The sequence below is a fragment of the Cricetulus griseus genome (assembly GCF_003668045.3).
Source record: "Cricetulus griseus strain 17A/GY chromosome 1 unlocalized genomic scaffold, alternate assembly CriGri-PICRH-1.0 chr1_0, whole genome shotgun sequence".
NCBI lineage: Eukaryota > Metazoa > Chordata > Mammalia > Rodentia > Cricetidae > Cricetulus > Cricetulus griseus.
This window is the reverse complement of record NW_023276806.1, coordinates 188,593,026-188,736,815: the sequence shown is the minus strand read 5'-3', so window position 1 is coordinate 188,736,815 and position 143,790 is coordinate 188,593,026. Positions and strand designations below refer to the sequence as shown.

The 143,790-nt window shown below is 47.2% G+C and overlaps 2 protein-coding genes and 1 pseudogene across 7 annotated transcripts in view; all 3 read right to left on the bottom strand.

Annotated features, from left to right (window-relative positions):
• The window catches only part of Mkrn1 (makorin ring finger protein 1), a 24,298-nt gene extending 10,467 nt beyond the window's left edge, over positions 1-13,831 (bottom strand). Inside the window, exons 1-2 of the mRNA XM_027391520.2 lie at positions 13,531-13,831; positions 2,571-2,699 (exon numbers count right to left, since the gene is read on the bottom strand). Coding sequence (XP_027247321.1) covers positions 2,571-2,699; positions 13,531-13,715 — 314 coding nt within the window. The 5' untranslated portion in view covers positions 13,716-13,831. The remainder of the gene's footprint in view (positions 1-2,570; positions 2,700-13,530) is intronic.
• A 25,880-nt stretch (positions 13,832-39,711) lies between these two features.
• LOC103163973 lies at positions 39,712-40,799 on the bottom strand (annotated as a pseudogene).
• Positions 40,800-45,662: 4,863 nt separating this feature from the next.
• On the bottom strand, positions 45,663-140,231 carry Dennd2a (DENN domain containing 2A). Of its 6 annotated transcripts, none has more exons than XM_027391524.2 (19): positions 139,843-140,231; positions 109,699-109,800; positions 92,725-92,852; positions 90,803-90,924; positions 81,224-81,424; positions 78,950-79,043; positions 78,449-78,499; positions 77,303-77,490; positions 73,338-73,447; positions 72,432-72,501; positions 71,671-71,748; positions 70,383-70,523; positions 68,446-68,594; positions 58,437-58,614; positions 56,762-56,803; positions 53,616-53,733; positions 53,105-53,344; positions 51,799-51,885; positions 45,663-46,899 (listed from the first exon to the last, which is right to left on the bottom strand). In XM_027391524.2, the coding sequence occupies exons 2-19, from the start codon at positions 109,770-109,772 to the stop codon at positions 46,868-46,870; spliced, it is 2,103 nt and encodes a 700-aa protein (XP_027247325.1). In that variant the 5' UTR covers positions 109,773-109,800; positions 139,843-140,231; the 3' UTR covers positions 45,663-46,867. The 6 variants fall into 6 exon arrangements, with proteins under 6 accessions (XP_027247325.1, XP_035306558.1, XP_027247324.1 ...); XM_035450667.1 differs by having other exon boundaries at positions 140,046-140,106; XM_027391523.2 differs by lacking the exon at positions 139,843-140,231 and adding an exon at positions 139,614-139,800.
• Between the last annotated feature and the right edge of the window lie 3,559 nt (positions 140,232-143,790).

The window sequence follows — 143,790 nt, the reverse complement described above, 5'->3', positions numbered from 1 at the left end:
ACAAATTGCTGATTCTTTTAGTGTATTAAGTGATGAAATAATGCTGAGAAAACAGCTAAGTATCATGCTTTCTTTCATATTCAGTATCAATATAGTATAACTTCCTATATAAAGAACTTCAATGGGGACTGGCAAGATGGCTCAGTGGATAAAGGTAACCTGCCACCATGCCTGATGACCTGAGTTCAGTTCCTGGGACCCATACATGTGATGGAGGAGAATTTAAGTTCCTAAGTTGTCCTCTGATCTCCACATGAGTACATCACCGTATGCACACAGTTCCCTCACTCTGTCCCATGGTCTACTCTCCACAGCTCTCAGCTTCCCCAAGTCACTGTGGGCCATAACTCTCCACTGACTGGAACTAACTTTCCTACAATGAGCCTTGCCTATAACACCAAAAGAAACTGTCCTGCAAAGAACTGTTCTTTCGCCCCAAAGGATGCTACCCTGACAACACCTCCTCCTTTAAGCTCTGAAACCACAAAAGGCTCAGATATCAAGGGATCCATGTCTGACCCCTAATAGTTAGTTATGGGGGGGGGGGCTTACCTGATCCTTACAAATCCAGATCCTTACAAATAAATTCAGGTAAGGATAACTTCTAAGCATTTGAATCTAATAGTGTGTGTGTGTATCTGCCTGCCTGCCTGCCTGCCTGCCTGCCTGCATCTATTTATCTATCTATCTATCTATCTATCTATCTATCTATCTATCTATCTATGGCTGTGATACTGACTACAAGTCTTACCCAGCATAGTGGTTTCTTTTTACCTACCCAACCCACCTATCCATCCGTCTATCTTTCTATCCATCTGTCTATCCACTCATCTTTTGCCTGGGGCTGTGATAGACAAATCTTACATGGTATGATATGTATGTATGTATGTATGTATGTATGTATGTATGTATGTATGATGTATCTTCCATCCATCCATCCATTTGTATGTGGCTGTGGCACTGGCTACCAGTCTTATCCTAGTGTGGTGGTTTCAAGCATATCCAAGACTCTTCCCCACCCAATACCTCTTCCCTTCAACATGGCTGGAGTCACTTTGTCCCCTAAAATCTCTGGACTAGAACCTCCAGAGATGACAATAAATGCTTACTGTCTTAAGCATTGAGTTATTAATTTGGAAAGATATGCTTTATTCAATTTCAACATACCACTACTGCTAACAAATCAGGTGCCAGGATTATGACAGCAATACCATGCCTAATGGCAGAGACTGCTTAGTAACAAACCCCTGTTGGCCTGCAAATACTTGAGAGGTATTCCGGGTATTCTAGAGTACTCCTACCTAAGCTTATGTTGTTTCCTGAGCTTAGGCTGTTAAATAGTTTTAGGCAAACGAGTGAGTTTATGAATGATGTGGCCCTGGGTTTCATCCCCAGAATTTAAAAGGAAGGAGTGGGTGAGGGATTCATGTGCCACTCTAAATGCCCAAGGCCCATCTCACTCATAATTCACACTAGTAGAGGATAACTACACAAAACTAACCCAGTCTACAAACTTCACACCAATCTCTGCTTTTTTTCCTCCCATTTTTTGAGACAGGGTCTCACTATATAGTCCTGGTTAGCCTGGACACATACTATGTAGACCAGGCTAGCCTCAGACTCACAAGACATCTGCCTGTGCTTTATTTTAATGTTCGTGTTTTTGAGGTTTTTTGTTTATTGCACTATAGTCCAGGCTGGCCATGCCAATCCTTCTGTCTTAGCTTTTTAAATCTTGGCATTAATAGGCATAGACCAACACATACAAATTCATCTTCACCACACTTAAAGAAGTTAAGTCTGAAGACTCTGTTCTACAAACATTAATAAGCTTAACCACCGCCGGGCAGTGGTGGCACACACCTTTAATCCCAGCACTGAGAAGGCAGAGGCAGGCGGATCTCTGTGAGTTCGAGACCAGACTGGTCTATAAGAGCTAGTTCCAGGATAGCCTCCAAGGCCACAGGGAAACCCTGTCTTGGGGGGGGGCTAGATTTTGCAAATAAACTTAACCACCATATTCCAAACATACTTTAACATGTGATACAGTTATGTGTAAAAGTTTGGCTGCCATGTCCTTAGAGATTAGATTGGCAGCTTTCTTCAATGCTAAGGACATGGCAACAGCCCTAGAGAAAGAGCCACTAGTAAGGGACCAAAGTCTCTGCCAAGAGCCACATCACAAATGACTGTGTCACATGTGACACAGTTTTAGCAGTGTACTAATATTCCTAGGAAATATTCCTCTTCTTGACAGTACCTGGGGGGTGAGCCCAGAACTCTGCCATGCTAGGCAAGTCCACTAAGCACACTAAGTACACTAGGCAAGTACACGACCACTAAGCTATACCCTCAAACTTGCTATCCTCAACTCCAGTCTCCAGTATCTGGTTATAGGCATGTGTCACCACAGCTGGTCCAGTAAGTACTTTTCAGAGCATAAACACTCTTAGAATACTATGTATAATGCTACTAGAATTATACATACAAAGCTACTAGAATTATGTTTTATTTTCATTTCCTCCTCAACCCACCCTTGAACAAAAGACAGTTTGTAAACAAATCCTTACCTGCAGCGGTCTCCATAAACACAGTACCCTCTTTGAAAATACTTGCACACGACACCATATGGACTGTCAGAGAGGTCATGGGAGTATCGACAGTTATCTCCTTCCTTACAAACCCCATGCATAAAATATCTGTAAGACAACCAAAAAACTTAGATTAGAAAACTAAAGCCAACTCTCAAAGAATTCATCACCACCACATTCCCCTAGCATGTTCACAACTATCAAACAAACACATGAAGTCAGTCTAGGCCCTGTGGCTAGTATAGGGATCAAGATTCCTGCCCTGAAAGGGATCCTTTGATGTGGGGTGGGGGGAGATAAATTAGGGTCTCATACATACAAGCACTCTATCACAGACTTATCTGTCTCCCCAGCTCCCACAACGTAAAGATTTTAAACATTTATCTTATTCACTGAAGGTCAACTCTGACCCACTGTCCTCATTTTACAGTTCTAGAGGGGTAGCTTCGTATTTTCCATTAACTTCAGCTTGTACCCATGATTATCTGCAAAGCACATCAAAGATAAAGAAACCACACAGACTAGAAAGTGTTGGGCTACCGTTTATATTTGACTTTGCCGAGGAAACAAATTTTAATTCTCTAAAACCACATATTAAAACAAGCTAAATTAGGCCAGCAACTTTAAGGGATTACAGGCAAGCATGATTAGCAGTTTCTAGACACCAACAAACAGCAGCACCATCACCTGAGCATTTGCTAACATGTGAGCTAAGACACTACCAACACTCCCTAGTACCTAGTGCTGCACTGTAGATGAAGAAGCAGTAAGGGGTATTTGTAGACGCTTCCTTCAGCTGCACATAACTGGCCAGAGCCCATTGTCCCATCCCCTGATCTCTGAGCAGGACAATAAAAGTCACTTTTTGGCAAGCCAGAAGATAGTAACTATTTCTTGGGTGTAAATATGGTTGGTCTCGAAGAGGACTCTGCTATACTCTGAGCCACAGCTATGAGGAGAGCATGGGGAGAACAGCAATGGAGACAGTTCAACACATTCCACACCCCACTGAATTGACTGCTATATGGTATACAGAAGAACTAGCTAAATGTAGCCCAGTGGGCCGGGCGTTGGTGGCGCACGCCTTTAGTCCCAGCACTCGGGAGGCAGAGGCAGGTGGATCTCTGTGATTTCAGGCCAGCCTGGTCTCCAGAGCGAGTGCCAGGATATGCTCCAAAGCCACACCAGAGAAACCCTGTCTCGAAAAACCAAAAAAAAAAAAATGTAGCCCAGTGGAAGAATTGCGTGAGCTTAGCAAGTGTAAGGCTTGTGATCCCCCACAACAAAGCAAAAAGCTGCCTAGGATTCAAATGTGTCCGAGTCTATACAGATTCCCTACAAATGCAGAAGATAACAGAAGAAAAAGCATCCCACATCTTCTTGGAAACCATTTCAATTACCAAGATCCTCCACCTAGAATTGCAGGCTATAACAAAGCATAAGAACTCAGTAGGGCCAGAAAGTGGTGGCTCATATCTTTAATCCCAGCACTTGGGAGGCAGAAGCAGATGGATCTCTGCGAGTTCAAGGCAAACCTGGTCTACAGAGAGTTTCAGGACAGCCAGGGACAGAGAAACTCTCTTGAAAAACAAAACAAACAAAAAAAGAACTTAGCAGTTAGTAAAATCACACACACATTACTAACCTCGTTTCAACTGTATGAGGTCTAACCTCACTAACTTAGGTGTAACCTTAGGCAACTACAGTGCTATTTTCTACAAGCTTTTAAGGACCTAAACTCTGTAGAGCCTCTTTTTAAAAACCTATTTATTAAAATTATCTATAATGAGGTTAGAAGCAAAGCTGGATGTGCTGGCTCATATTGAAACCCCATGAGGCTGAAGCTGGAAGATTGCTGTGTGTCACAGCTCACCTGAGTGTTTAGTTTTATGTGATTACATGCCTGACTTTTCTGAGTGACACTAACATTCTCCGTAATACTGACCATAACCAGGATTATAGAACCAGGTGAAGTGAAGCATGTCTTTAATTCCAGCTGAGGCAGCTGGATGCATCTCTGTGAATTCAAGGCCAGCCTGGTCTAGATTAGTGAGTTTCAGTTCAGCCAGAACTCAAAAAGGAATTATAAATAGCCCACACAGTGAAATCCCTTTTTTGTAAATCTGAGACATTATGAGATGGTGCAACATGTAACAGACAAAAGGCAAACAAGAAAAGGCAATGTACTTCCAAAAATTTCTCCCCCACTGTGGTGGTACAAGCCTCCCAGCACGGGGGAGGAGGAGCCTGAGTATATGAGGAGATAGTCTCAAAAACCAGAACAGGATGGAAAAGATAACTTGGTGCCAAGACTGATGGCCTCAGTTTGATACCAGGGATGGACACAAGGGAACCTGACTCTTGTAAACTGCCCTCTGACCGACACACAGACACAAACACACAAGTGTAATTATGCAGTTTTTTTTTTAAAGTCTGTTGATGTACCCCAGCCAGCAGATTGTTTAGCGTACAAAGTTCTGGGCTCAAGGTCTAGTATGATCCTCAACACAGTCTAAAACTGGGCATGCTGGTGTACACTGTGCAATCCCAACACTAGGGCAGGCAGAGGCAGAAGAAGTTCCAAGTCTTGGGTACCTATAGTGTAGGGCCAGGCTGGGCTACATGAGACTCAGCTGTTAAGAGCATATAGTTTGCTGGGCGGTGGTGGCGCACGCCTTTAATCCCAGCACTTGGGAGGCAGAGGCAGGTGGATCTCTGTGAGTTCAAGACTAGCCTGGTCTACAAGAGCTAGTTCCAGGACAGCCTCCAAAGCCACAGAGAAACCCTGTCTCGAAAAAAAAAAAAAAAAAAAAAAAAAAAAAAAAAAAAAGAGCATATAGTACTACACACTACTCTTGCAGAAGACCTAAGTTCGGTTCTTAGCACCCAAGTCAGATGGCTCATGTGTACATACCTGAAAACCGACAATTAAAATAAATCCTAAAAACCGGGCTGAGAAGATGGCTCAGAGGGTAAGAGCACTCGCTGTCCTTCCAGAGGTCCTGAGTTCAATTCCCAGCAACCATATGGTGGCTCATAACCATCTGTAATGAGATCAGTGCCCTGTTCTGGTGTGCAAGCATGCATGCAGACAGATCATTGTATATATAATAAATAAATGTTTAAAAGAAATCCTAAAAACCAAAAACAAATGGCTGGGAATATAGCTGAATTGTAAGGTGCTTGACTGCATATGAAGCTCTGAGTTCAATTTCCAGGAGAGAAAAAAGAATGAACCAGTTCCTCTGCAAGACCAAGTACCCTAAACCACTAAGTCATCTCTCCATCCCCACCCCTCACCCCCCCACACCTCCCGACACTTTTTCCCCCCTCTATGTATCCAGAGATTCAGGATGCCTGCTTTGGCATCTTGAAAGCTGGGATTAAATGTGTGCATTGCCACACCTGGCTATGATGTGTATAGTTACATACCATGCATTTCAGATGAGACTTTAAATCCCTACTAGGGAAACATCATAATCAATTTTTCCTTGTATTCCCTACAGTACCCCACCCCCATATATGAGACACCCAAGTACTATACATAGTAAATCAACATCAGGAAACAAGTTAAATGTGCCTTGGCAGGATAATTTTTACAAAATCATCTGTGTGTGTGTGTGTGTAAAATCCATTACTCAACAAAAAATACTTAATGAGAAAAAAACCCTAAATATTTGACAGTGGTAGGGTTACTTCTGCAACCCCAGATATTTGGAGGGCTGAGTTAAGAGGATTACTTAAACACTGCAATAAATATTCCATCTCAAAAAGGAGAAAGATGGGGCCTGTTGGTGCAAGCTTTTATTCCTGGCACTAAGGAGGGAAAGGCACGTACACTCTGAGTTCTAGGCCAGCTTATACTTGGTCAACCAGGACTAATGTAGTAAGAGCCTACAGTAATTATTTTTTTAAGATAAACAAACTCAAAAGCAGGTGTGGCTCCTACTCCGTCATAAATAATCTGGAGGCTCTTTGGCCTCCAGGGGATTAGTGAGTTCAGGACTGGCCTAGCATACATAGTGAGGCCCAGACTCCCCCCTACAGCCTACCCAAGAGGGGGAAAAAAAAAAAACCCACCACTGTGACTGGCAAATAAGGCGTGCATGCACCCGAGTACGTGTACGTACGTACGTACACACACACCCCTTTAATCCCAGCCAGCTAAGAAGGCAGAAGAGGGCAGATCTCTGTCGAGTTTGGGGTCAGCCAGGCCTACATAGTGAGTTCTAGGCCAGCCAGAACTACACAGAAAGACCCATCCCTCCAAAAAAAAGAAAAGAAAAAAAAAAAGAAAGAAAAAATAGTTAATAGGAGCAACGTGGCAGTTGGGTAAGGGACTTCTAGAATCCCTGTTTTAAAGGTATATTGTGATCCCAAAGTCGTTTAACCACATTTTTTGTTGGGAAAAAAAAAAAAACAAAACTTGGGGCTGGGATGAAGCTCAATTAGTAGAATGCTTGCCTAGCATACAAGTAGTCCTGGCAGCACTACATGAAACAGGCATGACGGTGTGTGACTGTGATTCCACCTCTCAGGTGGTAGAGGCAAAAAGATTAAAATTGGAGAACAAAAAAAAAGGCGCACACCTTTAATCCTCCCATATCCCGGAGGCTGTGATCTCTGTGAGTTCTAGGCCAGCCTGGTCTAGAGTGAGTTTCAGGACAGCCAGGGCTGTCTCAAAAACAAACAAACAAAACAAAATCAACTCTTATGATCTGGAGTTTAAAGCCAGTCTCAAACAAAGTAAAACAAAACAAAAAGCAAAGCCAGATTTGGTCACGTGACTTTAATCCAGGTATTTGGGAGTGGACAGGGGGATCTAAGGGAGCTACCTTTGGAGACTTTGCCTCAAAAAACAGACAAACAAACCAGCATTTGATGGAGAAGAAACACTTAGAATCTTTGTGTTGTTTCAACTGCCAGAAGACTGGTCTATTATTTTAGAAGCATCTAGGTTAAAATTTACAGTTTGGGAGCTGGGGTGAAGAGGGATGGCTCCACTTCCCAGAGGCCTCAGGTTTGATTTCAAGCACCTACATGGTGGCTCACAACTGTTCTGACAACCTCTTCCAGTTTCCATGGTCATTGGGCACACAAGTGGCACAGACATACATATATTCAGGCTAAACACAGAAAATAATGAAATAAAAATAATTTACACCTTGGAGGCTACAGAGATGGCTCAGTGGCTAAGAACCTGTAGTGCTCTTGCAAAGGACATGATTTTGATTTACAACACCCACCCCAGGTGGTGCACAGCTGCCTGTAAACTCCAGCTCCAAGGGCACTGGTGCCTCTGGCTTCCATGGGTCACCACAGTCACATGGACACACAAAATAGGTCTATGCATTGACTTCCAGGTCAGCCAAGGCTATATAGTGAGAGACTGTCTCAAAGTCAATAAATAAACATTAACTGACTGATTTGGCAGCATCGCTCTAATAAAGAGGAAAGCCAGCCTGTTGGTGGCAGCATAACACAGTTTCTCACAAAGGTATTTGTTTCTCAGGCAGCACAAACACAACCCTAGGAGAATTTCAGGAGCACTAATAGTAGCTGATGAAAAAGTGAACCCTGAGCTGGGGAAGGAGGTCTTCACCTTTAATCCCAACACTGGGAGTCAGAGGCAGGCAGATCTGTGAATCAGAGGCAAACCTGGACTAAATAGGGGGAGAGTTCCAGGCCAGCCAGAGCTACACAGTAAGATTCCTGTCTCAGAACAAAGAGAACATCCATGGGCTGGAGAGTTTGCTCAGTGGTTAAGAAGACTTGCTGCCTTTTTGCACCCATGGTGACTTACAACCAACTGTAACTCCAGTTTCAATGGCTCTTAAGTGCTCTTTTGGTTTCAGTGGCTGCCAGGCATGCACACCGTACAGATACACATATTCAGGCAAACACTCACACACATTTAAAAGTAAATAATCCTTTTAAAAATTTAAAAAGTAAGAGGCTGGAGAGATGGCTCATGGGTTAAAAGCACTAGTTGCTCTTTCAGAGGTTCTAAGTTCACTTCTTAGCACTCACATGGTGGATCACAACCAACTTATAACTACAGTCCAATTGGATCCAAGGCCCCCCTGTGGTATGTAGATGTACATGCAGACAAAACACTCATACATAAAGTGCATAAAGAAATCCCCCCCTTTTGTTTTTTTTGAAACAGGATTTCTCTGTGTAGCTTTTGTAGCCTGTCCTGGAACTTGATCTGTAGACCAGGCTGGCCTAGAACTCACATCTGTCTGTCAAATAAATCTTAAGAAACAAAAACAACATTCTTATCTAAGCAAGTAACTTTAAAGAAGAATATGGCTAAGCATAGAAAATAATCTTCCTTAGAGTGGTGTGGGCTCATTGGTCAAGAGCACAAAGGATGTTACAGTCTGGTTCCCAGCACTCACTTGAAGCAGCTCACAAGGGCACTAGCACTCATAAGCAGACACCCCACACACATACTAAACATTCTCTCAGAAACAGGTGTAGCTATCAAACACACTCAAAATATTTACAATAAGGTCTATCTCTGTAGTAAACTCACAGTGCACACTGGCAAATACATGGTGGCTCATAACCATCTGTAATGAGATATGGTGCCTTCTTCTATAAAGTAGGCACACATGCAGGCAGAACACTGTGTACATAACAAATAAATCTTTAAAAAATTATTTTTATTTTTTATGTGTGTGTGTGTTTTGCCTGCATGTAGATCAATATCTGCATTGTATGCCTGCATTACCCACAGAGACCAGAAGAGGGCGTCAGATCCTCTGGACCTGGAGTTACAAGAGGGTTGCTAACCACCCGGTAGGTGCTGAAAAGCAGACCTGGATCCTCTGTAAGAACAGCAAGGAAAACTGCTCTTAACCACTGAGCCATCTCTCCAGCCCCAGTGCACTTTTCTTTTTTAATCAAGGCAGAATATTGTTAAAGTCATATAAGAGTTAATTGTATCAACATCAATTGGAGCATTTACTAGTTATGCAGGGTAGGTATGATAAAACAACTCTGATTCTCTCAAAGCTCAATATTTAGAACAAAGATTTCACAGTTGCTATTCCTCTGATCAAGGAGGAAGAGAGATCATGTTGGCAACTAGAACAGAAAACAATGTCAAGCATTTACCCCTAAGGCATATCCAATAACCTGTGGTTTCAATTAGGCTGGTCTGGTCAAGATGTAATCCTGCCTCAGACTACTGACTAGCCTTGAGAACTGAGTTCAACCAGGAAGGGCTGGCTCTTCTTGCCACCATAAGAGACTACACATTTTCAGATGACTAATCTAAGCAAAAGCTATGGAGAGGACACTTGTTTGATACTAGTCCTCAGAAGACAGAGGCAGGAGGATCCATCTCTGTGAGTTCAAGGCCAGCCAGTGCTATGTAGTGAGACCCTGAATTACCTTCACGTCCCAAACACAATTATAGGTGTGGGCCACCATTGGAGACTTCAGCTTGTTTCCTGCTTTTATTGTCTACACATACATGTTGGCATGTGCCACAGTGCATGTGTGGAGGTTGTAAGACATTTCCTTCCATCTTATGGCTCCTGGGGAATCACAATAAACACTCTTGCTACCTAAACTAAGACATCTTGCTGATCCTAAACCTGTATCCTTTTAAAGCTTTTCATATTGTTTCCTCAAAAAGTTTACCTCAGCTGGCCGGTGCTGGTGGTGCAGGCAGACAGATCTCTATGAGCTTAAGGCCAGCCTGGTCTACCGAGTAAGTTCTAGGACAGCTAGAGATACAGAGAAACCATCGTGAAGTAAACTTAAACTTCATGCATGTAATTTTTTTGAGATTCAACTTCCCTGTGTATCTAGGGCTGATACATAAATCGCTGTGTTTTCCAAACTAGTCTAGAATTCAACATTCTTCTGTCTTAGCCTCCCCCAGGCACCATACTCAAAGAAAACTTTGTTTATTTATTTGCAAGACAAGGGGAGAAAGCCAGCTGTTTTCCTCCTGGAGGGCCTTTCACTAAACCTGGAGTTCACAGTGAGGGCTTTTACTTACAATGGTGCTGGGAATCAGAACTCAGAGCCTCGTGCCTCAGCAGGAAGGTCTTTTACTTTCTCAGCCTCCAAAGATGTCTTTAGACATAAATGTAGTGTTCACAACCAAATGCTCCAGGAACACCCAGAAAACTCCATTAATTCAATGAGCCTTAGGGAGCTGGGCTTGGCCCATGCTTGTAACCCAGCACCTAAAATCAAGGTCATTGCCTGGTGTTGGTGGTGCAGGCCTTTAATCCCAGCACTCGGGAGGCAGAGGCAGGCAAGATCTCTGTGAGTTCAAGGCCAGCCTGATCGCCAGAGGGACTGCCAGGATAGGCTCCAAAGCTACACAGAGAAACCCTGTCTCAAAAAACCAAAAAAAAAAAAAAAAAAAAAAACCAAAAAAAAAAAAACAAGGTCATTGCTGTTACTCCAGAGGCAAAGGCAGCCTGGTTCCAGAACACCAGGGATAGACAGAAAAGCCTTGTCTCAAAAAAAAAAAAAAAAAAAAAAAAAAACAAAAAAAAAAAAACACCAAAAATTGCAGGCGATGGTGGCTCATACCCTTAATCCCAGCACTCGGGTGGCAGAGGCAGGTGGATCTCCTGAGTTCAAGGTCAACCTGGTCTACAGAGTGAGTTCCATGACAGCCAGGACTGTTTCACTGAAAAAAAACCCTGTCTTAAAAAACACCCCCCACACACACACACAAAAAACCAAAATCAAGGTCAGCCCCGGCAGTTTAGGGAGTTCAAGGTCATCCTGTGCTAAGGAAGAGCCCCCTTTTCTTGGGGGGGGGGATCGAGGGCGGTTGAGACAGGGTTTCTCTGTGTAGTTTTGTAGACCAGGCTGGCCTGGAACTCAGAGATCTACCTGCCTTTGCCTCCCTCCCCGAGTGCTGGAACTAAAAGAGAGTGCATGCGTGTGTGTGCCGCCACCGCCAGGCTAAGACCCACCTTTTTTAAAAACACCCAAAACTGGGCATAGGGGTGAAAGCCTTTAATCTCAGCACCAAGGAGGCACAGGCAATTAGAATCTGTGTTAGAGTCAGACTAAGTTCCAGGACAGTCAGGGTTACACAGACTGCTTCAAAAAATAAAAAAATTAAATTTTAAAGTCGAAAAACTTTAAATCATAATTAGACCCTAAATGCAGGCTAAAGGGACAGTCTGGTGAGGAAGCAGGGAAGCCAAGCCTGTAAGCACTCTCAACCCTGGAGGAGAATCCGAAGGTCAAGCAGTCCCTGGCCATTCGGGGCACATTAGCTTCTGCATCACACACACTCCTCAAAAGAATAAAGAAGGAGTGGGGGCAGCACGTTCTTGCTGATAACAGTCGTTCCTGGAACCCATATGAAAGTGAAAGGTACTAAAACTGTCCCCGCTGACCTCCACAGGTGCTCTGTGGCCCGAGGGACAGCCACCACAGACATATCATACACACGCTTTTTTTTTTTTTTTAAGAGAAAATGTTGAAACAGAACTCTGCATAGAAATGTAAACTGGGGTCTATTGCAGTCATTTGACAGGATGATAAAGAAACCAGTGATGATAATGTTATTTGGTAAGGGGTATTCAGAACTAGACTAGGTGGAGATGGTAGATGAAAGAAAGCAAATCAAGGAATTTAAATTTCATTTCAACCCGGGTGGTAACACTGGTTAAGCCAGCACTATGAGACCAGAGGCTGGAAGATGGAAGTTCAAGGCCAGCCTCATCTACACTGCAGTTCTAGTACAATCTCAACAAATAAAGACCGAGGGGAAAGCTTTAACCTGACGTTATGAAATGTGTTACAGGAAAGACCGAAAGGATGGTTGTTCTTCATTAGGAACAGCCTTTCCATTTGCGTATAAACTGTCCTTGTCGGGTGAAAACTGGGTTTTCCTTTGGATTTGGTTTTTTGTTTTTGTTTTTTTTAAACCAGTAGAAAAGCTTACAGTCTCCCCTGATGGCTAAATCAATATAGTCGGGTGTGGTGTCATCAAACGCCTGCAATCCCCGCACCAGGGAAGAGGACCAGGCAAAGGGACTGCCGAAAATCCTAGGGCAGTCAAAACTATCCATATATAGGTCAACCGGGGATACACAGCCAGAATGTCGCAATAAAGCACCCTCTCCTCAATCGTGAAAGCAACAGATACCCTACGATATTTATAGCTGGGGAAAAAAAATTTTTTTTCTTACATGCCTACTGCATAACCGCCACCTGATCATTTTGTTTTTTCCGATTCATTTCGACTCGCTTACCAAACCAGAATCAAACCTCTGTCTCTCTCTCCTAGGATCTCCCTTTCTCGCAAAGAGCTCGCCGCTCAAAGGGAGGGTAATAATGATGGCAGTTCATATTAAAAAAAAAAAAAGCAACAACAACCCGTGGGCGAGCGAGGCCAACGCCGGCTCCGAACGCTCGGTTCGGGAGACAAAGCTCGGAACCGCCAGCCGCCCGACCATATACAAAGGAATACAAAGCGGCGGCTGCTCCCGGCGGGGCGGGGGTGCGTGGCGCCGGCAGCAGAAAAGACGTTACAAACGGATGGCCGGGCGCCGACCCCGGGGCCGGCCGAGCTCGCCGGGACCCTCGGAGGAGCCCTGGGCGCCCGGAGGGGTCGTTGGAGCCCGGCTCGCAGCGGCGAGCTCGCGCCGCACCCCGCACCTGTCGGCTGCGGCACAAGCCGGGGGCGGGGACGCCGGTCCTCACAGCACGCCCCGGAGGGGAGGCGGGCGGCGGGACGGCCCCGCGGGGCGAGCCCCGCAGTGCGAGCCCGCAGCGATCCCGCGGGGGCTGACGCGGCGATGCTACCCGGGCGAGCGGGCGGGCGGACGAGCGGGCGGCAGGGACCCCGCGACGCAGCCTCCGCCTCCGCCTCCCGCTCGCCCCGCAGCCCCCGCCCGCTCGCCCGCCCGCTCGCCGCGCCGCGCGCCACGCAACGTCCTACCTGCAGGTGACCTGTTTCGTCCAGCCGCCGCCGCTGCCGTCGCTGCCGCCGCCCCCTCCGCCCACCCCCGGAGCTAGGGCAGCGACTGTGGGGATCGGGGTGAGGGAGGCCGCTGCCACCGCCGCCGCTGCCGCTCCTGCTCCTGATGTTGTGGCTGTTGTTCCGGGAGCCGCAGCCTCCGCCATTACTGTTTATCCCACACAGCAATGGCCCCGGAACTTCCGGGATCACATAGTTCCGGTCCGGCTGAGACGGAGAAGACGGCGGAGGGCGGGAGGGAGGGAGGGAGGGAGGGGAGGGAGGCAGGTTGTGGAGCCCGAGCGCCCCGCTCCGTCCCGCGCCGCGTCTCTCGCCGTCTCAGAGCGCTCGGGGCTGGGAACGGCGGGGCTCCGCCGGGCGCCCGCGGCCCGCCCCCCGGAGGCGCTGATTGGTGAGGCCTCTGGGACACGCCCCCAGGGGCGTGGCTGCCAGCTCCGGCCAGGTGTGCTCGGATGCTTCAAGGACGGCGCGAGCCCGTCGCGGAGCCCTTCGCGGAGCCCGTCGCGGAGCCCGGGGAAGTGTGACAGAAGGTGCGGGCAGCGCCCGGCTTGTGTGTGCTCTGCCCCCGCTAGGGACTGCACGGACTGCCCTAGTTAGTGTGATGCGGTCGACTTCCTTCTCTGTCGGGAGCATGGTAGCTAGCCCCTGTCTCCCGGGGACTGTCGGAATCCGTGTTGTTGGCAGCGCCAGGCAGGCAGGGTGGCAGACGTCTGTGATCCCAACACCCTTGAGATGTAGGCGTCGAAACCGCTGCGAGTTCCAGGCCAACCCAGGCTCCGTAGACCGTGTCAAAATAATAATAGTGTAGCTAAGTAAGTAATGAAATGTGTATATCCCGTGTTTGGGATGCCAGTGTTTGGGCCTGCAAGAATCGTGTCAGTAAACATCCAGCCTTCAGGGCCATGCTCCCAAGACCTGGTTCCCTGCAACGACGCCCAATCTCCCAAAGTTTCCACCACTCTCCAAAAGCCCATTAAGTTATGAATTCGCCAGTAGATAATGATCCAACCATTCTCCAAAAACTGTGATGACAGCACTGACCAAGGAGACCAAGACTACAGCAGATGAACTCTCTCTCTCCCCTCAATATCTCAATATGTAGACCAGGCCAGACTTGAATGAACAGCGATCCACCTCCCAAATACTGAATACTGATATTAAAAGCCTTCAACGCTGCACAGTTGTTGGGAGAGGTAGCAGAAAAACTGACAAAAAATTCAGTAGAAAAGTTCTTGACACTACATTCATTCCGGGCACTAGCAAATGGACAGAGAGGAGGTAGCCCTCTGAGGTACTGGTGTGCTAGAGTCTCCCATACCTAAACCTATTACCAAGCATCATAAAAAGCTGTTTCCTGACACTCTGATCGGGCAGTGTCTCCAGATTGACTGTGTGGTGGTGGTGTCCACTCTCTGGCCCACTGGTGTCCACAAACACCTGCGAGGCAAGGAGGAGGGAGCAGATAACCCTTCTCCCACCCAGGCTTCTGGAGGCCTCTCTTTTTCAGCAGCCACAGAAGGCCAGAAAGGGAGAATGAGACTGGGGTTCATGGAATATTTGCAAAACCAGACCAGCATAAAACCCCTCAAGGCAGAGCTCTGCTTCCACCTCCCTTCCATATCACCCTGAGGACACTGCCCACTGCTGACAGAGGACACTCAGTGAACCTGGTGTCAGCAGTCAGGAGACCAAGAAGTTGTGAGAAAGGAGATGTGTTCAAAAGCATCGAAATTTGGCAAGGACAGGTGATGGGGAATGGTCTTCTGTATATAAGTTTCTCTTATTGGTTAATGAATAAAGCTGTTGGCCAGTAGGGAGGAAAGATGGGTGGGACTAAGAGAGGTGGAGGAGTCTGGGAAAGGTAGACGGAGTCAGGCACCATGTGGGACTCTTTCTCCCGTAAGTTAAGACCAGGTGGAAATATTTAGAAATATAGATATGCGAGTTCCAGGACAACCTCCAAAGCAATGCAGAGAAACCCCGTCTCGAAAAAACCAAAAAGAAAAGAGAGAGCTAGCCATTAAGAAGCCATAGCTAGCGGCCAACAGTTTCATAATTAATATAGCATTTTTGTGTTCACTTGGGACTGATGCAGCTCTGGGACCAGGCTGGCGGGAACAATGCTCACGTTAGAGACAGGAGTGGACCTTCCAAACATGGGAGAGGCTTCCCGCATCCTCTCCCTGCGCTACCAATGGCCAGGGCATGGGAAGCCCACAATCACTTTCGAATAGTTTATTAGACATAGGAAAAAAAAAAAAAAAAGCAGTATCTCAAAGTCAATTCTTGTTAAGTTCCTAGTAAAATAATACAGTTGAACAGAAAAATCACTATACTTTTGGTCTAAGAAGTGTATTTTTTTTTCCTTCAGAAGACAGATGGATGTAACTGAATACAGGAACGAGTGTACTGGTCCCAAACGTACAATATAAATACAGAAGTAATGAACTGGAACCAGCCAACGTTGGGCCCTAGGGCATCTTTTGTGGAGAATCATCACCCCCTCCACCCCCACCAGAGGTGGTACAACATATGCTCCGGGTTCCAAAGCAGACATTTTTTTTTCTCTGCCTAACTGTAGATTTCCCCTCCCCAAGCCCCTGCTGCTTTGCTGGGAGAGGGCCCTGAGGGACCCACACTGATGTCAATGGGGTTAGAATGCTACACTCTTGAATCTTAAGAGTAGTGGGCTGCAAAGGATCAGAAAAGGTCAGACAGGAAGTCACCTTTATTTTTTTAAAAATTCTTTGTGTTCTTTTTAAAAGCATGTGTGTGTGTGTGTGTGTGTGTGTGTGTGTGTGTGTGTGTGTATTTAAGGTGTATACCATGATTCAAATATATAATAAAGTGATTATTAACAATCAGTGATCTGAAAAGTGGTTTGTGTATGATAAGGTAAACTATAATCTTTTAGAAAATTTCTAATACTATGCTGTTTATTATATACCTCATTTAGTAGGTTAGATCTGTAAACTTATTTGTCCTATTTAATTACCGTAACTTTGTATCCTTTGCTGGGATTCCCTGTTTCCTGTCCTTCATCCATGGCAACACTGTTACCAAGTGTTTCAATCCCACAACCCTTTTCCTTCCGTTGAAGTCTGAAGGCAAGGTGGGATTACACAGCAGATCTGGAGCTATTTTAAGGCCAGGGTTCTGACTCTTGCCCAATGTCTGCTCAAACAGCTACAGTCTGGTTGGACTTGGTTTTTCGAATGTGTGCCAGCCCCCCCTTTTTTTAATAAGCTGTTTTTCCTGATTGGTTGTTTAAAGCTTTGGTAGTGGTGGTGTTTTTTGCATTTGTTGAAGTCAGAAGACAGCATCAGATCCTGGGAATGGAGTTACAGATGGCTGTAAGCCACCATGTGGGCGCTGAGAACCCAAGTCCTCTCCAAAAGAGCAAGTGCTCTTAACCCTTGAGCCATCTCTCCACTACCCCCAATATATTTCTTTTCTTTTCTTTTAGTTTTTTGAGACAGGGTTTCTCTGTGGCTTTTGGAGGCTGTCCTGGAACTAGCTCTTGTAGACCAGGCTGGTCTTGAACTCACAGAGATCCACCTGCCTCTGCCTCCCAAGTGCTGGGATTAAAGGCAGGTGCCACTACTGCCCAGCTCCCAACCTGTTTCTATTTAGTGTTGCAGCTCTACTAACCCCACACTGTATATGTGTAGAAAGATAGAATGTATGAATGACCATGAGGACTATGCTATACAAGGCATGCGCTGGGCGCAGACTAGGATAGTGTCCATCGCTTCATTTTCCTTCACTTGAGTGTTTAGTGGGCAGATGAACAGATATGGATTGCAGAGGTGACAAAACCATCTTCATGTATTGATTTGTTCTGAGAAATAAGCCAACCTGCTGACTGAGAAGCTGAGAGCTTGATAGAGGAGCTGTATCTGTGAGCAGAGCATTAGATCTGGGAACATGCAGTCTGAGAAATAGCTGCTGGGTGCTGCTGAGCTCACAGAGCAGCACGAACCTGGACCGGTTGGGGGTAAGGATGTCAGCACAGGCACAATGACAAGCTGACTTTTCAATAAGCTGGAGGTGTTGGCGTGGGCCCTTGCCACCGGCAGCAGGTGTACAGACAGTGTGGGGCCCAGGAGAGTGTGGGAGGCAAGTAGAGACAGCTCCCCAGTGTTTCCTCAGAACAGAGCTAGAAGGAGCAGGCTGCAGTCAGCAGCTGGGTGGACATGGTCCTGCAGACCCTGGGGACGAAAGCAGGGCAACTGGGATGTTCCCAGGTCCAATGCAAGGTTTCCACACTCAAACTCTTCTGAAAATAAATCAACCCTTAGTGAAATCAACACTTCTGACTACCTATTTATAAGACAGTTTGGCACCTGCCTTGCCTCCCAGTCTCTAGACAATTGTTATCTAAGGTTTGGTATCTTTAAAGGCCACATGTAGGTCACATGACTTTCAGGGTACTGCTTGAGTGCATTCTGCCAGGTGACGGGCAGGCCAGCCTAATGCCGGAGTCCTTACACATGCTCTCATCTTTGTTGCCCTTTTCTGCTTTCTTTCTGCCTTTTTAGATTTATTTACTTTTATGTGTGTGAGTATTCTGCCTGCATGTGTGTCTGTGTGCACATGTTGAAGGGACCAACTCTCCTTTTGGCAGCCATAACGGCTGAACACGTGCTTGTCTGACCTTGTCCTAGACACTAGAAGGTCAGATGCCTGCCTCGTGGCAAGGAACCAATCAGAAGTTAGGTGGTGGTGCTATGCTTTACGACCCTGGGTGTACTTTAAGGACAAGCACACAGCAATGACGCACAGAGCATAGCAATCACCCTGGGAGGGCCTATGGGCCATAACAACCAGTTGACCAATCTACACAGGGCAAACCCTCCAAGCCTGGAGCCACACCAATCCTAAGCCTGTGCATACCCCTAGACACTCCCCTTACGCTGCCCTATAAAGATCTGTATGCAGCGGCTTCGAACTGTCTTTGCTAGCCATCCACCATGGCGGGTGGGTGAAAGACCCGAGCTAACATGGGGTTAGCTCGTTAAAAAAAACAATAAAGCCTCATGCAGTTTGCAGCAAGCTCTCGAATCTGCCTGGTGATTGGGGTGACCGAGGTCGTGGCCCCAGATACCTGAGTTTTCCGGGGGTCTAACAATGTGTGCCTGGTGTCCATGGAGGTCAGGAGAAGACATCAGATTCCCTAGAACTAAAGTTACAGATGCTATGAGTCACCGCATGGTGCTGAGAACCAAACTTAGGTCCTCTTTAAGAACAAGTAATGTTAAGCAGAGTCACCTCTTCAGCTTCCCCCTTGCTTCCTACTTTTCTCTCTCTAGTGTTCATAGCCACAGGCCTTCACATACGCTGGGTGAATGTTGACCACTGAACCCCAGCTCCATCATTCTTTTTTTTTTTTTTTAATTATTATGCACCGGATCTCATTATAGATGGTGGAGCCACCATGTGATTGCTGGGAATTGAACTCAGGACTTGAGGAAGAACAGCCAGTGCTCTTAGCCTCTGAGCCATCTCTCCAGCCCCAGCTCCATCATTCTTACACCCACTTCTCAGCCTACAACACAAACAAGCCCAGTTTGTCATACAGTCATTCTGGGTCATGAAGTCCTACCCTGCTTTAGTGATGTCTTAGAGACTTTCAATATAAAAATCAGGGGCTCAAGAAATGACTCAGTGGTTAAGAGCACTGGCAGCTCTTCCTGAGAACAGGAGTTCAATTCTCAGCAACCACATATGGCGGCTCACATTCACCAACAACCTCCAGCTCCAGGGAGTCTGATGCCCTTCCTAGCCACCACAGACACACACACACACACACACACACACACACACACACACACACACACCCCTTAATTAAAAAATAAATCTAAGCTGGGCGGTGGTGGCACATGCCTTTAATCCCAGCACTCTGGAGGCAGAAGTAGGAAGATCTCTATGAGTTCCAGGCCAGTCTGGTCTACAGATCGAGTTTCAGGACACTCAAAGCTATACAGAGAAAATAAAAACTAAAATAAAATTAGCCATTTTAAGTGGGACATAGCAGAGCATACCTTTTTTCCCCAGCACTAGTAGAGGTCAGTGGATCTGTATGGTCTACATAGTAAGTCAGCCCGATCTACATACCCTGTGTCGCCCGGGTGGTGGTGCACACCTTTAATCCCAGCACTTGGGAGGCAGAGACAGGCGGATCTCTGTGAGTTTGAGACCAGCCTGGTCTACAAGAACTAGTTCCATGACAGCCTCCAAAGTCACAGAGAAACCCTGTCTCAAAACAAACAAACAAATAAGACCCTGTCTCAAACAAACACATATAAGAAACAAGCAAGAATAAATAAATAAAAATTGGCCAATTCAATCTGATTAAATCTGTCAGTAGAGATACTAGAATGAAGTAATAAACTACATGAGATAACCTGAGATAATCAACCTTTTTATTGTTGTTTTGAGACAGGGTTTTGAGACTAGGTCTCACTTCCTAGTCCAGGCTGGCCTAAAGTCAGGTCTGCCTCAGCCTCACAGTGCTGGGATTACTGGTAGAAATCACCACACCCTGTTCCAATTTTTTCTTCTTTAGCAGGACCTCACTAGGCCAGGACACTACCAGTCACCCCCCAAACAGGTAAAGGTGTACAGTATCAGCACCCAGGAGAGCCTTCTTTCTTTCCATGTAAATTCAGTTCCTCAGGCTGAGGCTGTCCACTTATGCTTTCTCAACTAGCTTGCTTGAGGCCTTGGTTTTGACAGTAACGCTGAGGAGAGGCAGGAGGGGAGGTGGATAAAGTTAGATGGTAAAGTGCAAATTTTGTATATTTTATCCAAATTTGTTTTTTTTGTTTGTTTTTTGGTTTTTCAAGACAGGGTTTCTCTGTGGCTTTGGAGGCTGTCCTGGAACTTGTCTGTAGACCTCACTGGTCTCAAACTCACAGAGATCCACCTGCCTCTGCCTCCCAAGTGCTGGGATTAAAGGTTGTGCCATCACGGCCCAGCCTTATCCCAATTTGTTTATTGTAGCCCTGATAAGCCTCTATCTCATGATCCCCCCCCCCCAGTTTTAGCTTCTTCAATGCTAGGATTATAGGAGGATATTACCACAAGTGGCTCATTTTTACACTTTTTTTTTCAGTACTGGGACTTGAACCCAGGACCTCACACCACATGTACTAGGCAAGTCCTTTGCCATTGATTTACATCTCCAGTCTTTTATTACCACATTAAGATTTGCTGTTATGCTGACCTGAGCTCACAGAGCCCAGTCTGACAGCAGGGGATCCAGCAACAGACCAAACCAAGCCCCCTAAACGTGGGTGCCAGTTTGGGAGCTTGGGTCTATGGGGCCTCTGGCAGTGGAACTAGTATTTATCCCTAGTGCACAAATGGGCTTTGGGAGCCCATTCCCTATGGAGGGATACTCACTTAGCCTAGATACACGGGGAGAGACTAGGTCCTGCCCCAAAAGATGTGACAGACTTCGATGATCCCCCATTGGAGGTCTCACCCTCCTTAAAGAATGGATGGCGAGATGGTGGGGGAATGGGAGGGCAGGAGGGAGAGGGAATTTAAATGGTTTTAAATTTAAATAAAAATTAATTTTCAAAAAGATTTGCTAGTGTTTCTTTTTGTTTTTGTTTTTGTTTTTTTTAAGACAGTTGAAAATGCACAGCTCTGACTGACCAGGGACTCACTATGTAGACCTGGCTGACCTGACCCTTCATTATCTTCCTGCTTCTGCCTCCAGTATTTGAAGGATTGAAGGTGAGTGCCAACCACACCCTGAAAGCCATATGTTTGTTTTGTAGACATTTTCTGGCGGTAGTAACTGTGTGTGTGCGCGTGTGCGTGTGTGTGTTCTTTGTTCTTTTGAGACAGGATCTCTCTACTCTCTCATGTAGCCCAGGCTGACCTTAAACTTGCTGTGTAGCTGAACTAGCCTTGAACTCCTGATGTCTCTGCCTCCACTTTCCAAACGGTGAGACTGCATACTGGGATCGATGACGAATAGCTTGAGAACTCTGACCTGGCTGGCATGGGTGTGGGACTGAGGTGGTGAGGAGAAAGTCCAAGTAGAATGTCAAATCTGCATGTTAGATTCCCCACCCCCCAGATCCCACGTTGGAGGGATCCATGACTCCTGACCCAGGAGCTGGCTCTGAAGTAGTTGAAGTGGGACTAGAGTTGGAGTGAAGGACAGAAGGTCAGCTCAGGTGGAGGCAGGAGGATCAGGAGATCAAGGCCACCCTTGGCTACATAGCAAGTTCAAAGCTAGCCTGTGCTACCAGAGACTCTATCTCAAAAAACAAAACACCCACAGCATTAAATAAGACAAAACATGTCCAGCCCGGTGGCTTTTTGGCATAAAGCCAGTTGGAGACATGGGGAGCTGGGTTGCCTTTGCGGAAGGATGACCTCACAGGCTCAGCAGCCTGCTAGGTAGTCAGCTCCAGATAAGCAAAGCCCAGAGTTGTAAACATCCCTTAAGAGACACAGACTTTAAAAAGAGAGAGAGATAAACTTAGCCAGTTATAGGGGCACATGCCTTTAATCCCAGCAGTCAAAGAGGCAGAGGCAGGTGGATCTCTGTGAGTTCAAGGCCAGCCTGGTCTACAGAGTGAGTTCTAGGACAGCCAGGGCTGTTACACAGAGAAACCCTGTCTCAAAAAACAAAACAAACAAACAAAAAAAACCAAAAAACAAAAACAAAAACAAAAAACAAAAAACAAAAACAAAACTCAGAATAAACTGAGGTTAGAAGGAACCACTTTTTCTGTTATCCAGGTGGAAAATAGAAGGCTGGAAGGAAAGGGGTCATGTCAAGCACCATAGCAACCAGTTGACAGAGAAGGGCCGGGACGTGCCGGGCCTTCTTGTCTGCCATACTCACTGCCCTTGCTGCCTTGGTCTCCATGGGAATAGGTAGAATAAAGGCTGAAAAACTCCTGCCCTGGCTGAACCAAAACAGACTCCAATCTTCTGGGCTGGACTGGCATATAAACCTAGAATGAATAAATGTCAAACTCTCTCTCTCTCTCTCTCTCTCTCTCTCTCTCTCTTTCTCCTCTCTCTCTCTCTCTCTCTCTCTCTCTCTCTCTCTCTCTCTCTGTGTGTGTGTGTGTGTGTGTGTGTGTGTATAAGATTGTGTGAAACCAATGCCCAGGGCTGAGCCAATGGCTCCATTGGTAAAGTGCTCACCACACAAGCGAAAGAATCTCAATATGATTCTCAGAACCAGCATGAAAAAGCAGAGGGTGGGGTGCCTGTTCCAGGGGCTTGCTGGACAGACAGCCTAGCCTAATTGGCAAGATCCAGGCCAAAGCAAGGTGATCTAGGTAGATGGTTCATTCCTTGCAAACCACTTGCCATGCAATCCTGAAGAGCTGAGTTTGGATCCCCAGAACCCACATAAAAGCCGATGTGAGCACTTTGATTAGAAAAACCAAAGACAGAGCAATCCATGAAACTCCCAGGCCAAGCAGCAGGGTATAAGCAGTCTCAGTCTAAGCCAAGGTGGGAAAGGGAGGACCCATATCAGAACGCCCTCTGACCAGACGTGTGCTCCGTCAATGCACCTGTCTGTACCCCAACACAGAACATGTCCACAACACACACATCACATGTCAAACTCATCCAGGAGAGCTCGACCTCACTCACACACAGTCCAAAGTGGAAGGCACTCCAGAAACAACACTCGAGGTTGACCCCCTGGCCTCCACATAGAGCACACACACACATGTGCCCAGAGCACACACATGTTTATGTGCATCTGAACACACACATGTGCCCATTCACATACACAGTGAATACAAACCCATGCCCACAGTTCATTTTTATTTTATCTGTGTGTGTGCACACAGGCACACACCTGCATGCAAGGGCTGGGTGGCAAGTGCTTTTGCCCACTGAGCCATCCTCCTGGCCCTCATGCCCACAACATCCATGGAAGGATCAGGATCTGCCACTCCTATGTGCCAAACTAGCCCAGGGAGAGTTCTAAGCAGAAGGCGGTTGAGAGTCAACAGCCACAGTGCTCTTTATCCAGTTAGAAGCATCACAGAGTCACTGACTGTGACTTTCTTCCAAGAAGGAGGAGGGGAGCCCTTATCACCAGCAGCAGGGAGCACAGAAGCGTGAGTCCACACGAATGTGGTCTCCTCCTTTCTTATCACTGCAGGTTTCTTACTCGAGTTTGAGGAACCCAACTTGTCCACTGGGCTGCCTCTCCATCCATCTGTAATTTTTTTTCTAACTATCTGGTTTTGCTTTTTTTTTTTTAATTTATTTTGTGGAGCTGGAGAGATGGCTCAGTGTTTAAGAGAACTGGATGCTCTTGTAGAGGATCCAAGTTCTTCTCTCAGAACCCATGTGGTGACCTCATTTCTAGAAGATCTGATGTGCTCTTATGGTCTCTGTGGGCACCAGGTACACATGATGTATACAGACATACAGGCAAAGCCCACACACATAAAATAACTCACATTTTTTCATTTTCTTTTGTTTGGCTCTATATTTAGAGTCTTACACATACTCGGCATGCACTCTGTCACTGATCTATATTCTCAGACAACTCCATATGTTTGTTTTTTTAAAGCACACTTTTTATTTTGTTTTAGTGATAGGGTCTAACCCTATAACCCTGGATGGTCTGGGATTAAAGGCATTCGCCTCCTGAGTTCTGGGATTAAAAGTGTGTGCCATTGAAAGACCCCCGGAGGCTCAGGCCCCCAAGATCTCGGCCCAGGACCGCATCGACCCAAATCACCAGGCAGAGTCGAAAACTTGATGTAAACAGCACGAGGCTTTATTGCAGTTGTTTAATGAGCTAAGCCCATGTTAGCTTGGGCCTTTCATCCATCCATCATGGCGGATGGCTGGGAAAGACGCTGAGAAGCCACCGGATAGAGATCTTATAGGGCAGTATAAGTGGAGTGTCTAGGTGTATGCACAGGCTCAGGATTGGTGCGCCTCCAGGCTTGGAGGGCTTGCCCTGTGTTGATTGGTCAACTGGTTGTTATGGCCCATAGGCCCTCCCAGGGTGGTTGCTATGCTCTGCACGTCATTGCTGTTCACTTGTCCGTAAAGCACACCCAGAGCCGTAAAGCATAGCACCACCAGCTAACTTCTGATTGGTTCCTTGCCATGGTGATTGGGGTGACCGAGGTCCTGGGCTAAGATCTTGGAGGCCTGAGCTTTTCGGGGGTCTTATAAACTCACAGAGACCCAACTGCCCCTGCCTCTTGAGTCCTGGGATTGAAGTCCCATGCCACCATTACTAGCCCTGGTTGCTTTTTGTTATTTTAACATAGCAACAGAAATGAAACTGGAACACAAAGCTGATGCTAAGACCCTTGATTGGGAATCTCTCTTGAGAAACCCATACCCACGCTTAAGTATGACTTATTTTTCCCTGAAAGGTTTCTCCTTAGCTCTCATGCTTCCTGGAGAAGCTCATGCTCATGCTTGAGTATGTTTTTGTTGCATCCTTTTCTTTTCTCTCTCTCTCTTTCTTTCTTTCTTTCTTTCTTTCTTTCTTTCTTTCTTTCTTTCTTTCTTTGAGAGAGAGTCTCTCTCCATAGCCCTGGCTGTTTGGAACTCCCTATTAGGCCAGGCTGGCCTTGAACACAAAGATTAGCCTGCCTCTGCCTCCCAAGTCTGGGCCACCACTGAAAGGTTCAGGCATTATGCTGGCCTGCCCCTGTTACCTGGTGGAACAGGCAGTACCCTGGTCAGCCCAGGGTTCCATGGGAACTAAGTCTTCATGAAGATGCAGAGGACTCCTTTAAAAGACAGACCCCTGCCCATTTATGCTCTCTCTACACTCTCTACTCTTCTCTCTGCTTCTGTTCTTCTCTCTCTCTCTCTCTCTCTCTCTCTCTCTCTCTCTCTCTCTGGCAATTGACCATGGCGTTCAGCCATTTATCCTGCTTCTCTTCTCTCTTAGTCTCCCTGTTCTGCCAGGCCTATAATAAACTGGTTAACATGTCTTATCTTGGGCTCTTTTCTTCTTTATTTCTAATTTAAGCAAAAATTTTAACAACCATGCCAGGTGCAAATTTTCAATTTTTAATAAAACCCCAACTCATACTGTCTAGTCCTAAAATTCTTTCCTGCATCTATGCCATGAATCCTGGTTTGGCTTCAGTGGAGGCTCCCAAAAATTAAGGGAACTCCCCAGGGTGCTGAGGGTGATGGTATAGACCTATGTCCCTGTTCCCTTACCCTGACATCTTTACTTTGCGCTTAGATGCCTGCTTGGCTTGGTGTGGGCATGTTAGTCATTTAAGGAGTGTCTATCTAAAAACCTGTGCTAACCCTGTCATTCCACTTCAAGGCTGACCACACAGACTCATCACCCTAAACTTAAAGTTACTTGGATTCCAGGAACAGAAGAACTGACCAATCCCCCATTAAAAGCAATTATCTCTGCTCCCTGAGGCTGCACCCAGGGCAAGAACAAGCATTTCAAGGGAAAAGCCTGTTCTGTTCACTCTTGCAGTAAGGACTTCATCTTCCAGCCAGCCTGCAGAACCAGAACATCTCTGAAACAGTGATCAACCAGAGAGACCTTAAAGAGACTACTTTGCAAGCATACCTCTTGTCCACTCTAATTCTTCCTCTAAAGCTCCTGTCAGTACCCCAGGCACACTGGGCACACATCTCACTGGCTCAGCCAGTGAAGGAGCTTGCTTTCTGAGGAATCTGTTCCATTTCTAGGACCCACCTAGTTGAAGGAGAAAACTGACTCTCAGATGTTGTCAACTGACCTTCACACATACTGTGGCATGTGCCTTTCCTCTCCCAAATAGATAAACATAATGATACTTTTTTGCTTTGTTTAACTTTTGAGACAGGGACTTAAACTCATAGAGATCTGCCTTCCTCAAGTGCTGAGGCTGGAGTAGAAGGCATAGAAGGCCAAGCCTGCCTTTTGCTTTGTTTTGAGACAGGGTACATCTACATAATCCCAGAGTTCTCACTATGTAGGCCTTGAACTCACAGAGATCTGCCTGCCTCTGCCTCCAGAGTGCAGGAATTATGGGCATGAACCACCAAACCTGGAAGTAAACATTATCTTTTTTTTTTCTTTTCTTTTCTTTTCTTTTCTTTTTTTTTTTTTTTGTTTTGTTTTGTTTTTCGAGACAGGGTTTCTCTGTGTAGTTTTGGAGACTATCCTGGCACTCGCTCTGGAGACCAGGCTGTACTCGAACTCACAGAGATCCACCTGCCTCTGCCTCCCGAGTGCTGGAATTAAAGGCACACCACTGCCAGGCTGCCTAGTGGGGACTTTTAAAGGGTGCACTTGACGAATAGCTGGCAGTGAAAAGGCACCCATTGGTGGATGATGACGTAACTGCTTTGACTGCAGAGGCTGGCTGCTCCTGCAGAAACCAACAAAACATGAGTATTGGTTCTGAGGAGGCCAGGAGAGAGTGTTGGGTTCTCTTGGAACTGAAGTTACTTGTGTTGTAAGCTGCCTGACATTAGTGTTGGAAACTAAACTGAAGATATCTGGAAAAGCAAGAAACACTTGCTGAGTCCTTTTTCCAGCCTCTCATCTATTTATTTATTTGTCTTTTTTTTGGGGGGGGGTGTCGAGACAGGGTTTCTCTGTGGCTGTTCTGGAACTAGCTCTTGTAGACCAGACTGGCCTCAAAATCACAGAGATCCACCTCCCTCTACCTCCCGAGTGCTGGGATTAAAGGCATGTGCCACCACCATCTGGCTTATTTAGTTTTTAAGAGGTTTTTTTTTGTTGTTGTTGTTGTTTTGTTTTGTTTTCGAGACAGGGTTTCTCTGTGTAGCTTTGGAGCCTATCCTGGCACTTGCTCTGGCGACCAGGCTGGCCTCGAACTCACAGAGATCCGCCTGCCTCTGCCTCCCGAGTGCTGGGATTAAAGGCGTGAGTCACCACCCCCCAAGAGTTATTTTTAAGTGATGTGTATGTATGCATGTCTGTGCTTGAACAAAGAAGGGTTCACAGAGCCTAGAGGGGTCTGATCTCCCTGACTGGAGCTACAGGGAATTGTGAGCCTGACATAGTTGCTGGGAATGGAACTCATGTCTAAATGTGGTAGCCCATGTCTTTAATCCCAGCACTCAGGAGGTAGAGGCAGTCTGATCTCTGTGAGTTCAAGGCCAGCCTGGTCTACAGAGAGAGATCTAGGACAAACAGGGGTATTACACAGAGAAACCCTGTCTCAAAAAACCCAAACCAAACAAACAAAAATAGCAGTAAGTGCTCTTAATCACTAAGCAATATCTCCACCTCCATTTAGCTTCTTATAAGACACATACACACACATGACCATTCATATATAAAATACATGTACTCACACACACTGAATTTTGCCCTCTTGCAAGAGCATGGATAGATCTTGGGTAATTTACCACTGTTATACCACTGGAGGACAAATAAGATTTCCTCTTTCCTCATTTTCAGAATCTTTTTTTATTCTTTAATTACTACTCATATTTACATATCCATCCCCCCCAATTTCCTCACCCTCCCATCCTCCCATGTTCCCCCCCAACTTCCCCCCAACCCATCCCCAATTCCTCCCCAGGGATGGTGAGGCCCTCCACAAGGGATCTTCAAAGTCTGTCATGTCATTTGGGGGAGGGTCCAGGCCCTCCTTGCTGTATCTGGGCTGCAATAGTATCCCTCCATAGGGAATGGGCTCCCAAAGTCCATTTGTGCTCCAGGGTTAAAGACTGGCTCCACTGTTAGAGGTCGTATAGACCATCGTGGCCTAGCTGGCACCCACATTCAGAGGGCTTGGTTCAATCCAATGCTGGTTCCCCAGCTTTATGACTAGGGTCTCCATGCCATCACTAGGTCAGGTCAACTGTTCCTGCGAGTTTCTCCAGCACTGTCTTGGCTCCTTTTGTTATTGTTTTGTTTAAAAAGAAGAAAAGGGAGAAATGCTGAGACATGAGACATAAGACTATAAGTTTGTTATAAGGCCGGGCAGAGTAGGGAGACTAAGAAGAGGAACAGGGGTAAATGGCTGACCACCATGGCTGGTCGCCATAGAGAGAGCACATAGGTGAGAGAGAGAGAGTAGAGCGGAAGCTGAGAGGAAACAGAGCGGGAAAACACAGAGAGGGAACAGAGAGCGTAAATGGGCAGGGGCCTATCTTTTAAAGGGGTCCTCTGTATCTGCGTGCAGACTTAGTTCCCATGGAACCTTGGGCTGACCAGGGTACTGCCTGCTCCACCAGGTAACAGGGGCAGGCCAGCATAATGCCTGAACTTTTCACCTTTGCTCATCTCTCCTCTCTCTCCACAACTGGATTCCAGGAGTATGGTTCAGTGCTTAGCTGTGGGAACCTGTTTCTGCTTCGAACAGCTACTGGATGAAGGCTCTCAATTGGCAGGCGGAGGGCCCATTTTCAGAATCTTGAGCTCACTCCTGTCTCACCCCAGGATAAGCACTGGCACAATTGTCTTTTGTCATGGGTGTCGGATTCCAACTCAGGTCCTCCTGTCTGTGTGCAAGCCATGGCCACAGCCCACTGAGGTCTACTCTGTCCCTCTCTGACTCAGTGTTTACCTCCTTAACCATTTTTCTGTAGTCAAGTTGAATTCTAGAAATAAGAGGACTGACTGGCAAACAGGTTTGTGGTATGCAACTGTGTCCAGATAGAGGTAATTACCCATGACAGGAAGCCCTGCCCCAGAACAGAAGCAATCATCTCTGAGGACGAGCTGGGCAGTCGCTGGAGGGAGAGAAGAATAATGGGTTCTTTGCACAGGCACTTCCACACTAGAGAGGGTCTCCCTGTTCTGAAGGGCCTAGGTTAGGAAGTAAGAACAGCCTAGGGCAAGTTGGGCCTCGCTCGACTGTCCCAGAGCTTGGCATTAGAGGCCTTACCTAAGTTAGGCTGCAAAGTCAGGAGGGGATGGCAAATTGAGCACACAATACAGAAGAGCTCCCAATCCCAAGATGTCTCCCCAGACACCAGCCTCTACCCACGGTCCCTAATCTTGATGCTTCTGCTCAGACTTCAGCAGATGAGGTGGGACTGCCCTGCAGAGTGGCTCCTCACAGTTATGGACAGTCAATTTCACAGCAGCTGCTGATGGCAGCTCTTCTGCTCCAGGGAGGACTGAGTCCTGGGCTCTGTGGGACAGACTTACAGGAGAGGAAGGAGCAGAGTGAGAGGCCATGTGGGGTACTAGGAACACACACCATTGCCTCAAATCTGCATTTGTCTTCCTTCCTCTGCCTCACAGCTCTGATTTCCAGGCTTAAGGCCTAGTCCTTAAAACTAAGTCTCGGGCTGGAGAGATGGCTCAGCGGTTCAGAGCACTGACTGTTCTTCCAGAGATCCTGAGTTCAATTCCCAGCAACCACATGGTGGCTCACAACTACCTTGAATGAGATCTGGTGCCTCCTGCTGGCATGCAGGCAGAAGACTGTATACATTAAAAAAAACAAAAAAACAACTAAGTCTCATGAGAAAAATTGCAGAGAGGAAAAAGTTGCCATTTGCCCTGCAGGAACACATGTATGGAGGAATATGAGACTAAGGTTGAGGGGGTTGAGAGATGGTTCAGCTCTCTTCCAGAGAGCCCAGCATGGTGGCTGAAAACCATCTGTTGTTAGACCCCCGGAAAACTCAAGTATCTGGGGTCCCAGGCCACGTTCTCGGTCACCCCAATCACCAGGCAGATTCGAGAGCTTGCTGCAAACTGCACGAGGCTTTATTGTAATTTAACGAGCTAACCCCATGTTAGCTCGGGTCTTTCACCCACCCACCATGGCAGATGGCTAGAAAAGACAGCTCCTAGGGCCTCCAAAGAGATCTTATAGGATAGTGTAAGGGGAATGTCTAGGGGCACGCACAGGCTCACGATTGGTGTGCCTCCAGGCTTGGAGGGCTTGCCCTGTGTTGATTGGTCAACTGGTTGTTATGGTCCATAGGCCCTCCCAGGGTGATTGCTATGCTTTGTGCATCATTGCTGTGCACTTGTCTGTAAAGCACACCCAGAGTCATAAAGCATAGCGCCACCATCTAACTTCTGATTGGTTCCTTGTCACGAGGTAGGCATCTGACTTTCTGGTTTCTAGGACAAGGTCATAGAAGCACATGTTCGACCATTATGGCTGCCAAAAGGGAAGCCGGTTTCTTCAATATAAAATAAAAAAGTTAATTAACAAAAGAAAAATCCAAGTTTCAGATCACTGCACAGAGTATAGCCAGCCTGGTTAGAATGGATTTATTCTAAATAGATGTTTGCATCCACCCTTTGGCTATCACACTATTGACACATGGACCATGTGGACCTCAAGATACAGGAGCTGCTACAGGGACCCCAGCTGGGAGGCTGAAACCAGCCAGCCAATCGGAAGATTTCACACAACTTGACAATTTGTTAGAACATCTTCAGAAAGACAAGTTGAGACAATCTGGGGGAACCACACCTAGACCGGACTGCTTGCTATGCTTACCTCTTGCCCTTTACGTAAACCTTAACCCTGCTGCTATCCTGATCCCTTCGTGGGCGGGGATAGCCACTGAATGTTGTTTCTTCCTTCTTCTTCTTCTTCTTCTTCTTCTTCTTCTTCTTCTTCTTCTTCTTCTTCTTCTTCTTCTTCGAGATGGGGGTTTCTCTGGAGGCTGTCGTGGAACTTGCTCTTGTAGACCAGGCTGGCCTCAAACTCACAGAGACCGCCTGCCTCTGCCTCCCAAGTGCTGGCATTAAAGGCGTGTGCCACCAATGCCCGGCTCTCGAATGTTGTTTCTTTCACTCTTTCCTGTGTGTCCATATTGATTATGTCTCCTTTCTCAATTTCTTTAGTTGACCAATAGCATGTTAGGACTGCCAGGGCCCAGACTCTGACCCTAACTACAGAACAAGAATATTAACATATTAATATGGGCTGGTGAGATAGCTAGATTAAACACCCTAGTCATGAAGCCTGATGACCTATATTCAATTCCCATACCCCATGTGGTGTTATGAAGAACTCCAGGGGCTGGAGAGATAGCTCAGAGGTTAAGAGCACTGACTGCTCTTCCAGAGGTCCTGAGTTCAATTCCCAACAACCACATGGTGGCTCACAGCCATCTATCATGAGAATTGGTGCCCTCTTCTGGCGTATAGGCAAACATGCAGACAGAAAACTGTATATGTAATAAAAATAAGTAAATAAATTAAAAAAAAAAAGAACTCCATAAGTTGTCCTCTGACTTCCACATGCACACACACAAAAATAAAGCAGGTATGATGACTCACACCCATAATCCCAGCACCCCGGAGGGAGAGGCAGGCAAATCTCTATGAGTTTGAGGCCTGCCTGGTCTACAAAGCAAGTTCCAGGACAGGTTCCAAAGCTATACAGAGAAACCTTGTCTCAGAAAACAAAAATAAATAAATAAGATAAACCAATGTAAAAAAAAAAAAAAGGTTTTATAATCCATTTCAGGGTTCCCTTGTGGGGAATATAAATTGCATAACATTTTTAGGTCTATAGTTTGGGATGGTTGAGTACAGTCACATGGTTGTCACTGTGCACAGAGACAATGCAAATTGATTTGCTTCTCTGCATATTTTGAATGGAAAGAGTTAACTAAAACATCAGACTGAGGCAGGAAAGGCTCTGGAAGCTTTAGTAGAAAGAAATTTACATCTATCTACATCAGGGGCAAATGCAGATGAGGGCCTTTCTTCTCTGACAACAGGCTCTGCCTCCACAGGAAAAGGAAATGGGGGGTCTAACACCTGATCCTGAGACCCCTGGTGACTGGCATGGTGCACCCACCCACAATGCCGGTGCAGGTGTTATACCCAAAACATTGGAGCAGAAAAACCGGTTCCATAGTTGTCTCATTGAAGCAAGCTTTATTTTAGAGGTGCACTCTGGACTGACTAGATGGCTGAATCACCCTAAATAAGGATTGTAGAAAGCAATCCCTCCTGGTCCTTTCAGGTTCCTTTTATGGCAAGAGGTAAAAGATTAACCATGTAAATGTGTGTACTGGGGCAAAAGACTTGTTAGGAAAACACAATGAAAGGGGAAGACAAGGATATACAGCAGGTAAATGGGTCACATGTTTCGAGGGTTCTACCAGACTTAAGACAGAAATTTATTCTTAAATGGAAACCCTGCTTTGTAAAGGATGGGGCATTAACACAATGGGCTCCTCAATTTGCAAAGTAGGTTGTTCCTGTTTTGGTCTCACACAGGGAACTGAACCCCCGATCCTCTGGAAGAGTAAACAGTGAGTGCTCTTAACCATTGAGCCATTCTCCATCCCACAATTAGGCCAGTGAGTAGAGTTCTTGTCTAAAATGCACAAACTCATTGATTCCCAGTACAGCCTAAAGCTGGGCATGTTATAAACAGCCATAATTCCAGCACTAGGTTCAGCATGTAAGTGGCCTGACAGAAATAAAGATATTTTTAGTGACATGTGTGCATCCCACCCAATCTATCAGAAAAGACAGCTATCATAGGCATGAGATATATAGTAGGGCAAATACAGAGCAGGGCAAAGAATGGCTAATAGGAAGCTAAAGATAGTGCTGGAGAAATGGCTCATTGGCTAAGACCACTTAACTTGGTTAATTTAATTGGTTAACTGCTCTTTCAGAGGATCCAGGTCCAATTCCCAGCACCCACATTGCAGCTCACAGTGGTCTGAAACTCCAGTTCCAGGAAACCCAACACCCATGGCAAAACACCAATGAGCATAAAAATAATTAAATTTTTAATTAATTTTTTAAATTAACTAAATTACTTTTTAAAAAGAAGCTAAAAGCTGGGTGGTGATGGCTTACACCTTTAATCCCAGCACTTGGGGGCCTGTGAGTTCCAGACCAGCCTCGTCTACAAGAGCAGGACAGACTCCAAAGCTACACAGAGAAACCCTGTCTCCAAAAACAAAAACAAACCCTGCCCCACCCAAAAAAGAAGCTAAAGACAGTCCAAGATAATTTGGTTCCAGATCTCTAACATCGCAGGTCACCACAACCACAGGAATCCCAGCCATTCACTCAGCCTTGGAGGCTCTATGTGCAGGAGCAGTTTTCTGCATTCCCCGAGCTGGGAACTTTAGTTAGCAGGGGATAGCTTGGCGGGAGCTGAGAACTGTTTTCAGGAAGAGACAAGGGTAGGTTCACAAACCTGCCACATTCTAAAAGAAATTAGGGACCCGATGCCTTTAATGTTGAAATATAGCACTAGGAGAAAAAGGTGGGTGGATCTCTTGTGTTTGAGGCCAGCCCTATCTACCTAGTGAGTTCTAGACCAGCCAGGGCTTCACAGTGAGACCCTGTCACACACACAAACAAACAACAACAACAACAACAACAACAACAACAACAAAAAACCAAACAAGTAGAAGGCACCAACATGGGATGTATTCAACCTCAATCGGTCATTGAAAATTGTGAAATCCAGGAAACCGGCCAAGTCCATGGTTAGGGTGCTAGAGTGAGATGGAAGTTGAAGTGAAGCTCCTGTCAAATCTCATCCTGTAAGGTACGGGACAAGGTCTTGGAGCTGTGAGCAATCTCTCTGGGAGACAAGCTTCCCCTCCTGCTGGTGCCTTTTCCTTCTCTCAGCATGAGATTCCTGGGGAAATCCCATTTCTTTGGGATCCATTGTTTCAACAGTCCGACAGAAAATCTTCATTCGCAGCTGGGTTGCCGCATGTGCCTAGAGGCAGGTGGATCTCTGAGTTCAAGGCCAGCCTGATCTGCCAAGCGAGTTCCAGAACAGCCAGGGCTACACAGATTAAAAAAATAAAAAAATAAAAAAAAAACAAAAAACAAAAGACTATATTTACTTCCACCACGTCTGTTCCAGAAGAATGGCCTTGAACAAGAAGCCTCCACCTTGTTCCGGAAAGTGGAATAAATGTAGCTCCTTCTTGATAGCTGTGAGAACAGAGTGTAATCCACAGTGCTCCAGACGCCGGCAGAGAGGAGCAGCTGCCAGTCAGGTCAAAAGCTGACAAGCTGCAGTCAAGAGATGGATAGAGGGGGCTTCAGTCACCCTGACAGGGTGGGCAGCACAGAGACAGAGCACAGGGCCTTCCCTGGGTGAAGGATAGGGGGCTAGGCCCTCTGTTGGCTGAGCCTACAGAGAATTAACCAATCTCAAGAACCTTTTCCTAAGTTTTTGACATGACCCTAAAACAAATCAAAGCAGTTTGATGTCCTCTCTCTCTCTCTCTCTCTCTCTCTCTCTCTCTCCCCTACCCCACTTCAGAAATCTACTCTCAATACTTCCTCTCACTTTCGGGTATTTTTCTTTTTGATAATGGGTCTCACTGTAGCAGCCTTGGGCTGGCTTGGAACTCTCTCTATGGACCAGGCAGGGTTGGGAACAAAGGAATGTGCCACCATGTCCTGCCTCTCTAATTCTTGTTAATTAAACTTGCTCTGTAAGAGGCAGATGGATATCTGTGAGTTGGAGACCAGCCTGGTCTACAAGAGCTAGTTCCAGGACAGCCTCCAAAAGCCACAGAGAAACCCTGTCTCGAAAAAACAAAAAACAAAAACAACAACAACAAAAAAACAAAACAAAGCAAAACTTGCTCTGCAGACTCCCACAAGACCGTGTGAGACAGGAACTCAGATACCCTCTCTAGTGCTTTGCTGGTCGGAGCCAAGGAATGCTCCAGCAGAGATCACACCATGCAACAGATCTCACAGGCAAAGGGGCAGGGTGGGGTGGGGACTTCTCAAAGACCTAGTCAAGAGAGAGAAACAGACAGAGAGGAAAGAGAAAGGAGACAAAAGAGAAAAGAGAGGGGCCGAGGAAAGGAAGGAGAGAGAAAGGGAAGAGAGAAGAGGATGAGAGAGGAGAGAGATTAGAGAGTGCAAGGAGGGAGGGAGAGAGATGAGCCGGATCTGTGTGGCAAACACAGGGCATTGGGGGGTGACTCTTTAAGGGTATGCCTGTGGCATCTGGCTGCTGGCTGGTGATGATGTGGGTAGTTGAGTTGCTGAAGGAAGGCTGTGAGACCACCCAGTTCTGGAATGTGGGTGGTTTCTAACATGAGCTTTGCTGACAGCTGAGTGTCCAGCACCACAGACCCCTGGGACAAACACAACTGGTTGTAGAAGGGTCCCATCATCCTTAGTCACCGGAATTACAGGCGAGTACATACCCAGGGCTTCCATGCAGGCTAGGCAAACCCTTTATCAACTGAATACAAACCAGCCGCTGCATTTTAATGTTTTAGCAAATGTTTGATAGACCCCCCCCAAAAAAATACCATTTTAAAAGGTTTTAAATTTTTACTTTTTAAAACTTTTTATGTGTATGGGTGTTTGCCTGCATGTATTGAAGGGACCAGCTTTCCCTTTCGGCAGCCATAACAGCAGAACACGTGCTTGCCATAAACTTGCCTTGGTCACTTAGAGGTCAGATGCCCGCCTTGTGACAAGGAACCAATCAGAAGTTAGCTGGTGGCGCTATGCTTTACGACCTTGGGTGTGCTTTACGGACAAGCGCACAGCAATGATGCACAAAGCATAGCAATCACCCTGGGAGGGCCTATGGGCCATAACAACCAGTTGACCAATCAACACAGGGCAAGCCCTCCAAGCCTGGAGGCACACCAATCATGAGCCTGTGCGTGCCCCTAGACACTCCCCTTACGCTGTCCTATAAGATCTCTCGGGAGGCCCTAGGAACTGTCTTTTCTAGCCATCTGCCATGGTGGGTGGGTGAAAGACCCGAGGTAACATGGGGTTAGCTCGTTAAGTTACAATAAAGCCTCATGCAATTTGCAGCAAGCTCTCGAATCTGCCTGGTGATTGGGGTGACCGTGAACGTGGCCTGGGACCCAGGATACCTGAGTTTTCCGGGGGTCTAACAGTATGTCTATGCAACATGTACATGCCTGGTGCCCACAGAGGCTGGAAGAGGGCATCTGATCCTCTGGGACAGGAGTTACAGACCGTTGTTAACTGTAATGTGGGTACTGAGAATTGAATCCAAATTCTCTCCCAGGCCCTTTGGAAAAGCAGCCAATGCTTAACTTCTGAGTTTTCTCTCTAGCCCTGTGACAGCTCCTAGGGCCTTCCGAGAGATCTTATAGGGCAGTGTAAGGGGAGTGTCTAGGGGTATGCACAGGCTCACTATTGGTGTGCCTCCAGGCTTGGAGGGCTTGCCCTGTGTTGATTGGTCAACTGGTTGTTATGGCCCATAGGCCCTCCCAGGGTGATTGCTATGCTTTGTGCATCATTGCTGTGTGCTTGTCCGTAAAGCACATCCAAGGTCGTAAAGCATAGCGCCACCAGCTAACTTCTGATTGGTTCCTTGTCACGAGGCAGGCATCTGACCTCTAAGTGACCAAGGCAAGGTTATGGCAAGCACGTCTTCGGCTCTTATGACTGCCAAAAGGGAAGCTGGTCCCTTCAACATCAGGTCCAATCAGGGGCAAGCATACACCCTGCCGTATTTCCTGTCCACTTTCCTCCCGCCCATGTGTGATCAAGCACATCCGGTGCAGATGGGTTGAACAAACACAGAACAAACAGGAACCCATTTTTATCTGTCTTAACTGCAAACAGAACCTTCAACCTGCAAGGTATATTTTACTGTTTTGGTCTTCCATTAACTTGTAAGGTGTGTTGTTCTTGTTCCTGGTTTGCAGCCACACCATCTCTCTGTTTCTATTTCTAACCATGTGTTCCTGGCTTAATTCTCTGCCAGTAAGTGCCCTCTGAACTTAGACCCGTGCCTATACCATAAAGATGAAGTCAAAGCAAGTCATATAGAAAGCACAGAAAATGAACACTCTGCCAAACAAACCCAAACCTTCCCATTACAGGACCACAATGGTTCAGTGAATGGCTTAACCAAGCCTTCAGAATGAACTTTTCAAATGTGTCTTCTTCACAGATGAGCATCAAGAACACAAAAGAAACCAAGGTTGGCACTGGGAGATTTTACCAGGAACTCTCTATGTCATAAAACTGAACAGCTAAAGCACACTGCTCATACACAGGAGCAGTCAAAATCCAAAAAGCCTTCTTCCTTTACCACTGAATAAATATGCTTTTATAAGCAACTGACATCCAAGGTCAATGAACGAGGGAAAATGCCCAGCCCCTAAGAATCCCCTTGATTCTCGGGCAGTGGTGGAGCATGCCTTTAAACCCAGCACTCTGTGAGTTTGAGATCAGCCTGGTCTACAGAGTGGGTTCCAGCACAGCCTCCAAAGCATTACAGAGAAACCCTGTCTCAAAAAACAAACAAACAAACAAATAAATAAATAAATAAATAAATAGGTTAGTTTAAGTTATAAGATCTAGTGGAACAAGCCTAAGCTAAGACCAAGCTTTCATAATTAATAAGTCTCTATGTCTTTGTTTGGGAGCTTGTACAGAGAAAGATTGGTTACATATAACCCTTTGAAACAAAGGTAGGATTGCAAGACAGTTATGAACAACTTTTTGAAACAAAAACATAATTGCCATCCCTGAAACAGGGAGTACAGAACCATTTGGAGTCCTTTCTTTTTCTTTCTCTTTTTTTTTTCTTTTCTTTTTTTGGTTTTTCAAGACAGGGTTTCTCTGTGTAGCTTTGGCGCCTATCCTGGCACTTGCTCTGGAGACCAGGCTGGCTTCAAACTCACAGAGATCCGCCTGCCTCTGCCTCCCGAGTACTGGGATTAAAGGCGTGCGCCACCACCACCTGGCTATGACACATATCTTTAATCGAAGCACTCCTGAAGGAGAGGCAGGGCAATTCTATGACTTTGAGACCAGACTGATTGCTGGTGAGTTCCAGGCTGGTTAGGGTTAGGGATTCATAATAAGGGCCTGTCTCAAAACAAAACAAAAAAAATAAGCCATAGAAAATCAAACGACAACAAATTTGCCTCATTTTTTTTCTAGTTTCTTGAATTTTCAACACCACTAGGAAACTCAACAGCTGTACCCACCTTGCATGCAGGACAGTGATGCCACCTCTGGTCCCACTTGGAGTTTTCCATAGGCTGATGAGGCAGAGAGATAGGGAAGAGAGCAGCCTCAGTCCAGAGCTCCTGGCTCCAGAGCTCAGGGGAACTTGAGGAACTGGGTGGGCAGCCGCCATCCTGGTTACATGGTTGCTAGTCACTACTGCTCTGCTGATCTTTTAGCCAGCGTGTGAGCCTGGTCCCGTTGCACCCACAGTCCCTTGCTCAAGTGTAGACTAGTTCTGTGTGAATCTGCAGAGAATCTGTGTTCTTCTCCAGAAGAACCAGCTAGCCCAGACTCTGCCCAGGAGGTAAGGGAATTAGCCCTGCTGGGCTGCCCCGGCCCTTGGGGCTCTAGTAATTCGTGGGTCCGAGGTGGATCAAGCCTGAAAATAATGGGCGGAAAAGAAAAACGAGACCAAGCGATTTTTGTCTTGTCAAGGTCTGAGTTTATTGAAAAGAAGGGGCTTTTTAAAGAAAAATGGGGAAGCAGAGAAAAAGGAGGTGGAGGGAGGAATGAATGTTAATTGCTCTCAGGCAGGTATCGGAATCTCCTGTGTTTATCTCAAGCACTAACTAAGAAAGTGGGGAAAGGAATAGGTGTTAGTTGCTTCTCAGGCCAGGTCCTGGAACATGAGGGGTGGGATGCTAGACTAGCTGGCGGCTAGCTAGGCATGGGGGGTCGCCAAGGCTGGCTTCTGACACTGGGCAAGGACCATGGCTGTGAGGTTTGGTTGTAGAACTCAATGCTATTATCATAGAATTTGTGCTGGGGTGGATTAGAAAAAGGAGAGAACAAGTGAGCAGGTATGGGACACAGAGAAGCTGGCACCATGCCACTTAGTTAACAAATTGGCAGCTGAACTCCACTTAGGGCTTGGGTGAGGCCAAGGTGCGGCCACTGGAGATCGTGGAACACAATTAATTGGTCTTGACAGGTGTGGGCAGTAATGGCCACGTTCACTGCCTTGTTTTGGCCTTTTCCTGTTCTTGCCTCTAGTCAGGTCTGGAGTGGCCCCACCCACCCACCCACCGACCGACCAAAGTCTACCTAGCAGGGACCACTGCAAAATGGATGTGCATTCTGTTTTGGGGGAAGGAGAACATCTGGGGATATGAGAGAGGTTGTAATTGCTGTTAAGTTTTTGCTTAAATTAGAAGTCGAGAGATGGACACGAACTACAGAGAGCACATTAACCAGTTTATTATAGGGCGGGGGAGAGAGAGAAATGGAAGAACAGAGCAGGGCAGAGAGGAAGAGAGAAGAGAGAGTAAGAGAGAGTGTAAGTGAAGAGAGAGTAGGGCCAGAAAGCATAAGTGAGCAGGGGGTCTGTCTTTTAAAGGGGTCCTTTGCACCTGCATGCAGACTCAGTTCCCATGGAACCCTGGGCTGACCCGGGTTCTGCCTGAGTGCATTCTGCAAAGTAACAGGGCCAGGCCAGCGTAATGCCTGAACCTTTCAATTGCTCAGCCTGAATGTACTGCATACCCCTGAATTATTTTACTTAATTAATTTACTATTGGCAGTTCTCCAACTTTACTTGACACCCAGCAGGTTAGTTCTCATCTGCATTGAGTGTCTGTAGATTTTGAATGTGGTGACAGGCACGTATGTTACCAATGTGCAGAGCTTGTTTGGTGAGTCCTCACCCTCATTACGTTTTTTTTTTTTTTTCTTTTTGGACAAACATACACTGGTACAGTGTGGGATATTTCTCATTCCTTTGGTCCAGATGGCGATATTGAGCCCCGTATCAATGCACACACATCTGGAGTCCCCATCTCCTTCATGGAGAATTTCCCCATTTCCCTGAGTGCCCTAGGGGCTGGCTTCTGGAAGCCACTCCATGGATGTGCCTTGTGAATGTCATGGTGTATTCTTGGGTCACCACCTTGTTGATAGTGGAACCTTCTTGCCAGGGAGCCATTCTGCCAGGCCCAAGTTGGAAAGGATGGGCTTGAGAGATTGTGAATTGTTTACTTTAAAAATGGCTAATTTTGGGGCTGGAGAGATTGCTAAGAGCACTGGCTGCTCTTCCAGAGTTCAATTCCCAGCAACCACATGGTGGCTCACAACCATCTATAATGAGATCTGGAGCCTTCTTCTGGCATGCAGGCAAACATGCAGGCAGAACACTGTATACATAATAAATAAAATGTTTTTTAAAAAATTGGCTAATTTTATGTTCTGTGACTTTAATTGAAATCAAATAAGGAAACAGGAATGGAGGATGCCAGGGCTGCAGGAGTGTGCATACTTATCGTTTACTGACCTGGGGTTCGGGGGAGCAACAAAAGGGCACATAATACGCCATGTCCCTTGTTAGACCCCCGAAAACTCAAGTAACCGGGGTCCCAGACCAGGTTCGCGGTCACCCCAATCACCAGGCGGATTTGAGAGCTTGCTGCAAACTGCACGAGGCTTTATTGTAATTTAACGAGCTAACCCTATGTTAGCTCAGGTCTCTCACCCACCTGCCATGGCGGACGGCTAGAAAAGACGGCTCCTTGGGTCTCCCAAAAGATCTTATAGGGCAGCTTAAGGGGAGTGTCTAGGGGTACGCACAGGCTTACGCACAGGCTCATGATTGGTGTGCTTCCAGGCTTGGAGGGCTTGCCCTGTGTTGATTGGTCAACTGGTTGTTATGGCTCATAGGCCCTCCCAGGGTGGTTGCTATGCTCTCTACGTCATTGTCGTGCGATTGTCCGTAAAGCACACCCAGGGTCGTAAAGCATAGCGCCACCAGCTAACTTCTGATTGGCTCCTTGTCACGAGACAGGCATCTGACTTTCTAGTGACTAACTTCTGATGGGTTCCTTGTCACGAGACAGGCATCTGACCTCTACGTGACCAAGGCAGGTTTGTGGCAAGCACGTGTTCGGCTGTTATGGCTGCCAAAAGGGAAGCCGGTTCCTTCATCCCTCACCCTCTGCACCTCTTTGCTCTGACTTCAACCTCCCCTGCCCCTAGGGTTCTTCATGTGGTCCCCATTGTAGTGCCTGAGGTAACCGGCTTGAGTAACATGCTGCAGATACCTGGGTACCTGGGATGAAGAAAAAAGCAACACACAGCAACAATGGGACCTCTCCCTCTGAGAAGGAATGCCATTCTTCTTTGGTTTGTTTGGTTGGTTTTTGTGTTGTTTTTCCAGACGGGGTTTCTCTGTGCAACTTTGGAGCCTATCCTGGCACTCTCTCTGGAGACCAGGCTGGTCTTGAACTCACAGCAGGTTAGTTCTCATCTGCATTGAGTGTCTGTAGATTTTGAATGTGGTGACAGGCACGTATGTTACCAATGTGCAGAGCTTGTTTGGTGAGTCCTCACCCTCATTACGTTTTTTTTTTTTTTTCTTTTTGGACAAACATACACTGGTACAGTGTGGGATATTTCTCATTCCTTTGGTCCAGATGGCGATATTGAGCCCCGTATCAATGCACACACATCTGGAGTCCCCATCTCCTTCATGGAGAATTTCCCCATTTCCCTGAGTGCCCTAGGGGCTGGCTTCTGGAAGCCACTCCATGGATGTGCCTTGTGAATGTCATGGTGTATTCTTGGGTCACCACCTTGTTGATAGTGGAACCTTCTTGCCAGGGAAGAAGAGAGCCTCTGCCTCCCGAGTGCTGGGATTAAAGGTGTGCACCACCAACGCCCGGCTGTCTTTATTGGTTTTTATGGTTGTATATATTCTTTCTCTTTTTTCAAACATTTTAAAAGTGTGTGTGTGTGTGTGTGCCCATGTGAATGCCTGCAAGTGCCCCAGAAGAGGGCATCCACCCCCCTGGAGCTGGAGTTAGAGGCAACCGTGAACTTCCTGATTGGGGAACAGGAGCTGAACCCAGGTCCTCTGCAAGAGCAGCAACTGCTCTCAACCAGTCTCTCCAGCCCCTCTCTGTTTTTTGGCCTTTGTCCCGTCTGTTTCAAATGTGTACTTGTGTGTGCATGTGTGGCTGCTGTTGTTTGTTTGAATAGTGTATGTGGTATGTGTGTGTGAGAGTGCGCGCTCACACACACACACACACACACACACACACACACACACACGCGCGCGCGCGCGCGCACTTGTAACTGGTCTTTCTTTGCAGCTCCTGCTCCCAAACGACAGGGAAACTTCTTACTAAGTATGAGAGCTTGGCCTTAGCTTAGGCTTGTTCTCAACTACTCTTAAAACTTTAATTAACCCGTTTACATTAATCTTAGCTTCGTCACGTGGTTCGTTACCTCTCCTCAGCACCGTGTGCCCAACATCCCTGGGTATGACTGGCGAATTTCCCAGGTCATATTTCTTCCCAGAGTTCCTATCTCTGCCTAGATTGGCCATTCAGCTCCTTAATCAATCAGAAGGTGCCTTGGGCAGGTGAGGTAAAACAGGGACACACTTTTATACAATGTGCAAAGACCTGCACATTTTGTTTTTGGTTTTTGGGTTTTTTTTTGTTTGTTTGTTTGTTTTGAGACAAGCTCTCTTACTGGTTTGGGACTCACCTATTAGGTTCAGTGGCCACTCGAGGCAGAGGAATCTGCCTGTTTCCCCTTCCCCAGTGCTGGAATTACAAACACACGTGTAAGGCCTGGATTTTTTTTTTTTTTTCCAAGACTGGGTTTCTCTGTATTGCTTTGGAGCCTATCCTGGAACTTGCTCTGTAGACCAGGCTGGCCTCTCACAGAGATCTGCCTGGCTCTGCCTCTGCCTCCAAATGCTGGGATTAAAGGCGTGTGCCACCACTACACTGCAAGCCAGGGTTTTTAAAACATGGATTTTGGGGACTGAATTCAGGTCCTCATGATTGCACAGTAAACACTTCACTGACTAGGCTTTTCCTCATAGCATGCCTCTCTCTCTCTCTCTGTCTCTCTCTTCCTCCCTCCCTCTCTCTCTCTCTCCATAAAATAGGGTCTCACTATGTAGCATGGCAATGCTCCTGCCTCAGTCTTAACCATGAGCCCCACTGTCTGGCAGTTCGTGGCGTGGTGGCAAATGGCAGAAGGAAGCCTGGTGACATAGGCAGTAAAAATGATCTATGGAGACACCTTACCTATTCTGAGACAGGGTCTCTGTATGTAGCCCTGGCTGTTCAGGAACTTGTTTTATAAATGGCATTGACCTGGAATTCAGACCCACCTGCCTGTCTCCTGAATGCTGGGATTAAGGGTATGGACCATAGGCTCCACAAAAGACACCTCATTTTTGAGGCGGGGTCTCTCTTTGGTCTGGAGCTCACTCATTAGGGAAGGCTAGGTAGCTAATTAGCCTCAAGAACTACCTGTCTCTCTCTCCCCAGTTTTGAGATGACAGATGTGTGTAGATCAAAGTTTCTGGCTCACCTGGTACCTCAGCCCTTCAGTCCCAAATAAACACACAGAGTCTTATGTTAATTGTAAACTGTTTGGCTGATGGCTCAGGCTTCTTATTGGCTAGCTCTCTTAATTATTAACCCATTTCCATTAATCTATGTATCTCCATGTGGTCTTGGCTTACCAGTGATGCCCGGGTTTCCTTCCTCGGCAGCTACATGGCGCCTCTCTAGTGACTCACTCTCTTGTGTTCTTCCTCCTCGAATTCTCCTAGTTTGGTAGCCCTGCCTATACTTTCTGCCTGCTCATTGGCTGTGGGACAAACATTTTATCAACTGAGCTCTCTCCAGCTTGAATGTGTGCCTCCTCCTCCTCTTCCTCCTCCTCCTCCTCCTCCTCCTCCTCCTTCTTCTTCCTTTTTGTTTTTCGGAGATGGTTCTTTGTGTAGCCCTGGCTGTCTTGGAATTTGCCCTGTAGACCAGTCTGGCCTTGAAGTCAGAGATCCACCGGCCTCTGCCTCCCCAGTACTGGGATTAAAGGTGTGTGCCACCATCGCCGGAATGTATGCCTTTTAATAGGAGCTATAGGATGGTTTTGGGTGAAAGTCTCATGAGGCAAGATGTGTAGACTATGGGGCCTCTGATATCATGTACCACACCACGCATTCTAGCAGTAGTTTTTCTCAACTAAGAGCACTATCCATTTACAGTCTGTCCCATGGTCTGGGAAGGTTCAGGCAGAAGGATTTTTGGCAAATTCAAGGACAGTGAGACAATATTACCCCTCCCCCTGTCCAAACAAACAAGCAGGAACACAGAATCAGCCCCAGACTGTGAACAGTCATTGTCAAGTTATTGCCCCTTTTTCTTTTTTTTTGCTTCAATTCTTCTTGGTTCTTAGTCTAGTCTGCTGCTTTGCATGCTCTCAGTAATGCTAGTTGATTTCCTTTAAACTTGTGAAAGCATGAGGAAAAGTATTTGGACACAGGACACAAGAAGAGGCATTTATATCCTATTCCAATAAATAAATAGATTAGGTTACAGATAATACTCATTGTCATTTGAGCACTTGATAGGACTGTATTCTCATGGCCTGTATGTATACTTCCTACGGGTATATTTTAGTGTATATGTAATATAGTAGACACATACTAATTTCTATTTAGATGTTTAACTTCATGTGTGTGCTTGCATGTTGCACAAGCACACGGCGTGATACTCTTGGAGGCAGGAGGACACCTTGTGGTGGTAAGAGTTTCAATGGGCTAAGCCATTTTGTCATTTCTATTTTAGGAATATGTTAAAAGTCAACCCACCAGCCGGGCGTTGGTGGCGAACGCCTTTAATCCCAGCACTCGGGAGGCAGAGGCAGGTGGATCTCTGTGAGTTCGAGACCAGCCTGGTCTACAAGAGCTAGTTCCAGGACAACCTCCAAAGCCACAGAGAAACCCTGTCTCAAAAAAAAAAAAAAAAAAAAAAAAAAAAAAAGTCAACCTACCAATCCTTTAAAGCTTTAAAAAAACAATGTGTGCCAGGTGGTGGTGGTTCATGCCTTTAATCCCAGAACTAGGAGGCAGAGGCAGAGATCTCTGTGAATTTGAGACCAGCATGGTCTACAGAGTGAGTTCCAGGACAGCCTCCAAAGCCACAGAGAAACCCTGTCTCAGAAAAACACACATGTGGAAGTCTAAGGACAACTTTGTGGAGTTGGCTTTATCCTTTCACCTTTATGTGGCTTGTAGAGACTGACCTCAGGCAGTCAGGTTGCAGAGTCTTCGCCTGAGGAGCCACCTCCCTGGCCCGATTCTTTATTCTTTACACATGCGGCGTGTTTCCCCTTTAATATAAAGAACACTGAAAAAAAGCCTCTTTTATACACATGGTCTGGCACATATCCCCAAATTTATTTTTGTTTTTGCTTACGTCAAGTACAAAAACATTCATAAAATAGAATGTTATACACTCACTAGGAATGTTCATAAAGATATTTATTTATTTATTCATTCACTTGGAGTTCTTAAGTGAAACAGCATAATAGAAAATAAGTTAGAAAAGAATGTATATTCCAAAATACTAAAAGTGACCACTTAGGGGCAATATAAAAACACATAGAATATTGCTGTCAGTAAAGTTAACTAAACTGAGGCACTTGTGTGAGCCCCCATGCTCACATTCTTACTCCCCTAGCGCCTCAGCCACGCACCACCGCCATCAGTCCTACCCCGCTCCAGGCCAGGTGATCCAGAAGTGGCAGACACTGCTGGCGGCCCAGCAGTGGAGGGGCGGTAGCCTGAGGCCAGCCTGAGAACCTTTCTGGGCTGCACACAGGACACTTGCAGACTCTCACTGTCCCCCACAGGCCAGGTGACTGTGGTCTCCTCAGGTTCCTCCCTCTCAGTAAGAGAACCAATTACAGAAGCTCCTCTCATCTATGTGGGCTATGAGGAATAGGTTCACAGCAGTGGGGTTAGGCCACAGGAAATATAAATTTCAGGACCCCAAAAACATTTTATTAACAATTAACAAGGTTTCTTCTTTTTTTATATGTTCCTAAACGCCACAGGCTGTTGGGCAAGAACAGTTCTATGTGACTTCTTTCTAAGGGGCAAAAAAAAACCCCAGTCAGGAACAGTGAAGTCCAAAGTCTCTGCCACCAGGTGGCGTCATAGACCAGTCCGGAAGAACTGGGGCGGTTGGCAGCCACATCTCTTTAAGATAACTTGGATGGCAGCTACTCTTCCTATCTGCTCCCTCCTCCTGGCTCCACAGCTGTCAACAGGCTGACCCAGAAAAGGAGAGAGGGGGCAGGAGAAACTTTTCTTAGGCCTGGCAAGACAGAATGAAGACCCAAACACCTTTCTTCTTCTTCTTCTCTTTTAATATCCAAGATATAAAGATGCCAGAACCATGCACAGTAACAACAGTTGCATGTTGGCAGGTCCCTTCCAGGGCTGTCCTGAGCGTCTGCCACCTGCCCAGCTCACAGGCCCCATCCTGGGAGGAGTTGGGGACAGCCTACAGCTTTTCAGAACTCTGCTAGAAATGTATGGTCCCAGTGGAAGACGTTTTCCTTGAGCAAAGATGAAGCCTATTTCTTGTGGAGAAACTTCATTTTGTTGCCTAAAAAAGAAAGTGAGAAGACCTTATGAGGGAGAGAGAGGAGGGAGGGAGGGAGGGAGGAAGAGAAGGGCACAAGAAAGTGTGTGTGGAGTCAGCTCTCTCCTCCCACTTTCATGTGGGTTCTGGGAATTAGACTGGGGTCAGGAGGCTTGTGAGGTGTCTTTACCTGCTGAGCCATCTTGCTGACTACATACATGATTGAACTGACTTTCCTGCCATCACTTCCCATGTGCTGGGGGTACAGGTATGTACTACTGCCAAACCCAAGGCTCTTTTTCTTTCTTCCTTTCTTTTTTCTCTCTTTTTTTTTTCATTTTTTTGGTTTTTTTGTTTTGTTTGCTTGTTTGTTTTTTTGACACAGGGTTTCTCTGTAGGTTTTGGAGACTGTCTTGAAACTCTCTTTGAAGATCAGGCTGGCCTCGAACTCACAGAGATTTGCCTGCCTCTGCCTCCTGAGTGCTGGGATTAAAGGCATGCGTCACCACCGCCCTGCTCAGGTTCTCTTTTTCTTACGAGGACCTTCTTTTGTTTTTTTTGAGACAGGTTTCTCAGTGTAGACCTAGCTGTCCTGGAACTTGCTCTTGTAGACCAGGCTGGCCTTGTACTCACAGAGATCCACCTGCCTCTGCCTCCTTAGTGCTGGGATTAAAGGCATGCACCACTAGGACCTTCTTGCTGATTAAGCTGTAGTCCTGATGCTTTGCTTTTACTTTCCTACTCTGGTGTATTGGGAAGCTCCGTGGAGTCGCCTATATCACTCCTTGTCTGGCCTCAGGCCTGTGTCTTCTATTGGGTTCCCAGAAGACTTAGGAGTGGAGACTGTAGCAAGGATGATAGTGAGGCCACCGGAGGGCCCAGGGACAGATTAAGAGAGGCAGTCTGTAGGGGAAGCTGTAGCCACGCCTTCTTAGGGGCTGGCTACAGAAGTACCTGAGGGCTTGTGAGGGCGTGGTCAGAGTGAGTAGGGGGACTGCGTTTTTGGTTTCGGTTTCTCTTTGTTTCTTGCTGTACAGATTACCACCGGCTGGCTGGTTCGCTCTGTAAGTAAGGCTTTTTCCTATTAAATACCCTTATATTTCTACCTGACTCCTTATTGGTAATTTCATACTATAGTGGCTTACAGATAAACCAGTTTGGGTAGGACAATGGCCTATGACCTCTGAGAAGCTAGAGGCTTTAAAAAAGTTAATACAGAAACAGCTAGATGCTGGACATATAGAGGAATCTACGAGTCCTTGGAATTCTCCTATATTTGTCATCAAAAAGAAGTCAGGTAAGTGGAGAATGCTAACAGACCTGAGAGCTATAAATAAGGTAATTCAACCAATGGGCTCTCTGCAACCTGGAATGCCATTACCTTCCTTAATACCTAAAGGATGGCCTATCATAGTCATTGATCTAAAAGACTGTTTTTTCACAATACCGTTACAGGAAAATGATAGAGAAAAATTTGCATTTACTGTACCAACTCTTAATAATTCACAGCCAGTTAGGAGATATCAATGGAGGGTTTTGCCACAAAAAATGCTAAATAGCCCTACTTTGTGTCAACACTTTGTACAGCAACCTTTAAGAGTAATTCATAAGAAATTTCCACAATCTCTTATTTATCATTACATGGATGATATTCTTTTATCAGATTCTAATAAGAAAACTTTGGAACGTATGTTTAAAATGGTGAAGGAAGTTCTGCCTCGTTGGGGATTACAGATTACACCAAAAAAGATACAAAGAGGAAATTCTATTAACTATTTAGGTTACAAGATAGACTTACAGAGAATCAGACCTCAAAAGGTACAAATTAGGAGAGATCGGTATCAAACTCTTAATTCTCTTCAGAAATTATTAGGGGAAATTTCTCAATTACAGACAATTATTGGTGTAGAAGGACATGACTTAAAGCATTTAAAAATGGCCCTTAAAGGTGATAAGGACCTAAACAGTCCTAGAATATTATCTGATGAGGCAGAAAAAGAGTTACAATGGGTAGAAAACAGAATATTGAATGCACATGTAGATCGGATAAACCTTAATTTAGACTGTATTCTGGTTATCTTGCCATCCAGAGAATACCCTTCTGGAATTCTGATGCAGAGGGAAGACACTATATTGGAATGGATATTTCTGCCACATAAACAGAATAAAAAGTTAAAGACATATATAGAAAAGATTTCTGATTTGATTTTAAAGGGTAAATTAAGACTTCGCCAGCTGACTGGAAAAGATCCAGCAGAAATTATAGTACCTTTAACTAATGAAGAAATTTCTTCCTTATGGAAAGATAATGAATATTGGCAAATAGCTCTTACTGACTTTTTGGGAACAATTAGCAACAACTATCCCAAAACTGACAGAATTAAATTCATAAAAAAGACAGTCTGGATTCTTCCACGTATTGTAAGACAAACTCCCATTTCTGGAGTTCTTACCTTCTACACTGATGCCAACAAATCAGGTAAGGCAGGTTATAAAGCAGGTGAGGTAAGTAAAGTAGTTCAAAGTCCATATACATCTGTACAGAAGGCAGAATTATATGCAATTCTCATGGTACTTAAGGATTTTACAGAACCTCTTAATATAGTTACTGATTCTCAGTATGCAGAGAGAGTCGTGTTACATATTGAGACTACAGAATTTGTTCCTGATAATACAGAATTAACTTCTCTGTTTTTACAATTACAGGAAACTATCAGAAACAGAAGTAATCCTATGTATATTACACATATCAGATCCCATACGGGTCTGCCTGGCCCACTAGCACAAGGCAATGATGAGATTGATCGTTTATTAATTGGAAGTGTGCTAGAAGCCTCAGAATTTCATAAGAAACATCATGTAAATAGCAAAGGTTTGAAAAAGGACTTCTCCATCACTTGTCCTAGAATATTATCTCCTTGGCAACAAGCCAAGGAGATAGTGAAAAACTGTCCTATTTGTTCCTTTTATAATCAAACTCCATTGCCAGCAGGTTGTAATCCTAAGGGCATTCGGAGAAATGAGGTTTGACAGATGGATGTCTTTCACTTTGCAGAGTTTGGAAATTTGAAATATGTGCATCATACCATAGACACATTCTCAGGGTTCCAATGGGCTACTGCTCTTAACTCTGAAAAAGCTGATTCTGTTATTATACACCTGCTAGAGGTGATGGCAGTTATGGGTATACCTGCACAAATAAAAACTGACAATGCTCCAGCATATGTCTCTACGAAATTGGAACAATTTTTCAAATATTATAACATAAAGCATGTTACTGGTATACCACACAATCCTACAGGACAAGCAGTGGTTGAGCGATCTAATAGAACACTTAAGAAGATGCTCAACAAACAAGCTTGGAAGACTAAGCCCCCCAAACATAGGTTGCATAATGCTTTATTAACACTAAACTTTCTTAATGCCAATAAAAAAGGACAAACAGCTACAGAAAGACACTGGACCATGGAAAAAACTGCTAAACTCAATCAGCCAGTATACTTCAAAGATGTACTAACCTCTACATGGAAACCAGGACATGTATTACGTTGGGGTAGGGGTTTTACATTGGTTTCTACAGGAGAAGAAAAACTTTAGATACCATCAAAGTTGATCAAGATTCGACTAAAAAAGGAAAAACCTCTCAATGAGGACAAATGACAGGTATTCTACTAAGGTATATCTTATAAACTAAATAGAAACCTCCCAAAGGAAAGGGAAGTGTTTTGCTTTTATCTTCACAGGAAAACTCATCTTCAGAAGACAAAGGACACTACATGGGTAGATACTTAAGAAGACAAGGTAGCTATAACCATCAAATAGAAGGAATGTGCCATACGGTAAACTTTACAGATGTCTCTCAAAAAACTCTTTATTTCCTAGTCCCTGTCAATTAAACCAATGCTGGATTTAGAGGTGGATTTGGCTTTCCTCCTCTAAAATCCAAGCACATTATTTAACTAAGCTTTAGTGTTTCTGTGTTGTATCAAGAAGCCAATTGATGTAATACAGAATAAAAGAAGAATTTGGGGACTGTCTTTGTCTTTTCTTGGATCTTTCTCTCAAGATGTACACCCTTTCATAATTGTTATGCTCTCATGGTTACATTCCCTAGCATGTGTACATACACAAGCAAACATTTCTTTGCTAACTGTTCATGTTTGAGTCCCACACAGCCAATGAAGACCTGCCTGACAGCAATCCCTGGACACTCTGGAAAGAAAATGGGCCACACCTCCTCGACTACACTGGATCCAACTTGCTCCATTTCAACTGACACTCCGGCCAGAGGTTCGGGTACTGACTTCAATCAAGTTGAGGATTTCAAGCGAGATCTTCAATCAAGTGAATCCCATCTAACATGGACTGGATACTAACATTTTCTTTCTACAGGACCCCACATGACTATCATCGTCCCATTTCAGCAGGAAGTAACTTGGAAAATGCTACGCCCCCTTTCCCCATTGTTGTCACTTAGGATAGTGTATATACCTAGTTAGGAATAGCTTCCTATTGTTTATGACTTTAGGGTTTAGTTATATTTTACCTTTATACTGTTAAGTTTTAATCCTCTTTTAGACTAAAAGGGGAATTGTAGGGGAAGCTGTAGCCACGCCTTCTTAGGGGCTGGCTACAGGAGTACCTGAGGGCTTGTGAGGGCGTGGTCAGAGTGAGTAGGGGGACTGCGTTTTCGGTTTCGGTTTCTCTTTGCTTCTTGCTGTACAGACTACCACCGGCTGGCTGGTTCGCTCTGTAAGTAAGGCTTTTCCCTATTAAATACCCTTATATTTCTACCTGACTCCTTATTGGTAATTTCATACTATAGCAGTCTAGTGCCGGGTTCCTGGCTCTGGGGACTGGAGTGGCTAAGAGTCCAGGGGAGACGGCTTAGATCTGAGGCTGGTGATGGGATCCAGGCCTTACCCAGACCCTTGAGGAACTTATTCACTCCGCTGTGCTCTCCGATGGGCAAGGTTCCTAGGTACTCCTGGGCTCGGACCTCAAACAGACCTGGTGACAACAGACACAGGGGACATATTAGATCCTTAATTTGCACTGCTGCACAAATCCCCTTCCTCTCTAGAAAGGGAAATCTTGCTTCTGAGATGCAGCTGTGCCTATAAACACGCCTTCAAGCCTGTGGTTTATACGTTTTACTATCCCTACGATCTCCCCACCTTGTGTAATAGCTGTGGAAAGTCGGAACGCCTGCTCACACATGAGATCCCATTTCACCCCTGCTACCCTTTCCTCCCAGACAGGGTTTCTCTGTGTAACCCTGGCTGTCCTGGAACTCCCTCTGTAGACCAGGCTGGTCTCAGACTCACAGAGACCCTCCTGCCTCTGCCTCCCTCCCAAGTTCTAGGACTAAAGACTTGTGTCACCACCCGGCTCCTGCTGCCTTTCTTACCAATAACAACTTGTAAACCTGGCTAAAATGCACCCGGCAGCTCTTCTGAAGAGAAGCCTCGAGTGAGGCCTGTCCTTTCACACCCTATAGTCAAATATCTCTTGTCCTGTGGAAATCCTTGTCAGAGTGTGGCTGCCTGTTTCTCCTGTGCACACAGCTGTGGGAGCACAGGGCTTTGAGCTGAGTTCACAGCACTAGGGGCCACAGGTGGGGCCAGCTGCTTCTGGAACCTTCTGGCCTCTGTGTAGCCATACTGCAGAGAGGTAAGCGCCTTCCCTTCCCAGGTTTAGCTCCCATCAAAACCGCCTTTACCAGCGTTCCTAGATTTTAGGTTCCCAGAACAGCCAAGACAAAGGACAAAATGGTGTCTCCGTCATTTTGTGCTCCTTGCTCCCTTTCTCCCTAGAAGCACGATGGAGCCTATGCAGACAGGGACAGGGAGAAGTCAGAGAGAATTCAGAGAAGAGGGAGAAGATGGGCAGGAGTGGATGGTAACTGAACCAGGGTGCCCAGATTATGAGGCGCTAGCCCAAGGCCGCAGGTGCCAGGCCATTCTCCTGAATCTTTATGCCCTCCACAGTCCCTGGGTAGGGAGTAGGAAGAGGGCAAATGGGAAGAGTGGAGGGGTCTGGGAAAGAGAAGGAGCTGCAGAGAAGCAGGAGGGACAGAGGAAACCTGGGAGGAGCAGAGGCGTGGCCCGAGGGCAGCTCCTGTGGAGGCCGGAATATTGTTCTTGCCTGTGGCTTTCCTCCACCTCTTCAGCCACTTAGAGCCTAGGCTGTGCCCTCACTGCCCCAGCAAGGTTTGCGGTGTTCTAACCTTTGGCATCCTGCCTGCGCAGTTCCCGTTCCTGGATGAAACCACGGAAAGTCTGGGTCTCCATGAAGACCTCCAGGAAGCGCCGAAGGCTCTTAGAGGAGACAGCTTTTCTGAAGGCCTCTCGCTGTAGGCTCCTCTCCTCGCCCGATGTCAGGAACAAGGGGTAGTGACCCACAATCTCCACAAAGAATCGGACAAAGGCTTCGGACACCACTTCATTCAAGGGGCTGGACTCAGGGCCTGGGTAAGAGGTACAAAGGCCGTAACAGGAAGGGCAGTTGGTGGGCCAGAGCCCAAGGCAGTCAGTTACTGATCACAGCAACGGCCACTTCCCTCCCTAGCCACCTGTGGCCATCCAAGAGAAAGGCGACTTAAAGTTGTCTTTCCCCCTCCTTTAGTTTCCCCTACATGGAGAAACTCCTACAGTTATTGTTGGAATGAAATCCAGGTGAAGGGTTGAACCCTACTTTTTCACTCAGCCACCCAGTTGTTGCAAAGTCCGGGCATTTACCATGCACACAGTCCAGGGGGCCTCCGTCCTGGTCACAGGCCAGGTCGTTCCTCTGTTCCAGAATGTGTTCCAGGGCTACCTGAAGCTTCCGGGGCAGGATGGAATCCTCGTCCTCCATCTGTAAGGCAGGAGATGCATGTGGGCCCAGCTACATCTAGGTAGCCATGTTCCAGCCATGCCTCCGGGCAGGGAGCTCAGCTCACAGTTGAAACTCTGTGTGTGTGTGTGTGTGTGTGTGTGTGTGTGTGTGTGTGTGTGTGAGAGAGAGAGAGAGAGAGAGAGAGAGAGAGAGAGAGAGAGAGACAGAGACAGAGAGAGAGAGAGAGAGAGGCCTCACTGTGTAGCCCTGGCTAGCCTGGGACTCACTATGTACACCAGGCTGGCCTCGGACTCACAGAGATGCTCCTGCTTCTGCCTCTGCAATTGCTGGGGTTAAAGGCCTGCACCACTACCACTCAGCACTTTGTTTTATGAGTAAGTGGGTGCATGCCTGTATGTGTGTGTGTAGGGATGTGTGGTTTTCTTGTTCCACCATGTGGGTCCTGAGGCTTGAACTCAGGTCATCAGTCTCTGTGTCAAGAGCTTTTATCCACTGAGTCATTTTACCGGCTCTTAGCTCCCAGTGTAGTGGAAGAGACATGCTTAGAGCCAGAGATTTGAGGTTCAAATCTCTTACAAGCTGTGAGAGCCTCAGAACCTTCATTTGTTCGATGGGCCACCAATCAGTACCAGCCTCATCTTAGAGATTACATTTTAAACAGTTCTCTTGTGAAAGTGCGTGGAGTTCCGTGGGTTCTCGGTGGCTCTTTCCCACTGCCCTTACCCTGAAGGGCAGCCAGCACTCATGGAGAGACCTGGCTAGGGTGGGTAACTGGTGCCGGTGAAGCTGCCTTTACAGCTGGGCCTTTGAAGTGAGAGCAGACTGAGCTGAAGGTGCAGGCAACATAATACTCAGCCAAAAATAAATGTGCATTAGTTTCTCTTATAAGGAAAATACTATGACCAGAACAGAAACAGACCAAAGTGCTGAGCACAGTGGCGGAGGTCTCTAATCCCAGTAATCTGGAAGGGGTGGCTTAATTTCCCAGGCCAGGTGAGCCTGGGCTAAAGAGTGAGACCCTGGCTCAAATGGCAAAGTCTAAACAACAAAATTGCCACCACCACCACCATCATTACCACCATCACCACTACCAAACAACCACCAAAAAACACCACCACCAGCAAGCATGTCGCGGGATTTCCGCCTGGGGCCCTCGCCACTTCTAGCACTGCCGGCACCTCCACTGTCAAGAACGCCTATAAACCATTTAAAATCATTCCATTTGTCTCTGGCCTCCTCCCACCACATGCCCAATGTTTTGGTAGGTTTTCCTGTCAATTGTTTTGGGGAGGACTGGGTCTCACTATATATAGCTCTGACTAACTTGGAACTTACTATGTAGACCAGGCTGACCTTGAACTCACAGGGGTCAACCTGTCTCTGTCTCCCAAGTGCTGGGATTAGAGGTGTAAGCTACCATGCCCAGCTTCTGTCAATATCATTTTTTAAGGATTTATTTATTTAATATGTGTACAGTGTTCTGCCTGTATGTATATCTCCATGCCAGAAGAGGGCGCCAGATCTCATGTAGATGGTTGTGAGCCACCATGTAGTTGCTGGGAATTCAACTCTGCACCTCTGAAAGAGAAGTGCTCTAAACCTCTGAGCCATCAATCCAGCTGCTGTCAATTTTTTGTTTTGTTTTGCTTTGTTTTGTTTTGCTTTGTTTTTAGATACAGGGTTTCTGTGTGTAACAGCTCTGGCTGCCCTGGAACTCACTCTGTAGACCAAGCTGGGCCTCGAACTCACAGAGATCCACCTGCCTCTGCCTCCTGAGTGCTGGGACTAAAGGTGTGCGCCACCACCTCCTGGCTTCCTGTCAATATTTTTAAGATGTGCTGACATACGATTTTCTTTCTACTTATTTCTTTTGTCTTTCTCTTGCCTTTTTTTAGAAAAAATAGAATCAGGCTGAGGGAATGATTCATTGGTAGTTTCTTCTCTGGTATGTGCAAGCCCTGGGCGCCATCTCCAGTACCAAAACAAACAAGCAGAAAAGAAATGAAGAAAAATCAGCAAAATAATGTACATAATTTTGGGTCTTCACTCCTTGACGATTTTTTGGGGCGGGGTGGGGGATAAGGCAATCCTCCTGCCTCCTCCTCCCGAGGTCTGGAATTATATATATAAGCGATACCTGGCTTTGGTTTGTTTTTGAGACAGGGTTTTCATCCTGTCTCCTCCTCTCTGCTAGGATTACAGGGAGGTATCACCAGGGCTGACATGTCCTGATTCTTTCTTACTTTTTTTTTTTTCTCCCCAAGACAGGGTTTCCCTGTGGCTTTGGAGGCTGTCCTGGAACTAACTCGTGTAGACCAGGCTGGTCTCAAACTCACAGAGATCCACCTGCCTCTGCCTCCCGAGTGCTGGGATCAAAGGTGTGCACCACCACCGCCCGGTCCAAATATATATATATTTTGTGTGTGTGTGTGTGTGTGTGTGTGTGTGTGTGTATGCATGTTTTTCTGGGAACTGAGTCCTGGTCTTCTGCAAGAGTGGCAAGTGCTCTTAACCTCTGAGTCAGCTCTCCTGTGCCCCTGTTTTAAAAAATTAAGACTTATTTTTTAAGATTCCGTGAAAGTGCGTGTGTCTGTGTATGTGAGAGCAGTACCTGAGGAGGCCAGGCTTACTGAATCCCTCTGAAGCTGTTGTCAAGGTGGCTGTGAGCTCCAATTCTTTACAAGTTCCTATAAGCGGTACAAACTCTTTGCTGCTAATCTACCTCTCCAGCCTGAGTCCTGATTACTAACTGGTCTAAGCCTTTTTGTGTCAGTACAGGTGAAAACCAGTCTTCACTGAAGCCTTCCTCTTTGTTGACTCATCCCTGGCTGGCCTTGGCCTGAGATGGCCCCACTGTCCAGCTAAGCTAGCAAGTCCAGCCCTTCTGGAGAGTTCCAGAACAGCCTCCAAAGCTACAGAGAAACCCTGTCTCGAAAAACAAAAACAAAAGAACACAAAACAAAAATGAGCCCTTCTGGAGCTGGAGTCCAACCCTTGGAAGACTTGAGGGCTCAGGAGAAGCCGGCTGAGCTGGTGTTCTACTCACCTGTCTGAGGAACCGATCATTGATGAGATCGACCACAAGAACCTACAGGACAGAGGAAAGAGAATGAGTATTGTCACCAGGGCTTGGGGGAGAAAGATGGAGGGGCGTGAGAGTGTGTGTGTGAGTGAGTGTGTGAGTGTGTGTGTGAGTGTGTGAGTGAGTGTGTATGTGAGTGTGTGTGTCAGTGTGTGTTCAGATATGGACTGAGGGGTGTCTGTCCTGCACTGGCACTGAAGGCTAGGACGCATGTTGTCAGCAGCTGGGTTCCTGGCCCTGTTCTGACTATGGCATAACTTTTTTCTCTCTTTCTTTTTGTCTGTTTATGGGTTACTAATGCCAGAGGCCCCGACTTTCTGTGTTTCTACTTCTCTGCCCCATTCCACGATGGGGATTCACCCTTTTATCCCCGAGGTGTACACTGAACCTGCCAGTTCTCCAGAGGGGGATAAGAGAAGAGACTAGGAGGGTCTAGGGGACACTGCCAGGCTGCAGGCTGTGTGTGTGTGTGCCTTTGTTACTTATAGTTTTGAGGAAGGAGCACCTCTTGCTCAGTGTGGGTTGAGATGTAGGGCCAGGACAAGGGTGATATGACCAAGATGCCTTGTGTACAAAGCTTCTGAGAGTGGACCCTAGCTTAGGGCTTCTGACTATGACAGAACGGGGGTTGCATGGCCTGCTTGACCCCCCAGCCCTGGGATCATGGAGAGCAGATGGACCAGCATCCCCACCAAGTTTGGAGATGAGCAGAGCCTGGTTCCTGTTTCCTACTCTGACTGCTGGGGTTCCGTGTACACAGGGCACGTCAGAAGCCATTTAGAGGGAGGGGACGGAATGACTGCAGAGGTGCCCACAGCACTTCCTGCCTTGCACAATGATCTATAAATCCTGGGTGGTAATACAACTAGGTACTGGGTTTATCTTGCAGTGTCTTTTTATGTAGCCCTGGCTGACCTCAAACTCGAGATCCTCCTGCCTCACCCAGCTTTGTAGATATATTTTTTCCTTCCTTTAATTTCAGCCTTCATTTATTGTGATTATGTTTCTCCCACTGGGGGTTGGACCTAGGGGCTCATGCATGGGAGACAGCTACTCTACCACAGAGCTACTTCCCTGGCCCTACGGCCTCCCATCCGCCTCCTTTCCCTTTCTTCCTTTTGTTGATGTGTTGGCGCGAGCGAGCGTGTGTGTGTGTGTGTGTGTGTGTGTGTGTGTGTGTGTGTGTGTGTGTGTGTGACGGCACACATGTGGATCTCACAGGACAACTTTCAAGAGTCAGTGTCCTTCCAACTTGTACCTCTGAGGCCATTAAACTCAGGTCATCAAGCTTGGTACTGGTCCATCTTGCCAGCCATGCTGTGTGGTTGTTTTTCTGATGCTGTAACTAAGTCGTTGCCTACTCTGTCACCAGTTCAAGCACATATCCCATTACCGCTTTCTCTGATCAGTGTGAGGAGACAGAAGGATGGGGCAGATAAAGGCTATGTCTGATGTCAGGGCTTCTAAGTGGCTGCCTTCTACACACCACTTCATTTAGAGGGGAAAACGGTGCTTACAGTCACCAAGGGGTTGATGGATGGGAGACACTGGGAAGGACCTGTCACAGAGCGAGCCCTGGCCACCACTCCCCTCATCTTTGTGTGCCCTGGGGGAGGAGGGGAAGGGGATTGGGGCTCACCTCTTCCAGCGGCAGCTCCCTGAGCAGTGGCAGTGAGCTGGAGAGCAGCCCGATGAGAAAGGGCGTGGGTGAGCACACTATGTCAATCATGGCAGGCGGCAACACGGGGATGTAGGTGTGCTGCCAGCTGAAGGGATAGATGAGCGCCACCATGGCATGGCAGCACTTGGACAGCGTGCTGCAGAAGAAACAGACAGACAGAAAAGGCCGGGTCAGTGTGGGGCGGGGCAAGGCTTCCACAGCAGGGGCTAGAGAGAAGGGCCCGGATTCCTCCAAAGAAGCCTTGGTTAGGTTGGTTAAAATGAACACGACCACAAACAGCCAACACACCCACAAAAAAGTGTTCAGCGTCACTAACCATCAGAGAAGCATAAACCAAAACTACACTGAGATTCCAATGGCAAAAGCACCCGCTCACTAGAGCCGGGCGTTGGTGGCACACGCCTTTGATCCTAGCACTTGGGAAGCAGAGGCAGGCGGATCTTTGTGACCTGTAACCACCACCCAGCAGGACCCTCTGAGTGCTGGGATTATAGTGTGTGTATACACCCCATTTATGAGGTTCTAAGGATCAGTGAGGTTCAGGGCCTTGTGAATCCCAGGCAAGCACTCTAGCAACCAACCACATCCGAGGTCCCAAGCATGTCAAGGCAATCTCAAGGTAATGGTTTCCTTTGTTAACCCACCAACACAAAGGATTGCACCTAGGGCCTTCATTTTTTACCCTTTTTCTAAAAAGAAAGGTTTCAGGGTCCTAGGCTGGCTCACATTTACTATGTTACTAAGGACCATTTTGAGCTCCTGATCCTCAGGGCTCCACCTCTCAGTGCTGGACTGATTAGAGGTTCACACCCCCACACCCAGCTGGTTAAACACTCTACAGAAGTTTTAGAAGCAATTCTGGCGATAGCATTCACATTCATTTTTAGGAACAGGGCCCTGCTATGCAGCTTCGGCTGACCATAAACTGGAGACCCTCCTGTGTCACCTTCCAGAGCTCTACAATGACATACCTGGTTTAGAAGTTTGTAGCTAAAGATATTGAGCCCTAAGAAGTTTAAAGTAAACTCCAGGGCAGTTAGGGATCCCAAGAAGGCAAGCCTGTGGAAGTCAGGAGCGAGGGTGGGGGTGGATGGGGGCGGGGAAGGAGACTCTGAGAGACTCAGAGAGGCACAGGGGAGGGCAGCCTGTGTGCTTTCTCGGTCATTGCCTAGAAAAAGAAGCTACTTTTCCTTTTCCTCAAATCAGAAAAAAAAAAAAAAAAAAGACCAATTGTCCTTTTGTTTGAGACAGGGTTTCTCTGTGTAGCTTTGTAGACCAGGCCGTCCTCAATCTCACAGAGATCCGCCTGCCTCTGACTCCTGAGAGCTGGGATTAACACCACCCACCACTACCTAGTCTATTCCTCTCTTGAAGTCATCCTCAGAAGAAAGCAGCTCTAGCACTTTGTGCTGACTTTAAAGCCAGCAGGGGCTTCTGGGAACCCGGAACTTCAGCTGCACTGACTGCAAACTAAGTAGACAGACGGGAAGGTGGGGAGATAGTTGGATCAACGTTAGGAAAAATCCGTGCTGACGCTAGGTGCACAGGACAGGTGAAGGAGATGAAATTCCCTCTGAAGCAGAATGCTCTGAGCTAAAGGATAACCGAATTCCTTTACTTCCTTTACTCCTCGTAGTGCCCATGACGGAACCCCGACCCTGTATTCAGCTCTGGTGAGGATGCAGCTGGGTAACCCGCTGGCCGTGTGGGTAAGGACGGCCACTCACAACCATTTCTTGAAAGGAGTATTCAGGATTTCCTCTGCTTAATGCTGAGTGAAGGGACACCAGCCCACTGGAGGCCCATGCTGGGTGCGTCTTGCCCCTCCCCCATTCTTTCCACCTCGATAGAAAACGGTTAGATTACACTCCTGAATCTAGCCCCCAAGTCCCTTATTTGGCCACCCTCCCTCCGCCCGCCCCCCCAAGGCTAACTACCATGGTCTAACAAAGTATTGAAGCCCAGCATCAAAAGCCCCCTTTGGCTCACCTAATTAAAATTCCAATTAAAATTAAACACTTCATCCTAACATGGAGTTTCCCTTGTACCTTTATGAACTGCCATTTTCCTATGAGCCCAGTCTGTCACCTCTCTATCCAGAGGCAGCCCTGTGTCCCCTCTGGGACAAAGACCCCTGCTACCCCTTCCCTTCCCCTTCTTCCTCTTCCTGTATCTCCCGCCTTTGTTCCTTATCCCTGCCCGCTGTTCCTCTGGGGCAAATAATTCTCCTTTGTGCTGAGACCTTGGTCTTGGGGTCCTGAGCCACTACTTTTCCTACAAGAGCCTTTAACACAGCTGAGGGCCAAACATCCCCACACCTGGTTACCAGCAGCTGGTTAGCCGTACAGGAGGGAGGAAACACTGGACTCTCTGGCATCACGACAGGCAGGCAGCTGTGGAGACCTCAGGCCTCTTGCTCTATCCCAGTCACCACCTTTAAAAACTCTGTTCTGGGCAACACGGAAAGGAAAGGTTGGATTCTGTAAATTCTGCGGTAGTGACCGCTCTTTCTCTAACACAAGTGGCAGAGAAGACATGAAGGGCTCTGAGCACAGCTTGTATGTTTTCCTCAATTACCGCAGTCAGTGCTGATGGACTTTCATGTGCTCGGTGGGGCAGAGGGTGGAGCTCCAAAGAAAAAGGGAAAACAGAGGCTAAGGGGAAGTTCTTGGAGGAAGCCTCAGGCAGAGTCTGAGCACCTCACGAGCATTGGCTGTTGCAGGAGAGGCAGCATTTGTGAAGGCTGGTCTTGCACAGCTGGCTCCCATTACTGTGAGGGTGGAGGAACCTCCAAGCTCCTACAGCTGTGACCAATTGTGCAGTGTGGGGGAGGAGAGAGTACCCCGGTGGGAAGGTGGCTGGGCCAGAGGGCTCAGTGATAGATGCAGGTGAGAGGGGCCAGGTCTCAGGATGTTTCCTATTGGGAGGTAGTTTCTAAGGGCTGAAGCATTGTTCTGGAACATCAGGGTGTGTCTGTTGAGTATTAACATCTGGAGAAGATGTTTCAGTTCTGGGTGCTTGGGTTCCTGAATTAGATACCCAGGAACTGCTCAGATGGTGATTCGGTGGGTACCCTCTAGCCTCCAGAACAACGCATCTCTCCAGCCACATAGCACACAGGACAGGAATGAAGGGCAAAACTCAGGTTGTCCTGAACGTGATGAAGACTCCCAGGCAGTGGGTATAGCCTGCCAAACAGGACAGCCATGGTTCCCTGCCTGCACCTTTAGCTCTCAAGTAACATGTCACTGAATTTAAAAGGCACACAGGCTGGCCCTCAAGAGGGCTGGCTCTGTTTTCTGTGTGACTTCCCCTGTGAAAGACGTGAGCAGCCTAGAAGAGGCCCCTCCAGCTTTAGCACCCACAAAGAACGAATCTATACAAGATGGCACATCCAGGGGCTAAAAACGGGAACTTTCTCCTGAGGCCACAAGCTGAGACCAGGATATCACAGTAAGGCTTGTTAGCATGCCTGGACCCAAGAATGATGGTGACATGGAACTCTGAGGAACTGAGATGGCCCTGATATTTGGAGGGTCTGATCTCCTTAAGGAAGCCCTGAAGAGGAAGGCAGACAGAGGATGCATGACTCCAAGGAAAGAGCTGGAATGTGTCCTAGCCAAGGACACTTAGTGATGGGTTGGAGGACAACAGCATTTATGCATGGCTTTGTTAGCCTCTAAGTGGTGCTCCAAAGGCTATCTTCCTGGTGTTCATATTACAAACCAAGGGAGTTTGTATCTAGTTAAAATGTACCCTTGCCCTGTTGAGACAGGGTCTCGTATTTCCCAGGGTGGCCTCAAACTATGCACTGAGAATGATTCTGAATTCCACATCCTCCTGTTCCCTAGTATCAGGATTGTAGGTGTGGCCCACCACGCCTGGTTTTATTAGGTGCTAGCTAGGGATTGGAACGTAGGGTTTATTGCATGCTAGGCCAGCCAGCTAAGGTTGGTCTCCAGCTAGTGACATTTAGTGACTGTTTTTCAGTGCTGAGGAGTGAACAATTGTTAGGCAAGTACTCTACCAGTGTGCTGTTTTCTCACCTATGACTTTGTAATTGTAGTATCGTGCTATTAAAACATTTTCTTTTCATAGAGCTTTGCTAAATTAAATGTTTTTTGTTTTTTTGAGACAGTGTTTCTCTGTATTGTTTTGGAGGCTGTCCTGGAACTCCCTCTGTAGACCAGGCTGGCCTCGAACTCAGAGATCCACCTGCCTCTGCCTCCCGAGTGCTGGGACTAAAGGCGTGCACCACCACTGCCCGGCATTTTTTTTTTTTTTTAAACTCTTATCAACTACCCTGAGAACCTGCGGGATCCTCACAGTGTCTTTTTTTTTTAAGAGTTATTTATTTATTATTATGTATACAGTGTTCTGCCTACATGTATGCCTGCAGGCCAGAAGATGGCACCAGATCTCATTATAAACAGTTGTGAGCCACCATGCGGTTGCTGGGAATTGAACTCAGGACCTCTGGAAGAGCAGCCAGTGCTCTCAACTGCTGAGCCATTTCTCAAGCCCCACAAAGCATAGTATTTTGGGTGCCAGAACACAAAGGTAGTGGGTATCGCTACTGCTTGCAGACTTGAGATGGCTAGCTGTGCTGAGTGTAGCTGGCTAGCTTGTAGAAACGGAGTAAAAAGTGAACCAAGAGGAATAAACAAAAGAATGACTATATACAGCCGAACATGAACTTATTTGTGTAGTTATCTATGTGTGAAACTCAAGATTCACACACCACTGGTCAAGATTTGGTCACCTCATCCTACTCAGTATTAGATGAACCCTTAGCTTATGATGATTATTTTGTATATAAAAAGATAGAATAGGGCTGGAGAGATGGCTCAGAGGTTAAGAACACTGCCTGCTCTTCCAGAGGTCCTGAGTTCAATTCCCAGAAACCATATGGTGGCTCACAACCATCTATCTGTACGGAAATCTGGTGCCCTCTTCTGGCCTGCGGGCATACATGCAGACAGAATGCTATATACATAATAAATACATTTTTTTAAAAAAAAAGTTAGAATATTGAATATTAAACACATTGCCATTTCAAACGTTTATATGAACTTGCTTATGTGCAACCCTGGCTACAGGCCATCCTGGTCTATAGGTTTGGCTGAAGCTGTTTAGAGCTGGAATTAGTAAATAAAAAACAAAATGTTTATCATAAAGGAAATGAAGACGGGTATAGGGAAATATTTATCTGGGTTGTTATGGCGACAGAACAAGCCATCATAACAGCATTCTTTGCTTTCCATCTCAAGCTTGAGCTTGACAGAGTCTTTAGAAACACTCAATATCCACCCTAAAGATGAAACAGCACAAAAATGTTATTTTAAATTTGATAGGTTTTTGGCTCAACTTAAAACCCTTCTGTAACTCTGAGTGTTTGCCACTGACTCCCAGCAAGTTTCTCTCGCAGTGCCCAGCCAGACTCCACAGCAAAGATAACTAAATGCACTGTGGGGGAGGGGAGAGCCTGTTGGGGGCAGCGAAGGTCACCAGGGATGTCACAGGGCCACTCCCTGGGTTTGTCACAAATCCTGTTCTCATGCTCTGCTGTGGCCTCACTGAGACTTGGGCACAGAAGCAAAAAGAACTAGGAGAGGCCTCCTCCCACTCTCAGCTGAGCAGGACTGTGAGTCCACGGGTGTTCAGTGTCTCAGATGAAGAAGACAGCAGCTGGGAGGCTAATGATTTTCTTCTTGGAATCTTTCAGTTCAAGAAACTCACACAGCCAGCCTGCTCCCCAGGCCCTTGTTTGTTAAGACCTGGACAGAGAACCTGCAGTTCTGTATGGCTACTACCCATTAATCAAACAGAACAGAGTAGATTCTGCCACCATGCCTATGAACCAGAGAGCCAGGAGTCTTGGAGGTTTCTGGCCCACAGAGCCTGATCATTTCAGATCTGAGAGAAACCTGGAGGATTCCCAGTCATACCTACCCACGGGGGCCCCTGTTGGAAGGCCACTGAGAGAAAGAAGGATGGTTCTGGAGAAAAACACTTAGCTTTCCCAGCCATGAAAGAAAGAAAAAGAATCTAGTACTTTTTCAAGACAGGCTCTCGCTCTGTCGACAAGGCTAGCTTGAAACTGGAAACCATTCTACCTCAGCCTCCACCTTCTGGGATTATAGGCAGCACTCACCGGCACACCCTCTAAGGGATCTGGACACACAGGGCCCCAGAGTCTGTCTTGTCATATGTCCTACCAGTGCACTGCAGCTCCTAGTTCCCTTGACGTTTGCTCCATTAATAGGCAGCCCTCCTACACATGGCTTCCTTCAGCAAAGTGAGCTAACTGATGTTCCTTCCAGGGCCCCGACCCAGCACCTGTGTGACATGTCAGCAGGCAGGTGAAGGCTGCACACTTAGTCCTCAGTCCCTACAGATGTGCTCATTACTCTTTCTTTTTCCAAACAAAAAAGTATATTATTTATTTAAAGACAGGGTTTCTCTGTGTAGTCTTGGCTGTCATGGAACTTGCTCTGTAGACCAGGCTGGCCTCAAACTCAGAGATGCACCTGCCTCTGCCTTCCGAGAGCCAGGATTAAAGCTGTGTGCTAACATGCCTAGGTTAAATTAAAAATACTATGTGTTATTTTGCCTGCTTTATGTCTGTGTATCTTATGTGTGCCTAATGCCTGTGGAGGCCAGAAGAGGGCGCCACCTGCAGTGCTTGAAGAAGTCATTCCCTGTAACTGGAGTGACAGATGGCTGTGAGCTGCCATGTGGGTGCTGGGAGTCTTCCTTCGGAAGAGTAAGTGCTCTTAACCACTAAGCCATCTTTCCCGTCTGAGCTCATTGTTTTCCCTTTCTTTGCTGTTTTGAAACAGGCTCGTATACAGCCCAGGTTAGCCTCAAATGCCTTATGCAGCTGAGACTGAACTTCAACTTCCAGTTCCTTCCTACATGTAGTATGCAGTGACTACAGGTGTGTGTCACCACAGCCAGTTCACAGTGTTGGGGACTGAAACCAGGCCTTTAAGCATGCTAGGCAAACTCTCTGCCAACTGAGTTACTCCCCCAGCCCCTGTGTTCATCACTCCAGTCAGGTTTTCTTCTCTTCCTATTTCAGAGTTCTATAAGTCACTATTTATTTTGCCCATTTAAATCTGCAAGAGACTAGTGTAATATGTATAATTAGTTTTCTGGGCAAGAGGGAGCCATGTTTAACAGAAAAAGTGTCTGCCTGCGAGGAAAACAAGACACTGGAGCCCCAAAAGTCAGAGTCTCCAGCGCTCAGTCAATCCCCATGCCCTACAGATATGGAGACCCAGGATGAAAGGCTGAGTGTAGTGTTCAGGGTCCCTCCTGCTATGGGAAAACTCCCGGTGTGATCCGAGAAGGCTGTGCACGTGTGGAAGCTGTATAGAAGCTAAAATGCAATTTAAGATGGGACGCAGCTCGCCAGCCTGGGAGAAGCCCTGGGTTCCATTCCACATAAACTGGACTTGTAATTCCAGCAGCTGGGAGGCAGAGGCTATCTAGAGTATCTAAGGCCAGCCTAGGATACACGAGACCATGACTCAAAAATAAATAATAAAAATGAAATTAAGACAGTTTATATACACAGGCATATATGCACATTAGTTACTATAAAGCCAGCTTCGGGCCCCAAAGAGGGCATAAAAATTAGCCATATTCCTGCTGCTTTGTCCTTCCGTACAAGAAGCTCCCTCTGTGGCATCCAACGGCTGCTGCAAAAGTCACCAGGGACTATTTAAGTGGCCCTTTCCTGCCATATGCTGTCTACAGTTACTGTATCTCCAAGAGCAGAATGGCAGACCCCGTGGAAGGTGAGGAGAGAAACTCTGAAGGCCCTCCTGGGGAACTAGCTGAGGTCCCAGAGCACAGCCCACCCAGGAGCAAGGGGATTTACCTGTTCAAGGGGGCTGACCAGTGTCCAAGCTGCCCACTCAGAAGTCTGTCTAGGGAGAGGCAGGTGGGTCGCACTCTTTTCTAGACACGTTGGTAGAATGATTCCCCAGGTTTTCTAACACACAGAGCCCATGTGCTGTTTGGGCATCTGCTACTACCTTTCCTTTCACTGTAACTGACCCGAAAATTTATATTTGGTTGGCCTGCTCAGCTCCCCCGAACTCACGATCTTGGGCATTTTCTTTAGCTTAGCCTCCCTTGGTCCAACACCTTCATCCCAGAAGTTGGTCCCCTAGAGTCTGTGTCCCCAACTCCACTCCTGGAGGGTTCTTGCCAAGACCTTTTTAAAATCCATCCCCCTCCCCCAAATCCAAGCCTTGAGAATCTAAGGGAATGGGGGCTGTTAGGGAGAGGGGAGTGGGCCTTTCAGAACATGGACAGTTACCATGGAGCCATTGAAACCCGATCCTGGTCACTAAAGGGTTATCACTCATCCCCAGCTTCCAGGGCCCCAACATGGAGAACCCTCTGTCTGAATTCCCCAGTGCCCAGGAGCTTGGAGAGCTGCCCAGCTCCCAGCACCAGCTGCAGGCTGAAGGCAGGGCCCTGCTTCCTGAGCTGACATTTAAAAGTGAACAGAGATCAGACATGAGATGGGGGCAGTCAGGGAATAGCCAAATGGCAGCTGTCCAAAGAGGACCGGCATAAAGGTGACCAGATGGCCACGGTGGAGGACGGGGGCGGGGCTGCGCTCTGCCCCTAATGAGCTCCATGCTGAAACATGCTGTCCTTTCCATTATTCTGTTCCCTCTCGTCTCTCCCCCTTTTGTTCTCCACAGCTCAGAGTCACATCTCCTCTCCAGACCACAGGCAGTGCTGCTTTTCTTGTTAGTTTCTGGAGTGTCTTTTTCCCAATGAACTCTTCTCAGGTGGCTGAACACTACTTCACCCAGTTGGTGGCCCCAATCTTGGCCCTTCCTGGAGTGGCAGCCATTCTCTCAGTTTAAAGAAAGCCAATGTTTTGGCAAAAAAAAATTTTTTTTTTACATATATTTATTGTGTGTGTGTGTGAGCATGTAATGCACACATTCACAGAAGTCAGACAACAGCTTGCAGGAGTAGGTTCTCTCCTAGCACTACGTAGGTCCTGGGGATTGAACTCAGGTTGTTTAGCTTGGTGGCAGGCTTCCTTATCTGTTGAACCCAAGTCAGTGATTTTATTTGTTTTGTTTTTTAAATAAGGTCTTACTGTGTGGACCATGCTGCCCTGAATTCACAGAAATCCGCCTGCCTCTGCCTCTAGAGTGCTGGGATGAAAGGCGTGTGACGATGAAAATGATGAAAAGGAATTTTCCCTTTGCTAGAAGTTCAGGATCTATCGGAATTCTTAGTTCCTTCTGGATCTTCTCGGATTTATGATGTGGCCTTTTGATTCAGAGAATGTGATGAATGGGGTGTGGATGGCATCCTATGGGGAAGGTGTGTGTGTGTGTGTGTGTGTGTGTGTGTGTGTATGTATGTGTGTGTGTGTGTGTGGTTTGTATGGTTTAGTTTAATCACAAACAGGGAAGGGAGTGCAGGGTAAGTCTGTGCTCTTTTGAGTAGTCTTGTGGTCTTTCCCTGAGCTGTCCCTTGTCCTCTCTGCCTGCTCGTCTCCTCCTGACCAACCTCGTTCTCCACTCCAGTCATGAGCTGACTCACATCTCTTGAAGACAAGTTCAGCCTCTCCCGATTCCTCACCTGCCCACAGACACACGCTCTTGGACTAAGTCAGAATCTGCTCCAGCCTTTGCCACGGGCACTCTCTGCACTACAAGCGCTTCCCCACACAAGGTCCCCCACTGGAATGAGAACTCTGGAGGGCAGGCCCACATAGCTGTCACCTTGGTTTCTCTCACATACATAGAGTGCCCAGTTCACAGTGTGTCACACAGGAAGCAGTCCTGCCTTCTTTTACACCATGAGTGTGCCTCCCAGGCCTCCAGGTCATCCTCGTTCCCCAGGAACCCAAGCCCTACACCCTTGAGAGTCTAGACTGAGCATCATTTCCACTTATATCAGAAGTAGCAGAGGCTGGTACCTGAGTTTGTCTGCAATGAAGATGACCCTCCTTTCCAGAAGCAGGGAGGCAAAAACACTGACCAAGTGTCGGACGCTGAGGGAGGAGAATAGAGACTCAAAATCCACGTGCTCCAGCCGGGAGTCCAGTGGGCGGCACAGCTCAATCACCTGCCAGGGAATGAAGGTAGCTTTGAAGGCCGGCTTACACAGTAGGCCTCCCTGGGGAGGAGGAGAATGAACGGCAGAGGCCGTGGCCCCCGGCCATATAAGGACACTCCTCCTGGAAGAGCATACCTGGATGCCTCTTGGATGGTTTATGTTGAAAATGACCTAGCCTCAAAGTCCTGAGGGAAATCCTGTCTTCTGAAGGCCTGTTACTGCAGGAAGAAAATCCCAGGCCTATGCATGTAGCCCAGGATGGCTTCAAATATTCTCCATAGCTTAGGCTGGCCCTGAACTATTAATTAATTTATTTGTGTGTGTGTGTATTTATTTATTAAAGTGTCTGTGTGACGACTGTAAAGTGATGAGTGTGTATGAGTGCACATACATGTGTGGAGATCAGAGGATACTTTCCAGGAGTCGGCTCTCCTCTCCCACAGTTGGTTCCAGAGATCAAACTCAAGACATTGGCTTGAGCAGTTAGTGCTTAAAAAAAACAAAAAACAAACAAAAAAAAACTATGTTTAATGTGTATGGGTGTCTTTGCCTGCATGTATGTGCACCATGCGTGCAATGCGGAGCCCAAAGAGGCCATCAAATCCTCTGGAACTAGAGTTACAGATGGTTATGAGTCACTATGTGGGTACTGGGAATCGAACCTGGGTCCCTTGGAAGAGCAACCAGCACTCTTAACCACTGAGCCATCTCTCTAGCTCCAGGGCCTTGATCTCCTGATCCTCTTCCCTCCACCTTCCAGAGGTGGGATTACAGGTGTGCACCACGGTGCCTAGCTCATGTCAATCACTTCTCTGTGTGTTCCTAGTTTTTAAGCCTGCTGCGTTTATTGTCTTGTTCCTCACTTGCTCGAATGTGCCCTGGATTCATTGCATGCTGCATGTGAGACTCTACGCTTCTCTGGGAAGAGCCAGCTGACTTCTGTATAGTGACATCAGTAGAAACTAGGTTTTCCTTCTGCCACAGCCCTCACTTAGTACTCTCCGCAACTGGGGCTCCCAAACTCGTAACCTCCAGCTACAATCCCACGGCCAAGCTTTGTAGCCTCCAGCTACAATCCCATAGCCAAGCTTTGTAACCTCCAGCTACAATCCCATAGCCAAGCTTTGTAACTTCCAGCTACAATCCCACAGCCAAGCTTCCTACACCTGTATGGAAAGGTTCTGGGTTTCCCAACAACTTCTCAGTGCTGGACAACTGGGTTGATCTGGTATGTCCCGATGCACCCTCATCTCTTCTTGTGTCTAGAAGCAACTGGTTTACAGCAGAGGTCCAAGGTTGGAAGGGACCAGTGTTCTCACGTTTACAAGGGCTACATGATGTGAAAAGTAAAGAGGAAAACCAAGTTCCTCATCAGGTCCTAGGGTCTGACCAAGTAAACGACAGGCTTCGAACCCTCAGGTACATATTAAGTGGTACCCAAGATAGTCTTCACTGGAAAGAACAGTTCGAGTTGTAAACTTACAAAGTGATGCAGACTCAAAACGTGAATAGCCCAAGAAGACTGAAGATGGACTATGGACTCCGAAAGAAGCCACGGAAACACAGCGCACGTCTCCACAGAACCGCATGCTGTACACCATGGCTCTTGTGGGTTGCTCCCTGGGGCCAAGCCTGGGCTGGAGAGACTGGAGACTGAGGGTGGAGTTTATGAGGAGTGACCAAGGAAACCACTGAGCTGGATGCCCTGCTGAAAGACATAGCCTCTCCAGCCACAGGGACTTGGCTGGCCAGGCCACCTGTTCTCCTGAGAGGAAAGACAAGTCTTTGACAGCTTACCTCAGTCCCCGAGCCTGGCAGGAAGTTCTTGACAATGATGGTTTTGCCCAGGGCTGGGAAGGGGGCTTCCATGACACTCCTCATGAGGGGCTGCACCAGAGCAGGGGAGATGCCTCTTCTCTTTTCCACCTCGTCCAAGATCTGTCAGAGTCAGAAAAGCAGCTCAGCCATTCTGAAATCTGGGCCAAGGTATGCTCAGCTCTACTACGGTGGGCCTGCGGCAGTGACTCAAGAATTCAGGGGGTGGAAGGGTGGGAGCTCATGAGGTGCCATTTGCTCCTGACTCTACATACTGGCCCCAATACTTCTCTTCTGTGTCCCTTTATCATGTGACTTTGTAGTTCATACTACTTATTAATAGGGGAAACCATAGTTTCTTCTTTCTCTTTGACATGACATGTGACTTACCGGGCTACTCCAAATACATTTTTTTCTTTTAAATCCTTGGCCTCGGGATCAAGCCAAGGGCTTTGTGTGTACTAGGGACTGAACCCTTCCTCCCTTCTCTCATCTGTGCCTGTCTCTGTCATCGTTTAAATGTATTTGGTCCCCATAAACTCATAGGGAGTGGCACTATTAGGAGGTGTGGCCTTGTTGGAGGAAGTGCGGTCTTGTTGAAGGAGGCTGCATGAAACAAGCCTTTAATCCAGACTTTGAGGCTGGAGGGCACACCTTTAATCTGGCCCACACCTTCTGTTCCAGAAGTGTGTCTCTGTGGGGTTGGGCTTGGAGGTCTTTTTCTCAAGCTTCACTCAGTGTACAGTCAGTCAACTTCCTGTTGCCTGCACACTGCCTCCAGCTCCAGCAGCACATCTGCCTGCAGGCCGCCATGCTCCCCTTCATGATGAGATAATGGAATGAATCTCTGGAACTGTGAGCCACCTCAATTAAACCTTTTCCTTTGTAAGAGTTGCCGTTGTCATGGCGTCTCTTCACAGCAAGAGTAAACCCTACCTAAGACAGTCTCTGTCTCTCCTTCAGGACACAGTCCTTAAAATCCTCTTTCTTGACAGGGTTTCTCTCTCTATAGTCCTGGATGACCTTGAACTAGCAATCCTCCTGCCTCAGCGTCTCCAGAGCTGCAGTTATAGGAGTGAGCCCCCATGGCCACACCCTTCATCACCTCTCATTTCTTGAGCCAATGATGAGAGAAACTGAAGAGAAGTGGGGAGAGGGCAAGGACACGATGAGCAAAATAAAAGATGGAAAGCAGCAGGAGAGGCCGCTGTTTCCTGGATCCCTCTGGTCCTGTCTCGTTCTCCCATCCTCTCTCTGGACAAGTTCTCACCTTTGAAAAGAGGCTGAAGCATCCCAGGCGGCTCACAATGCAATAAACTTCAGGAAGTCGCTTCCCTTTGCCTCCAGGCTTTTGGGAGAGAAACATAAGGGCATGATGAGTGTCAGCATCACCCCACTTTACCATTCAGAAGTCTGTTAAAATTCTCCATACAGCTCCCTCTTTCCTTCCCTCCCTCCCTCCCTCCCTCCCTCCCTCCTCCCTCCCTCCCTCCCTCCCTCCCTCCTCCCTTTGTTTCTTCTTTCTTGGTTTTTTGAGACAGGGTTTCTCTGTGTAACAGCTCTGGCTATCCTGGAACACACTCCGTTCGAGTTTGAGGCTAGCCTTGAACTCATAGAGATCTGCCTGCCTCTGCCTCCCAAATCTTAAGATCAAAGGTGCACGCCACCAAGCCTAGCAATGAAGCATTTTCTTATTGATGGAAATAGAGACATTACCTCTACCTACTAAGAAAACTTAGTGAATTTTCAAACCCCATCCCCTAAGTGTGTGTGTGTGGGGGGGGGGTGTGTGGGTGGGTGCACGTGTGTTTTGTGATTTCAGACAAGTTGACCTTGAACTCAAGAGCCTCCTGCTCAACTTCTTTGGTACTTGGATTGCAGGTGTGCATTACCAGGTCCAATGTTACCTATCTTCTTTACTCCGTGGTTAACCTGCCACTACCTGCTTCTCCAGCAGGGTAGGCGAAACCTGAGTCTCAAGGGTTGGTGCTCTAGGAAGCTCTGGCTGAGGGAAAGGCACAGAGTACTAACCAGCAGTCTCCGGCAATAACCGAACCTTCTGCTCCCGTCTTCTCCAGTTAAGACAAATGAGAACGTTTCACTGTGGTTGTGAGAACACAAACAGGTTACAAAACATGACAAACCCAAAGGCATATCCCCACCGCGGCAGGGAGTGGCAGTCAGCAAGGGCGAAGGCGAGGCTGCTCCAAGCTCTTGGCTCTCATTGTCCATCCTTTTGTCAAGTCACCCAAGTAAATGTCAAAGGAGGCAGAGCGAAAATGTCCTGAGAGAGATTTTTCTACCCTGAGCTGTCCCGTAACTCTGTCACCCAAGCTACCCTAGGGTATAGAAGTATCAGTTATTCACTATGACTGCAGAGGAGGGAGAGGGGTGTCTCTTCACTAGTGGAAGGTCAGGGTGTGGTTCTCTCACAGAGAGGTTCTTACACAGCTGCCTTGAGGCTTGCTTTCAAAACTGCAGGCCGACTTCACAGGACACAGCGTCCCTACGCACTCAGCACGGATGAGCCTACTGAGTTGGGCCAAACGCTGGCCGCTAACACCACACATGCTCTGAAGCAGAAATGTGAACAGATCCCAATCGGAGTAGCAGCCAGAGAGGCCACTAGAATGATTCTCCAGCCCGTGTGGGTGACAGACAGTGGTCCGGTTCCCTGATTTTTCCCAGATAAGGATTATGTTGGGAAGGCTTCTGAAACACACAGACCTCTAGACTGTGTGGGGGCTTCATAAATGCCCACTGAGAAGGTGTCTCTTGTCTCAGGGAAACTTCAAAAACTCACAGGGAAAACTAGGCTGGTGCCCATCAGGATTGCTTAACTCCTAAGTTCCAGGCTCTGCCATCTATGACCTCCTCACCTCCCCCATCCAACTCTCAAACTTCGGATGTGGGGAGAGGGGCGTCGGAAGCTCTTACCTGGTAAACTCCTGGACCGGAGCCCAGTCCTTGGCATCAGGGAAGCAGAACTGCGGGATAGCCTTCAGTTGGTCCTCGGCCTCTCTCATGAACTTGAATGACTTTTCCAACTGCAAAGAGGAAGATGGGAGAGGATGGCAGACTAAACCTTAATAAGGAGAAAGGAAACAGCTCTGGCTGTGACCCGCTCAGCAACTTCCTGGGGAAGGGTTTGGAGCTCATCTGTGGGCTATTTTCCCCAAGACAGTGCAACTGTAGTCTGAGAGGGCAATTGGTAGACAGTAGATCCCATGCTTCAGAGAGACATTAATACCCTGGGATACAGCGTTTCTGCTTAGTACGGAAAAGTCTCCATGGCAACCCCTGCCCATCAGGGAGCTCATGGGAACGGGAGCAGCGCTGCACACAGCTCTTCCTCAGTTCTTCTGACCTCCAGGTGTGCTAATACTCATAGCAACTACAGAGAGCACGGCCACATTACACAGTGAGACCAACTAGCCCTGTGATGGTAAGTGATTGGTCCTGGTCACCCAGTGAGTTCAGAAGGAAAACCATCCTGACTGTTGGTCTCTGTCCCCAGCGCTCAGGACAGAACTCAGGCAGTACAGATAGGAAGGATGAGGATGCATTAAAGTCTGATTGAGACATTATATTTAATATCATGAAGACTGGGCGTGGTCGTGCATATACATAATCTCAGCTGCTTTGCTAGATAGTGAGTTCAAGGCTGACCTGGCTCTGTGAGACTCCATGTCAAAATAAACTAAAAAAAAAAAAAAATTAAAGTAATGAGTTTGCTTATTTTATAGTTTTTTTGCTTTTTTGTTTTTTGTTTTTTTCAAGACAGAGTTTCTCTGTAGCTTTGGAGGCTGTCCTGGAACTCACTCTGTAGACCAGGCTGGACTTGAATTCACAGAGATCCACCTGCCTGTGCCTCCCCAATGCTGGGATTAAAGGCGTGTGTCATCAACACCTGGCTTTTTTGCTTTGTTTTTATTCTTATTATTTATTTACTTTTATGTACCTGTGTGTGCACCTGGGTGAGTTTACATCTATTAGGTTGGTGAAGGTGCCCTTGCAGGGCAGAGTGCACTAGATCCCATGTAATTGGAGTCACAGGCAGTTGTGAGCCACCTGATCTTGGTGCCAAGGACTGAACGAAGTCCTCTAGAAGAGTAACAAGTGCTCTTAACCACAGAGCCGTCTCTTCAGATCCTTGTTTTGCTTTTTTTTTTTTTTTACTTTTTTTTTCTTGTTTTACTTTTTTGAGACAGTATGTAGATTCTCCTGCCTCAGTCACAAGTGCTAGGATTACAAGTGTGAGCAACCTCACCAGGCTTAATGGAATATTATTAGTGTGAAATGTGGATTGCCAACCTTGAATAAGGTAATCATTGGATGTGGGATTAGATTCATTATTTAGGGCTGGAGAGATGGCTCAGTGGTTAAGAACACTAACTGGTCTTCCAGAGGTCCTGAGTTCAATTCCTAGGAACCATACGATGGCTCTCAACCATCTATAATGAGATCTGGTGCCCTCTTCTGACCTACAGGGGTACATGCAGACAGAACACTGTATAAATAAATAAATCTTTAAAAAAAGAAAAACAACCCAGCACTCAGGAGGCAGAGGCAGGTGGATCTCTGTGAGTTCGAGACCAGCCCGGTCTATGGAGCGAGTTCCAGGACAGCCAGGACAAAATGGGGAGACCCTGTCTCAACACGAATGTGTTCATGGAAGCACAAACACAGGAATGCACGCATGCACACATGTGCAAATAACAACCACCACCAAAAATATGAACAAAAAAGCCCCCAAACAACAAAATTATCAAAAATCTAAATAAATAGGGCCAAACTCGGGCTATATATAAAACCCTATCTCAGAACAAAAGAAGGAGGTCCAGAATGAACCAGAATGAACAAAATAAAACAAATGTACATAAGAAAAATCAGGAGCAATCCACATTTCCAACAGAGAGAGACATCACTTAAACAGAGTGATGTCTTAAACACTCAAAACGATGCTTCAGAATTTGTATTAAATATGTTTTAAGATAATATGTTTAAAAGGCTGTGCATGGGTCATGGCACAAATCCATCACAATGGCTGCAGTATGAAGACAGAGGAAATTCAGTTTGAGCCAAGACTAGAGGCCAAAACAATGGCATGCTAGCTGTGAACAGCATGGGGCCATATATATCTGAATTAGCTCCGTTTTCAATGGTGACTTCTAACTATCTCCTAGAAAAGGGTGTTCAGTGGAAGTCTGAGTCCAAAGGCTCCAGGCTGGAGATGGCGAGCATTCAGCACTTCTGATGATTCAGTGATCAATTCATGACTTAATGCCTTTGTGCCTGGAGCACCAGTTAAGTGTGACGGTGTGCACAGCAAAGTGCTGGGCACTGAGGGTAGTGCAGAATGACAAGACGGTCCTCCGTGCCCCGGTGCCTACTGGGACTCTCAACTGGGAAAGACCCCAAAATCCAGACATCCATGCAGTGGGGGTTTTTAGGAGAGTGTTCCTTAAAGGCGTGGCAGTTAAAGGAAGCGGGGAGGTGCCTGGGGGAGGGCGTGTGCCTGTGGTTACTTCCAGGGGCACTGTGCTAGTCCACCATAATGAAAGAGGGCTGCCTGGAAAGGACACAAGCAGGCAGAAGGGCAGAGTTCAGGCCTTGGAAGGGTCCTGCATGAAGCGGTTGCCACAGAAGCCCAACATGAATCAAGATGAGCTCCCCTTTTTCCGGGACCCTGGTCTGTGTGACTGTGTGACTGTCTACTTCCTGACAGCTTCTGAGCATGCATACACATACTTCTGGTGTACCTTCCTAAAGGACAGGAAACCCATTTTATTTATCTTTATAATCACTTGGGGCCCAGCAGAAATAACCTGAATGTCTAAATGTTAATTCTGGTTGGACTGAATTAGAATACAGTAGACAATTTAATATAGATTAAAAGCCGAAGAGTAACTTCAGTGTCACTGCAGGCTTTATTAAGAGCCCTTTATTTTAGGTCCCTTATGTATACAGTGTTCTGCCTGGGTGTATTCCTGCAGGCCAGGAGAGGGCACCAGATCTCATTATGGATAGTTGTGAGCCACCATGTGGTTGCTGAGAATTGAACTCAGGACCTACCTCGGGAAGAGCAGTCAGTGCTTTTAACCACTGAGACATCTCTCCAGTCTGTGAAAGGTTTTTGTTTGTTTTGTTTTGTTTTGTTTTGAGATAGGGTGTCCTGTATCCCAGGCTGGCCTTGAACTCACTGTGTGCCCTTGAAGATGACCTTGAACTTCTGATCCTTTTTCTCTACCTCTCAAGTGCTGAGACCACAGGTGTGCACTTACCCTGCCTGCCCAATTTATGTGGGCTTGGGGATCAACTTAGGGCTTCATGCAACTCTAGCACTTTAACAGCTAAGCGATGTCCCCAGTCCCTGGAAGAAGTTGATTTTGTTTGTTTGCCCTGCTATCCTGGAACTCTCTATGTAGACCAGATTGGCCTCCAACATACAGAGATCCACCTGCCTCTGCTTCTATCTCTTGAGTGCTGGGTTTAAAGACTATGCCACCATACCTGGGAGTATTTTTGGCCAGTTGTGTGTGTGTGTGTGTGAGTGTGTTTTTTTGTTTGTTTGTTTGGGGTTTTTTTTTGGGTTTTTCAAGACAGGGTTTCTCTGTAGCTTTGGAGGCTGTCCTGGAACTCGCTTTTGTAGATCAGGCTGGTCTTGAACTCACAGAGATCTGCCTTTGGCCAGTTTTTCACTCTTTAATCTGTCTTCTTGGGGCCCACTATGTTTTCCAGTACTAATTTTTTGTTTTTTTTATGTGGCAGACACTCCTTAGGGCTCACTTAGAAAGTTCTAGACCTTAAGTCTTTCCCAGGCTGCCTCACTTCCCTGAATCCAAGCTGATAACCAGACTGTGGTAGTCCCCAGGCAACCTGTTGGGACCTGTCTTCCCTACCTTCAGAGGAAACTGCTGGGTGAGTTCTGGCACATAGGCAGCCCCTGCCTGCTTCTTGTGCAGAGACACGACCACAAAATACTCGAAGAGTTGCCTCTCCTGGTACTCAATGAGATCCCGGTCAAGTGAAGAGTACCGAGGGGCCTGCTTGAGGCGTGACTTCACATTGACGAGGCGCCGGCTGTGAGCTGTGGAGGGAAGGAAGCCACAGGCTTGACGTGATTCATTTGCCAATGTGGAATTGCTCAGTGCTTGACAGATTATGTAATTTCTAGCTTTGGTACTTTTTCTAATCCCCCGAGTCTTTCCACATCTAGAAAATCAGTAGGAAATCATTTCTACGGGTTTCTGGCCAAACTCGAGGTGAAGGCATGCGTCACTTGCCACACCAAGGGTCTGGGGCTCAGGACTGGCCCGGGCTTTACCATCAAGCCTCAAGCTGGAGGCTCCACAGGGCTTTGCTCTCCACCTAAAGGGTGGAGAGACTTGTACATTTCCCATCACGGACTCCCATCGTTTTTCAGTTTGTGTGACGTGACACAATCCAGACCATGGAGCTTTTAAAGCTGAGAGCTTTGTAAAGATCCCATGTGGCACAACGGCAGACACCCGGCTATCTCAAGAACTCACTCCCATTTCTGCCCCGGTCAGTTCTCTGCAGTGGGAATGGACTTGTTTATTCTGGGGTTGGCCCAGGTAGTAGATGGTGTCAGAGGTAATTTAGGTGGGGCCAATAAGGGGAAGAGTCTTGTCACCGTGGTCAGCACCGGCTGCCCTCTCTGTTCCCCAATGGGGTCGGAGAAGTCTCAGGAAACTCACTAAAGCTTGGGCCTGGACCACTGAACTGATCCCCAGGGACCAATTGTTCTTCTTCTTTCATATGGCAATGGAGGAACCAGATCTTAAGAGATTACTCGTAATCCACAGCCATTATCAAGTGTGGGGCCTGGCATCCCATCCTCTAAGGCACAGGAAAAAGTGGTCACACGACTGTCACAACCCCATCTGGCCCACCTCTGCTCACACTTTAGGTCCTATGGTCCTCCCAGACCAAGCAAGGCCTGAACAGGCTATCTATGTCTGTCCCTCTACAGTGGGAGGGAGCCATGACTATAGCAGCTTCCGCACACGCCCTTCTCTCCTCACCTTTCAGCTTCTCCTCAGTGTCACTGTCAGATTCGCTGTTGTCATCTGTCACTGGACCAAAAGAACAAGGAAGTAAGAGGCAGATGTGAGTTCCAGCGCAGGAAACAGACCCCAAACTTCCAGGCCAAAGGGGGTGTTTTGTTAACGGTGTGATATGCCAGTCAAATTCTGCTCGACTTAATGTGTTAGCAAACCAATTTGGCTCTGGGTAAGGTGACTCCTCTATCAGACTACAGCAAGAAGAGGCAGGAGACCTCTATTGTAGCTGAGCCAGGAAGGTTGCTGCCAGAGTCAGGTGACGCGAAGCCCTCAGCTGACTGGATGGTAGTGACGAGGCAGAGGAAGCTGAAGCATGCAGCACTGTCCCAGAGGAAGGGCAGACAAGAAGCAGCCACTGGCTTCCTCCTCAGTGAGCCAAGAAACAACAGAAGACGTGCTCTCTGGGAAGGATGCCTTCAGACTGTGGTGAGGACAGCCGCAGGGTGGGGCAGAGGTATCTACCTTTTCCTGAGTTGCTCTCTGTGGACTGAGATAGCCTCTTCACCCTTTTCTTTCCTCTCCGGGCCTCATAGATGGCATTGATCCGCAATACCAGCTGCCAGATAGCAGAAGAAAGGCCAGTGTTAACTCCCTCTCTGCTGTGGATGGCTTGCCTAGGCTGACAAAGTCAGGGAACCGGGGAGGGGACACATTTTCCACTGCCTTGCCTGTCCTCCGATCATTCTTTGTGACCACACTGAAAGAGGCTATCCTCACCGCCCCATGGGCAGTCAGGGTCTAAACCGTCCTGCACCCAGCTGAGACACTTGGGAGGCTGGGGGAAGGGACACACAATTTCCTGGCTCACAGTGTCACTCAGCTCCCTGTCTGACACTTTAATGCTGTGGTGTCACTGTGGCTTAGGAAATAACTATTTACTCCCAAAACAAAACAAGAGAAGGAAAAGACTGAAAAAATAATTCCCAGGCAGGGCCACTTTGGTGAGAACCAAGCAAAGGATGTCTGAACAGTCCCCAGCGGGTGGGAATAGAGCTGACAGTGGCTTCAGAGTCCCGATCTGGACTGTGCAAAGGGGGCTCGATGCAGGAACCTCATGGTTCCCTGGTTACACAGCAGCATACGTGTGGCATGGAAGTGCACCACCATGCTCAGGAATGGGACACACCCCAGGGCTTAAGATCACCCAACCCACAGGAGTTCTCAGAGCTCCTGCTTCACGCCACAGCGCCTTCCATGCCATGTGGGCTGTCTCTTGATCCTCTGTTCTCTTCTCTGAGCCGCTGAGTGAATTCACATGCTGAGCCAGACCCCAGGGGCTGGTTGTCAAGGAGTGCACATCCACAGCGTATGTGCCTCAGATGCCCACACCAAAAGGACTTTATCATTTCTTTCTTTTTGGGGTGCTGAGGAGTGAACCCAGGTTCTGTGTACACCACTGAGCCTAACGCTTGGCTCTGCTTCTCTTTTTTGGGGGGTGGGGAATGATCTGGAACTCAGTTTGTAGCCCAGGCTGGCTTTGAATTCATGGTGATTCTCCTGCCTCAGTCTCCTCCTGAGCAGACTATTGACTTGAACAACTACACCTAAATAAATATCCAATTATTTATTTTTTTCTGAGATGGGGTTTCTCTGTGCAGCTCTGGCTGTCCTGGAACTCTCTCTGTAGTCCAGGCTGGCCTTAAACACAGAGATCCTCCTGCCTCTGCCTCTTGAGTGCTGGGATTAAAGGCGTGTGCCACCACTACCTGGCTAAAGATTTCATTTGTGGGCTGGAGAGATGGCTCAGCAGTTAAGAGCACTGACTGTTCTTCCAGAGGTCCTGAATTCAATTCCCAGCAACCACATGGTGGCTCACAACCACCTTGAATGAAATCTGGTGCCCTCTGCTGGCATGCAGGCAGAAGACTGTATACACATAATAAATACATAAAATCTTAAAAAAAAAAAAAGACTTCATTTGTATTTTTACCATACTTTCAATTTTCTGGCCCCCTCTACATCTTGGTACCAGCAGGCCATTATTTGACCTCTTTCAGCTGATTTCTTCATCTACAAGATGAGGGCCAGGTTATCTCAAAAGCCTCTTGTCTTTAACTTTCTAGGCCTCCGTGACTAAGATTTCCAGTTGTCCTCAAATGTCCTTCACCTCTAGCTGTGTTCCTCAGGGGAGCCACTCAACAGCACCATTACTGAAAGACACCTTCAGCAGAGCTCCAGAGGCCACGCCCCACCCCACTTTTCCTTTCCATAGCGGTAGCCTCGAAGTTAACCTGGGGTTCCAGAAAGAGGGAAATCTACCATGCGCAGTTGAGGCATATCACATAGCAAAAAAGTGTGGGGGTTCTGGGACTAGAGAGATGGGTCAGTGGCCAAGAGTGTTGGCTGCCAAGTGTGAAACTCATGCCCAGGCTCCTCCCTCCCTCCCTCCCTCCCTCCCTCCCTCCCTCCCCTCCCTCCCTCCCTCCCTCCCTCCCTCCCTCCCTCCCCCTCTCCCTCTGTGTCACACACACACACACACACACACACACAGAGGCAGGAAAAGACTGGAATCAAAAGTTAGCTAAGGAGACAGGGAGAGGAACAGCTAAGGGGAAGAGCACGGGGCCACAATAATAACTGAGAAGATGATCCACGTATCTTAGTCTGCTGGCTTCACTGTGTCCCTCTTCCCACGGTGACACAGAAAGCAGAGGACCTCATACTATCTCTCCTCAACTTCCTCTACAGAGAAGGGGGGGGAGAATCTCAGATCTCAGACTCTGAAGTATGTGTTACCCTGGGGATCTTTTTCTTCTTCCTGCCATTCTGTAGGTCTCCAAGGTTAAAGAACGTGTCATCCGGGCTGCTAGGGGTAGAAGGAGGGCTGGCTCTCACAGGGGACCCAGTTCCATCCCGACTCAGCTTCCTAGTGTCCAGCAGTTTGAAGTTTCTTCTCTCTGAATTTTGCCGGAAAAATGCAGACTTGGCCAAGGATTGCTGTGTGAGAAACGAGAGAGGTATAAGTCCAGATAAAGCGGTGGAGGTGGGAATTGTCGTGGGGAGACAGACAGGGGACTAACTGAGCAGGCTGGGCTGGGGTCCCGGGGTACCTGGGGTTTGCTATGTTAACCACGCTGTGCTACCGTCCAGCTGTGGGACATTTATGTGACAAAGGATGTAAATCTAATCCAATCTCTTTCAGTCAGGAAGGAAGCCACCTGCCTCCACTCTGGCTTTACAGATGAGGCTGGATGATAAAAGACACACGTGCTTGTAAATTACAGGACTAAAATGACTGTGACCCTGGGGTCTGGTTTGCCAAGGGCCTGCTCTACAGGAGGGTTCATCCCTCTGGGCAATAGTATCTTTTTTTTTATTTGTAGTATTGGCATTGGAGTCCAGGGCCTTACAACTATAGGCTCTCTACTACCGAGCTAGTGTCCTAACCAGGGATTTTATTTCTAAACAAGCCTCTTTCAAGTCAAAAGGTAAATAAAGAACTTGTTTAAAAGTTTACCAATCCGCAGGGGAGGTAGCTTAGAGGACTTGCCCAGCACATGCAAGACACCAACTTTGATCTCCAGTTCCCCCCACAATAAAGATAATGAACTTTACTTTTGGTATGGTAGTGTGTGGCTGTAATTCTAGCACTTGGGGGGACCTGATGTGCAAGGTCCTCCTCAGCTGCATAGCAAGTCTGAGCCAGCAGGGTTACCTGCGACTCTGTCTCAAAAAAATGAAATGGTTACAGTCCATAATCCCAGAGAGAGTCCATTCTCCTGATAAATGCTACACGTTGAGGAGTACAAGCCCACTCAAACCAACAGAAAGCAATAAAAGATAAGACCGTTTCACAAAGTGGGAGTATAAAAACCTTAGCTTTCTCCAAAAAGAAAAGTGAATTCAAACTCCACCAAGGAAACACCCACACACATTCAAAAACTAGGGAAAGTAAAAAATACTTGCTAATTCACTTTGCAGGTGAGAATGTGAGGGGAAGTGATTTCCGTACACCACTGGCGAGAGTCGAAACCAGCAGACTGCACGGAGGTGAGCTAGACAAACCTAACGAGATGTCATGCACGTGCCCTCTGACTCAGCAGTCCACCCTAGGAATTCCCCTCACAGATACACTCGTGTGTGGCTAACATTATATTGTACAGGGAAAGTTATACTCTGCAGAGAACATCATATATTGTGACATGGGCATGTAATCACAAAACACGGCCGACAATGTTCATTGGCAGAGGCTGAGCAAATAAATTATGAGGTATCCAGACAGTGGAACACTGTGCAACTGTAAGAACAAAAGTTAGTGCATTTGGCATTAAGGTTCTTTCAGGGACATGTCGTTATTTTTTACAGTTTATTCATTTCTGAAGGGACTCTAGCCAGCCCCGGCATGGCAAACATGGCGCTGGCAGGTCCTGCCCTTCTCTCCCATTCCCTCTGCCTTACTCAGAACTGTGAGACGACATTCCTAAAGCTAGCCATCAAGGTCTATTTCCTTATTTGACCCCTTCCTCCCCCGGAGGCTGACTACCATGGTTCAGCCATCAAAGTATTGAAGTCCAGAAATCAAAACCCCCTTTGGATCACCTAATTAACATGTCCAATTAAGATTAAACGGCTCATCCTAACATGGGGGGTTCCTCCCCTGAACCTTTATCTTTATAAACTGCCATTTGCCTGTGAGCCAGGTCTGTCTCCTCTACCCAGAGGCAGCCCTTTGTCCCATTCTGGGACAAAGACCCCTTCCCCCTCTCTCTGGTTCCCTTCCCCTTCATCTCCTGTCTTTTTCCCTTATTCCTGCCCTCTGGGGCAAACAAACCTCCTTTGTGCTGAGACCTTGGCCTTGGGGGTCCTGAGCCTTTCAATTTTTATGTGTATGGGTATTTTTATGTGTGTAGGTATTTTTATGTATATAGGTATTTTTATGTGTGTAGGTATTTTTATGTGTGTAGGTATTTTTATGTGTGTAGGTATTTTGCCTGCACAGGCCTGGTGCCAGCAGAGGCCAGAAGAAGGCATAGGGTCCCTTGGAGCTGGAGTTACAGACAGCTGTGAGCTGCCATGTGGGTGCTGGAAATTGAACCCAGGACCTCTGGAAAAGCCGCCAGTGCTCACATCTGCTGAGCTATCTCTCATATTATAAATTTTGAACAATTATTTATTTATGGTAAATGCATGTCACTTGTGCATGCAGAGGCCAGCTTTTCGGGAGTCAGTTCTCTCCTTGTTTTTGAGGCTGGGTCTCTCTTGTTTCTGCCTCTGCATTGTATACACAGAATTCTGGATGCTTCTCGGGTCTCTGCCTCTCATCTAACCCTAAGACGGCTGGGGCACAGACGCTCACCACCACATCTGACATTTTAGAATTACCCGCCTACTGACTACTGCGTATGTGAGCGTATGATGTATTTGTGGACGCGTGTGCTGCTGCACACATGAAAACATCAGAGAGCGGCTTTCAGTGATTTCCCTCCAAGCTTTTTACCCAGTTTCTGGGGACCAAACTCAGCTTGTCATGCTTCTGCAGCAAGCGTTTTGACCCACTGGGCTATCTTGCTGGTCCATGCATGGAAAGCAAGTCCTAGGGGCTGGAGAGACAGCTCATTGGTTAACAGCACTGGCTGCTCTTCCAGAGGTCCTGAGTTCAATTCCCAGCAGCCACATGGCAGCTCACAACGATCTGTAGTGAGATCTGGTAACTTCTTTTGTTGTGCAGGCATACATGCAGTCAGAACACCGTATACATAATAAATCTTTAAAAGGAAAAAAAAGCAAGGCATTGTATGTTGAATTCTGTGTGTGTTAAGATATGAAGCACAGCCGGGCATTGGTGGCGCACGCCTTTAATCCTAGCACTCGGGAGCAGAGGCAGGTGGATCTTTGTGAGTTCAAGGCCAGCCTGGTCTCCAGAGCGAGTGCCAGGATAGGCTCCAAAGCTAAACAGAGAAACCCTGTCTCGAAAAAAAAAAAAAAAAAAAAAAAAAAAAAAAAAGATACGAAGCACCTGGCAGAGCGCCTGGTACTCAGAAGGATTCACTGTCCTTGGCCTCCTTCCTCTCAGCACTAATATTTTTCTTACCTAATGTTTTGTCTCTCCTTGTGTGTTGTTGGTACTATGCTGGTTGCCTTTTTTTCCTTTGGGGACTATTTTGATGGGTCCTATATAGAACCATTAACTATTTGTCAGTTTTCTTTAAGTGTGTTTTGCCAAGTTGCTCCTTTGTATTTGCACTTTCATCTTAAGGAATAAGATGTTTGCACAACTGTTTTGCTTTTATGATCCTGGGGGAGAGGAGTCACACCTAGGACCTTGAGTACACGAGGCTCTTCCTCTGAGCTATCCAACCCCCAGACCTTTGTCATTTTTTTCTATACTAAAATCTACTCATGTTCCTCTCTGTCATTCATCTAACCACTTGTCTGTTTGTTTTTTGTTTGTTTGTTTTTGAGGCAGGGTTTCTCTGTGTAGCTTCTGGCTGTCCTGGAACTCACTCTGAAGACCAGGCTGACCTCACAGAGATCTGCCTGCCTCTGCCTCCCCTCCCAAGAGCTGGGATTAAAGGTGTGTGCCACCACTGCCTGGCTTTGTTTTAGGTTTTTAAAAAAGATTTATATATTTACTTATTTATTTTATGTGTATGGGTGTTTTGCCTGCACGTATGTATGCGTATCACACATGTACCTGGTGCTGGTGCCCAAGGCCAGAAGAGGGTGTCAGATCCCCTGGAACTAGCTAGAGTTACAGGTGGCTGTGAGCCATCATGTGAGTGCTGGGAATCAAACCTGGGTCCATTGGATGAGCAGCCAGTGCTCTTAACCACTGAGCCATCTCTCCAGCCCCTTCATCCCTGTTTTTAAAAGACTTATTTTATTTTCTCATTTTTTTTGTTCCTGCCCTGAAAGTGTCTAACTTATTTTTTAATTAGGTGTGTGCATGTGTTTGTGTGTATGAGTGTGAGTGCTTGCAGAGGCCACAAACATCATATTCCTTTGGAGTTGGAATTGCAGGCCATTGTGAACAGCCTGACATGTGTACTGGGAACCAAACCCTAGTCCTCTGCAAGAGAAGTTAAGTGTGCTTATCCATTAAGTCATCTCTCCAGTCCTTCAATGTCCTCATTCTTTACCTAGAGAATCTATCTCTTGGGCTGGTGAGATGGCTCAGCAGGTGGGGACACTTGCGGCCAAGTCTGAGGACCTGAGTTTGATCCCTGGGTCCACATGGTAGGAGAGAAACCAACTCATGCAGGCTGTTCTGACCTTCACAGGCTACCGCGAAATGGTATATGTATATGGGTGTGTATGTGTGCACACCTACACACCCATATACAAATGAACAGGTGAAAAATCTTAGAAAACTTATCTCTTGTTAGATGTTCAATAAACACTGGATTCTATTTTTGTCTGGTTTTTTTGGTTTGCTTCTGAACATAGTTCATTCATTAATCCATCAGTCATTTATTTCATGGTATGCTAATTGAAATCACTTCCCTTCAAGCTAACTCATCCCTATTCCATTTCATGAATGAGCCTTTCTTTCTCAATCAATTTACAAAGCCACATCTACCATATATATCGTAAGCTCTCACAGAATAGGCCTAGTTTGTTCCACTGAACTTCCCAGTCTCACTTAGATCCAAGTACGATGTATTGACAACTTCAGAGCCTTTTCTAGTCCAAAATTCCCAGGAACAAAGACTTCTATCTGTCCCGTGGTCAGTTCTCCCAATCATCATAGGCCTACGAGGAGCAAAGGATTGTTCAACACAGGAAGCTTCCAACAGTAGAGAGCTGACCGGCTGAGACCAGTGTGGGCATCTTTATCACCTTGGCACAGGCACAGGCTTCTTAGCCTAATTCCACCTCAATGAAGCCCAAGAAAACGCCTAATGCTCTGGGCACTGAAATCTATATAGCGGCTGTCAATCAGCAGGTATCTGTTTTCATTCCAGATTTATACTGGGCCAGTGTTTGCTTATAGATCTGACCCATGAAAAGATCTGCGAAGGGAAGCAACCAAAATAGCGTACTCAGCTCTAGACAGCATGCCAAGGAGCCTGGCAGAAGCTGTGTGCAGGCTGCACCCAGGCTGTCACTGCTGGGGAGAAGGGAGCCGGCAGTGTCCTAGAGCACCTAAATAACTAACTGTCCTGGGAGCTTTGGGGAGGAGTGGGCTTGCAGGAGCTTCTTGTTTGACAGGAGGGAAGACCACAGACATGGGGGTGAGCCTTTTAAGCATTCTGCACAGTCTGAGGCTTGGTAGGAAGAGGCAAGTTTCTGACCCAGGGCTCTGAGACTCCAAGGCTACTGGGAGAAATGGTACCACAGAGAAGATGTCTGCTGCTGACTGAAGCTTTTGAAAGCAGGGGTGTGAGGCTTAGACTTAGGAGCCAGTGAAGTTTATATTCAAAGGCAGATAGATACTCCGCATAGCAGGGTGGGCCACGCCCTCTCCACTGCAGCTTCTCAACCATGCCAAGTCCACAGGCTGCATGTGCAGCGTGCAAAGGCCTCAGTAGGGCCACACACCTTTATTCAGAATTTCACACAACTTCCTTCATAAAAACCAGCAGCTGGCAGTAGGTTGCCAAACTCTAACCGTAGCATGAAAGGGAAGTCACTGTCGGGCCTTCAGGCTGTTGTCTAGCAGATTCTACCGTTGACAGAAGCAGCTCACACCAGCCAGCACAGCGCCCATCCTACCACGTATCCTTCACAGTGGTTGTGTTACCATGGCACAGTCTGTAATCCCAGAGGCATGGAGGCTGGGCACTGAGGACAACCTGTAGCATCTGAGAGGCAGACAAGGACAATCTTGGCCTGAAGTCTGACTTCCCTGTTCAAGCCTCCTGGGTTGTTGCAGGAGGCTGTGATGGGTCCTGGCAGGTGATATCTTGATGGGAAGGAGGTGTCAAGAAGCCCTGACATGATTCCTCAGAGGTGGAATCATGGACTGAAACCAAGATCATTAGCCCTTTTTTAGCTAAACAAGTGTCCCAATATTTTAAGAAAAACGAAAAAGGAAAAGGGCAGCCTCCGATTAGCACATCTTTCTCTGACGTAAAAATTAGTCCCTGACACTTGTAGTAGCACACATCTGTGTGATAACTCAGGAAGCTGGTGCAGGAGAGTTACAGTTTGAGGCCAGCCAGGGCTACAGAGTGAGACACCCCCCTCTCCCATCTCAAACGAACAATCAGAGGCTGGGAGATGGCTCTGTGGATAAAATGCTTGCTGTGCAGGTGTGATGACTCAGCACTCACACATCTGCTGGGCAGATGTGACAGCACACCTGGGAGCCCAGTACCCGAGAGGCTGTGGCGGGATGTCCTGAGCAATTGGCTAGCCAGAGTAGCAAAGCTCCAGACACAGGAAGACTCTCACTCACTAAAGTGGAGGGTGACTGAAGACGACACCTGCTCCCAACTTCAGACCTTTCCATGCACATGTGCAGTGCACATACGTAGTACACCCATGCACCCATACACAAGAACATACGAGTGTAGGCCACGCACACCCACACAATTCCTTCTTGAGTTGCGGCCACATTCCTTGTGCAGTAGTGGGTATGGTTATATAGGGCGCGCGTGCACGCGCATGCAGGCATACACAGGTGTGTGCGCGCGCGCACACCCGCACACACAGACACACACGCTCGTGCACACACATATACGCGCACACCCCAAACCACTTTGGGTTCACAGATCGCAGCATCTGCTCGGGCCGCACATCTGCTCTTCCCTAAGAAGACATTGTCCAATCGTCCCTCCCTTTCCACTGGGACCAGACAGGAGTTAATTAAACGAACATCCCAAAGATGGTGTAGAGCTTTCAGAGACTAGCAGGGGAGTTCAACACAGAGGGGTTGCCTCAGCTACTTCTAATTCCACAGATGCAGCCCAGATGTGGCAAGATGCTCAGTGAATAGCTGATGAGCTAAATGGAGGAAGTGGCAGTCTGCAGCTGTCCCTCAGAACGGGGGCACAGACCAGACACCCAGATGTGAGAACAGAGTAACGCACATAAGATACAGAGTCCCTAACAGCCTGCAACGTTAGGGGCACTGGCCAGTGCACAGTGCTATCCAGGACAAACACATCTGCACAAAAAAACTTGAGTGCCATCACTACCACCCTAGTTTGGCTGCTGTGGTGGCAAAGGCTCCAGGTTTGCCCAGCTAGCAGGGACAGGAAGGGCTACTCAGTCTTCATTTTCTGGTGTGAGGGAGGAGCTGCTTGCTCAGAACACAGCTGTCCAGGGCAGATGGCTTTCCGCTGTTTCTAAGAGCAGTGACTCCCTGCATGAAGTGGAGAGCCAGGTAGGATGAGAGGCAGAGTGGGTCTGATTGCTTCTTTTTCTTCTTTTTTATGTATGAGGGGGTTCACATGCACGTGTGTATAAACACATGTGTGGGGGCCAGAGGCCAACCTCTGGTGTTGTTCCTTAGACGTCATCCACCTATTTTCCATCCTTTCTTCCTTCTTTTCTTCCCTCCCTCCATCCCTCCCTCCTTCCTTCCTTCCTTCCTTCCTTCCTTCCTTCCTTCCTTCCTTCTTTCCTTCCTTTTTGAGACAGGGTCTCTCACTGCCCTCGGACTCTCTAGTTCAGCTGGCCTCTCCAGGGCTGGGATTATAAACAACTATTTCTACACCCCGCTTTTGTACATGGGTTCCAGGGGTTGAACTCAGTCCTCATTCTTGCATGACAAGCATTTTATAGCCTGAGCTATATCCATAGCTGCACCCCTCCCCCACCCCCCAGCCCTGCGCACCTCTCTTTTTGGGAAACAGGGTCTCATGTATTCTAGAATGGCCTCAAAGTCATTACATAGATAAAGATGACCTTGAACTTGAACTTGTGGTCTTCTTGCTTCAGCCTCCCAAACCCTGGATTATAGGTGTGAGCCATTTTGCCTAGTTTCTTCCCCAGCAGTGGGGACTGAACCAGGGCCTGGTGTGCATTCCACCACTGATACATGTCCTTAGCCCTTATTTTGTTTTTCTAAACCAGTCTAGGAAAAGAAGTATCTAAAGGCTAGACGCATCCATATCCAATGAGAACACAAAACATGTTTCCAAGGCAAGTCGACACTGCTAATTATTGGTTATCATTCATTCCTCATGACACAGTCTTCTCTATGTGAAAGTTGCCTGGTTCAGGCAAATACTGAGGCAGCTCACATGAGCCTACACGCCTTACCCTTCACAGAAGGTTATGTCCCCGATTCTTCTAGATCTGTGGCTGGAAGAGTCCCTGTCTGACACCAGGTGCAGAAAGCACACCCTGTGAAGACCTACCCCCCTTCCAACAAATGCTGACCCTGCCCTGGGGGACCACAGGAATGCAGCTGCAAACAAACCCTCACAATGGAATTTGAGTGACATCTGCAGTTTAAATCTGGTCTTCCTTTATTTACTTCCTTCAACAACTGATCCCCTAAAGGGTTCAAAGGATCTTCTGTAAAGGGGAGTAGATCTTGGAGTCCTGACCTCTGGGTACTCAGATACCAAAATATCACCCTGGGTATCTGCTTATCCATTCTAGGTTCCCTCATAGATATATCCTGTACATGCACAAACCAGTATGTGCTTTCAAATACATGTGTTCTTTAAGTTAAGAAATAGTCACTCAGTGATTAGGAGCTACCCCAGAGTACGTGGGTTCAGTTCTGAGCACCCATGTGATGGCTCACAAGGCTCACAACCACCTATTACTCCAGTTCCAGGGATCTGATGCCCTCTTGTGGCCTCCAAGGGCTCCTGCACACATTTGACACATAAAACATACATATACATAAAAAATAAATAAGTACTTTTTTTTAAAGATAGGGTCTCATTGTAGCTCTGGATGCCTGGAATCTACTATGTAGAGCAGTCTGTCCTCAGTTTCACAAAGGTTCACCTGCTTCTGCCTCCTGAGGGCTGGGAATAAAGGAGTGTACCACCACATCTGGCAAACAAAGAAACCTTTTAAAAAAGTGTACACAGATGGTAGTACACAATATTAACCAGTTCTCCACTCTGCCTTTTCGTTTTATGTCTCATCAGGATGCACTTAGTTACTTGTTTGTTCATTTATGGTTTTCTTTTCTTAGTCAGGCTACTCTGGAACTTACTATGTCAATCAGGTTGGCTCTGAACTTTGAGCAGCAATCCTCCTGCCTCTAGCTCCAGACTGCAGGTGAGGTCCACTACACCTGGCTCAGGACAGTTTGAATGCCTTGCTGTTTAGTGATCCACTTAGGAAAGGGTCCTGAGCTAGAGACCAAAGGGAGCTCTGTGGAGAGGGCTGGTTGCAGGAGACCAGTCAGGCTGCTGAGTAAGACAGAGAGATGCATGGGAGGAACTTGAGTGCCTGAGGTACCTTGGTGGAAGTGTCCGGGATGGAAGAGGCGGGAGATCCAGGGAAAGTCAAGACACACTTTTTGCCTAGGCAGCGGCCGTGTAACTCGATGTCCTCATAAGGATTTTCCTTCATAGGTGGATCTGTGACCAATGGCAAAACAGATTAGGAATGTTAGCACTTTGCTTTTTGTTGTTTTTTTTTTAAATTATTTTATTTTATGTGAATGGTGTTTTTCCTACACATATTATCCACGTACCACGTGTGTGCCTGGTATCTGAGAAGGCCAGGAAAGGGTGTCAGATTGGAATTGGAATTACACATGTGAGCCTCCATGTGAGCGCTGGGAACTGAACCAGGGTCCTTGGCAATAGCAGCCAGTGCTCTTAACTGCTGAGCCATCTCCAGCCCCTGAACTTTTTCTTATGGGAACACTAGGGCCACCATCTTGGCCTCCTTCATGTGAATGTTTTTTGTTTGTTTGTTTTTGTTTTTGTTTTACTGGCAATGCCTTCCTCGTGGCAGCAGGCCCTGGTTTTTCACTAGGTGGTAACTCCAAATCTCCCCACTGTGGCTCCATCAAATAAACTCCATTCCCAGTTTCAGGGCCTGCTGCTCTGTGGGGCCCGAACCATGTTTCAGAGGTGCGTTCAGGAGAGCTGACAGCCCAGGCCTAAGACAACTACTGAATGTCACTTCTGGCTCTGAAAATAAAAACAGGACAAGCTGGTCTGGCCAGAATGACTCCGGACTTTTGCTGGGACTTGCAGAGGAAAGCCACAGGTCCCAGGCATCTGGTAGTAGCCTGCCTGGGGACAGTGGGAAGCCCTGTGGAGAACAAAGGCACCCTGGGAGAAGAAAGGAGAAGCCAGTTGGGGTTACAGATTCCCCAAGGGTGGGAACCCAGCCTGACACTGTGGTTCAAACAGCTCTGCTAAGACCTCTTGCCTCCTGGGCGTCCTCCTTTCAGGACCGTTTCTGGTACTGATGACCCTATGTACACTGTCTGCTGTCTGCGTGCATCTATCCTATCTGACCTTCACATGGGCTTCTCACTCTCATCAGCTCCTTTCTCTCTTTCAGGTTATACTGAGCTTTTTACTCATGATTTTAAGTTTATGTGTTTATGACAGTTAAAGTGTGATGAGTGAATTTAACCACATGTATAAAACTTTACATGATGTACAAGCTATTCCCGTGATAGAAAACCAGTTGTCAGTGTCTTTTCAACTGAGAGGACTCCTACTCAGCACACTTCTCCTGAGGAGGCTCATACCGAGCAAATTTTGCTTTCATTTTTATTATTTTCTCCTACATCGGCCTGGTATTTCTCTTTCATTCCTGCCATTTCTGGGCAAAGCAGCTCTAGTTCTGGGTTTTCTGGGGTAGTAGCTCCTAAGTTAATGCTTAAAGATCCAGGGTACAAGTGGATCCTTTGGGTCTTCGTGTGAGACTAGAAGACGTTTGCCAGCATACCCAGCACCCCGACTTCTCCAAGTACCCCCAGACCTGCTCAAACTGGTGCTTTGTTGGGAACTAGGTCTTGTATAGTCTTACCAATCCCTAAGCAACTTGCAAGAGAGCTGCCATCATCATCATTACATAGACGACTCAAATTCTGAGCCCTTATGTCACCAGCTAAAGTCACAAAACTAACAACTAGCAGAGCCAAGATTCTATCCTGGATCTTGAGGTATTTCTTGGATCAATCACCCTGCTGCTGGCTCAGCAGCTCATCGCCAGCTGTTCCTTTCTCCTTCACCCCCAGAGGCCCATCCTCCCAGCCTGCCTACCCCGCTTTCTCATACATTAACTGCATTAACTGCATAGCTATCTGTCTTCAAGTGCATGCTTGCGTGCTTCAAGCAGAAACTCCATTTCAACTCTCTTCGTCTCAGGCAGAATCACACTCACAGCCCTCCACGCATATTTTGGCCTCTTACCTAGAATGTCTTCATAGACGTTCTCCTCCGATAAAGTGCGTGTGAGTCCCAACTTGGTCTGTGCATACCAGTCCACCCTGCTGTTCTCAGAAGAAGACTGCAGTAAGTCTTCAAACTCATAGGACTTTCTGGATTGTGCACCGGGGAAGGAAACAAAAAGCGAATCAGTCCAGGCTGGTTCTGAACACAGAAGAGGTCGGAGTGCAAAGGGGCCAAGTCAAAGCTTTCAGGCCGGGGCTGCGGAGCTGTAAGCCAGGGTCAATGCCTGCGTTGCAGCAGAAACCCATCCCCAAAGGAGGAGTTACCACTCCCTGAGCCCCTTCTGCCTCTACTGAGGGCCCCTGCAGGCAGGACAGAGGGCCAAGCCTCAGCTCCGGCAGATGGGGTCTGAGCTGGGACACAGGGGTTAGCTGCTCTCTCTGGGATGGTAGCATGCGCTGCACTGACTCTGCCTCTTCCTGTCAGGCTGTTATTTGCCCACACTAGTACTCTGAGGGTAGATGGTGATGGGGTGAAGGTGTGGTTTGCAGTGTAGTGCCCAAACAACCAAAGATGCTTGTAAACTTCAGGGCATGAGTTCCAATGGCTAGCTCTCTTCTTTACAGTGCATGCAATACAACAGCTAATTTGGAGGATCTTGGGGTTTGCTGGGATGGAATTAGCCATTATCCAAATGGCTACTGCTGGACACCCAGAGTTGAAGACACCACCCTAACTCTGTTGTGATTTTTTTTCCACATTATGGGAGCAAGATGCTTACATATGAGGCATGCTTGGCATTTGAAGCCTGACACATAAAAGCTTTTGACAGTCTAAACAGCATTAAGAAAGACTACATTTTAAGGATATGAACTTCCTTTTAAAAAACTAATTAGGTGGGCTGGAGAGATGGCTCAGAGGTTAAGAGCACTGACTGCTCTTCCAGAGGTCCTGAGTTGAATTCCCAGCAACCACATGGTGACTCACAACCATCTGTTATGAGATCTAGTGCCCTCTTCTGGTGTGCAGATATACATGGAAACAGAATGTTGTATACATAATAAATAAATAAAATCTTTAAAAAAAATAATTAGGAGACAGGCATGGTGGTGGTACATGTCTGCAATGCCAGCCGTTGGGAGGCAAAGACAGAACTTGATATGACATCAAGTTCTAGATCAGCCTGGTCTACATAATGAGACAAAGCTAGGAGCTGGGTATTGTGGTGCACGTTTTTAATCCCAGCATTCCGGAGGCAGAAGCAGACAGATTTCTGTGAGTTCGGGGCCAGCCTGGTCTTCCTAGTGAATTCCAGGCCAGCCAGGGCTACATAGTGAGATCTTGTCTCAAACAAACAAACAAACAAACAAAAAACACAGAAGTACAATACAATAAGAATAACATTAAACAAGTAAAAACTGGGCACGCTGATTAACGTTTATAATCCAGAACTCTGGCGGCTGAGGCAAGGGAACCGTCAATGGTCCCAGGTCCACTTAGGCTACAGTGAGTGGCAGACCAGTCTGGGCTGTCAAGCCTGCCTCAAAACAAATAAACAAACAACAAAAAGCCCACAATCAAACAACAACAAACATAAATACACAAACATCAAAGCCCATGAGATGGCGCTTGCCACCAAGCCGGAGGAACCAAGTTCAATCTGCTAGACGCACACGGTGGAAGAAGGAATTCCTACAAGTTGTCCTCCACGAATCACACAGTGCCGGAGCACCCCTGATCACACCCACCCACAGAGAGAGAAATGTAACAGAAAATCAAAACAAAGAAACAAGCAGTCACACTGCAAACCCTCTGCAGCCTTGTGCAGCTGGGCAAGTGCCCTTCACTTTACCCTCCATCCCTGGCTTTTTTTTTTTTTTTTCTTTAATTTTCTTTTTTTCAAGACAGGGTTTCTCTGTGTATCCCTGGCTGTCTTGGAACTCACTCTGCAGACCAGGCTGGCCTCGAACTCACAGAGATCCTCCCGCCTCTGCCTTGCAAGTGCTGGGATTAGAGGCATGTACCGCCACACTAGGCTCAGTGCCTGGCTTTTTGAGAGATGGTTGTCTCTCACTATGTAGCTGGGGCTGGCCTTTGAACTTGAGATCCTCCTGCCTGTGCTGCAAAGCTTAACTTGTAAAATAAGCCACCTCAGCGTTTCCTAATGGCAGTTCCATCTCTATGTTCAGGTACTGGTTTTCAGGTGACCAATGTGTGAAATCTGAAAAGCCTCATTGTAAATCAGCACAAAGTAAGATCCACAGAGGAGCAAGGAGGAGTCACCAGATCTCACAGGAACAGTTTCCAGAACTAACAAATTACAATTTTTACAAGGTCTGGTTTATCACTGGCATGTGTCTGCATCACGTGTGCAAGGGCTGGCTTGCAGGGACTTCTGTCCTCTTGTTCTGAGGTTCAGGTGAAGCGAGAAAAACATATTTGCTAAATCTTGACCTGACCTCGTGCTAAACCTGAGGTCAGGCTGACTCTCAGGCATGCTCAGTACTTACGGGAAGTTTTGCTAACCTGTATTGTTCTACTTGTGTAACCGCAAGGGTTTCTGCTCCCCTCTCAAACATGGTGACGCAACTTCATCCTATCCTTCTTAAAAGTTCATATCCTCAGCCAGGTGTGGTGGTACCCATCAATCCCAGCACTTGAGAGGCAGAGGCAGGGGGATCTCTGCGAATTTGAGGCCAGCCTAGTCTATAAAGCAAGTTGCAAGGCAGCCAGGGCTGGGACACAGGGAAACCCTATCCCGAAAACAAACAAACAAAAACAAAAGTTCATATCCTGTCACGCTTGCTAACAGCCATCACAGTTACATCAAGGAGATGTAACAAACTTGTGGTTTTTACCTTTATAGCCTCCTGCTCACTCAGCTGGGGACTGTCTCTTGACTTGCAGTAGGGCCTGTGTGGCTTCATCAAAAACTCTTAAATCATAAGGAGCTCACCGTGGTCTCCTTCGCTTGGGTGAGAACAGCCTGGCTACAGGTAAGTCACAGGTAGGAGATCACACACCCAGACGAGAAATCTGCGCACATGAATGACTGGTCCACTGTGCAGATTCTCTATGAACAACTTTGAACTTGAGAATGGTTTTGGCATCTTTATGTATTGGAGAAAAGGGGTGTTTCCAAAGATGAATGAACTTCCGATAAGCACAACCAAACAGGCCCCTATGCCCAGCACTCACGCTCCACACCACTCACAGGTATGCTAAACACCTTCTGCCGGTGCCCCAACCAGTGAACCAAAGGCAAGGAGTCGCTGCCTTAACGATGCTCAAGGCCAGGGAGAATGCAACCTTCTCTAAGTTCTAGGCCCTCCAATGATCACATGACAGCTGGTTTTAGAGATGTGACCTGATCTCACTGTTGCAATGAACTCCCTTGTAACTCAGGCTTGGTGCAATTAACTGTGCAGTTGAGGATGGCCTAGAACTTCTGATTCTCTTGTCTCTACCTCCTAAGTGCTGGGATTATTAGTGTTCATATAATGCCTGATTAAACCCAGGTCTTCACAAATATTAGGTAAGCAACCGAGACATCCCCAGCATGTCACCACCCCCCCCCCAGTGAATTTCATGTCTTCTTCTTTTCTATTTTTCTTTCTTAGTCCCTTTCTTTTCTAGCCCTCTATGCTTGGGAGTCTAATCCCAGGAGGCTAGGGCAGGGGATCTCGAGTTTGAGGCTAGCCTGGAATATATCATGAAATTGCCTCAAAAAACATTTAAAAAAAATGATGACCAGGAGGCAGAGGCAGGTGGATCTCTGTGAGTCCGAGACCAGCCTGGTCTACAGAGCTAGTTCCAGGACAGCCCCCAAAGCCACAGAGAAACCCTGCCTCGAACCCCCACCCCCCCAAAAAAGATGACCAAAATCTAAAAACTGCGTGAGGGTTACTAATGGCTTTTCCATATTCTTGTAAATGAAATGCTAATTTAAGACAGTGGGCAAGAACCTCAAAATTAACATGTCTCAAAAGCAGCTCTCTCCTAGCTGCCCTCTGAAAGGTCACCAGGTGTTTATGCCTGGAGCTGCCAGGAATACTGCAGAGCCCCTTCTCCTAGCCCACCCACACCTTACCAAATAAATGGCATTCCACCTCCCCAGCCTTTTCTTGTAACTGACCACTTCTTCCGGCCCCCATTGAAATCACATCACAGCGTGACCACAGCGCCCACTCTGTCGCCACAGGGAACCCTGACAGATGCAAATCTGATGGTCCCATGTTTCTTCCCACTGTTCCTCTTTTCTCCGGAACTCTAGAATTGGTTCCATTAGACCTCACGGCCTCCCCTTCCAAACTTGGGGACCCCCCCACCCCACTCTGGCCAGACCTTGGTCCTTCAGTTCCTCCAGCACAAAGAAAGCTCCGGACTAGTCTCTGTTTCTTCACAGACCTTCCATCTGCACCTCCCCCACACTGAGTGTCTAAGGATCTCTTCCGCCAAGGCTGTCCGTTCCCTTGGCAGGCTGGACTCACCTGCTGAGTCCCACAGCACCTTGCACCTCCTCAGAGCAGTTAGCACAGCCCTGGAGCTGCCGGGCAAGCCTCACACAAGCAGTTGTCTTCCTGCTAGCCTATAAGCCCTATGAGGGTGGGGTCTCTGTCAGTCCTGCTCATTAATAAATTTCCACATCGAATGCTAAATTTAGTCACAGTTAATATCTGTTGGCTGAATAAGTAAATGAGTATTTGATTAAATAGCTACTTAATTAATGGATTTTTATTTTTCTTTTTTTGAAGCAGAGTTCAGGCTATCTTGCACTTACAGCAATCTTCCTAAGGCAGGGACTACAGGTGTGCGCCACCATGCCTGTCTATAAATGAAAATATGAAAAGCTGCTTTTAGCTAGACACAGTGGCCCAGTCAAACAGGTGGCCAGCATGGTCCACACAGCAACCAGGGCTGCATAGTGCGACTCTGTCTCAAAAAAGAAAAAACCAAACAAACAAACAAACAAAAAAAACCAAAATCAAAACAAACAAAACCTCAGACATATAAATGTAAACACTTACAGAACAGAGTGGAGGACCCAGAAATAAACACACAGATAAAGCCACCCACTCTTGACCAATGTGTCAAATCCATAAACTGGAAAAGACCAGCCTCTTCAAAAAAACGTGCAAGGAAAAAGAAATATCTGTATCTCTTACGTGCAAAAAAATCCATCCTATTAAAGGTTTTAATATAAGACCAGAAACTCTGAAACTGCTAGAGGCAAGAACCTGAAGACCTACGAATAGTGTCCAAGACACAGAGATTCTCACCTCCCAATGAAAAGTAAGACTCTTTGTTTTCCAGCATAGCTACCGGTAATGGAAATGTCTCTATTAAACCATGTTTCCCAAAGCAATTTTGCTCGGAACTTCAAATTAATTTATTCCTCTGATAATGGCGTGGATATATGGATCCACCAGATCAATAAATTGGAATTTATTGGTAAATATCTTACATGGATAGCAGTGAGGAGACAGACCTTGCTCCCCCACCCGAAGGTGCTTCCGACCCGGAACCTTTTCTTTTCCTATTGACGCTAGACATGGTCAGTGCTATTGGTGTGGAGACACATCTATTGCTGCCCTCTGGTGTTCTTTGTGTGTTTGAAAGGGGTCTCATTATGTAGCTCTGGCTGTCCCCGAATACACTATGTAGACCAGGCTGGTCTTGAACTCGGAGAGATTCACCTGTTTCTGTCTCTCAAGTGCTGGGATGATAAGCCTGTGCCACCAAGCCCAGCTTGACATTCAAAAAAGAATCTATTTGGGGCTCGTGTTGCTCTTACAGAGGACTTGTCTTTGGTTCCCAGCACTCACAGGGTGGTTCACAACATGTGCAATCCAGTTCTGGGAGCTCCAATGCCCTCTTTCTGACCTCCATGGGCACCAGGCACACACATGGCACACACATGGCACACACACATACAAGCAGGCCAAGCACTCACTTTATTTTGAAAGATTTGCTTTTATTATTTTTATGTGTGTGCAGGTGCCTACAGAGGCCAGGAGAGTTGGTAAATCTCTTGGAGCTGGAGTCACAGGTAGTTGTGAGCCCCTGATATGGGTGCTGGGAACTGTACTTGGATCCTCTGGAGGAGCAGCGAGCACTCTTAACCACTGAGCCATCTCTCCAGCCCTCCTCTGAAATTCGTACACTAATTCATGTCTTATACATGGTAACTCAGAGTTGCCTCAGAGGCCAGCACCCATGCTGACATGGACATGGTGGCAAGGCTATAGAGTTAACTTTAACTGACAAATGGATGAGAGCTCAGGGTCCTGTCCAGTCAGACTGCTGTGGGCAACTGCCGGACCCAGCGTGGTGGCGATGGCATCAGAGATAGCACACATCACTTGGCAGTGGTGCATGGTGCAGTGTGTGAGGTTTCCTTGGCTTGCAAGGCCTGAGGAAGAAGTCCCAAGGACAGGACAAATCTATCCGATGCCAAAACCATCAGCTGAAAAGTTAAAACCATAGTGAGTGGAGCTATTTGGTTTTTATAAAGGTTTAAAAACTGCTGCATGACCAAATGCAACTCAAATGTAAAAATCTCAATTCAAGTTAAAAAATTTGAAGCATGCATCTGTGTGAATTTGAGATGCTTACTTAAAAAAAAAAAAAAAAATCAGCCAGGCAGCGGTGGTGGCGTGCGCCTTTAGTCCTAGCACTTGAGAGGCAGGTCTACAAGAGCTAGTTCCAGGACAGCCTCTGAAGCCACAGAGAAACCCTGTCTCAAATCCCCCCACCAAAAAAGAATAAGGTCACTTTTGTTTCAGAGCAGCCTGTAGGCATTCCTGCCTGGGTTATTAAATGTATGCCATAAAACACACATAGCCAAGCTCATGGGACTGTAGGATGCTTATCTCTGGAATTTCCTCAGGGCCTAAGTCTTTGCAGCTAATTTCCTGGGATTTTTAGAGAAACGAAGAAAAGGAAGGAGGAGGTAAGGAAGGGAGGAGAAAAAAGGACAGAGAGAAGAGGAAAAATAGACATTTTCCTCAAACCAAGAAGCAGCAACCCCTGGTGTGGCTTGGCTGGGTGTGCTGACTGGCCAATGAAAACAGTGACTTCAGTCTGTAATGTAAAGCCCCCAGACTGGCTGTGTCATCCCAAATCCTCTGCCTCAGGGTCCTTCATCATTTCTTTCTTTGGCCTTGGCTTGGCTCTCCTGACTCAGAGAAGGTGGGATGCCTGCCAAACACAGAGTAAGCCGTTTTCCTTTATCTAGGAGATAGGGCCACAACAAAGAGCATCCTTCCGTCCTTTCTTTCTTTCTTTCTTTCTTTCTTTCTTTCTTTCTTTTTCTTTTCTTTTCTTTCTTTCTGTGTGTGTGTAGAAAATGAATGTCTTGCCCTAATCACCTCCACTGTAGTATTTCAAACAAAATGAAAGGCCTAAAATCAAAATTGTTAAATCGCAGCTGATGTGCTCATATTTGAACTAGCCAAGAAACATTTCATTTTTGGACTGAAACAAAGTAATTTCAGCTGCTTATAAAAAAAAAAACCGCTAGAAGGCTGAAAACAGCAGATTGTAGCAAGGAGAAAAGAGATAATGAGAATAATGACATACCAGGTTGATCTGTCTGTCCAACCATGACACAGACCAAAGATTTCTGTTTCCACAACCAACCTGCCCCAGGGAGGGGTGAGGGAGGGCTGTCACTCAGAGAAGCCACACGGCTGTATGTAATCAAGGCAGCCAGGCTTTGGCACTGGGTTGGAAAGCACTCAGAACTGGAGATGGAGGCTAAGGGTATGTGGCTCAGTGGTAGAGCATGAAGAAGGCCCTGAGTTCAATCCTCAGCCCTGAAGCCACTTCCTCCTTGGATACAAAGATACCGATGGTCTGGAGAGGCAGCTCAGGAGCTCAGAGTTCTATTCCCAGCCACCCTCGTCAGGTATCTCAAGCTCCAAAGGGTCCAACATTTTTTTCCGGCCTGCAAAGGCATACATACAATCACACACACACCACACACACAGACACTCACACACACACACATACACATTAACACATACACACACACACACATACATATATGTGTATCTGTGTGAGGGTGTAGGGTCCCCTGGAACTGGAGTTGTAGACAGTTCTGAGCTGCCAGGTGGGTACAGGGAATTGAACCCAGGTCCTTTGGAAGATAAGTCAATGCTCTTAACTGCTGAGCCATCTCTCCAGCCTATACATAGGTTTGTTTGTTTGTTTTTTTTTAATTAAAAGGGTTTAAACAAACAAATTAACAACAACGGAACAAATACAGGGAACTGGCACATGACTCATAGGATTCCAGTACTTGGAAGGCCGAGACAGTTTGAAATTAGCCTGGTCTATATAAGTGAGTTCCAGGACAGCCAGGACCACATATTGGGGTTCCTACAAGCAGAAAACTGATCCAAGTGAGTGAAGAAGAAACTTGGTTCAGTACGGCAGAGCTGGTGCTGATTCAAACTTCTAGAGTCTGACACCAGCTCAGTTTATTTTAGACACATTTAAGTACAGCACAATTTTGAAAAAAAAATTTCCTGGTAACAATGATCTCAATCCCATGTACACAATAAAGCTCAAGGCATGACTACACTAAACTCTTTTGCAAAGTACGTGTGACCCCTATCGTGAAGATGGGTCCTATGGCTGAAGCACCCAGGATACAGGGTGGTCTCTGAGCCACCTAGCACAGAGGTCAGCAGGCTATGAAGTACATGGGACATCTCCACTAAGGATGGGTTCTGCTGACTGAGAAACAGGGCTCAAGATAAAGGTGTAGGGAGGGAGAGTCTGGGATAAATGTTCCAGGGGATTTGGGTGAGGCCTGGCCCTACAGACATCCAAGGTCACCTGGTTATTAAGTGTATTTGATCCCAGCCTTCCGTGTGGGAAACACGTGCACATCTCCGCCACTTAGGAGAGGACCCCGCACGATTAACATTCCTAGTGTTCCCAGTGCTCTACATAAGGAAACCTGCCTAAACAAAAAAGATTCCTAGGTAAAGGTGCTTGTTGCTGCTGCTTCTAACAGCCTGGGTTTGAGCCTAGCATCTGCATGGTGGAAGGAGGGAAGCAACTCCTACAAGTTGTCCTCTGACTTTCACATGTGCAGACACAGACAGATTGCAAATAAATGCCAACAAACCACCCACAACCACACGGTGGCCACAACCATCTGTAATGCCATCTGGCGCCCCTGCTGGCCTGCAGACATACATGCAGACAGAACACTGCATAATAAATAAATAAATAAAACTTTGGAAAAAAAGAATTGCTTAAAATAAATAAACAGGGCTGGAGAGATGGCTCAGTGGTTAAGAGTAGTGTCTGCCCTTCCAGGGGACCCAGGTTCAATCCCCAGCATCCACATGGCAGCTCACAACTGTCTATAACTCCAGTTCCAGGGGATCTGATACCTTCACACCAATGCACATAAAAATAAAGTTCTATTTAAAAAATAAAAATAAATAAACAAATAAATCAAGAACAAACGGGCTGGAGAAATGGTCCAGCAGGCACTGGCTGCTTCTTCCAGAGGACCTGGGTTCAGTTCCCAGCACTGACCTGGTGGCTCACAACCACGCATAACTCCAGTCCCAGCCAATCAAACACCATCTTCTGGCCTCTGTAGGCAACAGGCATATGTAAGGTGCACCTGTACACGCAAGCAAACACTCATACACATAAAAATAAATAAATCTTTAAAAATGTATCTATCATACAATGCTATCTTGACAATATAAGAACAGCTCAGGGAAGATCGTCTGATCACCAGTAAAGTTAAGGATAAGATAAAGCTTGCAGGGCTGGAGAGATGGCTCAGAGGTTAAGAGCACTGACTGCTCTTCCAGAGGTCCTGAGCTCAATTCCCAGCAACCACATGGTGGCTTACAACCATCCATTATGAGATCTGGTGCCCTCTTCTGATGTGCAGATATACATGGAAGCAGAATGTTGTTAATAAATAAATAAAATCTTAAGAAAAAAAAGATAAAGCTTGCAGAGGCAGGGGAGTTGGGGGGAGGGACTGGAAGGGGATGATGGGGAAAGGGTGCGGTTGGGATGCAAAACAAATAGAAGGAAAGAAAGATTATGCATATCTCAGCTAGGACTGGTATATTTACAAGAAAATAAGGCACTTTCAGAAAAAAAGGTAAGGCTTTGATCACCTACATCATTTGTTTACTTTTATTGTGTCTAAATAAATTTTTCTTATACTGTAATTTTTGTGTGTGTGCATGTGCATGCGTGTACATGTAAAATTACTAACCTTTGCAGACAGTATAATCACATGCATAGAAAATCTGAGAAAATAGTTGGTGGTGCAAGCCTTTAGTCCCAGCACTTGGGAGGCAGAGGTAGGGGGATCTCTGTGAGTTCAAGGCCAGCCTGGTCTACAGAGTGCGTTCCAGGACAGCTAGAGACCATGTCTTGCAGAAAGAAAAACAAACAAAACCCCCCAAAAATAAACAAAAAAAGGCTAGAAAGATAGTTCTTCCAGAGAACCTGAGTTTACGAGGGATGGCTCCCAACAGATTGTAACTCCAGCTCCAGGGGCTTCAATGCCTCTGGCCTCCATGGGCACCCACACTCACATGTACAAATCCATACACATATACATAATTAGAAATAATTTTAAAATTTCAACAAAAATATTAAGTCACTTAGGAAGAAACAAATACACAAAAATCCCAATTTAAAACACATATTTGGGGCATGTAAAATACAATAGTAACAGAGGTAATATTTTAAAAATACATGTATGAATTTTATATATGAATAATTATATATGTCTGAGCACTGTAGTGCACGCCTTTAATCCTAGTACTTGGGGGAGGCAGAGGCAGGTGGATCTCTGTGAGTCCAAGGCCAGTCTGGTCTACAGAGCGAGTTCTAGGACAGGCTTCAAAGCAATACAGAGAAATCCTGTTTGGGGGGGAAAATTTGGCCATTGAATTTACTAAGATGGAGGCGTCTGGTGGCCTTGGGCAACAGTAGATTGAGCATGAGTGACCAAAGCCCAGGAGGCAAAAAAGGGAAAAATAAGTCAGACATGGTGGCTCACACCTGTGATCTCAGCACTTGGGATGCGAAGGCAAGATTACTACAAGTTCAAGGCCAGCCTGAGCTAGAGTGAGTTCCTTGACAGCTTGGTCTACAGAGTAAGACCCATAGAGAGCTTGGAATCATTGTGCTCACAGACAAGCACTAGGGAAACCAGGAATGTTAAGCTCTGGGACTTGTCTCTCCAACATAATGGATGTGAATACCTGTTTCCCACACAGAAGGCTGGGATCAAATACACTTAATAACCAGGTGACCTTGGCTGTCTGTAGGGCCAGGCCTCACCCAAATCCCCTGGAACATTTATCCCAGACTCTCCCTCCCTACACCTTTATCTTGAGCCCTGTTTCTCAGTCAGCAGAACCCATCCTTAGTGGAGATGTCCCATGTACTTCATAGCCTGCTGACCTCTGTGCTAGGTGGCTCAGAGACCACCCTGTATCCTGGGCGCTTCAGCCATAGGACCATCTTCATGATAGGGGTCACACGTACTTTGCAAAAGAGTTTAGTGTAGTCATGCCTTGAGCTTTATTGTGTACATGGGATTGAGATCATTGTTACCAGGAATTTTTTTTCCAAAATTGTGCCATACTTAAATGCGTCTAAAGTAAGCTGAGCTGGTGTCAGACTCTAGAAGTTTGAATTAGCACCAGCTCCATCGTGCTGAACAGAATTAATTCCTTTGTGCCTCTGAGGTTCATCTCTCTGCCGGCTGTAGAGCTCGCAGGGAACCCTACAAAGACCTTTCCTCAACAACAACAAGAACAACACAAACAGTTGGGAGTGGTGATGCAGGCCTTAATCCCACATTCGGGAGGCAGAAGCATCTGTGGGTTCAGGGCTAGCCTGGTCTACAGAGAGAGTTCCAGGACTACATACACAGATACTGTCTCCAAAGAGACAGAGAAGGAGGGAGGGAGGGAGAAAGGAGCAAAGAAAAAGAAAGGAGGGAAGGAAGGAAAGAAGAGAGGAAGGAAGGAAGGAAGGAAGGAAGGAAGGAAGGAAGGAAGGAAGGAAGGAAGGAAGGAAGGAAGGAAGGAAGGAAGGAAGGAAGGAAGGTAGAAGGGGAAGGAGGGGAGGGAGGGAAGGAAGGAAGGAAGGACGGGGAGGGAGGGAGGGAGGAAGAAAGGAGTTTGGATTTCTAAAACCCACAGGAAAGCCAGGTGGACACTGTAGCCCATCTATAGCCCCATCACTCTGGAAGCACAGAGGGGTCCCTGAGCCAGGCTGGGTCAATGAAAGACAAATATCCTGCTTCAATAAATATTTATTTATTATGTATACAGTGTTCTGCAAGCATGTATCCCTGTAAGCAAGAAGGGGGCACCGGATCTCATTAGAGATGGTGGCTCACCACCATGTGGTTGCTGGGAATTGAACTCAGGACCCCTGGAAGAGCAGTCAGTGCTCCTAACTGCTGAGCCATCTCTCCAGCCCTGCCTCAATAACATAAAATGGAGAACAATGGAGGAAGATATGGGACTCACACCCACTCCTAAAGACAGACAGACAGACACACACACACACAGAGACACACACACACAGACACACACACATACTCTGAAAGAAGAAAACAAAAAGGTAAACTAGGAATAGGCTAGCTTCAGAAACTTCTTCACTTAACCTTTGGTGACAATTACAAGTACTTATCACACCTGTTGTCGTGAGACAGGATCTCACCAAGTTGCCCAAGCTAGCCTGGAACTTGCTGTTGCACAGACTGGCTTTGAATTTATGAGTCTCCTGCCTCAAACTCCCAAGAGCTGGAATTACAGGCTTGTGCCACTGTGCCTGCCTCCAGAGGAAAATAATTAGAAACAAACATACTTTGGGGAGAACAAAAGCAAAACACATCGATTACCGAATTTTCAGGCAGATCAACAAGCTACCTCAAATCATGGACATCTGACTGTGAGAGCCCTCAGCTGAATGTGACATGCCACCAGGCCGAGAAGGGGCAGTTGCAAAGGGACACAGGCAACAGCTGAGTCACCTGGTGGGCACCTACCTGTGGTCAGCACTGGGTCTCTGCCTCCCGGTCCAGAGTCTTCTATTCACAGAAGTGGGAGGGGGAGAGGAGGGCAGCGGTGGGGGAGGGGGAGGAGAAGGGGGAGGCAAAGAGGGCAGGGGAGGCAGGGTTCTCTTCTCTTTTCTGAAGTTCATGCCCAGGCTCGCGTCCTTGTCCCCTTCTCCAGCATGTTTGAACGTTCTGCGGGGCTTGGGAAGGGGGTTGATGAAAGGCTTTGGGGGGCACCGCCTGGAGCCCCTGTACACACTCTCCTGGCCTTTCCAATCCTCTGAAACCTCAGGGCCTGGCTCGTTGCCCTCCAAGTGGTGGGCCCTCCGGCCAGCTGCTAAGGCACCCCCATTTCCATGGCTCTCGGGGGTGGGTTGGTCCTCCTCTGTTTTGTCAGGCAGACAGTGGGGGGAATAACAAGTCCCAGGCAGTTGGGGATCCAAGCCAGCAGAGCCATCCTTCAAGGCCTTCTCCAGTCTCTTGACCTGTTTCAGCACGGAGAGATGGTCACTCTGAAAGCGTAGGTCACTGGGTTTCAGCTCGAGACCTCGGTGCTGGCTGGACTCTGGCTGTCCATTGCTCTGCTGTGGGACTGGCCACCGACCCGTGTCCTGACACACGGATCTTGCTGTCTTTCTGCTGTCATTTCCCAAGCTCTCTGTTTCAAGCCTCATTCCGTTCTTAGTTCTGGTGACCTCGCCGCCTCTCGTCTCTACCCCGCAGGGTGGCAAGTAGTTCTCTTGGCCATCTGTTTGCCTGGCAGGCTCAGGAGCAGGTGGCTCCTTTTTGCCTTCCCACTTGGATATCTTGTCCTTTATGCTGAGGGGCTGGGGCTGGGCTCGGACTCGGGCAGATAGCCCAGTGTTCTGGACACTGCCAAGCTGCTTCTTCGAGGGCCTGCTGGCCTCTTTAGCACCGAGGTCTGCAGCTGGGCCACTGATGAGCATGTTGGAGGCCAGCATGTCCACTCTTGCCTCCAGCATGAGGTTATGGGGGCTCCTTGGGGGACTCTTTCCCAAGGGCAGTTTTGGATTAGTCTCTGGAAAAGAAACGGACCTTCCAAGTGGCTGCCTCCTAGGAGCCTGCCCAACCCTTGGACCCTCTGCCTTGACCCTGTACCCGAGACAAATACCAGGTGAGGGGTCCTTCTGTCACTGTCTAACCACATCAATTTTATCGCTTTTAATCTTTAAGTGTATGGGTGTCTGTCTGCATGCATGTCTGTTAACCGTGTGTACCTGGTGCTCATGGAGGTCAGAAGAGGGCATCAGGTTTCCTGTAACTGTCATTATATATGGTCATGACCAGTACTGGGAACTGAACCCAGGTCCTTTCTAAGAGGAACCAATACTCTTAACTGATGAACCATCTCTCCAGCCTCTGAAGATATTCTTTTTTTAAAGATTTATTTTATTTTTATAACTATGTGTTTTTTTTTGTTGTTTTTTTTTTTCCCCGAGACAGGGTTTCTTTGTGTAGCTTTGGAGCCTATCCTGGCACTCTCTCTGTAGACCAGGCTGGCCTCAAACTCACAGAGATCCATCTGCCTCTGCCTCCCGAATGCTGGGATTAAAAGCGTGCACCACCAAGGCCTTTATATGCTTTTTGAGACAGGTTTCTCACTGGCCTAGAACACTGACTAGGCTGGACTGGCTGGTCAGTGAGCCTTTGGGGTTCACCTCTATTTCTATCCCCAGGGCTGGGGTCATAAACTGCCATGCCCAGCTTTTTACACTGGTTCTCACGGTCTTAGGCTGGCACAGCAGTTCTTTACTGACCAGGCTGGCCTCAACCTCAGAGGTCCACCCGGGAGTGCTGGGGTTAAAGGCGTGTGCCACCAATGTCGGGCCAAATCCTTAAATTTTTGCTAACCCTGGGCCTAACAAACTGCCCTGAATTGAGGTTTGAAGCCGTGATGACTTGTGCTCTCTGGACACAAACCCACTGAAATGGCTCTCTGTAACAAAGGGGTTGTTTTGTCTACAGCTGCTCCCCAGCTTCTAGAATAACCCTGGCAGAGCAGGAAGCAGGAAGTACCTGCTGCCTGAGTGAATGTGTGAATCACATAGAGATCTAGATTTTATACATGGCCTAGAAATGCACTGTCCAATACAGTCTCCAGCAGCCATATGGGGTTATGGGAACCTAATCCAATGGAATGGAAGCCTCCATCCCTCAGCTGCCCCAGCTGCCAGCTAAGCACCCATAAACCAACCCACGCGGCAGACGGCTCCTCAGTGGATAGAAGGGTTCCTATGATTGTAGATAGCTCTATCTAGAACATGCATGTGGAACTACATGATTTTAGGAGGTTACTACCATAAACTCTTTAGGAAGAAAACACGTGAAGCACACTGAATGAGAACGAGAGACTATATGTGTTGTAAAATAGATTACATTGGGCACGGTGATTAGGTGGGCGGGCTCAGTAAACAGGCATGAAGCTAGCGGGGCACGCTTTCTGAATTTATATAAATCTGGGTGTGTAGCGACTGAGAAACTCCAGCTGAGGTTCACAGTGAGGGATAAAAGTCAGCAGATGCCTTCATCCAGTTACTATAACTTCCAATTCCAGAGACTGGGAGTTGTTTATAGAAAGACCTCTCCCTTAGTTACGTCATTTGCTCACAAATTATGCTGCTGTAAAAATTTTAAACTTGTGAGAACACAAACACACTTTCCATGGCTATCAAAGCAGAATTGCTTTTCCACAACAATCAGGGTTCATAAGATTGCTTACAATGGAAAAAAATAGCATTTATTTTTAATTTATGCATGAGTGTTTGCCTGCATATATGTATGTGTACTACATGTATGCCTGGTGTCCACAGAGGCCAGAAGAGGGTGCTGCGAGCTGAACCCAAGTCTTCTACAAGAGACTTAAGAGCACTTAACCTCTGAGCTACCTCTCTATCCCTGAAAACAAAAAAATGTTTTAACTGTCCTCAAGACAGTAGCATGAATTTAAATTTTAGGAAGAACCATAGTCCGTTGCTATTTACCTGGGAACTGAAAAGACAGAACTTACAGTTTCTCCTCTCATGGCAAGATGGAAGTAGAAGACAGATGTGTGAAAATGTGAACTTCCTGATCAGTGTATGCTGCTGCTAACTGACGGCAGTGTAAATCACCCAGTCATGTATGCTACTAGGCAACGTTGGACAGTAAAGTAATTGCATGGTCTTTGGAGTCAGAAGGATTTAGGCCTGAGTCCGAACTACTTGGTTTTTCTCACTGTAGAGACTGAACCCAGGGATTTGAGCATGCTGGGTAGGCTCTACTTTCTATATATTTTTTTCTTCTAAAAGAAGGAATACTATCTCCCTTCTTTAGACTGGAGCTTTCTGAGTATAGAAGCCAAAATTGGCTTTGTTTATTGTTCCTGGAATATGGTAGGTTGTCAATACATAATGCATTTAATAAATGAATAGATATATATATATATATTATATATATATAATATATATATATATATATATATATATATTCAAGGCACTCAACTGATGGAAACTGTGACCATCACAGCAGTCATTTAAGATCCCAAAGACCTGGAATGACTGAACAGTACCTGAGGAAGATAGACTGGCTTTTTGGAAGAACAGGCTGTACTTCCTGAGGTCAAGCAAGAGGGGGTGAAAGACCATGACACATTTTAATTGTCTCCACAACAGCCAAAATGGAAGGCACAAGAGAGATTCGTAATGCTCACTTGTCAATATCCAGACCCGTTCAACCACTTTTGTCTCAAGTCTCAAAGGAAGGCAGTTCAAGGAGACTGCTCAGGAAAGTGGCAGCCCTTAGTTAAGGGAGGAGGTGAGAGACTATTCCTACATTCCTACATTCTTAGGGAGAAAGGAAGGGGCCTGAGAAGTTTGCTCATCCCCTGCACGTTTGGGGTGCACGCAAAGGGAGGCTCTTACCTGTGAGCCAATCTGTAGCTCAGAGTTCCAGTCTGGCTGTGGCTGCCTGTGGCCTGCCTGCACAGTGTCACCATGTCAGCATCGAGAGAGGCTCCAGGTGGCCTAAAGGAACAGGGTTACATACTCAGCAAGTCACATGGGCTACTTCCTTCAGAAGGGAGGAGGTATCTGGTCCCCATTCCACTCTGTTTATCTCTAGGAGATCCTGCCCACAATTGGAGATGGCAAGACGACACCATGGGGACACCCTGCCCCAGGGGGACGATGCCACATGATCTCCTCAGGCTTCCAAGATTTCTACCCTTTCTTCGAGTCTAACAAACCCGCCAGGCAACAGTGTGGGTGTTCTATGTCTTGGCTCAGAACTTCCCCCCAAGAAATCAAAGGGCTAAGACATTAGGTACTGGGAAGGAAAGGCCAGAGACAGAAATAACTGAGGTGGATTGAATGAGAATGACCCCCATAGGCTCAGATATTTGCATGTTTAGTTCCCAGTTGGTGAACTGTTTGGAAGGATTAGGAGGAGTGTGCTGCTGGGAGTAGGCTTTAAGGTTAGCCCAAAAGCCCAAACCAGGCTCAAGAGTCTCTCCCTCGGACTGCTGTCTGGGGATGCCTGGGGTTGCGGATGTAAAGTTCTCAGCTACTGTTCTTGCATCATCCATGCCCTCACACTCCGCGCCACCATAACTGTGGACTAAACCTCTGAAACTGTAAGCAAGCCCCTCATTAAATGCTTTCCTTTAGAAGAGTTGGTCATAGCCAGGGGGTGGTGGCGCACGCCTTTAATTCCAGTACTTGAGAGGCAGAGGCAGGAGGATCTCTGTGAGTCTACATAGTGAGTTCCAGGACAACTAGGGCAATACAGCAAAACCCTGTGTTATAGCAATAGAACAGCAACTAAGACAATAAATAAATACATAAATTTAATTAATTAAAACATAAAAAAATGTGTGAAATATAGTACCCATGGGCTGCACATTCTAAAGAGGAAGACCTTCAGGGTCAGGTGACAAGGCTCCCAGGTAAAGGTGCTTGCCACCAAACCTGAATTAAATTTCCAGAACCCACATCTAGAAGGAAGAACCAACCCCTACCAGTTGTCCTTTGACCTCTGCATGCACATACATGCACATACAAATAAGCTGATGTATAAAAAATTCTTTTTTAAGAGTACGAAGGCAGGGAGGGGCCCATGAGCTGAACAATGCCTGAGACAGACGAAGCCCCCAAACTTGGTGTGTTTGGGAAGGGCTGGAGCATTGGCTACCCAGGAGCCTCTGGCTATTACTTTACAGCAACCCAGCAACATACATTTTGGAATAAATCTGTGGTGTAAGTGAGCCCAGTTCTCCAGTAACTCCAGGCGCTTGGGCCCACCCATCCCATGGTGGAGGGGAGCCCTAAAAGGCCTTTTGGGGACAGGAAGGAACTCATTGTCCCTCTCACAACACTCACACAGCCGAAGCATTTGGAGCCTCTCCATGTGGCTGGGCCCACAGACACTGCCTTTCTGTCCTTTTCTGGCAGATAGCCACATGGGGGAGGGGAGAGAAGCCGATCTTCACCCTGTCATCCCCCTCTCTACAGACCAAATTCCCCTCTGTGCAACCTTCTTCCAAGTGAGCCAGGCAGCTCTCCTTCTTCTTTTTCTTCTAGACTCGTGCCAAGCTGGGGGGACTCGGAGTTGAGTAAGGCTCGGTCCCCTTCCTTGAGGAGCACACCAGGACAGTGCTTGGTTAGTCCCTGGCTAGCCCCTGCAGTAGCTCTCTTCTCAAAGGAGCACTTTCCCCATTGCCTGAGAAAGCAGAGCCACTAACACCCTTCTAGGGGATGCTCAAACACACACTAAGTGAACTCACTTTCCATCAGGCGATAACTGGAAGTGATGAGGCACAGAAGACACTCACATTTAGCAACACCCATTGGGTTGCCTCAATTCACAGGAGTATGGAATATATTGCTCTCATTTGTTTTTCTGTTCGTTTTGTTTTGCTTTTGCCCCTGATGATTAAAATAGGCTGGCTAGATGTATCAGTGGGTAAAGGTACTTGCTGCCAAGCCTAGCAATTTTAGTTCAATCACCAGAACCCACATGGTAAAAGAAAAGTGACTCACACAGTCTGTCCTCTGACCTCTACAGTCATGCTGTGACACACGTGCCATAAACACACACAGACAGACAGACAGACAGACACACACACACACACAGACACACTCACACAGACACACACAGAGATACACACAGATATACACAGGCACACATACAGATGCGCACACACACACACACACACACACACACACACACACACACACACACACACGTTATTTAAAAAAAAAAAATTAAATCCAGGCTGCAGAGATGGCTCGGTGGTTGAAAGCACTTACCCTTCCTCCAGTGAGTGAGTGCAGGTCCAAACAGTCATGCCAGGAGGCTCACAACCACCTACTTTAACTTCAGCTCTGTGGGGTCAGACACACCCTCTGGCCTCCACTGTCACCCGTACACACATGGCATATACTCACACATACACAGAAAAAATAAAAACAATCCACCCCCCCCCACACACACACACATACACAACACAGGGTTTCTTTGTGTAGCCCTGGCTGTCCTGGAACTCACTCTGGAGACCAGGCTGGCCTTAAACTCGAGATCTGCCTGCCTCTGCCTCCCGAGTGCTGGGATTAAAGGCATGAGCCACCAATGCCTGGTCTCATAAAGATCAATCTTAAAAGAGTAAAATAATTAATAAAAGACAAGTCTAGCCTTATTTGGGAGTACTTTGTACACATAAGCTTTACTGTTACTTTACAGGTCTGTGAGACTGACTGTTTCCCAAATTGAGGTGTACTGGAAGCATCTTCCAGTGAACCTGGGGACATCTCTGACACACCAAAACCATCTGTCTGTGGGCTGGTTCACAACCTAATACGATAAATAATAGTATTTAGATGATTTTCACACAATTGAGGACTCACTTCCCCTTGGGCAATTTGGCCTTGTGATTCAGACTGATGACCAAGAGGTCTAATGAAAGAATATTAATACCACATTTCCTTACCCAAATGTCTTCTATAAAAGCAGGGCTTCCTATTAACCAGATGGGCTTAATTATTACTATTTTTGTTTTTTGAAACAGGGTGTGTGTGTGTTTGTGTGTGTGTGCGCGCAAATGCAGCTGATTTAGAAATTATGGCCTCAGACTGGGATTACATGAGTGTACCACCATCTTCAGCTATTAAAAATTTTAATAGCCCTAAAATGGTCTATAAAAATTTGAAGCAAGAAGGTAGATACATGAGAGTTCATATAGTATTTTAAAGATTCTATTTACTTTTCTATGTTTGGGTGCTTTGCCTGCTTGTATGTCTGTACCCTGTGCCTGCTTGGAGCCTGCAGAGGGAGCTGGATGGAAACACAGCAGCAGCTTTCCAAACTGCTGCACAGTGCTGGGAACCTCACTGTGTCCTCCACAAGGGCAAGAGTTCTGAGTTGCCACCTCTCAAGCCCAGTGTTGCATTTTTGTGTTGTTGTCTTAATTTTTTTCCACTGTTGTATTTTGAAAGCATTATTTTTTTTAAATTCCTTTAAGCACACCCACTAAAGCTTACAGTCCAGTTAAAACTCCCCATATCCCAGTTTTCTATTTGTAAGGAGCCTGGACAAAAAAAAAAAAAAAAAAAAAAAAAAGCAGCCATTAATTATAAAACAATATCTCTGGCAAAGGCTCAAAAATTAAAATGGAAAGTGTTTGATCTCAAGTAGGAAGGAGGAGCCCCAGCCCTACCTCCAGAAGAGGAGAGTCTTTTAGGGCTGTCGTACTGTTCTAGTAGTTCACCCCAGCCTATCTTTCTGCCTCTCTCTGCCTCTCTTTTCTCCTCAGTGACCAGGGAAGCAGATCCACTTGGGCATTAATTATTCATTTATGACTTAAATAAGTTGCCTCTGAATCTCATCATCCAGCATATTCTTTTTTTTTAAGATTTATTTTATTTTTACGTGTGTGTTTATGTGTGTGTTTTTGTGTATATGTGTGTATGTGTGTGTCTCTGTGTGTATATATGTGTGTATGTATACGTGTATGTCTCTGTGTGTGTCTCTGTATATATATGTGTGTGTGTTATGTGTGTATACGTGTGTATATGTGTGTGTATGCGTGTTTGCGAGCACGCCCGTGCATGCACATGTGAGTGTCAGTGTCTACGGAGGCTGGAGGCATCCGATTTCCAGAAGTTGGATTTACAGGTGGCTGTGAGATGTCTCACCTGGAGCTGGAGCAATGGCTCAGCAGAAGAACCCTGGCTGCTCTTCCAGAGGACCCAGTTTCCATTCCCAGCACCCACAAGATGGTTATGACCACCTGTAACTGTGAACTATAACCTCTTAATAAAGCTTATTTTGAGGCAAAGCAAGCCTTTTCTGTTTAAACGCTTGTTCTCTCAGGTACTTGCTACAGTAATGGAGGGTCACAGTTCCCCACACTGGCTCCTTTCAGGGTAGGACTATAATCTGAGCCACATCAAGACTGCCCGTGGCTATGAATGCTCACTCATTGACAACATTCCTTTTTAGCCATCTCATGGATTAACTGACACCTATTGGTCTGACACATGATAAAGCCCCTAGGAGCTAAGGCTAGCTCAGCCTGAGAATGCAAACCGGACCGCACTTGTGCTGACGAAGCCACAGGCAGGCCAAGATGTCACTTTCTCTCTTTCCTAAATGCAGGTAGGGTTTTCTCACAGAACTTGCTTAAATGGAGATGTATTTGGCCACCTTAGGAACATGGAAAGGCATTTTTCTCTTGATGATATCTGGAAGTCATGTTTCATTTTCCCCTTTCACTGGCAATGTGGAAATGCTCCCACGTTGCCTTCAGGCTCACCATTCCACGGGTGTTACTTCCACGGGCTCCCTGCACAGGAACACTAAGTTACAGTGTGCGGAAGGTTTATGTATCAGTTCCCCTCAAGGCCCCTAACTTCTAGTCTTGGCTCTGATGAAGTCAGTGTGTGTTTGTCATAATAATTAAAGCAGAAGCTACAGAACTGGACATTGGTGGCACACCTGATAATTCCAGAATTTTCGAAGTGGAGGTAGGAGAATCAGGAAGTCAAGGATTTTCTCAGCTATCTAAAGGTTTTGATGCTAACCTGGACTACATAAGATCCCATATGAACAATAGCATTTAAAAAGTATGAACTATGCAATATACAAAAATGTGGTTTCATAGTCTTTTTGTTTTTTTGAGACAGGGTTTCTCTGTGTAACAGCTCTGGCTGTCCTGGAACTAGCTCTTGTAGACCAGGCTGGTCTCGAACTCACAGAGATCCGCCTGCCTCTGCCTCCCGAGTGCTGGGATTAAAGGCGTGCACCACCACCACCTGGCTCCAGAGATCATTCTTTAAGGCTAATTTCTGCAGAGATCAATGCTCCACCACTTATCCGATGAGGAAATGAATTTCCAAGAATTCATCCACTTGTTTAAATTATTAAGTGATGGAACCAGGACTGCAGCTATGCTTTAAGTGCAAGCTAGTGTTCCTTTTATATGGTCCGTGTGTCTGAGGCTACATCCCAGCAGTCTGCCTTCACCCATGGCTTCAGTTACCTCTGGTCAGAGGGAGTAAATTAATATAAATATTAAATGAAAACTGATAGGTAAAAAAGAAAAGATTTGTAATTTTTTTTAAAGATTTATTTATTTATTATGCACACAGTGTTCTGCCTGCATGTATGCCTGTATGCCAGAAAGGCCTCCTGGTCTTATTATAGATGATTGTAAGCCACCATGTGGGTGCTGGGAATTGAACTCAGGACCTCTCTGGAAGAGCAGCCAGTGTTCTTAACCTCTGAGCCATCTCTCCAGCCCAAGATTTGTAATTTTTTGTTCCTTTGTTTTTTTCCAAGACGTGGTCTCACTATGTATCTCTGGCTGTCCTGGAACTCACTATGTAGACCAGGCTGGCCTCGAACTCACAAAGTGCTGGGACTAAAGGTGTGTGCCACCATACACAGCTGATTTGCAGATTTTACTTGTGTGCTATTCTGAGTACTGTGGGGAAACCTTATGCTGTCCTGCTCCCTCCCACCAGATGGGGAATCACTCCTTGGTCCAGCAGTACTTCTGGTGCCACAGAGCAGGCATATTGGCTGCCAAGATATCATTAGTCATGACACCACAGAGCTCCAAACATGGCAGCCAAACACTACAGAAGGTCCACATCATTCTCTTCACTTCCTCCCCTCGCATGGAGCCTGCAGCCTCATTCGTCATCCCAAGAAGAAGGGAGAGCATGATACAGCAAGACACGTTGAGAGAGTTAGTTCATGTATCGTTATTACGTTGTCCTGTCTTATTGCATTGTTACTATATTTTCCTATTCTAATAGTAATTACTGTAAACCTCATCCTTCACACGTCCTTTGTAACACACTGAGCTTTGCAACACTTAAGAGCGCTAGGAGAGCTGGGTATGAGTCTTCAGTCTCAGTGCAGAGGAGGCAGAGGCAGGAGGACCCCTGTGAGTTTTGGGCTTTACAGTAAAACCTTGTCTCAGAGGGGTGGGCAGAGGAGAACGGGGCTGTCGAGAATGTCTCAGCTCAAGTTCTGGTCCCAGCATCCATGATGGGCAGCTCACAACCACCTGTAACTGCAGCTCTAGGAGGGATCTGAGTGTATGTCTCATCTGAACTTACATATACATATTTACACACACTCACACATATAAAATCAAAAGCAATAAAACATTTTTTAAAAGGGAGCCAGGGGAAAGGACTAGATTATTAATGGATCTGTCTTTTTTTTTTTTTTTCCCCAAGACAGGGTTTCTCTGTAGGTTTGGAGGCTGTCCTGGAACTGTCTTTGAAGACCAGGCTGGTCTCAAACTCACAGAGATCCGCCTGCTTCTTCCTCCAGAGTGCTGGGTTTAAAGGCATGTGCCACCAATGCCTGGCTGGATGTCTTTTTATAGTTCTATAATTGTATATTACTATACTTTGGGAATCTATCCTGAGAAATAACTCTAAAGACAGAAAAAAATTATGCATTATGTTTTAGCTATTATTTATAATACTGAAAAACTAAAAACAATTCTAATGTTAAGTAATATATCTATTCAATGGAATATTATAAAGTAAATTGTATTTTAGAAGACCATGATTCTGGGACAGGAAAGATGGCTCCGTGGTTAAGAGCATTTTCTGCATCATGAGGACCTGAGTTTGTATCCCCATTTAATAAGGCATGGTCTTGAATTCGTCTTTAATGCCTGTACTGATGGAGACAGGATGACTGGGGCTTAATGGCTGCCAGTCTCACCAAAAATTGGGAGCTCCAGATTCAGGGAGGGAGACCTTGCCTCAAAGGAATAGGGCAGAAAGCAATAGGACACTGGACACTGTCTAGCCTCTGTGGATATGCCCAGGTACACACCCATGCATACATGTGTGCATACACCACACACACACACACACACACACACACACACACACACACACACTCTATTAAGAGGTGTGTTAAAATGCTCTGCTGGAGGTTCCAAGAAAACAGTTGCTATCCAGTCACTAGAAGCCCCAGTGATCATGAATATGACGAAAGAAAAGAACTTTACAGTTTACTGAAGTCAGAACACCCAGCTCTATGAAGCAACTCCATCCCCATCAGATCTATCCGCTGCCTCCCCCATCAGGCCTTCCCGGTGGTTACTGAACATGCTAAGATTATTCCAAATGCAAGGAGAGCTAGGAAAACCGTAAGACAAACAAAAGACACGTGGGGCATGGTGTTGAGTGCAAGCTTAGCTGTCTCTTTGTCTAGAGGCCCCATGAGACTTCCCCTTTCCATGTCAGCCTCTGGGTGACCCGTGGAACCCAGTGACAACTGACCCATCCACAACACAAGTCCTGCACCTAGGGCTCAGGGACCCGTAGTGAAAGAGGAGGAGAGACTGCAAGAGACACAGAACAGGTTTTCTGTGAGATTTAATCCCTTACAAATGCCAGGGAAGGGCTGGAGAGATGGCTCAGAGGTTAAGAGCACCGACTGCTTTTCCAGAGGTCCTGAGTTCAATTTCCGGCAACCACATGGTGGTTCCCAACCACCTTGAATGAGATCTGGTGCCCTCTGCTGGTTTGCAGGGCACATGCAGACAGAAGACTATACTTAATAAATAAAATCTTAAAAAAACAATTGTCAGAGAAGCCACATCCATTAAGTCTCATCAACACGGCTGCCTGAACAAGGATGACACCAAGTCAGGCTTCTTAATGTGTTACTGAACACTTGAGCAGTTCAGCTCAACGGTGGTCAATTACAATCACCCTGGAGTTGGTAGTAGAACACACACTTGGCACTCATGAGGCCTTGGCTTCAACCTCTAGTACCAAGAGAAAAGGTAATTCTATAGAACGGGATGCTCCTTCAGCCCTGAGGAACTTCTGAGGATAACTTAGATCTTTCTTGGCTAGAGAACTAGCAGCAGCAGGCAAGAACTAGTTTCTCAACAGAGCCTGGGGGTTGACAGTATCCTCTGAAGGACCAGATGTCCATCCACTTTGACATGTAGCCATTGGCCTCACTATAAAAAATGAGGTCAAGGGTCGGAGGCTTGCCCATTATCAATCACCATGTTTAATAAAAGGATGTCCTGTCAGCTCTCCCTAGTCCAAATCCCACACTTCACCCTTTAAGCCTTGATATCTGTTCCTTACATACCCAAAACAAGAATCACATGGGATCATCACCTCTTTAAGGCCTGATTCAAGAATCTGGGGCTCTGCCAGGACCCCCTGGTGACAGTAACCTTGGGAACCCCATAGGGTCGGGCTCTTTGGGGCAGCTTGACCTGCTTCTAAGGGCAATAAGCAGGAAATAGCTTTCATTCATAACCTTTGGGGATGGTCAGGGGGAGTCAATTAACAGTGACAGTCTGCCAGGCACTTCTCAAAGCACAAACATAATTAATAACAGAAATAACTCATGCCCTGAAAAACAAAAATCTATGCCTTTACATATTCCATAGAAATGTTTGGAATGACGTTCTGTGTAATGTCAAGAAAGCAAAAAGATAAAAACATCAAACAAATAACACCCAATGACCATCAGTTGATGAACGGTTGAATAATATGGTATATCCATATAATGGAATATTACTCAGCCATACAAGAACTGATGCACAGATACATGCTACAACATGGATGAACCTGGAAAACACTATGCTAATTAAATTGAATCCGGTCAAAAAAAATCCCACATACCAGGGCTGGAGAGGTGGCTCAGCAGTTAAGAGCACACACTGTTCTTGCGGGAGATCCCCTGAGTTTGGTTCCCAGCACCCAGGTAGGGTGGCTAACAACCACCTAACTCCAGCACCAGGGGATCAATGTCTCTCTCTTCTGTGGGCACCTGCACACACAAGAACATGCCCACACACGACACAAGCACGTAATATAAAATACAATACTGTGAGTCTGGTGGGCTCTGACTGGATTGATGGCTAAGAACATGCACCACTCTTGCAGAGGACCCGAGTTTGGTTCCCAGCACCCATATTTGGTGGCTCACAACCGCCTGTTACTCCAGCCCTGGAGGGACCCAGCATGTCTGGACTCCACAGGTACCCACTGGCACACACATACACACCCATTGCATCAAATTAAACAAAACAAAATTTAACAAATCTTTTTTTTAGAAGTCCATATATTATATAATTTGATGTATCTGAAATGTCCCCAGTAGGCCAGCAGCTGAGCAGTCATTTAGAGCTCCTGGAGGCTCAGTGGCTAAGGGACATGCTGGACATAGGGTTCATTTACAGGGTGAAAATTTGTCTTCAAATTGTGATAGCAGAACAAATGAATACAAACAAACAAAAACCCGTGAAATTGTACACCTATTAAATGATGATTTATCTTCTATGATAAATGAAGATAAATTTATCTTCTATGCGAATTACATCTCAAAAAAGTATTTCGTTTTTTGTTTGTTTGTTTGGTTTTTGTTTTTGTTTTTGTTTTTTTTTTGGCCTGGAAGTCAGAAGACAAGCCTCAATCCAAGCCCAGCGCTGGACTGCTCATAACAGAAAGTTGATTTCAGTTCACCGAAGAGAGTTCACAGAGGATGAACAGCATGTCTAAGCCTTAGAAGACCTGTATCTCCCCTAAATCCTCACTTTCTGTTTATGTCCAAGAATTCAGTGAATGGACTTTAGGACTAGGATTCTAGGAAGCAAGGAACAAGAGTTAAGTGCCATGAATGCTATGTTTAAAGAAACCACTCACAGGTAGTAGGTAGGTTATGGGCAAAGAACAGCGAGCTTACCTCGCAAGGAATCACCTTCTAGATCTTGCCCTGCCATAAACCACCCATCTCAAGGGCGCTGGCAGCAATATTTAGCTCCTGCCCCGAGCCAGGTCAGGGCTAATTGGTTCTAAGGGAGGACTCGTGTTTGACCAATTGGATTCCACTTTAGGGAAGTTGGGTCGATTTCTGTGTTTCTGGAACAGGAAACAGTTGCAGTGAGACAGCTGTTTCCCCTCCCTGTGGGGGAAGGAATGATAGCAGCAGGGTGGCTGTGGACCTCCTGGTTCCATCCCTCCTCGGGACAGTCTGCCTCCCTGTCCACGGGTTTTACGAGATACCTGTTTAACAACACACCTGTTTAACAACACAAAGGATCTACTAACACGCAATGTCACACGTTCAATATATTCACACCTACTTTCCAAAGTGAAAAGGGAAGGAGAGAGAGTCTTAAATGGGAACCAGCATTCATGTGGCTCCTTACAGACAGCTGAGCACTCCAGGCTACTGAAGAAACCCAAGCCGCAGCACTCTGCCTCCAGCCTGCAGAGCAGACTGGGTGTGATCTGAGTGCCTTCAGCACTAACTCAGGAAAACCACTTTCAGGAAGTCCCTTTTCCTTGGCAAGGTTCATCTCTCAGAATACTGGAGTACTGGGAATGTCTGTAGTCTTGGTAGGGCCAGATAGCACAAGACCTAAGGCTTCCTGAAGACCCAGGAAGGAACTAATAAAAAGGGAGGTTGTGCTGAACCCTTGGATGAAGTAGAAGGAAGTCACCATATTAGAAGGTGTGTATAATTTGTTTCAGCTGCAATACCTCCCCATCACACCACCACCAACAGCAGCCTACCATTCCACCCCGCCAAAACAAAACAAAACAAAAACCAAAAAGTGAGTATATCCCAAGATAGTCTAACGAGTGGCCACTATAGATAAATGACCAAATAACAGTCATTCCTGACCTCCTCAGTTCTTGCTTTTGAACCTACATGATGAGACAGCAGACAGGCTGCACATACCACCCCTCAGCTGGCCGGGACTCAAGTGAATGAAAAACATCCACAAGAGGCTACAAGTCAGGACCAGAAGACAGAGCAGCCCTTGGAGGGAGAGGATGCCCAAATCTTTTCCCACTTTTCCCATCCTTCTATTTATGGAGTCATTTGGCTCCAGGAAGTGCTGAGCCCCTTCTCCCAGGACCCTGTTGGGAGTGACGCCTACACTGGTTGACCCAGCCTGCCACGTCCTCCTGCTGGCCTCAACAGCTCTCTCCTCGTGACCCACGGGTCACTGGGAACCCAGCCTGTAAATGACTGTGCTTCTAAAGAGTCCCAGTCTAGTGAGGAAATTCAAAGAGGAAAGGGGGTGGGGTGGATACATAGTCAGCTGGAAAAGCCCATCAGGGAGATGCTCCCAAACACGCACACAGGGGAGGGGCAGGAAGTCGGGTCTGGAAATGACAACACTAGCCAGGGTCTCCCTGGCCTTCAGGGCAGAGCTGGAGGTCCTGCAGTACCCAAAGCTACTGTCATAATTCATCCACACCCACACCTCCTCCTACTCCTTTCTCCAGATGACTCGATGGTTCAGAAGGGTGGGGGTTTCCTCAGGAGTTGTGTGTTCTTGCTGGAGCTCTCTCTCTCTCTCTCTCTCTCTCTCTCTCTCTCTCCTCTCTCTCTCTCTCTCTCTCTCTCTCTCTCATACACACATGTCCATCTGTCCTCTGCAGACAAGGTCTCCTGTACCATAGGCTGGCCTCACTTGTAGCCAAGGATGACCTTGAACTTCTCATCTTCCTTCCTGCCTCCACGTCCAAGTGCTGGTATTACAGGCTTGCTGCACCACCACCACCACCACCATCACCACTGAGTAGTTTATGTAGTACTAAAGATCAAGGCAAGCACTCTATCGACTGAGCTGTATTCCCAGCTCCCCTCTTTTTTCTCCCCCCAACCTCTAGTTTTTATTTCGTTTTTCCACATTATCAGAAACAGGCTCTACCTCTTTCAGAAAACTCAGACGTTGGTGAATTTTATCTGAGGAAGTGCTGCTCTGGGCTGGGGAGCTGCTCAACAAGTGACGGTCCTTGCCCCAAGCCTGACAACCTGAATTTGATCACTAGGGCCCACATGGTGGAAGGAGAGAATTTGGGACCCGAGTGACGGAAAGAGAGAACCAGCTCGTGCAAGTTGTCCTCTGACCTTGACATGTGTGCTATGTCAGATGGTCACACCCCAAAGCAAACAAATAAAATGCAATACAAGTTTTTTTTTTTTTTTTAAGTAATGGTCTTTGTTATTAAGACATTGAATCAGACAAACAGACAAGCTAGGCCGACAGAGCAGCCTATAATCCCAGCTACTGAGAGACTGAAGAAGGGGAAAAAGTTTAAAACAAGCCTGGGCAAGGCAGGGAGACACAGCCTGTGGTGGAATACTTGTCTCGCACACAGAAGATGTTAGGTTCGGCCACTAGATCTTCAAAAAAAAACAAAACCACACACACCTAAAAGCAGGCAGTGTAGCTAAGTAGCAGAATGCTAATATATGAAGCCCTATGTATGATACTTCTCAGTGCCTAAATAAATAAAAAATGAAGCAGGGTTGGTGGCACACGCTTGTAAGCTCAGCACCTCCAAGTTATTCTCAGCACATATGTAGCTCAAATCTAGCCTGTGCTACACTGAAATTAGTTTCAAAATAAAACAAACTATCACCTGGCCTTTTCCTTATTTTTGTACAAAATAAAACCAAGCATTTGGACTTTCTGACTTGTACTGGAGAAGAAAAAAAAGGGACTTGGTGCTCACAGGTTAAAAGAAACGAATTAGACGGGCGTTGGTGGCGCACACCTTTAACCCCAGCACTCAGGAGGCAGCGGCAGGTGGATCTCTGTGAGTCTGAGGCCATCCTGGTCTCCAGAGAGAGCTCCAGGACAGCTAGAGCTGTTACACACACACAAAACAAAACAAAACAAAACAAACAAACAAACAAACAAAAAACCCTGTTAAAAAAAAAAAGGAGAAAAGAAATAGTGGCAGAGGGTGACAACAGGAGAGAGTAGACAAAGAATCAGGATGGCAGGAAAGGAACCCTAAGGACCCAGGAGAGACTGGTGACAGAGGCAGTCAGAGCCACAGGGAGCCCAGTGGCTGGCTGAGCAGCCACCATGGTACAGTCCTATCCAGAGGCCTCTGCATTTGACCAGCTCTTGTGACCAACTGTGTTTTCCCCCCATAGGAAGAGCCATGGCTACAATGTTCTCCCTGTGAGATTATAGCTGAGCTACTTGGGGCTACCCCACCAGCCCCACACCTTTGTTCATTCTCTTGCTTGGTTTCTATCTACCGCCTGTGTTTTATAGCCACCACCCCGAGTCTCGCCAGAACCTTTCCATTTATCGTGAGGCTATAAAGGCCTTCATCATGGAAATGTCCTCTAGGGGCTGGAGCGACGGTCAGCTCAGCGGTTAAGAGCACTGTCTGCTCTTCCAGAGGATCTGAGTTCAATTCCCAGCAACCACATGGTGGCTCACAACCACCATACATGCAGACAGAGCACTCCTCATAAAAAACATACAAACAAGAAACATAAATAAAATTAAAAGAAAAAAGAAATATCCTCTAACTTGACAGAGAAGGTGACAGGCAGAAAGGCAGTTTCCAACAAAGCCCGTTCTTGTCACCCCCCCAAGTAAAGTTGTTTCTCCTTTACCTCTCTTTTCACGGCAATTATGAACTTATTTACACTTGATCAACTAAGTACACATGCCCCTCATATTTGCTCTTCTTCTTTTTTTTTTTTTTTTTTTTTTTTTTGAGACAGGGTTTCTCTGTGTACCTTTGGAGCCTATCCTGGTACTTGCTCTGTAGACCAGGCTGGCCTCGAACTCACAGCGATCTGCCTGCCTCTGCCTCCCGAGTGTTGGGATTAAAGGCATGCACCACCAACTCCCAGCACAGTTGCTCTTCTATGACAGGTTTCATTTGCATACTTTTACCTAAGGCTCCCCATGTTTATGTTAACCTCAAACTAATACAATAACGAACAGATACCTAGAATGACTGACAACTTACTATTTGTTTTGGGTTTTTTTGAGGGGGGCAGTACAGGGTCTCACTATGAAGGCTTGGCTGGCCTGGAACTCTTTATGTAGACCAGGCTAGCCTTGAACTCACAGCCCCACCTGCTTCTGCCTTTTGAGTGCTAGGATAACAGCACACCCTTTGAGCCCTAACTACTTTCCAGGCACTGTGAGCTTTTTAAGCAGGGTGTGATGGACGCCTCTCTGGCCCTTGCTAGGTTATGAGATGGGGTCTATGGAACCCAGGCCATCCTTGATCTCTTCTCTCTGTGGTCTTGGATGACTTTGAGCTCCAGATCCTCCTGCCTCTACCTCTCAGGTGCTGAGATTACAGGCATGCACCGCCACGTCTGGCTTTCATTCCGCCTTCACACCACACCCGCTACTGCCCCTTTACGGACATCTGGAGGGATGAACTTTGGCCGTGCCTGCATGAACACAGGTGGTCAGACTCAGGATTCCAGACGTCTGGGGGTGGGCTAGGGTGGAGCCTTCAACTCCTGGATCCAGAGGGGCTCGATGACTTGTTTGAAACTGACTTCATAGGGCAGGCAGCAGTCAGTGTTTGGTCCACTAACCATGCCCTGGTATGGGGCATGCCTGGGCAGCCTCCTACACTCCCAGAGGCAGCCCCGCGCTGTGCACTGTCCTGTGGGCTTTCTTTCTCTCTGCAGGCTTTCCTGATGTTTGCCTTAAGCTGATCTCACTGAACAGTAACAAGGAAGAGGAAGGGCCACCCTGTTCATCGGTCCTGGGCTGCGGTCACCCAGAGAGCCCCAGGGCTTGTGCCTCCAGGACTGGATGTTCACACCACACCACCACGCAGCCACTTGAGTGGAAGGCACCTGGAGGTCATCACTCGTTTCCTGGCAGCCACCCCAGCTCCAGCTGTGTTGCCCCCCCTCCCTTTCCTGTCCTTCTCTTCCTTTCCTCCCCCTCAGCCTCCTTCCCACCCTTTTTTGCTGGCTTCTGTTCTTTCTTTCCATGAGCAGAGAGTTTCCAGGCTTGGCGCACAGCCAGCACATGTGGACAAAAGACAGCAATCTTAGAGGGAGACGTCATCTTCCATGCTGTCCACACGGCCAGCACTAGAGAGCCAGCGAGGCCGCTCCCTTGGCTGCTCCCAAGGTTCTGGGGAAGGGGTGGGAGATGCGGCCTAACTTAAGGGTTAAAGCAAAAGGTTGGGACAGCTCTGGATCCAGGCTTGGATTCCAGTGAGCCCGAGAGCTGCAGGCCTTCCCTGAGCCTCGGCCTCTTGGTGTTACCAGCTGCTTGGAGAGGCCTTGGAAAGGATGGAGAAAGACTGCACCTGCGGAGCACACAATTCGGGGCGCATCCTGAGAAAAGCGCCAACAAATGTCTGCTGTGATGTGAAAATGAGCCCCACCCTGACAAGTAGCACTAATAGTAACACTAATAGGAAAAGCAGAGTGTCCTGAACTGATAGGTACCGTGTGCTCTCAACTCACTTAGAGGGCTGATTGTTCCCAAGTGCTGTGAAACTCTACAGCACCCTCAGACAGGGCTGGGGGTGTAGTTCAATGAAAGAGCACTTACTAGCACATACAAGGCCCTAGGTTCAATGGCCAGCACTATATAAACGCATCCCCAATCCCCACATCCACCAACAACTCTCAAGCAAACGACCACAATGACAACATACTCCAAGAAAGCTAGTGTGGGTTATTGCAAGGGCTGAGCCCCTTCCTTCTGAAGTAGAAGCAAGATACCCAGGGCATGCTGACGTCAGCCTAACTAACATCACCCTGGGTCACCGAGCCTGCCTTCCTGGCCTCCCCAGCCAGTGCTGTTTTCCAGTTTCTGGTGAGCTGAGGCTGTTTGTCTGTCTGTTTACTCTCTGCCTGGTGTCTGGTACTCAAAAGTTGCACAATGCCTACAAGTGCGTTCATTTTCACGAGCTTTGTTTTGAGATGCGGAAGTCAGTCTTTTGCCTACAGTTTCACGGAGCTCATCTGAGGCAGCATGAGTGGACTTGAAATTGACCAATAAACTCAATCACCTGGCAGAACGCAGCATTTGTACTGTCTGGAACACATCAGTACAAACTGATCTCGGCCCTGTAACTAGAGAGGAGAGACCTAACGACAGATAATACCAAGGCAATAAAGAATTTACTCAGGAAAAAAAGACAAGCTGGAATCCAGGTGTGGCAGCACATGCCTTTAGTCCCAGCACTGTGGAGGCAGAGGCAAAGGGAATAATCTGTGAGTTCGAGGCCAGCCTGGTCTACAGCGGGAGTTCCAGAACAGCCAGAGGTACACTGAGAAACCCTATCTCAAAACAATAAAAAACAAAAAGCAAAAAAAAACCAAAACAAAACAAAAAACCAAAATCAAAACAAATAAAAAAAAAAAAAACCCAAACAGAAAAAAACCACACACACACAAAAAGAAAGGCCGGACCCAGGGAGTATGAGAGATATATTTAACAACAACAACACCAAAAGAGTTCCAGTGAATCTGGTTAAGTGCTGAATTTATCATTACAATAGTAAACATGAAACTAGAGTTTAGAGGGGCAATGAGTACTGTAAGAGCCACAGCCGCTGTCAAGGAAAACAAAACCTGACAAGTTCTTAGATCGAGCTATGATCTGAACATAGGTCCCTTCGAACCTGTGCTGAAGTTTAACCCCATTCTGAGATTAAGAGGTGAGACTAAGAGGGACTGTCCGCTCAGGTGATCAGGCCTCTGGCTTCTTGAATGAATAAATCCAAGCACATCATTTACAGGCTGGGTCACTGAGCTGTCTAGAAAGTGGGCCTACTACAACAGCCAGTTCCCACTGGAGATGCGGTGGTACAATGCCTGCCGAGCATGCTTGAGGCCTTGGGTTCAAACCCCACAACCACAAAATGAAAAACCTCTTACTAACAGCCCATAAGTTTAAAAGCCAGCTTGGCTAGGTGGTCCCTGCTCCTGGACTCACCCAAGCGATGTCTTTTATCACTTCAGGGTCCTGAACAAAAGGACATTGCCAGATGTTGCCCCTTGACCCTGGGCCAGAACCAAGACAAAATAATCCTCCTTTCTTCATAACTTGCTTGGTCTCTGGTACTGTGTTATTAGCCACAGAAACCATACTACTGCCTGACACGATGGAAAAGATCTATAATCCCAGCGCTCAGAAACCAAGTTTGAGTCCAGCCTCAGCAATAAAGAAAGTCGGCCTCAAAACAAAGAACCATAACAGATGGGCTCCAATGTGTGGAAATAGACAGGCTTTTACACGAGGATGCCAGTGGGGATACAGGAAGAAGACAGAAGGCTGGAATGCTGGGACACAGGAGGCTCTGAGCACAGCACGGGTTTGCTACCCTGGGGAACATGGAGGGCCTGTGAGGAAGAGCTGTTCTCTTGCACGCCCACTGATGTGTGGGTGGTTTGATCAGGAGAAATATACAGAGTAGGCAGAGCAATGAGCTAAGGCAGAAAGGACAGCTCTGAAGGGACCAAGCTGAGACCTGAGCTTGAATGGGATGTCTTCAAGGGAGGCCATCCGCATGGGGTTGCTCTTACCACTTCTCCCTCAACTCAGCTGCCTCTCACACTGCTGTATCTAGACCTTCCAACAAGGCCACTGGACATTTTCTTTCTTCGTTTTTTGTTTTTCAAGACAGGGTTTCTCTGTGTAGCCCTGGCTGTCCTGAAACTCTGTAGACCAGGCTGACCACCTCGAACTCAGAGAGATCTGCCTGTCTCTGCCTCCTGAGTGCTTGGATTAAAGGCATGCGCCACCACTGCCCAGCTGGACTTTGCTTTGTTTTGTTTTTTGGGACAGGGTTCTTCTGCATAGCTTTGGAGGCTGTCCTGGAAGTTGCTCTGTAGAACAGGCTGGCTTCAAGCTCACAGAGATCCGCCTGCCTCTGCCTCCTAAGTGCTAGTATTAAAGGTGTGTGCCACCACTTCGGGGCTGAAGTTTTTCTCTTATTAAAAATATTTTACTTTAAATTGTGTGTATAGGCTCAGTGTGGTGCAGACCTTTGATCCCACTTGATGTGGTTGCTGGGAACTGAATTCAGGTCCTCTGAGAGAGCAGCGAGCACACCTGAGTCATCTTTCCAGTCCTCCCCACCTTCCCATTTTGAGACAGGATCTCCTGTGTGGTCCAGGCTAGTAATTCAAGTGATTCTCCGGCCCTAGCCTCCCTAGAAATTAGGACTACAGGCTCAAGTGTGTTGACTTGAGTTTGTTGAACTGTTTTTATGTCCCTACTATTGTCCAAGCCAGCCTTGGGCTGCTGACACATAAATACTTTTTGAATGAGGAGGTGATTAGTGAAGATTCCTTTTTCAGAAACTCATTAGGGGTGACATTTCAGTAAGAAAGATTCTGGAAGCCTGAAGACCCGAGTTTGACCCCTGGAATCTACAAAAAAGGTTGAAGAAAATACAAAAAAACAAACAAATAAACAAAACTCCACAAAACTGTCCTCTGACCTCCTCTTGTACACCGTGGCATAACCTCTCCCATCATATATACACAATACTAAGGAGAGAGGGGCAACTAAGGGCAACCAAAATGGCACAGACTCCGAGGAGAGGAGGCAGCATTCCAACTATGTAATAAAGATGGGAAATGGGCCAATCAGAACTGCTTTCTGGGGGGCTTAAGAGATGGCTCAGCAGTTAAGAGCACTGGCTGCTCCTCCAGAGGACCCAAGTTCAATTCCCAGAACCCACATGGCAGCTCACAATTGTCTGTAATTCCAGTTCCAGGGGATTCAACAGCCTTATGCAGACATAGTACAGACGAACACCAAATACATATAAAACTAAATAAACCATTAAAAAAAAACCTGCCTCAAAACAAAACAAACAAAACAAACAAACAAAACCTGCCTCTGGTTAACCCTTCGATGGCCATTCTATGTGGCTCTAGGTGAGTGGCTCCTCATGCACAAGCCCAGTATCTCAATGCTTTGACAAGTGCACAGCAACTCCCTCTCAGCCTTGACCTGGGTTCCAGGAAGGGATCAGCAACCATGGTAATGAGGAATTGACCCCTGTATTTATAGATGGTTAGGGGTGGAAGCCAGTTTCCGGGCTCTGGTGGGAGAAACTTGGGGACTTGTCTCTGACACCCCTCCACTTGAAGGATGACTCTCCTCATCTGGAAAGTAGTTTGTCTTTCCCTCCAATGAACTGGCATTCTGGGCCTTAAGCTCCCTGCGTAGCTAGAGGCAACCTCAGTCTCCTTATTCAGTCCTAGGCCGGACATGCAGGCTGTCCTGTGCTTGGGGACAGGGGGCCTGGGATAAAGAGGCTCTCTTGGCTTTGCCCATGCAGTGCTGGAATGTAAGCTTGGTTGTTCTGAGGGCCATTTAGCAGCTCTGTCCCCCACCACCACCACCACCACTTTCCCATCATGCTGTATGCCTCTCTCAGCTGGGAGGTAAACAGAGATCACTGCTCCCTCTTTGATGTCCTGGGAGCTTGTGAATGTTTTCTGATTGCCACCAACACGGATGAGGAAATGGGCCAGATGGAAAGGATGACGGTCACCAAAGCATGTCAAAGGATCTTTCTGGCTAGACAGTCACCAACTCCATTTAAGGTCTGAACAAATATCACCTGTAGCCCAGAGAAGGAAATAAAGGACTCCTATGTCCCTAGAGAGCCAGACACAACGTCCCCGGTAAAGAAGCCTAGAGCAGACAGCCAGCTGCTTCATGACTCTCTTGTGTTTACAGCCCCATCTCTGACCAAGTGTGGGTAGAGAGTGCTCTCCTTCCATCTGTAAGGGATGCAGGTCCTGGGGCTCAGGCTGCCACCTCCACTTGTCCACTTCCCTGTCACTAGCTAAGTTAACAAACTGTCCCAGGAAAGTTGTTGTCATGGGCTTGTTCTACACAAACACTCCTGCTTGGCCCATCGGGAGTTTGCCTGCATTTCCTAGAGATATGAGGGGAACAAAACTGACAGAAAGATCTTGCTCCAAGCATGGGAGGAGGGGGTGTCAGGCCCTGCTTCCCTGCGGTGAGCTGGGCGGGGCAGGCACACCACGCACCTCCTCTGACTCATTGGTTAGGAACAACCAGTCCATAGGCAAAACTCAAGTCATTCATCCTGCCTTCTCTCCTCAGGAACTCTAGAACAGTGGTTCTAACCTTCCTAATGCTGGGACCCTCTTATACAGTTCCTCAAGTTATGGTGACCCCCAACCATAAAATTATTTTTGTTGCTACTTTATAACTGTAATTTGGAGACTGTTATGAATAATAATGTAAACATTTTTGTGGAGACAGAGGTTTGCCAAAGGGGTTTCGACCCCACAGGTCAAAAATTGCTCTAGAGGGCTAGGAAAGTCCAGGAGACAGGAGAATAGTACCAAATTATTCTGCTCAGCCAACACACCTGTCCAGGCCAGGAGAACTGATATTTGTGCCTTTCAGCCTTTGCCAGCAAATCTATAAGGTGCAGCCCATGGGACCCGCCAGGCTCTGCCTACGCTATGAAAAACTCATTTTTACTTATGCTAAGTACAGTGGCATACAGAAGCAGTCCCGACTACTCAAGAGCTAGAGACAGAAGGATCACAAGCTGGAGGCCAGCCTTGGAGAAGACCCTGTCTTCTCTTCAAAAGGAGTCAGCAGGAGCTGTTGTCGGGACAAGACAAGTAGGAAGGTAGGTAATATATAATTTTTAAAAAGACCATCAGTACCTCATTTTCAGGGAGCCACTACTGGACACAAACATTATTCAATAAGTATTTGGCTTTGAGATCTTCTTTAACCCAGTGGTTCCAGCTTTAGGAATTTAGTTGACAGAAATATCAGACTCAGGGCTTGTGGCAACATCCCCTGCAGTAACTAAAATTGAACCATAAATTGATAGCTTGCTAACAAATTAACTTAAACAGAGGCACCCAGGCAGCTGTTAAAAAGAAGGCTGTCGGGAGCTGTAGAGATGGCTCAGTGGTTAAGAGTACTGACTGCTCTTGCGGAGGACACCGGTTCAATTCCCAGCACCCACAAGGCAGCTCACGACTGTCTGTAACGCCAGTTTCAGGGACCCAACACCCTCACACAAACATACATGCAGGAAAACACCAATGCAAGTAAAATAAAAATAAAGAAATTGGGCGGTGGTGACACACACCTTTAATCCCAGCACTTGGGAGGCAGAGGATCTCTATGAGTTCCAGACCAGCCTGGTCTACAAGAACTAGTTCCAGGACAGCCTCCAAAGCCACAGAGAAACTCTGTCTCGAAAATACCCCCCCCCAAAAAAGAAAGAAGGCTGTTTGTTATAGGGAATTATTCTATAATATGTTGTTATATTGTGAAACTATGTTACAGAAATTCTTCCATTTTGCCAAACACACACACACATACACACACACATATATATATTATATCTATCTTGGGAGGCTAGGACAGCTGGGTCAAAGGCCTTTTTAGGCTATAAGTGAGTTCAAGGTCAACCTGGGTAATTTAATGATGCTCTGTTTCAAAACAAAAAGCCTTTCATTCCAGCACTCTGAACGCAGAGGACAGCCTGGTCTACACAGTAATTTCCAGGCCAGTGAGGACTATACATGGGAGCTTTGTGCAAGGGTAGATGGTGATAGTGAGGGAGATGTTTTAAAAAGTGTTGGAGTGTGGTGCTGATGGGATGGCTCTGCGGGTAACGGCACCTGCTGCAGGCCTGCTGACCTACCTGGGTTTGATCCCTGGGACCCACACGGTAGAAGGAAAAAGCTGACCCCCCCCCATGTCTTCTGAGCTCCACGAGCTCTGTGGGATGCTCATGCGCAAGCGCACACGAATGTCCTTCCCCCACACACGGTCTCCTTAAAATAGAGACTGGAGAGATGGCTCAAGGGTTAAGAGCATATACTGCTTTTGCAGAGGACCCCAGTCCGATTCCCAACATCCATGTCAGGCAGAGCTCACAACAACCTACAACCCCAGTTCTAGAGAGAGTAATGCCTCTGGCCTCCACTGGCACCTGCACTCATATACACACGAACATACAGAGACATACACACATGCATGTAACTAAAACTAATAAGATATATCTTTTTTCTTCTCACTTCTCTCTGTGTTTTGTTTTGGAGACATGATTTCTCTGTGTAGCCCTGGCTGTCCTCGAACTCACTCTGTAGTCCAGGGTGGCCTTGATCTTCCTGCCTCTGCCTCCGGAGTTCTGGTTTTAAAGGTGTGTGCTACCACCACATGGCTTTTAAAAAAATACTTAAAAAAATAAAAAAAGTTGGATACAGCTCAGTGTTGGAGTGAACGCCTACAATATGCAAAGCCATAGTTTCAATTTTCATTAAAGAAAAAAAAAAAAAAAGGGATCTATGGGGATTTGTTTTATCTACCAGACATCAACCTTCTCTGAGGAAAACTTTCACTTTTCAGCATATTCTCTTTATATATTGCTTAAAGGCTTTATAACAAACACAATTTAATTTTCTTAGTTCACATGAAAGCACATACACATAAAAGTCAAAACTTCAAACACAAATTCTAAGAAAGCAAAACAATAAGGAAATGATTTTGACTCTGTACTTAAACTAGTCTGTCAAGTCTTCCGAGTAAGTCACCGTCATAGAAAGAGCAGCCACAGTCATAGTCATGGGTCTCCATCCTGACCCTACTTCCAGCTTGGTGCATGCCCAAGTCTTGAAGCCCCAAGGGCAATCAGCCTCTTCCCTAAACTTGCTGCAAGAGTGATTCACCCCATCCTGCCCTGAGGCCAGGGAAAACCCCATTACTTGGTTTTCCAAAGTGAGCAGTTAGAGAAGGTCTTGTTAGGACTGTAACTCACTGGGTAGTGGCGACACACGCCTTTAGTCCCAGCACTAGGGAGGCAGAGGCAGGCGGATCTCTGAGAGTTTGAGGCCAGCCTGGTCTACAGAGCGAGTGCTCCAAAGACACACAGAGAAACCCCTGTCTTGGGCGGGGGGGGGGGGGGGGACTGTAACTCATCAAATGGGACAAAGCAGTATTTCTGGTCCAGAAGATACAGGGCCCAAGTTCTATGCAGACTGAGTTGACTTTTGCCTCAATTAGCCTCTGTTTGAAAACCAGGACAAGGGTCTGTCTGACTGTGGCTTCTCCGAATATCGCTGGCTTCTCTGCATCGTAGGTGAGGGCGGAGCCGATCACTTTCCCCTGTTATTAAAGCACAGACAGGCCCAGCAGCCTCTCTGCTCCTGACCTGTGAGAAGACTTTCAAGAGAGCCTGGAGCAGCCTCTGGATTCTGAGGAGGCCAGAGGTTCTGGTGGCAAAACAATACACACATGCACACTAGAGGCTCTTGGCTGGATCCCTAGTGACATGGAGGGGCTGAGAGGTGGCTGAGAAAACAGGGAGCTCTCACAGCTCTGAAAGTGTGTGGCTGTCAGTCAGCCTGTGAGAAACATTTCACCAGCATCTCTTTAAGAAACAATCCAGGGGAGCCTCAGGAAAGAAACCCCTGACCCCAGACCTGAACAAGGTAACCACCATAGCAATACAGAAGGACCTGCAGAGATCTTGAGGAGAAGCTGGGCAGTGGTGTCGAATGTCTTTAATCCCAGCATTCGGGAGGCAGAGGCATGCAGATATCTGAGTTCGAGGCCAGCCTGGTCTACAGAGTGAGTTCTTGGACAGCCAGGGCAAGAGTGAAACCCAGTGTAAAACAAAAGATCTTGAGGCAGCAAGATCAAGAGCCACACAGAGATTATGGATCACATGGCCCCAAGCAGGGTCAGTCTGGGCTACTTGGTACCTGTGATACAGCCCATATGTCCCCCAGGGACCTTTTGGGACGTAAGGTTTATCTGCCTTTTGGCAAGCAAGGAGACCTCTCAAAGGTGGTGAAAGCTACAGCGCTGAACCATAAAAATCATCTGGAGACCAACCCCTCACCCCCCAAAAAACCCTCAAAACAAAAACCCCAAACCAAAGCAAACACCACCACAACCACCACCCATCTCTCTCTCTCTCTCTCTCTTTCTCTCTCTCTCTCTCTCTCTCTCTCTCACACACACACACACACACACACACACACACCTGTTCCTCAAGGCCATTCTCAGATGTTTTTTGTTTGTTTGTTTGTTTGTTTTTATTCGTGAGAAGGTGAATGGGAACACCGGCTATTTGTAAAATCTCTCTCCCTAGGCCTAGGGACATAGCTCAGTGGTAGGGTGCTTGCCTATATGTATGAATCCCAGTATTTGACTCCAGTACCACAAAACAACCTGCCCCCAATGTCACTCTCTGGCATTTAAATATACATTTGAAGGTACAAGACAAGTTTAAAACATTAAAGAATTTGAGGCAGACATGGTGGCACACACCTATAATTCAGCCTTGAAAGACTGTGGTGGTTCCAATGAGATGTCCCTTAAGTCCCAGGCATTAGAATACTCAGTCCCCAGTTGGTGGGTATTTGGGGAGGATTAAGAGGTATTGCCTTAGGGTAGTAAATTTGTTACTTCGGGTGGGCTTTGAGGTTTCAAAGGTCTCACACCATTTTTTGTTAGTGCTCTCTGCCTCCTGCTTATGGTTTGAGACATCAACCCTTAGCTGGTTTTCCGGCCACCTGCCACCTCTGCTTTGCCGTCATGGACTCTAACCCTTTGCTTCCAGTCTTTCTTCTTCTTCTTCTTCTTCTTCTTCTTCTTCTTCTTCTTCTTCTTCTTCTTCTTCTTCTTCTTCTTCTGTTGTTTTGTTTTTTGTTTTTTTGAGACAGGGTTTCTCTGTGTAGCTTTGGAGCCTATCCTGGCACTTGCTCTGGAGACCAGGCTGGCCTCGAACTCACAGAGATCCACCTGCCTCCGCCTCCCAAGTGCTGGGATTAAAGGCTTGTGCCACCAACGCCCGGCGAGTCTTTCTTCTATAAATTGGCTTGGTCATGGTGTTTTATCAGAGCAACAGAAACATCAGTAGCACAGAAGGCTGAGGTAGAAGGATCACAAGAGCAAGGCCGGTCTACACGGTGGAACACTGTCTCATAATCAAAGAAGCGCAGACACTCGGGGGTGGGGTGGGGGGTGGAGCGATGTTAGAGCAGTAAGAGCAGGTACTAGCTTGCAGTTCATTCTCAGCACTCAGGTCAGGCAGCTCACAACCACCTATCCTCCAGCTCCAGGTGATGCTATGTCCTCTACTGGACTCAACGGGCACCTGTACTCACACTTGCATGCCTGCACACCCGTGCACACACGCACACACACACACACACACACAGGCACACACACGGGCACTCACGGACAGTTAAAAACAAAAAAAAAAAAGAAAGAAACTGGAGAGTTCGCCAGCTATTAACAGCACTTATTGCTCTGACAGAGGATCCAAGTTCAATTCCCAGAATCTACACGGTGACTCCCAATCATCTTACTCCAGTCCCAGGGAATCCGAAGCCTTCTGACCTCCACGAGCACAGGATATGTAGCCAGTATACATACATATGCACGGGCAGAACACTCATACACATACAATAAAATAAATCTTTAAAAATATACAGTAAAAGAAAGAAAAGAGAGATGGGAAGATGGCTTAGCAGTTGAAATGGTTAAGAGCACTGACTGCTCTTCCAGAGGGCCCAGGATCGATTCCCAGCACCCACATGGCAGTTGACAATCATCTGTAACTCCACTTTTTGGAGCTCCAATCCTCTTCCAGCCTCTATGACTACCCAGTACACATGTGGTAATAGACACACATGCAGGCAAAACACCACACATAACATTTTAAAATAAATGAAAGGGAGAGAGAGAAAAAAAAAGTTTGATGGGAAGGGCAGAAGCCCACACTTCCTCAATGTTAATGTAAGTTACAGTGCAGTGAGACCCGCCACGAAGTTTACAGAGCTCACTGGCGAGGCTGTGGCCACCGATTCTGTAGGCTGTCTGCCTTGTGCAGACATCAGAGGGAAGGGTCAGAGGGAAACCTGTGCGGAGTCTGAGGGACTTCCCAGCTCACTCCTTCTGAAACTTCTCCTTGTGCAAACAAACCCCTACCCTTCAGAGCTCCCTGGGGAGAGTTCAGATCTGCTGGACGCCACCCACCCCTTTAGATGCACTTGGTATCAATCCTAAGGACAGAGGGGTCTGGGATGTGCCAGTCAGGAGGGAACCCTGAAGGGCTGCTCCCCAAGGCTTCTGCCCATTTTGCCACTGAATGGCATTTCTGGATGCTGGTGATACTGGCACACTAGGTCCTACCTGGGTCCCCTTCTCTGCTCCAGGGTCTCTGCCCAGCGACTGACAGAGACTAAAGTACCACCCCCTTCCTGTTTGTGGCCTAGCAACTGGCTCTCCGTCCTCTACATTCAGAAGCACATGTCACTTCTCCCTAAGACATCACAGTCTTGTTCCCATAGATGTCCCTTCTCTAGTGGTACTATACCACGACTGTTTACTCTGCAGCTGACATCTTGCCCTCACCAAAACCTAAACCGTCCCTCTGGACCCGAGGAGGACAGTGCAGGAGGACAGTCCTGTGGCGTTTATCATACCACCTTTTGTAACACTGACAACGAAGCCTCTTCCCTTGGTCTATTCTATGTTTATCATTATTTACACAACAAGGACTTCCCCGCCTCCCTCTGTGACTCCCTAGTCTTTACATGAAGTTCCCCTGATGAACTCCCAGTTGAGTTCAATTCCAGGAAAAAATTTGTTCTGAAAGTTCATTTGTATGCTTTCTGTTGTCTCCAATCCAAAACTATGCAATCTAGTGCATTTTTGTTTGTTCCTAAGCTGCCAGAAAACTGGAAGCCAAGTTCATTGTCCAAGTGCTGTAATCTGCTCCATTCAGGCCATTCAGAATGTCCCTCTTCTTTTGCTATCTCCTGCTGAGCCTCTCTGGGTTTGGTTTTTGTTTAAGTAACATCATCCTGTGCTCCAAACCAGCACCCTTTCCTCCAGACTCCATCCAACCCCCCTGCCAACCAACCACGCTGAAAAGCCTAGGTCTTACTGGCCTCAAGGTCAGAGTGAGTGAGCTTTCTAAGACACAAAGCTGGCCCATCACTCCTATTTGGGGGAACGCCTCATTCCACATTTTACCTTGCCCTGCCTTGCTCACAGACAGACAGACAGACAGACAGACAGACAGACAGACAGACACACACACACACACACACACACACACACACACCACACACAACGGGGGGGGGATGTTGAGGAGAGAGGTGGGGGCTCTGACTCCATGCTGCAGCCACACTGGATTCTCCCCCATGCCTGCCTCTCTCCTCTCTCAGTGACTTTTCCTATGCTGTTCGCTCTGTCCCAATCTGCCCTGCAGTTTCTTGCCAAAGAGATTCCCAGGGCTCACCACAAGCATCCCCTTAGAACCTGGAACCCTCTGGATTCTCCTGGCTCTGTAACATACAGCAAGAATAGCCAGGTCAGACCAGAATGGTAGTTTCTGGAAGGAAGGAAGAGGCTGTCTTAATCACTGTGTCCCCACTGACCACCACACAGAGCCATCTATATGAGTAAAGTTACGTCCAGGCAGGGTGCAAATCTTCCAGAAAGAGCGCCCAGACATAGACTCTGCCAGTGTCTTCATTACCCTACCTCACAATGAGTCTCTAGGGAATGGTAAGATGACTCGGCAGGTAAAGGTGCTTGCTACCAAGCCTGATGTCCAGAAGTTCCACCCTGGGTACCCACAAGGTGAAACGGCAAAACTGACTCCTACAAATTGTCTTCCAATCTACACAATGCCTGACACACAGCACAAGCACAATCAATAAAAATATAATAAACATTGGGTTTCTTTAGAGTCTCGGAGCCGGAGTCGTAGTTTAGTAAGTAGAGTGCTGACCTCCCATGCAAGGAGCCCCAGGTTTGATCCCTAGCATCTCACAAAGGTTTGGGCCACACCCCTATAATTTCTGTGTTTGGGAGGTAGACTCAGGAGCTAGACACGGCTCATCAGTTAAGAGCACTGGCTGTTCTTGCAGAGGACCTGGGTTTGATTCCCAGCACCCACATGGCAGCTCACGACTGCCTGTAACTCCAGTCCCAGGGAACGGGCACCACGGCCTCATGGCCTCCTTGGACACCCTATGCATACGGCGCATAGACATACATTCTGGCAAACACTCATAAAAATAAATTAAATCTTTAAAAAATGAACTTAAAATCAAGTTCAAGGTCTGTCTAAGCTACTTCAGACCCTGTCTCAAAAACAGGGAGTTTGAGGCCAGCCTGGGTCACATCCTGAGATCCTGTCTTAAACTACAATCTGTTTGTTTGCTCTCAGCTTCTTTTCAAAATCTCCACTTCCCTCCTACGTGGGCCATCCTCTAAACAGGTCTATCCCACTCTTCGTGTGTTTGATACTGAAGGAGAAAGGCTACGGTAACCACAGCAGGTGCAAGTGTTTCATAGCAAATTACTGTAAAGTGCCTATTATAACACTATTACCACACACCACAATTACCTGTCATTGGGGAGCTGAAGTCACAACCCCCAAAGCCATAAGATCACTGGGCCAGAAAGAAGTCAGCTTGCTTCTTCCTCAGCAGACTGGTTACATCAGGGCCCCCCCTCACTTCCCTAGTTCAAACCAGGGCTAAGGAGGGCAAACACCCCCCTCCCCAGCCCCAGCTTCCTGTCCCTGCTCCTCACTACTACAGGACTCTAGGCGCTGGGCTCCCTCTGTCTCAGCAGTCTGACTCCAAATCTCAGTTCCCCTCCCACACACGATTGAATACTGTGTTAAGAGACTCACCCGGGCTCCGTGTGCTCCCAACTCCACCCTTGGGAGGAAAGTGGGAGACGTAACCCCCAGGTTCCCCACTTTGCAGCGCCGCCGCCGTCTGGACTCCCCACCCCGGCGTAAGACGGCCTCGCACGCGTGCACTCCCGCCCGGGCGGCCGGAGCTCGGGCGCAGCGCAGGGCTGGGCTCTGCCCGGTTTCTGCAACTTTCTTCGGCCCCGAAGTCAGCCCGGCCCCGGGCGGAGCTCCGGATCGCTGTCCGCGCCGATTCCCAGGGCCGGGCTGGAGTCCCCAGCGTCGCCCGAGGGGAGCCGCGGCTCGCACAAGCACAGTTTGCTCGCCTTCCCCGCGCGTTCCCTCCCAGGCGTCCCCCCGGGCTCGCCCCGCACTCCGGCGCCCGCTCCTACGCCGGCGGCGGCCTCCGCGGGTCTGGCGGACGCCCGGGCGGCGGCGGCGGGGGATCCGCGTCCGCGCGCGCCCGCCCGCCGCCGCGAGCCCCTGGGGTCCCCGGCGCGCGCCGCTCCCGTCCGGTGCCCGCCGCTCCGGCCTCGGAGGCGCGCTGCGTCCCCGCCCGCCGCCCGCCACCCGCCACCCGCCGCCCGCGCGCCCCTGCCTCTACCCCGGGCTGCGCCGCGGCCGTCCGCAGTGACGCGCGCCCCCTCCTCCCGACCCATCCCGCCGCTCCAGTGAGCTAATCCGCAGCTGGCGGGCGCCCGGCCGGTTGCCACAGCAACCGCTCTCCCAGGGCCCGCCGCCGAGGGGAGCCACGGTAAACAGGACCTTCTGCCGCACTCGCCCCCGAGCCTTTCGGGGGGTGGAGGAGACGGTGCCTTAACCTTTTCTGTGCTGAAGATCCTCTTCTACCCCGGCCCGGGTCCATGCTCCATCTGCGCTCAGCCTTGGACAGCACCGCAGGCTCCCCGCCCTAGCTTTGTTAACGTGGAGCAAGGCTGCTTGCTGGCCGCCTCGGGCAACACTGGGCTCCACATTTGCCCCCGAGCAACTGACAGTCATGAGACAGGCCTCGGAGACCCACCGGCCCACGTTTCCCCACAAGCAACTCACAGTCATGAGACGGGCTGTTAGGGCCCACGGGTCCTCATTTCCCCCCAAGCAGCTCACAGTCACATTTGGAGCGGGCCGTAAGGATCCACCGTCCGCCTCCCGACAGAAGGGCACGGAAAGGGTTCAAAGCCCTCCAGGACGCAGGCTGGTCAGGAAAAGCGATCAGAGAGGTGGCTTTCTACTGCCCCCCTGGTCCTTCTTACACGGGGCAGGATCGAAGCGCACACTCGCTGGAAGTTGCTAAAAAGTCCACTTGAGGACGCTGTGGGCTGCAACGGAGTCAGGAACACAGGCTGGGGCACTCAACGAAGTCCTCTGGGCCTTTGATGGCCCGGGAAGTTGAGTCAACTGTAAAACGTGGAGAAACAAGCCGGGCGTTGGTGGCGTACACCTTTAGTCCCAGCACTGGGGAGGCAGAGGCAGGCGAATCTCTGTGAGTTTGAGGCCAGCTTAGTCTACAGAGCGAGTTCCAGGACAGCCTCCAAAGCAATACAGAGAAACCCTGTCTCAAAAAAAAAAAAAAAAAAAAAAAGGATAAATAAATAAATAAAATAATTTTAAAAAGTGGAGAAACAGAGGAGAGAATAGGCAGTCTGGGAAGAGGGAAGAGTATGATATGGGAGGGGGTCGCATCGTGGTATTTGGGGGACCTTTAAGAGGTAGGAGGGGAAAAGGTTAGAGGAGTAGGGCTGAAGGGGTTCAAGAGGTCTGAGCAGAATTTTAATATGCTGAAGGTAATGGGGTCCAAGCAGAGGAAGGCCAAATGATAAGTTCTCAGGCCTGACAGTGACGATTTGTCCTGTGGGTGGGGAGGGGGTGCCACCGGTCTCTACACTGGAAAAATGTCATTCTTGTCTATACCTTAGAGATGTCCAAAAGAGTTGCCCTGTGTTTCTGGAGATAGCCTAATGGCTTAAAGCTTAGGTAGGGTCTGGGCCGGGGGGAGGGGGTGTACAGACCCAAACTTCTTACAACTTGACAAAGTGGGCACTTAGAAGAAAAATAGTGCTGCCAGGCATGCCTGCAATCCCAACACAGGAGATGAGGTCCTTGTGCAGGGGTCGGGGGACAGACCTTGCAAGTGGGAGTGGAGAGACAGACACCCGGGTATGGGGAGCGGGGTGGACTTCAGATATCAGAGAACTGGGACTTATTTAAAGTCACAGGAAAAGAAGCTGCATCTTCTTCATGGCTGAGGGGTTTGCTCATTGCATAAGATCTTTGAGGCCTTTCTAAATTCCTCGTGCCACACCCATTTCCATGAAGCTCTGTAGACTTTCAGAACAGACCTTTGCCAAGTGCAAGCATTTGCTTCTAAGCGTTAGTATTCAAATTATTGCTTTGTTTGCATCTTTCTAAGTTCTCACTCTCTAAATAAAGATCAAAGGCTTGGCTGCTTGAGGGTTAATTACTCCCAGGGCCACAGGGTATCCTCCAGCAGCAAACTGGCAAAGTTCAATGGGAACTGAGCCAAGAGCCCAGCTGGCTGCCTCCCCCCAGCCCAGAGCACAAAAGAGCCTGGGAGCCTTTGAGTGTGTGGCTTCCAGATAGCTAGTCACATCCTAGGTGGACATGACAAAGCCTGGGCTGATGAGTCAGGCCTTTGACAACTCCTAGGCCACAATTTTGTCATGAAATCCTGGGTGCTAACTTGTCTTAGGCAAACACCCCTGCTCTGACCCATGGGTCAGACTTTGATGAATGCCTTCCCATCCCAGTCTCACCAGTCAGTCACTCCCGTTGCTGGGCCTGTGGCTCTGTCACCATGACCCAGATCCACTCATTGCCCTCTCCCCTCTTTCTCTGTGTGGCCTTGTGTCTGACTGCTGGTGTCCGCTTTTCCGATGGTACTTTGGTCCCACCCAAACCCTGGCGAGTCTCTATCTCCAGTAGCTCAAAGAACCCACCCCTCCCAAGATGGATGGTCTGGGGGGGTGGGTGGGCGTTGCTGCTCCAAAGCACACATTCCTTACTCTCCCTGTCAGTCCTCAGCTTCTCTCCAAATGAGACCTAAAGAAGGCAGAAAGTCAGCTCTCTGTATCTGCAGGAGGGTGGCTTCAGCAACCCCTGGGATAACAAAATGTTTGGATTTTCAAGTTCATTGTAAAAATGGTCTTGAATTTGCACACATCCTACATGAATTCTTCCACTAATTAATAATAATTATTACTAATTCTATATAATCCTATGTACTAGTAATTATAAATAATGTATACATATATATTGAACTACTTTCTTTTTTTTCGGGGGGGGGGGTCGGTGCTTGAGACAGGATTTCTCTCTGTGTAGCCCTGACTGTGTCTTGGAACTTGCTCTGTAGACCAGGCTACCCTCGAACTCACATAGACTGGCCTGCCTCTGCCTCCCAAGTGCTGGGACTAAAAGTGTGTGCCACCACCTCCTAGTTGTATTGAACTATTTTCAATGGTTGTTAGACTCTATTGTTGTGGCTTTGTCCCCCTTTCTGAAAGTGTTATGTGTAAGGATGTTTTGCCTGTGTGTGTCTGTGTACCACATGTGTGCCTGGTGGCCGCAGAGGTCAGAAAAGGCCTTTAGATCAGGGTCCTGGAACTGGAGTTACAGATGGCTGGGCTGTGAGCCACTTTGTAGGTGCTGGGAATTGAACGGGAGCACTCTTAACTGCTGAGCCATCTCCACAGCCCTGGTTTTATTTGTTTTGTTTTGATACTGTGTCTCATATTCCAGGCTGGCCTCTAATCTCTATGTAGCTGAGAACGCCTGACCTCTTGACACCCCCTCCTAAGAGCTAGGATGATAGGTGTGACTTTAGATTCTAATGTTAAAGGGATGATGACAGGAAAAACACTATACACGTCTTGCATGGTGGTGCCATCTTGAATCCCAGCACCTAAGAGACTGAGGTAGGAAGATGATGAGTTCAATGCCAGCTTGATCAAGGCTACAGAAAATCTCCCAAGAACCCCCAGCACACACACTGTTGGATATTTTCAGTTGCTTGTGATCAGAGTATTTTCCACCAACAATTGCCTGAATCTCAGACTTTAGGATCCACAAGTGTGGAGGGGCAGATTTGGAGGGCTGGCTATGATCTGGCTCAATCTGGGCACCGTAAGGAGGAGATAGGGGACAGGGTTGACTCCTAGTGTGCCTTTCATTCCAAGTTTTCCGTACAGCACAGGCACAGCCTTGGGCCACTACAGAACATCGGTCCCTTGCTTTCCCTCCTCTTCCTTCAGTGTCCGGTTGAAGAACACAGGTTTGGGATTAGATGGTCAGATCCAGCTCTAGAACACATTGCTTGGCCTCTTCATGGGTAAGGTGGACATAGAACCAGTTGTAACCACCTTGTATTGGTGAGGAGGAAGTCAGACAATAGAGACAAGGGTTTGCTACTGTGCCTGGCCCAATGTGAGAAAACTCCCTCAACTCCCTCCTCTCTCTCTCTCTCTCTCTCTCCCTCCCTCTGTGTGTGTGTGTGTGTGTGTGTGTGTGTGTGTGTGTGTGTGTGTGTATGAGAGAGAGGTCAGGAGGAAGTTGTGGGTATTCCAAGGGCTAGAGGAGGGTGTGGTGTCCCATGTTCTCCTCCATCACTCTCCCCATTTTCCTTTTGAGACAGTATCTCTCCTTGAACCTGGAGCTCACATTTTGTTTTTGTTTTGGGCTATGCTGGCTGCCAACAAGCCCCAGTGATGATCCTCATATCTCTGTTTTCCCCCAAACAGGGCTGGGTGAACAGCCGGTGTGAAAGAACATACGTGCCTTTTTGCCTGGGTGCTAGTATCCAAACTAAGGTCCTCATGGCTGCTTATCGAGTCCTCTTAACAACTGAGCCCCTCTTTCCTCCCTCCCCCCCTCTCCTCCGAATGAATGCAGGGCGTGTCAGGCTCAAGCTAGAGAATCAGGCAGCTTTTTCTTCTTTCCCATCAGAGCCTTCTAGCAAAGAGCGGTAAGCAGCCAAAAGTTCAT

Bases quoted from the DNA above. Each gene is read 5' to 3' on its own strand.
- Dennd2a (XM_027391522.1), bottom strand. From the start codon at position 106,761: ATGCTGGAGGCAAGAGTGGACATGCTGGCCTCCAACATGCTCATCAGT. The intron at 92,853-105,769 runs GTAGGTGCCCAC...TGCACAATCCAG, and splicing joins AGACCCAGTGCTGACCACAG to AAAGTCCTATGAGTTTGAAG. The intron at 73,448-77,302 runs GTAGGGAAGACA...TCCTCTTTGCAG, and splicing joins CCCAGCAGTTTCCTCTGAAG to TTGGAAAAGTCATTCAAGTT.